At 41.4% G+C, this 119,158-nt stretch overlaps 6 protein-coding genes across 16 annotated transcripts in view; 4 read left to right on the top strand and 2 right to left on the bottom strand.

Annotated features, from left to right (window-relative positions):
- Positions 1 to 17,841, bottom strand: part of spg11 (SPG11 vesicle trafficking associated, spatacsin) — a 23,068-nt gene extending 5,227 nt beyond the window's left edge. Inside the window, exons 1-31 of one of the 2 annotated variants that reach the window (XR_013131040.1) lie at positions 17,500 to 17,841; positions 17,172 to 17,347; positions 16,632 to 16,859; positions 16,153 to 16,348; positions 15,723 to 15,860; positions 15,143 to 15,516; positions 14,813 to 14,958; positions 14,470 to 14,602; positions 12,473 to 12,628; positions 11,980 to 12,158; positions 11,452 to 11,628; positions 11,093 to 11,164; positions 10,753 to 10,874; positions 10,278 to 10,453; positions 9,827 to 10,037; positions 9,447 to 9,641; positions 9,119 to 9,225; positions 7,461 to 7,606; positions 6,727 to 6,891; positions 5,517 to 5,583; positions 5,114 to 5,279; positions 4,730 to 4,938; positions 4,379 to 4,487; positions 3,969 to 4,128; positions 3,528 to 3,800; positions 2,849 to 3,049; positions 2,427 to 2,534; positions 903 to 1,074; positions 574 to 788; positions 120 to 269; positions 1 to 20 (exon numbers count right to left, since the gene is read on the bottom strand). The exon at positions 1 to 20 is cut by the window's left edge and continues 527 nt beyond it. Coding sequence is in view for 1 of the 2 variants with exons in the window: in XM_077007087.1 (XP_076863202.1) it covers positions 1 to 20; positions 120 to 269; positions 574 to 788; positions 903 to 1,074; positions 2,427 to 2,534; positions 2,849 to 3,049; positions 3,528 to 3,800; positions 3,969 to 4,128; positions 4,379 to 4,487; positions 4,730 to 4,938; positions 5,114 to 5,279; positions 5,517 to 5,583; positions 6,727 to 6,891; positions 7,461 to 7,606; positions 9,119 to 9,225; positions 9,447 to 9,641; positions 9,827 to 10,037; positions 10,278 to 10,453; positions 10,753 to 10,874; positions 11,093 to 11,164; positions 11,452 to 11,628; positions 11,980 to 12,158; positions 12,473 to 12,628; positions 14,470 to 14,602; positions 14,813 to 14,958; positions 15,143 to 15,516; positions 15,723 to 15,860; positions 16,153 to 16,348; positions 16,632 to 16,859; positions 17,172 to 17,347; positions 17,500 to 17,714 (5,162 nt within the window). In the remaining variant the exon portion in view is untranslated. The remainder of the gene's footprint in view (positions 21 to 119; positions 270 to 573; positions 789 to 902; positions 1,075 to 2,426; positions 2,535 to 2,848; positions 3,050 to 3,527; positions 3,801 to 3,968; positions 4,129 to 4,378; positions 4,488 to 4,729; positions 4,939 to 5,113; positions 5,280 to 5,516; positions 5,584 to 6,726; positions 6,892 to 7,460; positions 7,607 to 9,118; positions 9,226 to 9,446; positions 9,642 to 9,826; positions 10,038 to 10,277; positions 10,454 to 10,752; positions 10,875 to 11,092; positions 11,165 to 11,451; positions 11,629 to 11,979; positions 12,159 to 12,472; positions 12,629 to 14,469; positions 14,603 to 14,812; positions 14,959 to 15,142; positions 15,517 to 15,722; positions 15,861 to 16,152; positions 16,349 to 16,631; positions 16,860 to 17,171; positions 17,348 to 17,499) is intronic. The other variant, XM_077007087.1, reaches the window with a different exon arrangement.
- A 46-nt stretch (positions 17,842 to 17,887) lies between these two features.
- Positions 17,888 to 21,750, top strand: ciao2a (cytosolic iron-sulfur assembly component 2A). 2 transcript variants are annotated; one of them, XM_077007091.1, is made up of 5 exons: positions 17,888 to 18,278; positions 18,452 to 18,544; positions 20,481 to 20,530; positions 20,701 to 20,746; positions 20,930 to 21,750. In XM_077007091.1, the coding sequence occupies exons 1-5, from the start codon at positions 18,167 to 18,169 to the stop codon at positions 21,028 to 21,030; spliced, it is 402 nt and encodes a 133-aa protein (XP_076863206.1). In that variant the 5' UTR covers positions 17,888 to 18,166; the 3' UTR covers positions 21,031 to 21,750. The 2 variants fall into 2 exon arrangements, with proteins under 2 accessions (XP_076863206.1, XP_076863203.1); XM_077007088.1 differs by having other exon boundaries at positions 17,907 to 18,278; positions 18,452 to 18,616.
- Positions 21,751 to 54,121: 32,371 nt separating this feature from the next.
- rxfp3.3b (relaxin family peptide receptor 3.3b) lies at positions 54,122 to 56,200 on the top strand. The gene has a single exon (XM_077004598.1). The coding sequence runs from the start codon at positions 54,301 to 54,303 to the stop codon at positions 55,462 to 55,464; it is 1,164 nt and encodes a 387-aa protein (XP_076860713.1). The 5' UTR covers positions 54,122 to 54,300; the 3' UTR covers positions 55,465 to 56,200.
- Positions 56,201 to 59,935: 3,735 nt separating this feature from the next.
- On the top strand, positions 59,936 to 63,654 carry fem1b (fem-1 homolog b). Its single transcript, XM_077007086.1, has 2 exons — positions 59,936 to 60,912; positions 61,000 to 63,654. The coding sequence occupies exons 1-2, from the start codon at positions 60,665 to 60,667 to the stop codon at positions 62,633 to 62,635; spliced, it is 1,884 nt and encodes a 627-aa protein (XP_076863201.1). The 5' UTR covers positions 59,936 to 60,664; the 3' UTR covers positions 62,636 to 63,654.
- Positions 63,655 to 75,703: 12,049 nt separating this feature from the next.
- Positions 75,704 to 103,538, bottom strand: itga11b (integrin, alpha 11b). Of its 3 annotated transcripts, none has more exons than XM_077007084.1 (30): positions 103,383 to 103,538; positions 94,955 to 95,066; positions 91,639 to 91,748; positions 91,454 to 91,545; positions 91,249 to 91,363; positions 90,930 to 91,057; positions 90,410 to 90,558; positions 90,093 to 90,237; positions 89,008 to 89,170; positions 88,654 to 88,724; positions 85,507 to 85,651; positions 84,865 to 85,013; positions 83,840 to 83,983; positions 83,522 to 83,725; positions 83,228 to 83,358; positions 82,969 to 83,135; positions 81,637 to 81,776; positions 81,278 to 81,388; positions 81,027 to 81,112; positions 80,678 to 80,876; positions 80,308 to 80,406; positions 79,782 to 79,858; positions 79,519 to 79,602; positions 79,295 to 79,385; positions 78,664 to 78,777; positions 78,250 to 78,333; positions 77,947 to 78,057; positions 77,356 to 77,451; positions 76,946 to 77,059; positions 75,704 to 76,647 (listed from the first exon to the last, which is right to left on the bottom strand). In XM_077007084.1, the coding sequence occupies exons 1-30, from the start codon at positions 103,453 to 103,455 to the stop codon at positions 76,573 to 76,575; spliced, it is 3,579 nt and encodes a 1,192-aa protein (XP_076863199.1). In that variant the 5' UTR covers positions 103,456 to 103,538; the 3' UTR covers positions 75,704 to 76,572. The 3 variants fall into 3 exon arrangements, with proteins under 3 accessions (XP_076863199.1, XP_076863198.1, XP_076863200.1); XM_077007083.1 differs by having other exon boundaries at positions 80,672 to 80,876; positions 103,383 to 103,537; XM_077007085.1 differs by lacking the exon at positions 103,383 to 103,538 and adding an exon at positions 100,059 to 100,255 and having other exon boundaries at positions 80,672 to 80,876.
- A 1,007-nt stretch (positions 103,539 to 104,545) lies between these two features.
- On the top strand, positions 104,546 to 115,836 carry coro2bb (coronin, actin binding protein, 2Bb). Of its 7 annotated transcripts, none has more exons than XM_077007082.1 (13): positions 104,546 to 104,771; positions 109,182 to 109,265; positions 110,496 to 110,696; positions 111,863 to 111,899; positions 112,077 to 112,226; positions 112,705 to 112,869; positions 113,580 to 113,696; positions 113,785 to 113,889; positions 114,054 to 114,150; positions 114,398 to 114,510; positions 114,653 to 114,743; positions 114,816 to 114,955; positions 115,066 to 115,836. In XM_077007082.1, exons 3-13 carry the CDS (start codon positions 110,536 to 110,538, stop codon positions 115,204 to 115,206), a joined length of 1,317 nt encoding a protein of 438 aa, XP_076863197.1. In that variant the 5' UTR covers positions 104,546 to 104,771; positions 109,182 to 109,265; positions 110,496 to 110,535; the 3' UTR covers positions 115,207 to 115,836. The 7 variants fall into 7 exon arrangements, with proteins under 7 accessions (XP_076863197.1, XP_076863195.1, XP_076863196.1 ...); XM_077007080.1 differs by having other exon boundaries at positions 104,546 to 104,775; XM_077007081.1 differs by having other exon boundaries at positions 104,546 to 104,780.
- Positions 115,837 to 119,158: the final 3,322 nt, after the last annotated feature.

Raw genomic sequence — 119,158 nt, 5'->3', positions numbered from 1 at the left:
GAATCTCTGTGCATGGAGTCCTACAGAAAGAAACAGAACTGCTTCAGTCGAAAAATGTGACCTCCATGACCAGTTCATGCAATACTATGTTTAAAAGACAGAGTGGAACGGTCGATCACCTCAGCCTGAGACAGGAAGAACTGGCAGGCGGCCTCCGCTCCGACACGCTCGGTGCCGAACTGCTCGTGGCACCTCCTCCAGAAGGACAGACGTGTCTCCTGCCTCTCCCACTGTCGCTTGGTCTTTAGCATCTCCAGGTCCTGCAGCAGCTTCAGAAGGGACAGTCAGATTGAGATAAATTAGTCCAACATCTGTGGACAAGCCTGGGGTCATCAGGATCATCCTGTACTATAAAAGATGTGCAATACACTACTGGGCCCACCCGCCTCCACGCAACACCTTGACATAGCAAAACAATGACACCTCTTGATTTAGGAAAGAACTTTTTATGAATACAAGCCAGTCATCATCTTCTCTGTTTATGTGCGGAATGCACCAGTTTGACCTCCACTCATTTCTTTAACGAAACATAAATTCCCAGATTATATATTCCTCTCATTAATGTGCCCTCACCTCATTTATGATCAGGCGATCGATTGGAAGTCCTGCCAGTTCAGCCACTTTCCTGGCCTGGGAGAAGAGGCCGAGGTCCTGCAGCTTCTCCAGCGTGCTCTGGCACTCCCCCTGCAGGCAGGCGGTGCTATAGTCCTCCAGCAGACACGGAGACAGACACACGGGTGTCTCAGACAGGATCTGGCTCAACTGGCTCAGCTTCTTAAAGTCAGGACCTTGAGGGACAAAAGCAGGAGGAAAGGCAGACTTGTTGGGGTCTCTAAAAAGACACGTCTCCCACTTGAATTAATTAATATAAAGTTCCTGCTTGGGGTTTTTCCCCTTTTCACCGTTAGACTTGAGGAGATGCTCCATCTCAGCCAGCAGCTGGAGCAGCCTGTGTAGCTCGTACTGTGTCCCACACTGCTGCAGCAGGACGAGGAGCAGGACGGAGGCCTGAGCCTCCACCCACTGCACCGGGAGACACTCGGCACCCAACACACTCCCACCACTGCTCCTGAGCTGCAGGACGAGACAGCAAAAGGGAAGCATGAAGGAGAAACAGAGAGACAGAGCAGAGAGAGAATGAGTGAGCAAGCAAGGGAGAGGGAGAGAGGGAGAGAGTGAGTGTGTGTGAGTGTGTGAGTGGGTGAGTGGGTGAGTGAGTGTGTGTGTGTGTGTGGGTGGGTGTGTGGGTGAGTGGGTGGGTGAGTGAGTGAGTGGGTGAGTGAGTGAGTGTGTGTGTGTGTGTGTGTGTGTGTGTGTGGGTGAGTGGGTGAGTGAGTGAGTGAGTGAGTGTGTGTGTGTGTGTGTGTGTGTGTGTGTGTGGGTGAGTGGGTGGGTGAGTGGGTGGGTGAGTGGGTGGGTGGGTGAGTTGGGTGGGTGGGTGAGTGAGTGAGTGAGTGAGTGTGTGTGTGTGTGTGTGTGTGTGTGTGTGGGTGTGTGGGTGAGTGGGTGGGTGAGTGAGTGAGTGAGTGTGTGGGTGAGTGAGTGGGTGAGTGAGTGGGTGGGTGAGTGGGTGGGTGAGTGAGTGGGTGGGTGAGTGAGTGAGTGAGTGAGTGAGTGAGTGAGTGAGTGAGTGAGTGAGTGAGTGAGTGAGTGTGTGTGGGTGAGTGGGTGAGTGTGTGGGTGAGTGGGTGAGTGGGTGAGTGGGTGAGTGGGTGAGTGAGTGAGTGTGTGGGTGAGTGGAGAATACAGTTTACTATAATGTCGCAAGGTGCTGGAGACATTTAATATACTCCTTTAGGACAAATGAATACCATATAAACAGGCAGCTGGCTCTGAAACATCCGATTACCCTCTCGGGAGGGGAGCTTAGAGAGAATCTGTCCCTTGTCTCAGTGATATGGACCTACTTTTGCTGACTGATACTTGCTATGAATCTATTCAACCTTGCAACAGCAAGACATCAAATTTATCCTTACGACAGCAAGACACCAAATTTATCCTTCTTTCCTCCTGGAGAACTCAAGGTTATTTTTAAGACAGATATCACTTCCCCCGACTGACAAATAGCCGTGACACTCTTCCCCTTGTATTAAACACAAAAGATTATATTGAACCTTGGTGGCTTCCAGAGACGGTAGTTAAAAGCTATTCACAGGCTTAACTCATGTACTCTACCCGTCTTACACAGACAGAAAGCAATTTCAGTTATATGATCCAGAGAAGGGCAGACACCATCACATGCATCAAACGTGTCCCAGTTGCTGGTGACCCCACAGCACCTCAGAGCAGTAAGCAGATGCTCTTTCTAAGGGCTCAGACGGGGAGAAGACGGACTTTACTGAGAGCCCAGACAGAAGAAGTAAATGAGACAAAAAAAACCCCCCAGAAAAATAGCAATAGGAAAAAAATAACTAATCTCGTCTTACGTTGAGCAGACATTTCTGGAACTCCAACAGTTTGTCTTTGGCCCCCTGGTAGTTTTTATAGTCGTAGCAGAGCTCAAACATCTGCAGCATGTGAATGAGTGGAGACTCCTACGATGAAGAAGAGATGAGAGGACACATGTTTGGGCAGGAAAACCACACTTATGAACATCCGAGAATTGAACACGTTCAAGAAGAGAGGGAAGGGTGCAATGACACAACTGAAAGGGCATTTAGAAATTAGCATAAGTGAATGTAAGTGTTCACCATTATACTCAAGACTGATGTGATTAACAAGATAAGGTCAGTACTCAAGGAGGACATAAAAGACCAACCGGTATTTAACGAGCATCATTTTCCATAAATCTGGGCCTGCATATTACATATGATTAATAATGCACTGGAGAGAAATCAGAGTACCTAACCCGCTCGAACAGCTGGAAGCCACGGATTAGAGGTCTGATCTGGCACTTCCGAAGGAGCGTCTTCCATAAGACTGACAGATCATAAAGGCTCCATGGGTGGTGGGCCAGGTTCTCATTAATGTAAGAGGTGGCCTCCTGGACAACGTCTTCGTCCACGGAGGTCAGGAGCCACACACACAGGCACTGCAGGAGCTCAGCATCCTGCCAGTTCAGGAAACAGAAGACACACGAATCTGCACTGAAACACTTCATTAAAAGGTCACAGGTCGTACATCCAGAGCAAAAGTAACATCAGTCATTATTTGTAGCCATTTTTAAATAGATGAACCTGGAAAAACAAACAGCTGGGCTGCATATGTCATCTATGACCCAGTGATCTCAGCACCACAGACTTCACTCTCACTTAATGAAAAGTACGGCAAGGACATTCAAAGTCACGGCCATAAGGTAGCAAGTGTTCCAAATCACACGTACCAAATCACACATTCAGAATAAAGGATAAACAGGATAAACGTTCTCCATCCTGGGCCAGGTTGTGAAGCTACAACCACTCTAGCATTTTCCATGTTAAAACAAATAACCAAAATGAATAAACTTTTTTTGTTAAACAATGTGCAAAACTTAAATCAGGATCACTTCACCATTCTAAGTTCTATAATGATCATTTCTGTCCACCTACCTGGTGACATGCTGCCAGGACCGTAAGTGCCGGACTGTGTAGCTGCACAGCCTGGGCCAACAGGTGCTTACAGGGGCTGGGCTTCCCCTGGCTCTGTAGCAGGACCTGGAACAGATCCGTAGGGGACTCGGAGCTCTCCTCTCTGGGCAGGGAGCAGACACCATCCCCCTGTCCCTCCGGGCCCCTCTGGGAGGGGATCAGCTGCAGGTCCTGGAAGGCCAGGGAAAGGTGGGCCTGCAGAGCCGGGCTGAAGCTGGACACCAGGGCTCTGACCTGACCAGCGGAAAACATGAGCAGTTGAGCATGAATGCAAATCCGTGCACCCATCCAATAAAAACAGCACTAAAATTTAAATAGAAATCGTAACTAAAAACTTGATTTTGATAACAATGCCATGTATTACTTTGGAAAGTCACATAATTTGAAATGCCGCTGAGACACCTGCTGTGGTGGGTAGTGGTGGAGTTGAACAAAGAGCAGGAAGTTCAGCCACTGGCCGTCGGTGGCACAGTCCTGCAGGTAAGCGGCGCTGAGGTCCAGATCGTGCAGCCGACAGAACTGCACCGGGAGAGCCCAGTCCTGGCCGGCCTCGTACGACGACCTGAGCAAGCCGAGGGTGACAGCACACCAAGCCTCATTTGCACTTTAACAAACGGGACCAGCCGAGTACATCATTACAAAAACGCTAAACGGCCCCGAGGCCTTTTCAAGCATTCAACTATTAGAGACCCCTAATTATTATTCCTCATCAGCAGCTCTATTTGCTGTGCACGATCACTGGAAATGTGATTTCGGTGGAGTGTAGTAAGTCGTGGAACAGAACCTGTGGCCCATGTGGAGTGGGATCTCACCTGCCAAGGCCTCTCCTCTCCACACCGTCCCTCACCGCGCCCTCCAGGTGCAACAGCAGTTCTTCTGCCGTCTGCCGGTGTGCCGTGGCCAGTTTACTCACCTTGTCCACTAGGAGACAGAGAGAAGAAGGCTGCACTACCGTTTCAACTACGTGACACTACCATCCATTACATCACCTGCCAGAATATTTTAATCACTTACAGAAAAGTTAAATGCAGAAAAAAAAAACAATACAGCAAGATTAACTGGTTAATTCTTCAATGTAAATTGTACATTTTCCCCCACATAAACAGGAGTGTGTATGCACAATTATCCCAACCCCAGTTTTCTAAGTGAGAAAGAAGTCTTACCCAGAGACTGTCTAAGGGAGGCTAAGCCGCTTTCCTCACAGTTCTGGCTCCACAGTTTCAGTATAAGATTAAGGGCCTTGAGATCCACCCTCAGTTTCAGACTACATACACCCAGCAACTCGCAAAAACACACACAGGCTGCAGCTACAGAAGACGAATCAAAATGTGACAGGCCCAGTGAGCAGGCCTTCTCCACAGCCACATCTATCCTGCACAGGGTTGAGAAGAATGACTGTAGTCAGTACACTGGACCGTATAGACGATAAATCCTACGGGTCCAAAGCACACGTTGTAAAACACAACATATAAAAGTAGCCAATTTGCATCAAAACACAATTACAGGCCTAATATAGGACAGTATAATACAGCACAAACAATACTCACTGTAGCTTCACGTTGCTGGAATTGGCCAGATGCTGAATGATGAAAATTCCATAGGCAAAAGAAGGCCTGGCGTGCTGCAGGTAGTATAAGAAGTCCAGGTTCTCGATGAGAGCGTACCTGCTGACCAGGTGTGGGCTGGAGAAGTGTGGAAGCTCAGCAGGTCCTTCTACAGCCAAACAATTTAAAAACTGGTCAGTATAAAACACAAAAAGTACATTAAGAAAGAAATATCTGCAGGACTGAAGTGCAGCCCAACGGGAAGTGGAGTAATGATTCAGGAAAGTGTGACTATTTTTGGTGAAATTAAAATGATTCACCAGGACGTGACTGGAAAGGTCAATGCTGTAACGTCCAACAGCGCCACTAAGAATTTCATGAGTCTGTAAAATGTTGAAATGCCTACCAGCGGTGCCCAAGGTGTTGGCAGACTGCCATCCAAACAGTTTGGAGGTATCTAGAGGATGCAGAGACTGCACAGAAAAGAAAAGAACATGCATGCGCACACACGCACACGCACACACACACACACACAGTTCATCTAAGCATTAGATGAACTCTTCTTCACATTCCTACTACAGTCGCCCCCACCACCACAGTTTTACTTTCTGACTATCAAAATAAGTCTACTACAAGCGACACGTCTGTGCAGTACCTTTTGGCCATTTAGCTTATCATGAAAGCACAATAAATGTCTTGACACCAAACGGGAGGAAGACTGTGGCAAATCTTAATGAGAAATCAGACAGCAGCCCTCCTAGACTTCACCCTCATCTTAATGCAGCTGTGTGGCAGTGAGAGCAGAATGCTAACAAAGCCTCCTGAGATAACAGCTCGAGCAGAGATGCCCATCATTCAGCATGGGTCACTGCCCCCACATCACTGCCCACCATGCCTGGCCTGACGGAGAAGCTGCTCTAAACACCCCCTGGTATTGACAGAATGCTAATTATATACCGGTGTGCTGTTAGAGGACTCTGCTAATAATCAGATGTGTTCCGCTCTGCGAGTCTAAGCTGAGATCATCTATGTCTGCACAATTCCCAACTCTAAGGGACGTGGAAACAACTTAGCCAAAAAAAAAATGTCATTTGGTAAGACAATCTCTATATATAGTGACCTCTGAAAACAAATTTAGACACACACACAAACACACACAGTGACATCTCCATGAATGACAAGCCACCAACAGTGTGCCAAGAATGCCACGTTCTAATAATTCAAAGCGCATTAGACGTTGCAGGAGCTCCTCCAAACTAGCCGAGAGTGCCATGATCTTTTTGCCCTTTAGGTCTGTCTGTTCCGCATCGACAAGGCTATTAATACACTATTAATACACTATTAATACACCTTCACTGCAAACTCTGACAAGAGCTCAACTGACAAGTGCTGTTAATTTGAATTCAGAGGGCTTCTTTTCCTAATTAGATGGAAAAAGTGAACTTGCTTAAGCTACTTCACAAAGTAGCAGTGTTGGAGTTTCAGGTTACATTAATCTGTGGCACCTGTGCCCTGCTTCTGTGTATTCTCTTTTAATCGTTGTTGTTTTTTTTCTTAACTCCATTAAAATGTCTGAAAGACAATAACAAATGGACCAGACTGAAGTGGCATTGCACCTGCATGAGATGGTAGACAGATATATCACAAGCGGCGATGCCTCTTGGGCCAGTTGGAGGGAACAGGGCTGCTTTGAGTTTGGGGTACGCGCTCAGCGCCATCCGCAGGAGCTGGGGGTCCACTCTGCACTGGGCGTCCTGACCCCTGCCGCCGTCCCTCACCACCTGCACACACGGGCAACCAACCGCACAAACGGATCACGTTCATTTCCAGAATTGGTGATGAATTTAAAACGCTCCCCAGGTGACCCTTGACTGGGTTTGTAAAGGAAAGGGATTGAATCTGCACCGAATTGTTAAGTGTTCTGAAACAAGTATGTTTATAGGCTTTAGAGGGTATAAGCCCTCATTACTTGTCAAGTTTGTTAAGACTACCAACTCCAGCAAAACTAAAGAACCAAAATTAAGATGAAAAACATTTCTTGGTTTACTGATGTCAATGAGAATAATGGGAATAATGTAAGCTGCAATTTTTAGAAAAAGCACCTCAGATAACTGGTCAACACCCCCGTGTCCAAACCCGATGACCCCTACCTGTTCAACACCCCCACATCTAAACATGACGACCCCCTACCTGTTCAACACCCCCCTGTCCAAACATGACGACCCCCTACCTGGTCAACACCCCCCCGTCCAAACATGATGACCCCCTACCTGGTCAACACCCCCCTGTCCAAACATGACGACCCCCTACCTGGTCAACACCCCCCTGTCCAAACATGACGACCCCCTACCTGATCGATTCCCCCACGTCCAAACATGATTGTGGAGAGAGCGAGGAGACTGTGTCCTTCCAGTAGCATGCTGCTAACGCTAGCCTGGCTGCCCGGTAACAACACCTGTGCACTGGTCAGACTAGCCTGGAACACCTGCGCTGGGTCTGCAGGTCACAGGTCACAGGGAGAGGGTGGGGTTACATTCCTCTTATGTATGTTTCCATGTGCTTATTTTACACTGCACCTTTCAGAAGAAACAGCTTTTCAGTATATATGATTAACAAAACAACAATACCAAGTAGTCAAAAAGTAGCTTAGTTAGATGACAGGCTACATTAGTGCATTACTGATGAAATGACAGACTGTGTATGTGTAATTATATATATATAATACACATTACACACACACACACACACACACACACACACACACACACACACACACACACAATATTGCCAAAAATATTTGCTCATTTTCCTTGACTCACATATGAGCTTAAGTGACATCCCATTCCTAATCCATAGGGTTCAATATGACGTTGGTCCACCCTTTGCTGCTAGAACAGCTTCAACTCTTCTGGGAAGGCTGTCCACAAGGTTTAGGAGTGTGTTTATGGGGATTTTTAACCATTCTTTCCTGAAGCACATTTATGAGGTCACATACTGATGTTGGCTGAGAAGGACTGGCTCTCAGTCTCCGCTCTAATTAATCTCAAAGGTATTCTATCGGGTTGAGGTCAGGACTCTGTCAAGTTCATCCACACCAGACTCCATGTCTTTATGGACTTTGCTTACAACCACACACCAAAATCCCCCCTCCACCAAACTTTACACTTGGCACAGTACAGTCAGACAAGTACCGTTCTCCTGACAACTGCCAAACCCAGACTCGTCCATCAGATTGCCAGATGGAGAAGCGTGATTCATCACTCCAGAGAACGCACCTCCACTGCTCTAGAGTCCAGTGGCGGCGTGCTTTACACCACTGCATCCAACACTTTGCATTGTACTTGGTGATGTATGGCTTTAATGCAGCTGCTTGACCATGGAAACCCATTCCATGAAGCTCTCTGTGCACAGTTCTTGAGATAACTGAAGACACCACGAAGTTTGGATGTCTGTGGTGATCCCACCACAGTTCCATGCTGGAATTCACTGAGCTCCTGAGAGTGACCCATTTTTTCACAAATGTTTGTGAAAATACAAACAATATAGTTTTGGCAATATAGTGTATATACACACACACACACACACACACACACACACACACACACGCACACACACCCACACACCCACACACCCACACAGTCCTTCTTCTGTTCTGTTTTTTCCTTGCCACAAGGATTGTGTGAAAATATGATCTATATTAACAAAGCAATTTTCCCTACATTGCTGTAGAGGATACAGTAATCTAGGTAAGAGTAAACACACTAGGCATTCCCCCCCAGCTATGTAAATCTTACTGTATCTTTCTAAAATTGGACTGAGGTTCTGTTTTACTAGTTTTCTAGAGAAGGTATGAGATATTCCATTCTTACTGGATATTTTAACCCATGTTTTTGTGTACCACAGACATCTGAATGCAAAAAAAATATTATTTTATCAGTTAAATTTTATTTTTAGACAGTTTAGAGTCTAAACTTTAGACAAACCTAAGGAAAATGTACTTGGACTTACCTTTGAGGTCTCTTGAAATTCTCTGCATTCTGACCATCATCTCAAACCAGGGATGACTCTCATACAAAGCCCTGTCTCCAACTACAGGGCAGTTAGTTGGTGTCAACCTGAGTGAATCAAAAAAGAATCAAAGATGTAGAATAATACACCTGCCTCCCCTGGAGTACATTACCTTCTAAAGCAGGGTAGTGGTCTTCAAAGTCTTCAAACCCTCTAACACAGTCAAGTGCTGAGATGCTTTACGGAAGAATTGCATGAATCAGCTTACGCATTTTTACCGAATACGTTAATTGCTATCAAATCATGCACCCAAATGGCACCAGCTCACTTGTAGTGCTCCAGGTAGGTGTAGAGCAGGTATTGCAGGTTGTTCTCCAGACAGTGCTGAACAAAGCGTGCATGAAAGTCCTGGAACTGTGGGACAGGAGGGTCTCTGCTGGGCCGCATCACGCCCCCAGCCTGGCCCAGTCTCCACAGTAACTGCTCAAAGTCTGACATTTCAGACTGCACAAACACATCCTGTCTGTGGCACACAGCAGGCAGTGAAGTGGGTTACAGACGTCAGACATAAAAACAGGACAGATTACAGTAAGGAACATGGCTGGATATCCAGAAAACGCATCTAAACTACGGCTATACCTTGCTGCACTTATACTGGAAATAAACAGTAATTTGCAAGTCCATTCGCACATATCCACTTATCCTAACCTAGCAAGCATATCCAGGATTTGGTCTCTCATGTAGCCGCTGCACTGACTGTGTTCGTCCACAATGGCAGGAGTGAGTGGCGGCCACTGGGGGGCAGCAGTGCTCCCACTTTGCTGAGCGGCCATGCTAGTGAGCCACGCGGTGATCCGGTCCTGGTCATGGAGGGAGGTCAGGTAGGACCACAGCACAGTGGGGTCACACGAACCCAACACTAAGGCAAGACAGAAATTCTGACATTGAAGCAGCTTCAATTGTTTTGTGATTTCTGTATATGGTATAAAACAGAAGGGCTTGTTGGGTGCACATCTCCGAATCATTCAATTTAAATGTAATCAAGCCGGTAAGGTCTGTAGTTTAAAAAGCCAAACACCAGAGTCATAACCTGATTACATGTTCTCTCTGCTAAAACGTAATATGATACACCAGAACGAGATAACATTGACCCACTCACTGGAGTCTGGCAGTCTGGAAAGCAGCAGTGATTTCTGTGTGTTGTTGTCCCAGTGTGTGACCCAGTCTAAACGCAGAGAGCCCAGTAAAGACTGGGAGGAGGGTGGGCGTGGCCCTCCCACTATCTCCTGGATGACCTTCCTGCTCTCAGCATCTGATTGGCTGAGCTGTGGAACTCTGCACGCAGAAGATGGAGGACATGTAACTCCTAAAAACTAGTTTTCATGTGATAATGGACTTAACGGACAGGTGACTCTACTTTTACTATTGTATCACTATTATATTTATTGTGCTCATGTTTTTAAAACATTTTAAGGAGTTGTTAACTAATATCTGGTCTCTATCAAGTATCTCTATTATGAAAAGGTTTAGTCAGGTGCATACACCTATTTTTAAATGCTCGGTCTTCTAGAATACATAACCGCACCATAAAGCCACCAATACAGAGCCTGTAAGTCAGTTCACCAGATCCTCACTTGTTCATGTCAATGGGCTTTAAACATCTTGTTGCTGAGCCCAAATGTTCAATCTGTTTAATGAACTCCACTTTTTCCATCTCTTCAGCGCTGAGATGATTCTGCCTCTTCAGTTCCTCTACCTGTTCAATGAGCAGAAAAATCACTTGGCCAAGAACCTCTAGCATATAAAACTCCAAAACTAATCACAGGAAAACAGTTTGAAACTATTAATTAAGTTTTTTTTATACATTCAGCACCCAGGGCCTTAATTTGATTGCTGTCCTTTGAAGTGAAATTGCTGATTGAGTCTGCAGTATGTTTTAGCACACACCTTCTGCGTGTTCAAGGACACACATACCATAAAGGCCCTGAGGTCCCGATCAGACGTGTACACACAGATACTGTGGAGCTGCTCCTTCACATTGAAGCCCTGAGAGAAATACACAGAGACACCATCACAAAGCTGTCCACTTCCACAATACGCCTGGGTCTTATTAAGTAAGATCTATTAATTTTATTAAGTAAGATTTATTTATTTACTTATTAAGTAAGATTTATATTTATGTTGTATTGATAGTACAGAGTACTCCGACAACAACATAGTTTGCACCACACTAGCCATTTCATAATCGTATCTGAATGTGGACCGTGTCGGTGAGGGTTGCTATATCCTGTCATCATTCCTAGCTTACTGTGGGCATACATGAGTGTGTGTACCATGTTAGTGAGCAGGGTGGTGGCCTGCTTCAGGTCTTTGTCTTTGAGGCAGGTGAAGGCCAGTTTCAGCCCCGTCCGCCTCAGCTCCTCCAGGTCCTGCTCAGGACAGCCCCGTCTGCGCAGACACGCCTGTGCATGCGGGATCTCCCTGCACAGTACCGCACGCTGGACCACCTCCTGAAACAGGACACACACACACGTCCACATTAAAGGTAATTCTTGAAAGTCTGAGACATCAGAACAGCTGAATCTAATGACTCTCCTAAAAGACACTGTGCTGTTATCAAATATGTTCTCTAAACTTGCCCTTTTTAGCTTATATATAATCAGTAGTCCCTAATCTGTGGGCTCTATGAAACTGGGTAGATTCTTCAGAGAAATCTTATTTAAATGACAACAATCACAAAAAGGATAGAGACAACAGAACCTAAATCATTGCCTCATAATCCAATAATCCAAACAGAATTTGAACCAGCACTATCCAGCCAGCTAATTCACTGTTTCCAGAATATTAATGTCACAACTCACCTGGACAGAGAGTGCCTCCCACTCCGCATGTGTAGTGGTATCAGGTGCAGGGTTAGTGGTTACGACAGGAATCTGGCTCTCTCCCCCTACCAGCCACGGGTACTTCCTCATATAGGTGCGCAGTTTAGAGATATAACCATCCAAGATCCTCACACAGCCCTGCAAGTTATCATCCAGCTCTGCAAGAGGAAGATTAGAAACGTGTCCACCGTACCAACAAAGACGACATCAGGTACTGCTTCATTGTGTTTGATTAAAGAACACCTCTTTCATTTAAATTCAAATGAAACATGTTAAATGAATCAATAACACTAAACATCTGGGATGGATGAATAATGATTACCGTGTGTGTGTGTGTGTGTGTGTGTGTGTGTGTGTGTGTGTGTGTGTGTGTGTGTGTGTGTGTGTGTGTGTGTGTGTGTGTGAGCATGTGTGTGTGTATGCGAGCGTGTGTGTGTATGTGTGTGTGCGTGTATGTGTGTGTGTGTGTTACCTGCTGTGCTGCTAAGGAGGACTCTGGTTTGTGTATTGAGGAAGTTCAGTGTAATGCTGAGCAGCTGTTCACAGAACTGTCGACTCTGAGCCTCTGTGTTTGTGTCTCTGATGGCGGAGTAAAGCAGGTCCATCGCTGGACACAGATTCTGGGCATCTTAAACACACACACAAGAATAAGATTAAAAGTAGATGAAACAAACAACAACAAAAACTATTACAAGCCAAACAAAAAATATGTACATAGAAGAAAATATTTCAAAATGTCGATTTCAATGTGTTACAAATATTCACATATTCACCTATTAGACAAAAGGGTGAATCATGGTGTAGGGGGCTGAATTAAGAGAATGAACTGAGATGTGATGTATTGCAACTTGATCTCCTTGTATCACCAACAATGCCCAAAGCCTCACCAAATTAATTACTTACCAAATTAATTACTTTGTCAATGATACAGCTAACCAATATAAGTAACGCAGACGACCACCGCATCTAAATTAGCCTCCATCCATCTGACTAATTACCTGATAAGATCATCATTCTCTTTAATGTTCAATTTCTGTCTAGTACTCAGTCCTTGTGCCACATTAGTACAGTGTCTGGGAGTACACAGCCTTATTACATGGGTTTCCCAACACTATCCGTCAGTCTTTCTCTCTCCCACACACACTTTACTGTGCCTTCAGGTAATCAACATCACATCTTGTATTTCATGATTAGGTCCGAGTGCTTAATCAAATGTGTAATTACCATGTTCCTTTGTGATTAAAGCTATTCATTACGTTCCATGAGAAGTAAAACCATAGCTAATACAGTTCTACTGGATATAAATGACATTTTCTTTCTTTTTTATTGGCCGTGTCAGATGATTAATAGTGACTGACACTAGGCGTACCATATGGGCCCATCAAGCAGGACACGATTACTAAGAACTGGAAACTGGAGTTTAGTGACTGAGATTGAAATGAAGGTGCACCACTGATATATCAAGAGCTCAGCATATAAATGGCCTGAATGGGAGGTGGCTGGAAAGAAACTATCACTAGGAACAGGATGCATCTGCCAGAGAGCATGAGTGACGTAGCTCAAACATGGGATAAGGTCTAAGGTCTTGTCAGACGAGACAAAAAGTTTGGGGACACATTTCAAAGACTTCTTGTGGTGGAAACCTAGCACTACCGATTTATCAACAGATACCATCCCAGCGGTGAAGAATGAGAATGATGCTATACTACAGCTGGGACTGAAAGTTAAAACCGAAGGGCAAAAGGCCGACGCTATATTCAGGGAGCAAGACACCCTGCTTCAGTCTGCTGAAAAACAAAAACAAGTTGAAGCTGAAAGTTATATAATGTTATATAATGGCCTACTTAATATCCAGACCGTGAGACATTATTTAAAAAGCGCTGTCCACAAGCATCATGCAAGTAACCCAAATTAGCCAGGTCAAATCGGTCAACAAGACTGAGTGAGACGGAGCAAGGTCACTCCTCAACAGCACATTCAGCTGGGAGAAGGTTGGCCTACAAGAAGGAAAGATGTTATCGAAGCACAAAGTGGTTCTACCAAGTGCCAATCTGAAGAGTTTGAATACTTTCGTATTAAAAAACATTTTTTTGTGTTTTTAAGTGTCTGCAGAAAATAAGGAATGTTGACTTTAACAGACTTGAGTTTGCAATACAAAACTGTCTGTCTGTCTACAGAACAGTCTGAGTCTAATGTATATGAATCCCATGAGTTGACAGGGTTGAATACTTTTGCAACTTTGGCACTATAGTTGAATTTAGGCATGTCTCTCTGATCCAGAATGAAGCTAACCCTAGAGTAAAAGTCATTTCCAATTGTAAACCACAATTAGCACTGCAATTTAGTCAAGAATTATACTTAATTCATGCCTGGAAACTAATCCATTGTGTATGAACAAAAAAAGAAAAAAAAAAAGCTTAATAGCTTTCAGACTTAAAACAGCTACAATTCTCTGAGTTTCTCTCTTACTCTTCAGCTGTGTCTGCGTGGAGATGACCGGTGACTGCTCATGCAGACTGTAGCCAGTGGGTGGGCACAGAATATTCTCCTTGCTCTTGAGAAAAAAGTCCACCATATCCAACTGGCGATTTTTCAGACCAGCCTAAAAAAAAAAAAAGGTAAAAATATATTTGCTATAATATATATATGTATATATTTTATATATAATATATATCTTTCTTAGTGAGCCCTTGATTACATATGGCAAATATATTAGGAAATATGATATCTTTAAATAATATTGACTTCATTAACTCTACCGTTCAGATGATTTCTATTTTCTATTTATTTGAGGGAAGTGATTCACTCATACCTGCAGGGCCTGGATGGGCATGGAACATCTGCCCCAAGTGTTGAGATGGCAGAGAGAGTCCACCATGCCCGCACTGCCAAACACCATCAACCTGTTCAACAGCTCCTCCTGAGAAACCGCAAACAGCACCAGAGACAAGCCTGATGCTGGCGACAAAACAAAACCACACATATCCTCAAACCTCTAGCCAAATGATATGAAATATTACAAATAGGGTATAAAGGGTATTAAATGCTACCTTACAATAATGATTAAACGAAGAAGAAGAGGAAAGCAGAGGTAGAACGGGAAAAGATAACATTTATTTGGCATGAAACTAAAGTGTTGTACCTTTCAGTATGAGAGAGAGGTGTTCTTCTTCTGACCGGCGGACCGGCACAGCAGGTGCACTGACGTTGTGGTACACAACACACTGACTCTCTAGATCCCAGTATGCCAAGGTCAAGCTGCTGTTGCCTGCTGAGCTGAAGGTAAGCACAGCTGAGAACTCCGAGACATTCAGCATGGTTGGTGTGGTCTGTTCAGGCACGGTGAAAGACATTACAGCACCCCCTGCTGGCATGGAGGAGGCCCTGAGGCTGGCTGTGGCAGCTGCTTGGCGGCACTCCGAGTTGGGGAAGTCTCTGTACCATGGTAGCTGGAGCACTCGTGGGTCTGGGGCTTTAGCTCGCTTGTACAAGTACGCCAACCTGGCCTCCCACGAGCTGCACACAACGGGTTAACTTATAGGAAGAATGCCTTATTTCAACTGGGTGAAATGGTTGTGGGAGTGCTGTCAAATTTGCTGAAATTTAATGAAACACTGAAACAAATTTGCAGAAACACTGATGGCCAAGACAGTCCTGAATATAGAACCAAGCTATTCTCAGGCTAAGACAGATGTCAAAGATAAGAGCCTAGTCTGCCTTACTGGTCAATCTGGAAGTGGGTGTCCAGTACAGACTGGCTGTACGCAGAGTTGAGCAAGCTGTCTTGGTCACAGGGCTTGGTGGGTATGAGAGGTGGGCGGATGGGTACCTGACGACACAGCAGCTGTTCTGGGTGAGTCCTGTAAAAAGCAAATGAATTAAAATCATCTACATCTTCTGGATAAGATCCTCTTATCCACAGTGGTGTTCATTAGTGTCACTATGTGTGTGTGTTCACTGGAAATTCAATCCATCCAATCACCATATGAATATGGTTTTCATTGTGCTTAATGTCCAAACATTTAAACAATTCAAAACCAATGTGCAGGTCAATCAAGGTCAGGAAGTCTTGGCTAAGAACCGTACAGCTAATGTGGTCGCTCATTGTACACTCCCAATAATTGGCATGTGTGAAAGGAAGACTTCATTGACCTGAAATAATCATTGAGGTCAATTGCCAGTGCCTGGTTTTGGCTGGTGGCCACCACGGCTGTGCTGAGGTCTTGGGAGATGTGAAGAAGGCAGCAGGAGAGGGATGCAGAAAGCTCCACCTCTCTCTGGCCTGTTGTCAGGTAAGCTGGGAGGTCAACTGTTGCCAGGTGCGTGCCCTCAGCACTGTCAAATACATCTAATATCTACAGTTAAGGAAAGGTTTAGCATAAAAAGGGGTTTGTGCTATGTGAAGGATATCTGGGCTCAGACTGGAGCTGATGGTTTAACTAAATATTTTCCATGGTCTCAGTTGTGCTTATTTACACAGAACAGACAAAAATAGTAAAACAACTTTACTAACTTTACTTTACACCTCCATTGTGTGCTTTCGGCAGCAGTACAAGCATGTCAGGATGTGTTTGGCCAAAGACCAGCATGTAGCCCATCCTCTGGTGAAAGGCACCCATCATGAAGGATACATATGAATCCAGCAGTGGTCAGAACGAACAGGGTGCCTTTGCAGAGCTGGTAATCAGCGAACGTTCCCTCGATTGCTGGTGGCAGGCTGAGCAGACAGGAACACAGTGTGTCTGGTTGTGCAGGGCACTGCAGCCACAGCATCTGCACTAGGACACGCGTGTTCAGCAGGACGGAACAGTGGGCGTCGGTGAAAGACAGCAGCCTGACACAGGTCAGCTCACTGGCACCTGTGGAATAGAGCACATAACCGAGAGCACAGAAGACAAGCGCCCCCGGACAAAATTATTAACACAGGGGCAAACCAGCAGCACCAGTCGCACATTCTATTGCTGGCTAAATTTGTAGAACTGTGCTTTTCCAACACTTGTGAAATGCAAGTCAAATGTTTCATGCATAACACTTGGGGGGGGGGACACACACATAAGAAAGCAAGAGTAGTAAAGCATTATGTGCAAAATAATTCACAGTATGAATTCACAATATGTTTTAATAGACATCACATTAAAATATCAAATATTTCTAAAACACATCAAACTTACTTGAGTCCTTCTCTTTGACAAGCTGCAGCAGTCTATCTGCTGAATACTTAGTAAGAGAACACAACTGGCTTTCTTGGTCCACCTCATGCAATCGGAGTTCACAGGCTGGTCCCACAGTCAGAAGTCTGGGGATGTTATCAGTTTTGTTCCGCTCCGTCAACACCTCCCAGGAAAAACTATTAAACAGGACAAATCAGCTCCAATTACAGACATCAGTTCACAGCAACAAATGATCTATGCATTTAAATAAGATGACCCACAGAATGGAAAGAGGAAGTGCTTTGAATAGATATTTTTTAAGTAATAGTTGTGAAAAGCAATAACTCACTGTGTGTGTGTGTCCTGGAGGATGTGGATGGGAGCAGCTCGTTGAGAGATGTCACACACTGCCAACCTGCCACCAACACTGAGACTGCACAGCAGGGAGCAGCCTGGGGCCAGTCGGGCTTCCACTGTCTCACACACATCTTTACACACGTCGCTGTCTGCTAGAAGTGCAACTTCTAAGGCGCTCCGCAACCGAGGTTCAGGAATCCTTAACATTTTGGAAAATCGTCCCCGGGCGAACCGTAATCAACTAGAACCCGTCAAAAACAGGTAAACACTGTTGTGTGAGAAAAAACAAGACAACATTAAACTGGACTACATGACGGTCACGTGTCACTGCTAATCACGTGACACCGAGCGACTAATGACACAACGACAGTGCGTGACTGAAAACAGGCATAACTAAAGGAAAGCAGCGCGAAACAAAGATTTGCAACATATCGTTGCATATTGGGAAAATCAATACATTTAAAGAGAGAATTTGCGAATAACATACGTCGATTATATAAGCTGGGGTTCTTTTTTCATTTCACTTATCTTCGATCTCCAAGAAAGAAAGGATTGATAGACGCAAACGCTCGTCTACTCATGTCTGATGTGAACAGGAAGTAGGGAACATCAGCCGGTGTGTCCGAGACTCTGAGGACGATTATGGAGGCGCTTAGAAGATGGATGTAATTTACAGTGTTGTAAATAAGGTGTTTCAGTTTTACGGGGTTTCTAATAAAAACGATGTGCAGAGGACCAAGAAAATGGAGGAGAAGGCTTTAGAAGTGTACGGTGAGTGGAATGATACTATATTGTCTGGGAGGGGGACTGTTGTACTGTCCTGTCGGCGGTTATGAGCAACATGGACCATGGTTGTTTTGTTTTTAACTATGATTATTTTGTTTTTAACCATGATTGTTTTGTTTTTAACCGTGATTGTTTTGTGTTTTTCTTTTTTATCCCAGATGTGATTCGCACAATTCGGGACCCAGAGAAACCCAATACCCTCGAGGAGTTGGATGTGGTGTCGGAGAAGTGTGTGGAAGTGAAAGATCTGGGTGGGGACGAGTACCTTATCACCATCAGGTTCTCCCCCACGGTGCCCCACTGCTCGCTGGCCACGCTGATAGGTGTGTGTGTGTGTGTGTGTGTGTGTGTGTGTGTGTGTGTGTGTGTGTGTGTGTGTGTGTGTGCCAGATAGGTGTGTGTGTGTGTCAGATAGGTGTGTGTGTGTGTGTGTGTGTGCCAGATAGGTGTGTGTGTGTGTGTGTGCCAGATAGGTGTGTGTGTGTGTGTGTGCCAGATAGGTGTGTGTGTGTGTGTGCCAGATAGGTGTGTGTGTGTGTGTGTGCCAGATAGGTGTGTGTGTGTGTGTGTGTGTGTGCCAGATAGGTGTGTGTGTGTGTGTGTGTGTGTGTGTGTGTGTGCCAGATAGGTGTGTGTGTGTGTGTGTGTGTGTGCCAGATAGGTGTGTGTGTGTGTGTGTGTGTGTGCCAGATAGGTGTGTGTGTGTGTGTGTGTGTGTGTGTGCCAGATAGGTGTGTGTGTGTGTGTGTGCCAGATAGGTGTGTGTGTGTGTGTGTGCCAGATAGGTGTGTGTGTGTGTGTGTGTGCCAGATAGGTGTGTGTGTGTGCGTGCCAGATAGGTGTGTGTGTGTGTGTGCGTGCCAGATAGGTGTGTGTGTGTGCGTGCCAGATAGGTGTGTGTGTGTGTGTGTGCCAGATAGGTGTGTGTGTGTGTGTGTGTGCCAGATAGGTGTGTGTGTGTGTGTGCCAGATAGGTGTGTGTGTGTGTGTGTGTGTGTGTGTGTGCCAGATAGGTGTGTGTGTGTGTGTGTGCCAGATAGGTGTGTGTGTGTGTGTGTGTGTGCCAGATAGGTGTGTGTGTGTGTGTGTGCCAGATAGGTGTGTGTGTGTGTGCCAGATAGGTGTGTGTGTGTGTGCCAGATAGGTGTGTGTGTGTGTGTGCCAGATAGGTGTGTGTGTGTGTGTGCCAGATAGGTGTGTGTGTGTGTGTGTGTGCCAGATAGGTGTGTGTGTGTGTGCCAGATAGGTGTGTGTGTGTGTGCGCGCACGCACACACCTATCTCGCGCGCGCGCACACATACCAATCTCGCGTGCGCGCGCACACACACACCAATCTCGCGCGCGCACACACATACACACCAATCTCGCGCGCGCGCACACATACACACCAATCTCGCGCGCGTGCACACATACACACCAATCTCGCGCGCGCGCACACACACACCTATCTGGCGCGCGCGCCAGATAGGTGTGTGTGCGCCTGATAGGGGTGTGTGCGTGTGTGCGTGCGTGTGTGTGCCAGATAGGGTCCGTCCTCCACTACACCCATACGCGCACAATACTTAGTTATTGTTTGATTGGAAATGGAGAGTTTGCAGCTTTGCTTAGTTCCCCTAAGTGCATGCGAAGGAAAAATGAAAATGTACAGGGATTTCAATCACCTAGAAGTGTGTTCAGGAGTCCTTGTTAAAGGCATGCTTTGAGAGATTAATTAAACCCCATTCTGTTTGACTGTCTTTAACGAGCTTTGTGTGCCTAGTAGTTATATGTCAGTGTGATATCTCTGTGGGATGTTTTTAATGTTTTTTAATACATACCTGCAACTTCTTTAGGTCTTGAAAGCTGATATTAAGGGGAAGTACACAAATTTATGAGGTCTTGCTTGGATATCTAACATCTAATTTTCTAATACAACAGGGCATATGAAACATTGTTAAGGTAGGCTGGGGTGCAAAATAGACTAGTAGTCTAGAAATTCTTGAGTGAACATTTTAACAGAATTTCCTTGAAATATGAATGTCTGCACCCTGCAGTCAGGTATTTTGAAAATCATATAATCTGTGTATTGTCATTTTATATATCTATGTATAAATTGATTTGACCTTTTGGAAATTAAAAAGCACTTTGTTTGCTTTGTTTTAGGAAATGTTTAGTTGTTTCAGTTCCTCCCACTGATTTGTGTTGCAGGCCTCTGCTTACAAGTGAAATTACAGCGATGCCTACCATTTAAGCACAAGGTACGGCCTCATTCATGGAACTAGACAAGAATTCATCACAACTGCGTCTCTCTGTATATTGTATAAGTGTAATATAATAGCCATGTATTTTATTCTACCTGTGAGAACTGTTTTTTAAATAAGACAATAAAACCTACAGAACTGCTTGTGTCATCTTAATCTGTTTGCAGCTGGAAGTTTACATTACTGAGGGAACACATTCAACTGAGGAAGACAGTAAGTCTGAACCATTTGTCAGTGAATTTGAGGGGTTTTACAGCTAAAATTTTGATTCCCTTCATATTTTTGCATGTGCCTTGAATTAAGTTCAGTTTACATCTGCTAAAATAGTGCCTATAGTTACGGTGTATATATAATATTACATATGTATTAATTGGTGTATTTTGTCTTGCCTTATAGTTAACAAACAGATCAATGATAAGGAGCGTGTAGCAGCAGCGATGGAGAACCCTAACCTGCGTGAAATTGTGGAGCAGTGCGTTACTGAGCCTGACGACTGAATCTCTCTCTCTCTCTCTCTCTCTCTCTCTCTCTCTCATATATGCACACCCCACACAAGCATTCATATAAAGGCAAGACCTGAAAGATTGCAAAATATTTTTGTATTGACTTAAAATGAGCAGGAGGATAATGTAATTAAAAGAGATTTTCTCACTGTGCAAGTGGCCATTTGAACTACAGTGATCAGTATGACAGCAATAAGCTCAGTCCCTTCATGACGACCATCCTCCAGGGAGTTCAGTCAGCTTAAGGCCTCAGCTAAGCTGACTGAAGAAGTTAAGGGGGACTGAACTGAGACTTTTCTGATGTCTAAGTGTGATAAATTCTGTGCTTGTCAAAAGCATGTTTGTTTGTAGGATTTTACAGTTCTGTGCTGTTTCATCTACGAGGATGAGTTTATTCAAACTGCACCAGAGTTTCAGAATTTTTTGTCATGTTTGTACAAAGGGTTAACCTGTCCTGTTATCAGTTAGCCGTTCAGGTAAACATCTCAACCACTCTTTTGTCCTTACCTCACTCTATCTTGATCATAACAGGACTGAAAATTTCTAAATGTAGATTTTTATAGCCTACCGTGTCTGTGTATGCCAGAATGGAAGTGTACCGATTGTCCCTGTTTGATCATGCTCTTCTTTTCATTTAGCTTAGTTCTATATTGTATGAATATATTTGACATGTTGAAAGATCAGATGTACAGAATAAACTTTCTCTGAAGAACATTTTTGTAAAATATTTGTTGAGTTTATGCATTGGGACATGAGTGGAAAAAGAAAGCATGCAATTAAAGTAATTACATGAAATAGATGAGGATAATATGTTTGATTTCTTATAAAGATTTCTTATAAAGTGCAATAAGTGGTAATACCACATGGGGGCATTGTACTTCCTCCGATTTACCCGCTTATCCAATATTAGGTGCCCAACCCATTTAGAGTCAGAAAACAGTGTTTGCTCTTTGTCATTAGATTTCTGCAATTTGCAGCATTTACTAAGATTAGTGGTTATATTGTGAGTCACTTTAAAGGATCAGTTGCAGCATAAAAGTTTGAAATACATATTTGATCATTCAGTGGTAATTGAAGTGCATGTGTGTATAGTCATAAGTGAACACGTCATCACCAGTATAATTGAAGAATAGCACTGCTGACTAACACAAGTAACTTTTCTTCTAGCCTATTGTGGTTAGCCTTTAATAGTCTTGAGTACTAATCCAGTTGAGCATGGTTAAGGTTGGAATATGACTGACGAAATATATAGAATTAACATGTTTACTTTAGATCAAAGTCTTGACCAGGGGTAATCTGACCTTGCTAAAACCTACTTGAATTATACAAATTATTTGTAGCCTTACAAGTTTGTATTGTGTATTCAGTAATGCACTACAACATTGGGTTAAATTATGTGACAACGTCTGATGAAATTACATTATTTTACAACTTTAAACAACTTAGTTTACCCCTCTGGTTGAACACTTTTTCCTGCAGTTCTTTGCACTTTTATCATTATTTTTCTATTTCAATTCAGCTCCAAATGCTTAAGTGTTAATTGGATCTCTCATTTTCAGTTTATACTAATCAGATTTCAGTCCTTGTCTCATCAAGGTAAAAACCTGAAATCTATGACATGGAGGCTCTATTATTTAACAAAACATTAGATTATTGCTACTCATCTAGCAGTATCCTGGTAAACCGTAATGTTACCCATTAGCAGAGAAGCCCCAAGGCTTGAAGTAAGTAGAAGGAAGTTGGGAGTCACCCTGTACCCACTGGAATCAGATTGCATCTCTAAAGCAAACAGTAAAATGTGAAAAACCGTGGAAGGCAGACATCAAAGGGAAAGTGACATCTGTTTATTTTTTAATGTAAATAACATCATGCAAACCATAAATCATGCAAATCATATGTCCTATGCAAGATCTATTCCTTAAGTTTTACACCAGCTAAATATTCTGACATTTTTCTTTCCTTCAAAATATAGTGGAGTAGATGTTAATGCTGCATGAAAGTAGATTAATTACATTAAATGAGCTGCTTCCTCATTGCAGGTAGCCTTGTACATTCAAAATAATTCAGCCGTGTGCAGGCAATATATTCCCTTGTGTAGGAATTATCACACTTGGATGCGTCACACGGCCACATGTCATTTATTTATTAGAGTTACACTGAGGATATATAGTTAGAGACTATGTCCCACCTTTTGTTATACACAATTCATATTAGCTATCCTTCGAACTGGTATTGGTGGAATACACTTGTGTGTAGGGTCAGCATTGTTGTGCCTGATACACTCATGCCAGTGCAAGATGCATTACAATGAAACTAGCATGTTGCTACCATGTTAGTATTACTGCTGTAACACCCTTAAACATCTCATGAGTGGTGATCTTGTGGTCAGAAACTGACTTGGGGTAAACAGGAGTGACGTGTTGTCCAGCAGATCTAATCCTACACCACCATGTAAACATTTCTTCAAAATCAAATTTACATTAAAGACAAGAACCTTTTTTTAGTGTGAAGGGTGTGAAGCATTTTGGGGTACATGCAAAAAAAGTCTTCATTGTGATCTACGTCATAGAGACATAGATACAGGGAAGTTCACATACTTTTAAGAGTTGGAACATATAGCTGGTAGCTGGAAATAGATTTCACAGACATGACCTGCCAGATCATAGGATGTATTTATAATAGTGTTATCATGAATTCCTACTGATATTTACATTCTTGATGTTGCAGAAGTGGATGGTGAGGTGATAATGCAGCATGTGCAGAAGTTTGGGAAACAAACAGTGTGTGGGTGGATGTGTGGTATGGTAGAACTTGACAAGAACATCGCTGTGCAGCTATTGCCATCCTCACTTTTCGTGATCTTGCAGCACAATGCCCCCCCACACCCCCGGGTTTCACAAAAGCTCCTGGCTACATACATGACATTGGGCAAATATTACAGGTCCTGGTACATAGAAAGGTCCTTACATATGCAGCTTGTATATTATGATACATTGTAGGAAGCAGGATTTAATCTTTTCAGCCAGGACAAATGGTTTCTCTGCTTGTCAATGATCGATGGATATTGAAGAATCTGGAATTGTTTTTGTCATCAGTGAGAAATTGCAGGGATCAATGATTGTGAGTGAAAACTTTGAATCGCATTCTGCTGAAACTATCAATGACAGCAAAAAATGAAGACAACAAAGGAAATCGGTTCAGAATCTATTTTTATCCCACCTTCTGATGCTGGGACTTATCAGTTGACAGCAAAACTGATGGACATTGAAATTACACAGCACTGGTGAGCTTGTCAAGTTCTTTAAGCCTATTAAATGTAGCAGTATGGTGTTCCTGTCATGACCACCTCACCTCTATGTGCAGAAGCTGCCAAAGTGGACTTTGGAATTAACCTGGACAGAAAACCCGTCAGTAAGCAGAAATGCATTGAATGTATTGAAGTGACATTTGTCATAATTATGCTCGAGACCCATAGCCCTAACTCTGTCCATGAGCTGGTGGTTGATGGAGATGAAGGTGTAGCTATCTCTACTGCCAAACATCTATATTTTACTCGTCGTGGTCTTCACAGCATGTCTGGACCGATGTGTTAGCTGTTGCAGTTCATCCATTTTTTACTTGATGGCTCTAGTGGATACTCGTAGGTGAAGGTTTGTATGGCCGCTTCCTATAGTCTTGGCCTCGACACTTGTGTACACTCTCTCCACCACCTCTTTTGTGATCATCCAATCATCCGTGGTGATCCACTGTGCCCCCACATGATGCCCTAAAGGATGTAGTGCGTCCTCTGGAAAACCACTTGTAATGGTAGAATTACAACATAGTCTTGTTGACTATTGACATGTACTGCTCCACGTGCAAAAACAATACAAAAACATACAGAAAGGCACAAAAATGAGCAAAACGCCACAGTGCTTGTGCGCAGCCATACTGAGCCATGGAAAGTAATGAAATAATAAAAAAGTTCTAACTTCTACAGAAGAATCATCCAGAAAAGTTTGACCATTTCTCCTGACTGCACCTTACGTTGGTTTATGAAGGCCATGAAGAAATGTAAACTCTCATTTCCTCAGAGGTTGGCACCCTGTCATAAGGCCTGCAGGATGCTGATAAAGTCAAGGATTTGTTCTGTCTCGGTCCCAGAGACTGCTGATGACCTTTAACTACCAACTCTGAAGACAGTCTTGCATTTTTTCTTCCGCTGTTTCAATCGTTTCCTTTGTGTCATTTGCCACTTCACCACATCCTTAATTATTCAGAAAAGAAACAAGTTAGTGACTTACTTTATCTTCCTGTAATGGGACAGCAGAACTGTGAGGGTGATCAGGGGGGTGTCAGACTGTCTCTCTGCTGGAAATTCTAGGAGACCCCAGGTGGAGGGGTCTAAGTGGAGATGAGATGGTGCAAGGGAAAGCAGTGGCTAAAAGTAAACCAAAAGCTGAAATCTAGAGGTGCTAGAGTGCACTGCTCTGCCCATGACACTACTGGGAATATGGAGAAGGGGAGTGCTTGGTGCCAACTGGAGCAAGACACACTTGACTAGCCCAACCTTGGGATCAAATCAGGATCCATGCTAGTCAAGGACCACCATGCTAACCATAACACTACATAGGCGGAGCATGGAAAGAATTAAGAGTGGGGTACCTTCCCCAGAAATAAACAATTTGAGACACATACAGACTAAAGACTGTATGCCAGATAACAGGAAAGAAACAGATTAACACTGTCCAAGATAATACCAGTTACCAGTAAGCTAATCATGTGTCACACACCAAGGCTATGCAAAGAGTGGCCATTACAAAACTATATCAAGTGAGCCCACCTGAGGTAGAACAGGCCAACAAGCCATGAACAGCTCCCAGCTTGTGCTCACCCTCTAGTGGATACCAACTAGCCACGCAAGCCACCCAATATACCTCTAGAAGTAATGTACTGTATAGTTATCAACATTACCAAAACTGTTGTTGACTGATGTAATTCCTGTTCATTTTCCAACATGTTTCTGGTAAATATTCAGCTTTGGGAAAGACTAATTAAGAAGAACGTTACCTTCACTGGAATCAATTAGGTCAGGCTGACCACTACTGAACATATTTTCCAAAGAAAAACAATAAACAAGTATATTTCAGAAATGTTGAGTTCCCTTTGAAAGGAACTGTGAAAGAGTGGATGAACCGTGGTGTCAATAAACATATTTAAGGTAGCCCTACTTCAAGAGTGCAAATGCTGGTAATTTTGAAATACTACATGGTATAACCCAGTAGCGAACCGTGACCATTAAACCTGGGCCCGCTACACCCCCCCGAAATTTTTTTTTTTCCTCTCCTAATAAACTGCAATAAAGAATAAAGAAAAACCCGAGACGACAGAATAGCTTTAGAAACGCATGTAGGGCGTTCAAATAACATTTGTACTAGATAACTTGTTAAGCAAAATAAGTTTCCAAACAAAATAAGGTTTCACAGCTCCGTGGTTCTCGGAAGCGGAATATGTAAATGAGGACGTTAAAGGGCCGAATCGAAACTAGCTAGCGGCGGTAGGCTAACGACAGCTAGCGTCGCCACAGCGGGCGGAAATTATCATACAGTTAAGCCCGCCCACTAAGAGGGAAGATATGATTGGTCAATTTTACTGTCATTTGAAACTGGTATTGCGCTGAATTATAACTGCCAGGCCCTCTGTAAACGAACAGCGGGCATCACAGTCCTGATAGGGGGAGACACAGGCTCACAGGCTTCCACTAACCCCTCACCTTCCAACACAGAATGAATAGACACGGGTGAATAATTTATTTGCTTATATTTTTGTAATTGTTTAGATGTCGATTGTAAAACTGTAAGTAGATCAAATAAAATTGGATAATTATATATATAATGTTTTAAGAATATTTTAGGCCCTCTGAGAGGGTGTAGAGGGCCCTGACGGTTCCCCACTGGTATAACCTGATATGTATTTCCAGAGAATACTTGAGCCCAAGGTTGGGTTCAATCTGACAAAGTGGACAAAATGAGGAAGAAGTGTCACTGAACAGCGTGCGCTTGTGTAAGTGCCCTAGGCAGCATGGGGGATATGTGATGTGTGCAGCGGGAAGTCCTCAATCATGATGGTACTCCACGACAATAAGAGGCAACGTAGTGTGGACAAATAAGATTAACACTCTCACCTTCTGAAACAGATTAACATCTTTTCCACAACCACAGAATGTGTCTTTCGACATGGCTGTTTAACAAATGAGAAGCTACTCTCTGAATCATTAGGGATAAATAACTTGTTGCCAGCTGAAACATAATCACCCATGCAGTGATTATCCAATGGGACACTCTTACCTATTTGCTTAGTTAAATGCAGGTGGTGATTTTGTTTTTGGCCCGGCAGTGCATTAGAATGGGTAACAATCCTTCTGCTACTATATTCAGTTTCTAAACTGAAAAAAAAACAACTCAATAGTGTCTGTACCATTGTCATTGGAGGTGGAATGGTGTGGGGAATGCACACCCTGGGTCATCCGATACTTGTAGATGGACATTTGGACAGTAGGGCTTACCTAAGCATTATGGTCAACAAAGTCCTTCATGACAGCTGTTTAGCCCATGACAGGAGTATACTTTCCACAGGAGAATGAACCATACCAAAGGATCATATAGTTACTGCAGTATAACCACAAGACTATATTAGGTGTAAAAACCTTATTGAGTTTTCAACCACCCATAGTTCTAGGGTCACATGACCTGTGAAGCCGGTGGTTGGTCACATGTGGAGGGACAGTCAGACCTGGAAGGAAGCTCCATGTTCAGCTCCAACAGGTGGTGAAGACCCAGGCTTTACAGGCACACTGGCAGTGCAGTCGCTCCCCTGACTCCTGAAGAGACACGTTTGTCTACTAGAGACCACTAGAGATTCGCATCTTCCCTTGAAAAATGCCCCCGCTTTAAACAGCCTATGACACTGAAATCCCCAAAAGGTAATTCAATAAAAGCTCAAACACCATAAAAAAGTGTAATAGGTTGGAGAAAGTCAGACGCAAAGAGAGAGAGAAAGAGACTGAGACAAGTGAGGTGAGGGGGGGCATCAACAGGACCATAGGTGTGAATGACTGTATTTCACTGTGTTAGTATTTGTGTGAGGCCTTCTAACTGAGTACACTGCTTAAATGGTGACATTCAGCAGCCATTCTGTGATGCAGGTGTACAGAAGACATGTTAAACCTGAAAGGGCAAACGAGACTAGACTTATGGTCAGACTCTTCTCCCAAGAGGCCTGCTGTTGGATGCCTTCATAGAGTCTCATATATATATAAAAAACATGCACACAACCTAATATGCAAAATGAACACACAGCTATTTGTAGGCACTGTTATCCAGCACTGAAACAATGCATGAAAATTGCTGGCTGATTGAGTGACGGATGCAATGAAGGAACCACATGTTGTTGGAGAAGCAGCCGCGGAGCCAAAGCTCGGGCAATTTCCACCCCCAACAGAGCCTTTGCCACCCCTAGTGCCACCCCACTGGAAATGGTTATTTTAGGAGAAAGTATGTGTTTCCTTTCGTTCATCATTTGTATATGGACCCCTCTGATAAAGCCTTGCACACCCTTTGGACACCCCGTGAAAAGTCTAACTCCGCCACTGTGGATAAGGTTCTGATACACACTTGCATTCACTCTGCCATGCAATATTCTAGACATCACAGACTTGGAATGCCCAACTTCTCTTGTTATGTCTGATAGGGTCACTCCCTCTGGCCTTCATCTGGACAACCTGCTGCCAGAGTGTTTCAGTCACTTTAGAAGTGCTCAGTGAAAGTCAGTGAAAACTGGAATGTTAGGCTGCCAGTTAAACAGGGTTTGTCCGATAATTAAGGAAATTAGCTCCAGGTGCCAGATTAACACCAGTAACATGCAGGTTCTCTAGTTTTGATCACTGTTTTTTCAATTATATCATTTAAATTTTTTATGCTGTGCTTTAGAATATATACAATTTATGAAATAAGCTTAAAATATTGCTATTTCACTCCTGTTAGGATTTCATATAGGTTTCTAATTTCATATAGAACTATACAATGACCTTGACATTTAGGAAATTGTGTTGCTGTTCTCTAATTGTGATCTCCGGTGTATATAGTGGCAAGTTCCATTTTGTGGCTTTGCAAGTGGCTTCGCCCTTACTTCACATACACAGGTATAATAGGTCAGGCAGCAAAGTGATCCTGTGATAGAGCTACATATTCATCAGTCAGAGTTGTGGCCTCTTCCAGCTAATTTTAAAGATCTAGGTGCCCAAGTTGTTCGAACCAACTGTACCAACTAGGTTCATAACTACCAGAGAGGGATTTGGATGCAACATCTAACCAGGTACATGAGGGCATCGGTGGCGTCATTAACAGACATGTGTTTGTCCCAGTCATCATTACAGCTTTTGCCATGGTTAATTCACAAGTGAAGTGTTGGCAGGAACTGGTGGACTATGTAAGCTCATTACAGAACTGGGAGTGCCTGAGAGCCTGGAGGCTATGGGTGTTGGACTACCAGGCTGATTAGAGCCTGCCTGTTACCCACAGGGCAGCTGTGCAACCCTGGAGCTAAGCACATCGCCAGAGGGTGTTGTGCCTTTCAGCCGCAGCCTATGAAGATTGCCCTGTGGCATGGCATTGATCACAGGGAAGGAAAAAACGTTGTTTTGTTTCTTTTAGTATTGCTATTTGGAACTTTGAGCTGATAGAGAAGCAACTTTGGTCTTTGTACTGGTGGGTCTTATTTAAATAAAGTCAACAAACATAAATGAAATCCATATTTAGTCTGGCAAATGTTGACCATGGCTACTAGTTAACACAGTGTGTTTTGTTAGAACTGTATTTCTCCAGCTTCTCTCTCACCTTCTGACACAATGTTATTCTGAAAATGGCAAAGATCATCTTTAAGTGTGAACATGGACAAATGAACACAACATCGATTGAGTTGCCCAAGTCTCTTAATTTCTTATGTATGATGTGAAGCTTACGCTTCATGCAGTAACTCTGAACTGTCTAACTCAGTCCAGATTCTTTATAGTCAAAGTGTGTGTGTGTGTGTGTGTGTGAGTGTGTGTGTGTGTGTGTGTGTGTGTGTGTAGAAAAAACTAAGGATGCTGCTTCTCAGGAGCAGTTATCAGTTTCCCTGGGATTCAACCTTGGGTGCACAGAAACGGATAAGCAATGGTATCACTAACTCTGCTACTGCACAGAAGACTTCAGTCTTAGAGAAAAACATCTTCAATATAGTTACAGTTAATTACTAAACAGTGCAAGCAGTACTTTTCACACAGACTGTGCTATAGTGTCTGTATGGACATGATTAACATGAATCACTCATGAATATAATCAATATTTCCTTCACAAAAGTAAATAATTTTCAGGTTATATGCAGCTTTTCAAATGACATTCTGTTGGGCAACAGTAAAACTACAGTGAACACGTGATCCAGTTTAGAAATGATGCCAGAACATGGTTGGTGAGAACACTATCAGGGTACCAAACAACCAGAGGCGGTCTTTGCATAGAGGCATTGCTAGGCAATTGCCTTGGGCCCCTCCCACTGCAGCCCACTGTAGGGCCCCCCTGACTAGCTAACTTATTTCTCGCATATTAATGTTGATGGGCCCCCTAGCTAAATTCGCCTTGAGCCCCCAAATTGTTAAGTCCGCCACTGCAAACAACACAAGTCAATCTGTTGGGGAGTGAAGAGCAGAGAAGACTAAAGTAAAAAGCTTTTACATTTCTTCAGGATGCCTTCACACTTTTCAGGCAGGGCAGTGCAGTTGCTTTAGCAAACCATTGTAGGAGAGAGCAGGGGAAAAGGAGGAAAACCTGCTCTGACATAACACAACTCATGGTGACTCGGTGGGTGTTCAGCTGCTCCAGCCTGCTCAGATGTATTCACAGTAAAGGTCTTCTGTTAGGTTGTTTTTTACAGATATGTACTCATGAAACAGATATTTTATTTATAAATACAGATATGTATTTATATAATAACATGACAAAAGGTCATGGTTAACAATTTCTCTACCTTGCCTGGCTGTGGAAATGACTGTCATAATTTAAAAAGTTCCCTTTTTAAAGAATAACCTATTGCTGTAATTGTAATGAACATAAGAGAATCCTGAGAATGATCCTTGGTTTTCAGTTGTTTCAGTAGACATTTGGCTTTTTGTATTGCTAAAAGCAATCTTGATTCTGTTTTCCCCCTGAGGCAAAATACACAATTGCATGACAGTAATTTATGGAAAATGATCTAATACTAAGACCACTAAAATACACTAAAGAAAATGAATGAGATACTGCAATAGATCCCTTTCACTCAGAAGTCCTTGAGGTATTTCCTACTGGCCTTGTTATCAATTGCCTTAATTTTCATGGTTTAGAGAGTTTGGCTCCATTTGTCTTTTGTTTATCTTTGTCATTGTTATTGGTCCTTTATATGTTGTTAATAGTAATAAAAAGAGATAAGAGTGTAGATTTCATTTTATTCATTGCAAAATGACCAACATGTTGTTGAAACAAGTCTCAGGACCAAGCTCTGATATTATTCAAGACTTCTACACTAGATCTGACAGGTGTTAGAAATTCGGCCTTCAGGAATCAGATTCAGGAGTCAGGAGACTGGACGGCTTCAGTGTTGACAAGTTTATTGACACACAGAGCATGTAACATAAGGTGGAGCACGACCAGATCTACTGGGGTCTATGTGGGAAGCCTTTTATACATTGTGGAGGAAGACGAGGAGTTTAAGGGGGGGTAAATTGGGGATGAAGGTGCAATCTACATTTGGTTGGGTAGTTGCACCTTAGGGTTAAGACATCAAAGGATATACAACAAAGGACAGAGGATATACAAAGGACAGAGGTGCTGGGCATGCAAATGTGGGCAACCATCACACTGGTTGCCCCACCAGGGGTTGACAGACAGGAGACGATTAAGACAAAGGGGTGAGATCTGAAAGAAGCATATTTTCCTCTCACAGGCTACCGCACAACTATAAAACATTCATTCAGAATGTTGCTACTATTTATGTATATACAGTCTATAAGCAATGGATGCAAACACAATGCTATTCATCAATAAATGCAATTTTAATTAAAGTACACGTCAAATAATGGTATTACCATTATTATCACAGTTGTTACTTTCAAAAATAAACTGCATGGTTCAACTTCTAGTAAGATATCTATCAAAATATCAGGAACTGTAAGGAGGAAAGCTAAATCCAAGACCTTTTCTTGCTAGAGAGGCCTTTGAAATACAAAAACAGAATTTCATACTCTGAGGCATTAGGGTAGGTTTATACAATTAATCAAAAATCATTCAAGTTATGCCAGTTCATTTAGTTCATGTTTTTCCTATTTTTCAGACCCACTAAGTCAATCATTTTATCAGTTCTCATATACCGGTCAAAACTACTTACAAATGTACCAATCCTCAGAGGAATGCTCTGGAACATCATAGTATTCAAGACTGTGTGAATCTAGCAAAGTACAGATCACGAGACGAGTCAGCATGAAACAGGGCTAAACTCATACCGAGCAGCACCGTCATGGCTATATTACTCCAGAGGCTGAGCAAACAGGTCTCAGTCATTCACTTTAGTCCATCTTCTAAAGCAAATCCACAGAAAATATAATCATCTAGGATTTCACCAAAACCCTTCCCCAAATATGAACCATTTGTTGAAGATAAGAACCAAGGCTAAATTTAAACATATATATATATATATATATATAAAATAAGATGACACTGCCAATTGTGTTATCTGCCCTATGCGTGATTAGAGCAATTAGTTCAACTAAAACTGACACACTATGTAGGAAACCTCTCATGGTCATTATGAGTGTGGAAGTGTTACGCTAGCTTTCACTCTAATTCAGATTCAGAGATAACTAAACTCCCACACAGCAAGAGAGAGAAAGAAGAAAAAATGATAAAGGCATATAGAGCTTCAACTGTGAGAGGATTATGCCAAGGTCTTATTTAAACTTTGTGTAAATTTGATCATAGTGAACTTAGTGTAATGTAAGAAAGCTTTGAGGTAGCCAGCGTCAGCACACCCAGAGTTGTTCATCTCTCTTCCAGCTCATAAATCAGAGCTTTTCCCTTGTAGTGAAGATTACAACTTACTCTTCCAATTAAACTTTGATCTGGTAAGAGTGGGTTTTTTCTTACCTGCGGCCCATGGACAGGAACCAGGACCAATCTGGCACCATGATGCTTAGCAACAAAGCCATGAAACCTGTCTGAAGTCTTATCACTCTTTCTGACAAGCAGATTTTCCTCCTCTCCTTCATATATGTCATAAATCCATGGAGTACATCAACCATCTAAGAGTCTGTACCTAAGAAAGCATGACCCTAATATTGCATCACACTCCAGGACAACCAACTTCTCATTCCACAGAAATATATATGTATGTATTTTCTACACAGATTCACAAAGTAATAACTTGCCATTATAACAAACAATGATGTCAAACTCAAGACAACAAATAAAGTATGGGAATTGTAATGAGGCAGAAGCAGCAGGAGGCGAGAGTGGAGCTGTTAAGTCTTTAATGTCCATATCAACAGGAAAGCACATCAACAGGCCACAAACGAAGAAGGCGCACAAGTGCTACAATAACAGTTCACAGCACAAGAGAGCTTAAGTCACCAACTCAGTCAGTGAGAATGAAAGAAGGCACATTTAGTCCGGTGCATGGCTTGGCTCGTCGTATATCGAGTTATCGGTAAGTGATTATAACTGACTCATGTTTTATGTTATTTATTTTATTAATGTACTATATTTAGTTCATGCTCATCAGAATTTGTTCATCACAGCTTATACTTGTGATCAAGCAAGCCACCTTCTTGATTTGACTGACGCTATAGTCTTATCTTGAGGCTGGCAACCACTGAACCATCCCACCAAAAGCCAGAATTCTTCCAAACCTTCAGACAGAATGCTAGGCTACATTACAGTAATCTCAGATCTCTTCTGGCTCTAGGTGGAGATTATGACTAATGCTGTCACAAAGCAGAGGACACAAAGGGGACGGGACAAAAGCACAGGACACAGAGGTGACAGGACAAAAGCACAGGACACAGAGGTGACAGGACAAATGAGGAGAAAACCATACTCAGCTGGCTGAAGTCTGGCAGCTAGACGTATTCACAAGAGCACAGAAGGGATGGGGGATGGGCGAGGCAGATATACGAGCCAATCACAGAGCTACTATAGGTGGAGGCGTGGTATAAAGGTGACAGTGGGAGGGTGATACCTATCTTTTGGTAGAGCAGTCTTGGCATCACGGTGATGAGTTGAAACAGCAAGAAATGACTAATCACAACTACGCTGTTTAGATATACAGCCTTAGCATAAGGGGGATTTAACAAGGCAATGACAAACAAATAGTGTTGTAACTCCATACTCCATACGCATTCACTTCTGGCACACAGCTTAATGTGGTGTTGGCTGATGTGGTGGTAGCTAATGTGGAGGTGGCTGATGGTCACCCCATTCCATAACTAGCATCTGTAGCCACTCTTGGTGTTTAATAGGCCTGAAAAAAGTGTGTAAATAATGTACACAGAAAACTGTAATAACACTGGACAACATTGTTTCATAAAATAGGTACAGCTTACAATATACTATATTGCCAAAAGTATTCACTCACCTTCCTTGACTCACATATGAGCTTAAGTGAAATCCCATTCCTTATCTATAGGGTTCAATATGACGTTGGTCCACCCTTTGCTGCTAGAACAGCTTCAACTCTTCTGGGAAGGCTGTCCACAAGGTTTAGGAGTTTATGGGGATTTTTGACACAGAAGCACATTTGTGAGGTCACATACTGATGTTGGACAAGAAGGCCTGGCTCTCAGCCTCTGCTCTAATTCATCCCAAAGGTGTTGATCGGGTTAAGGTCAGGACTCTGTGCAGGCCAGTCAAGTTCATCCACACAAGACTCTGCCATCCATGTCTTTATGGACCTTGCTTTGTGCCCTGGTGCACTGTCATGTTGGAGGAGGAAGGGGCCAAACTGTTCCTACAAAGTTGGAAGCATGGAATTGTACAAAATGTCTTGGTATGCTGAAGCATTCAGAGTTCCTTTCACTGGAACTAAGGGGCCAAGCTCCTGAAAAACAACCCCACACCATAATCCCCCCTCCACCAAACTTTACACTTGGCACAATGCAGTCAGACAAATACCGTTCTCCTGGCAACTGCCAAACCCAGGCTTATCCATCAGATTGCCAGATGGAGAAGTGCTATTCATCATTCCAGGGAACGTACCTCCACTGCTCTAGAGTTCAGCGGCGGCGTGCTTTACACCACTGCATCCGACACTTTGCATTGTACTTGGGGACATATGCAGCTGCTCAACCATGGAAACCCATTCTATGAAGCTCTCTGCGCACTGTTCTTGAGCTAATCTGAAGGCCACGTGAAGTTTGGATGTCTGTAGTGACTCTGCAGAAAGTTGCGGACCTCTTTGCACTATGAGCTTCAGCATCCGGTGACCCGGCGCCGTCAGGTTACATGGCCTACCATTTCGTGGTTGAGTTGCTATCATTCCCAAACACTTCCATTTTCTTATAATATGGCTGACAGCTGATCGTGGAATATTTAGGAGCGAAGAAAATTCTGTGACTGGATTTGCACAGGTGGCATCCTATCACATACTGACAAATAGAACCAAACAGACTAGCAAAAGGAAATGAACAAAACACTAAAGTAAAATACACAGCAAAATACTAGAAACACTTGACTTACATTGAACAACCAGATTGCAAAAAAAAACCCCACTACATACATATATTCAGAAACTCCTGAAACACTTCCAGGAACAACATTCCCACATCCAGTAACCAACACTGAACAAGAGAAAGAGCAGGGATTAAATACAGTGAATTAACTAGGGAAACAACTAGAAACAGGTGGGAATGATAATGGGGCATGGATACAAATGACATGGGAGTGGCAGGAGAAATACATGGGGAACCAAAACATAAACACATGGCTAGAAAATCCAAAAGGTACACTTGACAGGTGAGTACGCGGCTAGACGTGACAGTATATTTGGATCCAGCATGCAAAAATACATAATAAACTTATAAATCATTGTTGATCCAATGTAATTTTACTTGAATTTTTGTAATGCCATTTTTTGTTCTGACAAACTGTCTGAAGTAATAGAAATAACAGTATGTATTTGACCTATATCACATGAAAAGATATCACATTAAAATAAAGTTAAACATGTAGACAACAAATTATTACAAGATCAATAGCTTCCTGAATCTTTATATCCAAACACGACAATATGAAAATTGTGAGACACTGAGGCAATCAGTACATAATATACAGTACATGACCAAAATAAATTTTTTTCCTGTATGTGAAAGATACATGCAAAGGATACATATAAAAGACAAATATTCCACTATGCACCCAGAAATATCTTGGTGATGTACTGCATTCTGTCATATAATGGTGGCAGAAAAAATTCAAGTGGGTGGGGCCTTCATACATTCATGTGACCCCATGGTACGGTTTGCGTTTGTTGCACACTGGACAATATATGGTATACTACGAGGACCAGTATGAACAATATGTAGTAGACTACTTTGAACAGAGCGACAGTAACAAAAGTAGAAAGTTTAAAACCACATAATGAACACTAATGAGACACAGGTGTTAAAAACAAGGGCAGTGGGAGAAAACAAAAACAAAAGCTGGAAGAAGAACAGAATGAAAACAAAGGGCTCATGAAGCAGATCGCTAAGGAAACCACAATGCCAGAAGATGGTAACCATGACACCCTGGAGGAAACCATCCAGCTGGAAGAGACCCACATCACAGGCAGCAGCTCCTTCTCCAATACATGTTGGTTATCATAAGATAATCCTTCATTAGTCCCACACTGGGGAAATTCACCATTAATGACATGACAATGCAATGTAACGGCGGGGTGAAGCTGGCGTGATGCGAACGCAGGAGTTTAAGCAATTTATTAAAGAAATAAAACTAAAGACAAAACAAGGGAAGGAAACCAGGCAGAGGGCAACACACACCACTATGGGGGTTACAAATGTAGACACAACTAGGCAGTGAGATATGACGAGGTACAAGAACAAACACTTAGTAGGCTAATACTAACAATGACAGCAAATCAGTATCCAGTAGCCTATGCATTATGCAAATACAAATTATTTTTCCAGTACACGAAACATCCCCAGATGACATACTACTTCCGCAAAATATTCCAGTACGCGAACAGAGCTATCTTTGTGGTGTACTGCATCCCATCATGCAACGCTACGTTCATGTGACCCCGCTTTGCTTTTGTTGCATACTGGAAACTGTACTTCATACTATTACGAGGACCAGTATGCAGTATCCAGTATGTAGTAGGCTATTTCGAACACAGCCAGGGATTAAGTACGGGACTAAACAAGGTAACTAAACTACACACAGGTGCTGACAGTGACGAGGGGCGTGGGAACCAACTGACAGGGGCGTGGCGGGGAAACACAGAGAAAAGCCCAGACAAAAACATGAGGAGAAACAAGGCAGAGACTTGACAGGAGGGAGAGGGCATGGCTTATATGTTACATGCGAACTGATTTAATTATCCCGAGCTTCAGCTGGGCCTTCTCAGAGGACAGAGGACACTCAGCCCTGCCTCCACTGACACATCTGAGTCAGATTTTGTTTCACAGCAAGATCAGTCTTAGAAATGTTTAGGAACAGGTGGTGAGATACCTTTCAACTTGTTTCCATCAGCTGCAAGTGCACACTTCATATTAGAACATGGATTTTCCAGCAAACAGTACTGACAATTCATTACCAATAACATGCTCTTTAGATGATATTAAGGGAGAATTAGAACTGATGTGATAAACTAGGCATTTTAATGTATAGTTATGTGTGTCATGCTTGGTTTCACAAGTCATACTGAGACAATAAATGTCTAAATTCTAATGTCTAAATTCTAAAGATTCCACTGAGAATACATTCCATTTCACAGGCATTTGCTGATGCCTGTGAAATGGAATGTATTCAAGAAAGTGATGATTTGTGTTTTCAAGTACTCAGAAAACAAACAATGCTCAACTTTAGCATTTTTTATTTGGAAATTAAGGTAGGACTATATTTAATCTGGCGCTACCCTTCCAACATTCTGTAATCTTGTCTGCATAGTGTGGATATTTAGCATAAGTAAACTTGATGCTTTTGGACAGCGAGATGCAGCAGTATACTTCACAATCCTTAATAAAGGATTTCTGAGAACACTACTCTCTCCTGTTTAGTAGCCTTTAAAATGTCTTTTATTCATGAAAAAAATTAACTGCTGATCCAAATTCACTCTGAATTTGCAGTTACACTCTGTGTAGAGCCGGAGTGTCTCCTGCTGTTCTCATCTTTGATCTGGGCTCCCATGCTGATCAGTGGGGAGCTTACAGTGCAGTGTGGAAACAAGCAAGCACTCCAGCCAGCCATGGTCAGAGCTGAAAGAGGGCGGGATACAGGGACACATAGAGTGCTGATGCAGTCGGGCACATCCTGAGCCCCTTTATTTGATAACAATAACATCTCTTAACAGGATCGATATGTCCTCAAGGTTATGTTCTGGCATGTTCAAAAAGAAGAAATGTAATTTAAGAACACTACGTCAGCTTATATACTGTTCGAACGTGTTGCCTGATCAAAACAGATGCCAAAGAAGCTATGAAGGCTCTTCAGACTGGAATGGATTGCAGAAGTATTTACAGACAGATTTTTATGAGTAGGCTACACAGTCATAAGGAAAGAAATTCAGCAACATATAAATATGCACATTTATACATGAGTTCATATACATACTGTAGAATAAACAACAGTGTCAAGGCCTCCAAATACGGGAACTCCACTTCCCAGCATGCCCGACCACGAAGGCGGAGATCCGCCTCCCCGGATTTTAGACACCTGACGCTTATTAGCTAGGTTCTATACAAGACCTCCCTCGTGTATACATTTTTGCCGACATTCTCTGATTCTTTGGTTAGACCTGGTTAGCGGTTCTCTGTTTTCTCCTTTTGGCTGTGCCCTCTCTGCTCTGTTGGATTGTTGATGTGCACGGACCTGGACTGCCCTCGACCTCTCTTTGGACTTCCCTTCCGATTATTAAAGTGTTCTATTATTTCCAGCGTCGCAAACAGAACAATAACAAATAACAAAATAACCTTTATAGGGCTAGATTTTCTTGCACTTAAAAATGTCCATTGTCATGGACACAGGAAACAATAAAGAATGGTGTTGAAGAAACTATTACTGTACAAAAAAAGAACATTATTTTGTTTACAGAACACAAAGCGCCTCTCAAAACACTTATCAACTCCAGATCCTCAGCTAATCTGTGAAGTATGCTGGAGAGAGTACAAAGGTTTGGAACTGCTTTATATCAGGAAATATCACAGCAGAATGCTTGTGTGTATATCTGATGTTTGGTCATGTTGAATGATAATGATCTAAATCATGAAAACAGTTTGGCATTTGCAAATAGCCAAATCAGACACATGGCATCCAGCCCCGTCGACAGGGGGGGACAACAAAGAGCCCAGCAATTTATTTTTTATTTAAAGTCTATAATTTTTAAATAATCTTGAAATCTTTCATTAATATAAAATTCTGTACTCAAAATAAGCTCAATGGCTAAAATATATATGTTTTTTTACCTATCTGCATATTTTCCATTAAGTGCATACACCCCCGCCTCCCACTGAAAAATGGTTTGATCCAGCACCGACTGTAGCTGTAGCTACACTGTAGAAATACAGTGGTGGATAGTTAAAGAAAACAGAAATCTGGAGCGCAGAAAAGAAAGTAAAAACATTTACCTGACGAATTTTAATGTTGCATTGTGTTCCAGGTTTGAAAAGTGCTGGAATTTAGGCTAAAGTACTTGAAAATGCTTGAAATTCTAACTACTTCGTTTCACAACAAATATCTGTCTAACTTGGGCTTGGGGGGCACATAAAACTTTCTTGGGCCTGATGGCATCCATCACATTGAAATACCGTGGTGTGATGTTAAGCAAGCTCATCAAGCAAGCCATGTTTGTAGTTTGTTTATAGTTTGTAGATTTGTACTGAAATCCTCTTCGGTGCTGTGCGAGATTGTTATGCTGCCTACTGGTTCTGCAGTTCAGGACTTCAGATGTCAGAATCCCCTGGATAATCAATACAAGCTCACCCTAACATCATCCATCTATCAGAGACTGGTATCCATCTCTCCAGATCATCACCTGTTTTCAGGTATCCCCTCTCCTTGTTGTGTAGCATTGCCCCTGTTAGTTGTTAACTGCATACAGAGTTTTAATGTTTTTATTTCGGATTATCCCAGTAGCCTGGTTTTCAGTCTGCTGGCTCTGATTTGGTTTGACTCTATTTTTCCCCTGGTTCCTTTACCCTGGTTTTCCTCCGTCTGTCTGGTTTTGACCCTCGTCTGTGTTTTGATGTGTTTGGTGTGCCCTTGTGATGTGAGGTATAGGCAGGCTGGCGAAACACACTTCAACCAGCATCTTTATTTTCACAAACAGCACTTTAGGTGCTCAGAACACAAAAACACTTAACACACACACAAACGAGACTCTAACAAGGACGAGCATCGACCAGAATGTAGACGCACATTAAATAGATGATAGTGTGACCTATTACGGTAACAAGACAAGTGCGACAAATGATCACATGCACACAACTCCACAACCACAGGAACTACATACATGGACTCAATCCAAAATGCCAGTACGCATGAGATTTCAATGCAGTACATTCTGCTCAACTGCTAAAGCAGTACGTTCTTCCAGTAGGTGACTAGGCAGTATGCATACAACTTCCGACATACTACGTCCGCCATTTTACCTGTGTCATATAACATATGACGTCAAACCATCATAGTTAAATGCTCCAGTTGAATAATAGGACTTTGTGCTGCAATCACATACTTCAAAATAGCTCCTAATTCAGTAAGCCATCTTGGTACATTTCAGTTACTGTTTAATGCATACTGTGTATTCGGACATACTACCCTTTTCTTAGAAGGGAAGTATGCCATTTTGGACGGAGCCATGGAAATGACCAGACACAAACAACACACGCCCCAGGGAGGCGTAACAGCTAGCCCTGTAATCATTTAAAACACTAGCTGATTTCATTCGAAAGTGTCAGACTATTTCTGTCTTGACACAGAGATGGAAGTCGTCAAAGAACACATCCTTCAAAAATCAAAGTTACAATAATGTGGCAGACACTGCAAGTGAGATTATTTTTCTGAACACCTTTTGTGACATTACAACTGCACAACCAAATGGTGTGAGTGTTACCTTTTGGGTCAAACTGGGTTATAAATTATAGCAAACTGAAACAAGGATACATGACATTTCAAATGTCATGAAGGCTGCTCCATAAACCAATGCTGCACTGTGATAATAAATCCTAAAATGTGTCAAAAGAGAGAAAAGGAAAGGGATTGATCACATATCTCTCAGCAACATCTCCATTCATCCCTCAAGATGCTAAGCTCCCTCTTCCTCTGTGTGTTCTGTATTCATTACTCTCTGGCAAAAAATGCCTTTATAAGTGTATAAACACATGCCCAAACATAATCAAGAGTGAATTAGCTCAATCGTCAACAAGAAAGACTAGCTCACTGACAGTTTAAACTTTTAGTATTTACAAGCATTCTGTAAAGGTCTTGAATGAAATTTTGGAAAATAATACTATTGTTTGCAAGTAAAATCATTTGTCAATCTGGTCTCATCAAACCAGAACTTAGTAATGGAATTTCCAGTGTCTTGGATCTGTATGAAGAGCTCTTTAGATGGCCTTCTTTTGTGCTTATTTGTTACACTGAATGGGGGTGACAATTTTGAGCTTGGTCTATGGATGTTATTTTAATCAAATTGCAATTTGCATTTCACAAAATAATAAGTGGAGGTAGGATGGTGATTGTATTTATGGGTTTAGCATTTGTCTTTGTGAACAAACAGCTTTTTATACAGAAGACAAATGTTCCTTGTCCTCTGGGACAAAACACAAAATGAAGCAAAGACTTTGCTTTCATTTTAATAACTACAAAAATAAGCAAAAACAAATAGCCATTGCTGGCAGAGAATAACGAGTCCAACAATTATTCTTTCTTTGAAAGCATAATTTATAAATTAAACATGTTATAGCAAGGCTTCTATTCCCCCAGTGGCTACACGTTGTGTGTGTGTGTGTGTGTGTGTGTGTGTGTGTGTGTGTGTGTGTGTGTGTGTGCGTCTGCAGACATCAACACCAACAACAGAATGGCAGGCGCATGCTCATATTTGTTTATTTTTAGGGAGCAATGAAGCAGATAAACATCTGGCGTTTCACTAACATAAGCTTTTAGATGATCATCTATCTCTACACTTCTGCTTGGTAAACGACTGAGTAAAGATTTCCAATCAGGAGAAAACATCGAATCTCTGAAAAATACTCTGTAGAATATCACTATTACAAATCAGGACAAAAATTATTGTTATCAAAAAGCTATATGCAAACATGTATTTTCCAATCAGTGTTATTCATGTCTTGTAAACTGCAGGATTAGTTAACAGGCATAAATCTGGTACAAAAATGTTAATATGAAGAGACGTAATAAACCATTAGATGACAGTAGTGAGGCTAAGTAGTGATTAAGGCTATTTTTGCAAAACTTAATCAAGTAGTGCCTGCAGCAGTAGTTTACACTGCTTGTACGTACGACTTTCAGATGCATACACGACTTTCTCTCTGCCTATTAGAATTCTGTTTTGTCTTCCTGTCATGATTTTGTCATATTGATTCTGTAAATCCAGAGAAGCAAAGCTGGCACCAATGACTTACCTACATGACTAGAGCTACCAAGTGTATGAAGTCAATGCCAGTTCGGCAAGATAAGGTGTGTGTGTGTGTGTGTGTGTGTGTGTGTGTGTGTGTGTGGTGTGAGCGCACATTAAAAAACAAAGTACATCATGCCAGATGTTAGATAGCTTTTTAAATAGTAATAAATGAATGCTATCAGAGGTTATATCTGACATGAAAAGAGGAAGCTTCACATGCTAACACAGGGTTACAAATGGTCCTCACAGGACTACAGCGGAGTCAACGCCTGTTTCTCTGGACTTACTAATGATATTAAAAGAGACTTCAGACTAAGTACTGCAGATCTAATTCACTTTAGTTGTGAAAAATGTAGCCACATTGAAGAGAAAGTGACTGGAAAACCAGAGTATTGAATTAAAATGCTTTGCATTGTGCATCTTGTGAGCATTGTCAGTGATTAACAGAATGCTGGACTGAGAAAACCATACATTTGTCAGTCACTTTATTAAGAACATCACACTCACGCTATGTAAGATGACTTTATTCTCATCACTCATTTGGATTCAAACTTGGTTGAGGAAGTACATGAAACCTGTTGTCATAGTTTAAGTTGTCAAAAGGTTTTAGATGGCCTTTTGTCTGTTATGTCATAGTGTATTATCGTGTTGGAAGTTGCCGATATATAATGGGTGCACAATCCATAAAAGAATGTTTAAAAAATCATGCTTAGTTTTTTTTTAAAGAATCATGCTTAGATTTTAAGTTTAGTTTTAGTCTAAGTTTAGTTTTTCTTTCACAGTATTCTGGCACATCATGAGTGCCAAAGAAGGTGGATCATCTCTATATTGACAGACTACTGCTGGACACTGAACGGATTGTTCCTGTAATAACATTCTGATTTATGAATTAGTTACCTATGAATTACTTAAATGTGTCACGTTGTGGGGGGGCCCCCTGCCGGTCGCCCCCGGTTACAGCGGCAGCTGTCCTTTTTTGGTCACGTGATGTTCGTCCCTCAGGTGGGCGGGACCCGTTATCCGTCTCACCTGAGGGTCGTTTGTTCGTCTATATATGTCTTGTCTTTGTACCAGTTGACTGCTGGTTATTATCTCCTTCATTTAGAACTATGTCACAGGTTTTTGGTTTGCGCACTTTCAATTAAACTATCCTCTTTCCCTGAGACTTGGCGTGATCGCTTCCTTTTTAGTTGCTCACCCTGCCCGTCACAAAATGTCATTTAAAAACCAGCCTGATTGAAATATTTGACATCAGAGTAAAAGACTATTACGTTCACATATTTTTGTTGGACAATAAAAAACCTTTTTGTTTCTTAGGTTACCACTTAATTTGATTGATTTACTTGTACTTATTATAGTATATTGATTAATGAGCAAATATGTGTGTTCATGTCTGATTCCAACTAACTGGGTTTATTAAAGAAATTGACTACAGGGAACTTATAGGCAGCTCTTGCTATTCACCATGACATATAGATGCATTAGAAAACAGCAACTATCTGAAGAAAGAGAGATAGAGTGAGAGAGATTTATAAAGACATTATGAGAATTTCAAACATATCCAATTACATTTCCCTTCATAATACTGGGCAAGGTTAGTTTTGTTTTTCAGTTACACAGTGCAGCAAAAATCATAGACAAGGCTGAGACCACCGCAAGTCCAGATACAGGACTACAGGACATTTCCTTCTAGACATTTAGGTTCCCAGAATCACAATATTAAAAACAGCAAGCAGGAAAAGCAGCACATGGGCACATGAACATGACTTTGTTAAGTTGGTAGTGAAGCCTTACTACTTCTATGGGTGACAACAATGTGGAATAATATAATTGTGATTTATATAGTTTTAAATACATTACATATTACATTTTACATTACATATATTATACAGGGGGTCCTCATGTAAGTTGGAACATATGTAGGCTACATACTGTATGTAAATAAAATACTGTAAGCACGTATCCTATCCTAACACCTATCCTAACAAAGTAATTATCAAAAAACACATAAAATATGTTTAATAATGAAATGAAACATTATTGCATTACGTTTACAACGCAAAACTATTTAAGTTGAAACAAGGCTTTATACAGTAAATGGGAGACGTGTCGTAATCACGAAACATCGTAACTCAGGACTGACGTAACCCGAGGACCCCCTGTATATTGTGTTACATATAATACATGTATTCTTAAAACATTACTAACATTGATCTATTTAATTGTATGGTCATATACTGAAATATACAATAATATACATTATATAATATGGTATATCAACAATAATGATTTCATTATTTTAATGGGTTGGGTTAATGTTGATAGTGGGTCAGAACTCCTTGCAAGTTTTGATATCATAATATCCAGTTTAATTTCTAAAAGATGCATGGAATTATAACCAGAAAATAAACATAACGGAATGGGAAAATAACTACTTAATGATCTATGTAGAATTCAGAACTTGATTAGCATCATTATCCTACACACCCTTTTAGCAAACTAATTGCAAGCATGCCTTTTTAGTGCATTAGAAACAAACCATTGGAACATTTTAATTAAACATAATTGCTCAAGTTGTGTATTGAATTTAATAAAAAATTGTTCACAAGAAATAGGCCTACTGTATTAAGATATGCCATTGCGAGGCTGCTGTCAGAAGGAAGTTGCCACTGAGCTTAGAGCGTCACAGAGTGGCATCAGCAGGTGCAACAGAGAGACTCGGAGAAAAATCACAGAAAGGCGTAGAAGTGAACGTCCTTCGGCCACATCCCACACTGATGACCGCTTCGTTGTGAAGGACCTCAATGACCTGAGGACCATTCTTCAAGAAGAGTGGCATGCCATGCCTCAGCACACAATAAGTTGACTTGTGAACTCCATGAGACATCTTTGTTGAGCTGAAATTGATGCTTAAGGGCACGTTTTTGGTACACTGACATTTTTTTGTTAAGATATGTCCACCACTGTTGGGTTTTGTTTTAATAAATTGTTTCAGACGAGGAAATCACCATGGCAGGCTTCTACTAAAACGAACTACTTTCATGATATATCACTGTTGCGTGTTTTTTGTGTTTTTCATACATTTCACCAGAAAAGTGAGTAGTGTATGTGCAGTGCCGAAGTGGCAATACAATTAAGGAGTGTTAGATGCAATTAGATACAAATAATTGATGGAATGTTAGAAGATGAAGGGTTGGCTGCATGTAGCTTTTTTTATCACCTCGGTTTATCACATCAAATAGTTAAAAGGATTTTGCTTAGATTGAATTAGAACCTATTTCCATTTATTACATTATAGCACCAGAACTCTGCTCTGGTCACCTTTCATATAAACTATAAGTGCCAGAGTTCTGCACAGTCTTCCAGCACAATGTAATGCCCTTCATTGCTGATCACAAATTCCTAGTAATAATCCTTTGACTCTTGTTTATTTTTCCTATCCAGTGAACTCAGGGCAGGCTGGATTCTCCAAAAGAAGTCTTCTATCCATCTTCTATCCATCATGCTATTGTAACAGGGTGAAAGAAGCGGCAGACACGTTTGGCAGTGCTGGGTCGAGTTTAATGTCCATCTCCATAACAGACACGGCACAAACAAAACACTTAGAAATAAGAAAAGAACGGAGGAGCGTAGCGGCTCAAAACTCAGTCTCAGTCACGTCTCACTTGGCCTTTCGACGGAAGGCGTGGCGAAAACAGCACAGCACCATGTCTGAGTAGGCTCAAGCAAGGCAGAGCAGGGAACGGAGGAACCTGTGGGCTAATGAAGGGTGCAGCAGTGATAGGGAACCCCTATGGAGCCGGTCCGGCCTACCATGACAGCTATCAGTCTAGGAGTCAGGTTACAATTTTTTGTGCTGCAACTTCAGGTTTTCAGGCTTTGCCAAACTGAAAACATATTTAATAGTTGGTGGGTCTCTAAAGAAGTGCGGTTAGTTACAAAGAAAGAAGAAGCCTCTGTTCTGTGACAACTCTAGGCCAGGACTTTTCAACCCAAGGCCCACTAGACACCTCACATTTCTGCTCTTATGCAGCCACAGACTTGGAGTTTGGGTTATTCAGTGTTATTAATTGCTTGGAACATGGGTGCTTGGAACCAGGATATAGCAAAAACAGTGGGACTCTAAGGAATGAGTAGTGAAACACTGGACTAGCCTGAGCTGGATCAGGTGTATTAAAAAAATTTTAGTAAACGGTAGATGGTACATCTCTCTCTCTCTCTCTCTCTTTCTCTCTCTCTCTCTCTCTCTCTCTCTCTCTCTATATATATATATATATATATATATATATATATATATATATATATATATATTTACCATCAGTGATTTGTGACCTTCTGTTATGAGGGTTATATAGGTCAAATTCTCACAGTTCTCCTATACTGTCTTCTCACAGTTCAGAACAGTGGCGGATGCAGCCGGCACTTTTTGGATGGGCCAAAGTGTGGGCAAGCACGAACGAAAGTTGTTGACGGGTTGGGGGTACCAAGACCGAAAGGGTGGGCGGGGTGTATGGTCATTAAATGACTCGGGCGCTAGGCGCAATCCTGCAGCAATTATAGTTTATTTTCATTAATTTTCATATGGAAAACTGTATTCTGAGCTTGTGATTAGGCGGGCCCAGCTGCCAATCAGGATGGGCCTGGCCCACCCAGGCCCGCCCGTAGATCCGCCCCTGGTTCAGAACTACCTTTATGAAAACTGATGTTTTTCAAAACAACACATATGAATTACACCATGCCACCAGAGCTACGTGTGATCTGGATTGGAACTGAACTCTTTCATTACAGACTTAGCCAAAGCCAGAGGCTCTGCTCTTACAGTGAGTCAGACAACATGCATTAGCGCTCCAGGCTCATTACAAGGGAAGGAAAGACTGAAAGCCAGCAACCGAATGAGTCAACCAGTCAAACATTTATATCAACAACCCCTCAGTGCTGTAAGATAAAAAGGCAGCAAATCCTGACAGAACAACATGTTGCTTACCAAGGGATCCTTTAGGTTATATAAATGTACACATTCCTCATGGTCGCATTCCTTATAGCCAATTTAGAGAAATGCATTAACATACTGCAGTACTCTCTTTCAGAAATGCATTTAAAATAATCTAAAATTGAAAAGCACCCACCTTGCAATAATAATAATAATAATAATTTTCACACAGATGAAGCAGTTTAGCTGACAAAGTAGTCAACCTTAGATAGCCCTATGACATCAGGCATGAACATGCCTATATTGAACATGTTGTACATGCAGATTAAGGAGAGACAGATGGGATAGATAAAATTCAGCGCATATGTTAAGAGAGCAGTTCATATTTTTAAAAAATGGATCACGATGGTTGCACTTGTTAGCATGCATTAGTCAAAGTAACTGAGAACTCATTCTTTGTCGACACTCATGTGTTTCCAGTCACCCTCTGGATGCTCACGCTGACAGTACTGAGAATTAGATTAAATTAACATTCATCTGGACTCTGTACATGTAAACAGGAGATTGGGGGAGGGTTAATAGTCATGATTGCTGTCATATTACTGCATTAATCTGTTTTCCATGGGAAATTGTTATGAGAGTTATTATTGGTGCTATAACGAGACAAGGCTGGCAGAGGAAAAGCACTGACGCCTACTGTATGATAGAGAGCGTAGGAGAGGTGTGTGTGTGTGGGGGGGGAAGTAAAGGTCTTACTCGATGATGGAACTTTGGCAAATCTGTTTTTCCTCTCTTTGGATCACAACCATATCATGGTGGAGGGGTTGGCGTGCCTGCTTGATCCTAGGAACTATGCCATCAGGGGTTCCTGGTAGCGTAAATTGGTAAGGATTCCTGGGAAAGAAAACTGGTCTTAGGTGATGGGTCAGGTAAAGAGTGATCTATAAAATACCCCTATGGTATTCTATGGAGTGCCTGATGGCCTGGTCTCTACACATGGGGCATTCCCACAATGGGCCTACAAGCTGTGGGAGGGGCACTAATAGGGGAACATTGCAATGTGGATCGGGTAGTGCTGATCAGATGACTGGCGAGGATGCCAGAAAGACCTGGTGGACTCAAATGTTGTCGTGAGGGTTTGCTGGGAACGTTTGGCAGAGAAGCCTGTTAGAAAGATCTTCAACTCCCATGTCCGGCAGAGCTTAGACCACATCCCAAGGGGGGCCAGAGACATAGAGTCCAAGAGGGCCATGTTCGGTACCACTGTTGACGCGGCAGACTGACTGGAGCTGTGTGGCTGACTGGTTGTCTATGCCTGTTGTGGCCTCAATCCCAGAACCTGATGGTGGACACCCCAAATAAGGAATAATGAGGGTGAATGATGTCTGCCCTGAGTTCCTTAAGGGTATGGATGTTGTGTGAGGCAAACTGATCAATTTGAAGGATATATATATATATATATATATATATATATATATATATATATATATATATATATATATATATATATATATATACACTACCCTTCAAAAGTTTGGGGTCACTTAGAAATGTTCTTATTTTTGAAAGAAAAGCAGTTTCAAACTGAGTTTTACCATTAAAGTTTATACAAAGGTTTTAGTTAATTGCTAAATGGTCTGTAGATATTGCAAATGTACATAATAACTACATTAAGCATGCTCACCAGCGCGAGCTTTTTAAAATTTTAGTGAACTGAATGGAGAGAACATTGATGTGTGGAAGAAATATGAGTATTTGCAATATCTGGTATGGGGACAGGTGTAGGATATATAGTAAATTTACAAATATAGTAAAATCCATAATAGTAAAAAATACCAAAATTAAAGCAATACTGAAAAGTGGCCACCCTATATACAACCAGCTTTGTTCACTCACACTGTTTTTCAGTGTTCTGCAGATGCCAAACACAAACACACATCAGATGCATCTTGTGCTGTCCATATTTTATTAAGAAGTGAACAATATTCATTGAACCCTTGAACATAGCGATACTAAACATAATACATGTCAGACATGACATTCAGACACTGTCTGACTCAGAGATAAAAAAAAAAAAAAGATTTTAACTTGGAGGGGTGCAAGTAAGAGGAGTAGTCCATTGAAACGCAGAGTGCGGATTAGTTTCCTTCTCACTTTAGACCCGCGGGGACGCGAGCGAACGTTACTGGAGGAGCGAGTAACTAGTCGCTACTATTGTGAATGTAGCAAAACTGTGACAGAAGCTACAGCAGCGATTAAATTAAAAATAATTTAAAGGCTAGCTTTAAACACGCTCTTCCCTGTCATCTTCTCTCATGATAATATCGCGCTGAAAAATATTGACCTGTCTTGTCAATGTATGGAGCCAGATCCGTAAATGCGAGAAGCCGCTTTCGCCATTCCAGATGGCTCAGTCAAAACCATTTACCGTAAAATATGAAAACTTCAAAACGGCGAATTTCGCCGCAAGGTGACAGATTTTCATGCCTGCATCCAGTTCACTAAAATTTTAAAAAGCTCGCGCTGGTGAAGTGTGCTAAATATTAACCGCCATGCTTAATGTAGTTATTATACAGTGTACATTTGCAATATCTACAGACCATTTAGCAATTAACTAAAACCTTTGTATAAACTTTAATGGTAAAACTCAGTTTACATGCTACTGTGAATCAGAACCCCCGCGTTCCGCCATGTTTGAAAACGCTGGGAAGCTGGTGGGGTGGGCGTGGCTTGGTCCCAGAGGCGGTTTCAGAGCTCTGTGTCAGTCCGGAATCAGTGACCAATGGAGATTGCAGAGGAACGCCTTCATCTAAGACCCTCCCACACGTGAAATGTGTTCCAAAAGTCAGAAGCAAAAAACCAAGCAGAAGCAAAGAGAGATTCCAGAAGCAAAAGACCTTACAAAAAACAAAAACAATGGAACCAAAAACTTGTCAAAATGCAAACAAAAATAAGTTTCAAATAACCAATTATATTAAATATATATACTTTTGATATATTTTTTTCTGTTTTGCATTCATAACATATACTTTCTGCTCTTGGATTTACTTTAGCTTTTTTTGAACTATTGAAACAAAAATCACTCCATAGCAGTGTACTTACGTAATGTGACATGAGGAAGGTAGGCAGGATACCAAGACGTGCATATGAAATAGGCTTTATTACCGCAGTTAGCGTTTAGCACGTATAATATGTGAAACATACAATGTACGATTTTACTCTTTATAGGCACATGTTTGAGTAAAATGAACATTGTTCTTTTATTCTATAAACTACTGACATGTCTCTGAAATTCCAAAATGTAGCATTTATTTAAAAAAAATGAGATATGGTGAAAATAATGAAACGTGGATTTCATGAAATAATGGATTTAAGATGCAGTTCTTTCAGACCTCAAATAATGCAAAGAAAACAAGTTCATATTCATTTAGAAACAAATGAGAGTTCAGAAATCAATATTTGGTGGAATAATCATGATTTTTTATCACAGCTTTCATGCGTCTTGGCATGCTCTCCACCAGCCTTTCACACTGCTTTTAGGCAATCTTATGCCACACCTGGCATTTATCAGCAATTTCAGGTGGGCCAGTCAGAGCTAGTCAGAGGACCGGATGTGATTTGGGCTACTCTTTTTAGGGGGTTACCTCAATTAGTGACTTTCAGCTCCATATCTACATTACCATAATCAAGATTGGTCCAAGTTTGTGCCTAACAGTTTGTGTCAAACAACAGCAGGTTCCAATCAAGTTATTGATATCAAGATAACCTTGTAGTGGAAGGATATTGACATAGTTAACTAAGGAATGATCAAATAGCTTGAAAATATCCAAATGGGCTTTGACAGAATGAGATGTTTTAAGAGACTTAAGAACCATTGTATTTCTCCACATTCTTTTAAGAGCTTGAATAAACTAATATCCGAATAGTGGATATATACCACAATTCACTATTTAGACATTTTCACTGTGACTGTGTAATCCAACCTCAGTTAAGTAGCTAATATCTGACCTGGCTAGTAGCTAATAGTAGTGACGTGAATAAACTGTTAGCCCAAGATTAGTCACATGCTAGGTAGTTAGCTAAATTCTAGTTTAGCTAGTTTCTGTAGATAGAATTAGATGATTACTCAAATCCAAACTAATTAACGTTAACTCAAAGTGAACAAACCAGGTACACACTTCAATCGCAACTTATAGCAGCTTTATAACAGAAGTTCCTCTAAATACAGTCCACTGGACCTCCTTTTACGATAAGATTCATATGTTTTTATTATTCTTAGCCAATTGTCCCTAGACACATCTAATTTCTTCTGTATTTAACTAGATGTCTTATTAAACTTCAGAATTATTTCCTGGCACTCACGTGTTGTGAATCTGTTCTCCTGGCCAGCTACGAAACACTGGGGTTTGAAATCTTTGAGGTCTTTGTCAAGGTCATGGGAGTTTGACTCTGATTACAACTTTTATGAATCAAAATCAAGCTTTACTTGTATGTGTTCACACATACAAGGTGTTTCTCTCAGGTTAAACAGTAGATCACAACACAACGGAATTTGCTAACCTCCATACATAAATGTTCCATATTTACACACAGTCATATAGGCATATATTTTTGCATTCTTTTGTACACATTCACTCATTCAAATACATAAAACATATAAAGACTAATTAATTGTAAAAGTACTTTAACATAATACTAAAATTTTACAAAATGTGGAATACAGCAGCTAGTAACAGATACAGGATTAAAAACAGTATTGTGTGGTGGTATTACTATAGTACAGAAGTAATCCATTAATTGTTCACGAGAATACTGGCATGGGTGAAGAACATTTTCTGCAGTCTGGTAGTTCTGACCTTCATAATACAGAAGTGCCTCCTTGAGGGCAGAAGTTGGAAAACATCTCCAGGCTGTCCAGAAGTCAGCAATGATTTTCTCTGCCTATTTCCTAGTTCTGCTTGGGAAAAGGACATCGAGCTCAGGCGGGTTTAGACCCATGTTTGTTTTCTGCAGACCTGATGATGCAAAGTGGCCTGTGAAGGTTATGCATGATGGCAAAACTGCACCAGACTGTTATAGGAGGTCATGACACTGTGATCACATTGTAGGACTGGACTGGCACCTGCTGTGGTACATTGAACTCTAGTAGCTGTTGTATTAAGCACATCGTCTGGTGGATTTTGTTTTATGGGTAGAGGTGACAGTGGGGGGTGGGTGGAGAAGGGGGCAGTACTAATTGACTGTGTAGTTGCTGACAGTTTTCACAACCTCAATGTCTGTGTCTTACCTGTAAGGAACTAATAATTTACTTGCAGGTGGTTTCAAGGACACTGATCTTGGTAACCGTCTTGCAGCAGTTCTGAGACAATGCTATTGAATGCTGCCCTGAAACCTAAGAACAGAAGATCTTGGGCATGAAGGATAAAGGTGAATTGCAGACCCATACTGACTATATCCTCAGCAGACATTGTAGTCTGATGGATTTAATGACTACAGACAAGAACGTCTAGCACACACACACACGCGCACACACACACACACACACACACACACACACACACACACAATATTTCCCATTATTGCATATTAGATTAGATATTGATCTTATTAAATATTAGATATTGAAATGTTAAAACATTTAATGTACTCATTTGTAATATCACATGAGTGTAAATACTTGGTCAAGTTTAAAATTAACTCAAAAGTAGAAATAATATATGAAAATATAGATCACTCAGTGTTAAAATGTAACTCTAGATAGATAAAAACTGGATTTAATTTTTTATGATCTGACAATAAGACAGAACCATCTTATTGTGGTGACTATTATTGCTGGAAGATGTTTGAATCATAAAATCATGTTCGCATGCAAAAGGACATGTGTCTTATTAAATGTTGCTCTGCAAAAATTGAATGACTCATGGAGTTAGAATAATTTCCCTGCTGTCCCACTACGTTTCTAATAGTAATTTAGTTCAACAATAAATTCTGAGCCGCTGAAAGGAATCAATTATTAAACTGGGAAGTTGTCTATAATATGCAGGGATCGAAGTTCATAGTGTTTGAGTTATGAGCGAGATGTATAAACTTGTCTGTTGTTCATTATGTGAAAAAAGCAATACAATTACATGGTTTTCAAATATCCTGGGGTTTCTTTTTACTGTGCTTAAAACTCGTGTGAGTTGGGACCAGAGTTACAGTCTCTGGTTGGGACCAATCAAGCTGTGGACCAATCGCTGCATGTTGTGAACGGACGCGTCAGGTGCCGCGCGCACTAAAGCGCCTGCAGAGCGTGCAGGTGCCACGCGCACTAAAACCTGCAGAGCGTGCCGTGCATTGTTGTAAACAGAAGCATGCAACAACTGAGCAGTTCTAATGACTGTGTTGCGTTATAACCGAGCTATCGTCTTCATCTTTACTTTGTTTTACGTTTTTATGGTGCTATGCAACCTGTTCACAGATTGCTGCTAGTCAAAGCACACGGGAACGATTTTGGGCTCCAGAGGATGGCCGAACCTCTGAACACCAGCGCCTTCAACTTTACCGAACTCGAGGACATCGACGTTTTCGCAGACGGATCCCCGGCGCTCAGGTTCATGATTTCCATAGTGTATTCGTTTGTGTGTGCCGTCGGCTTAGTGGGCAATGTTTTGGTCTTTTTCTTAATGAAAGCGAGACAAGGTAAAAAGAAGTCTACGGTAAACTTTTTCATAATGAACCTTGCGGTTACCGACTTTCAGTTCGTCTTGGCTTTGCCGTTTTGGGCCGTGGAAGCAGCTCGGGACTTCAGCTGGCCGTTTGGACACGTCATGTGCAAGGTTGTCCTCTCCGTTACGGTTATGAACATGTACGCCAGTGTCTTTTTCCTCACCGCTATGAGCATCACACGGTACTGGTCCGTGGCCTCGGCTCTGAAGGACCGAACCAGGCGGAAAATCTGCTCCGTTAAATGGGTCAGCGCGCTGCTCTGGGTCTTGGCCACTATTGCAACAGCACCAACGTTTACGTTCTCCACCCAGAAAAAAGTCGGTAATGAAACCCTGTGCTTGATGGGCTTTCCTCGAGGACACTTCTGGCTTGGCCTGTATCACCTGCAGAAGATCTTAATTGGGTTCGTGTTCCCCATGTTAATTGTGTCGGTCTGCTATATGCTGCTTCTGCGATTTATCCGGCTCCGCAGCATGAACAACAATCTTCCCAAACGACGGTCCAGGATAACCAGATCAGTCACGGTTGTGGTCCTCTCCTTCTTCCTCTGCTGGATGCCAAATCACGCAGTCACGTTCTGGGGTGTCTTGGTCAAATTGGACATTGCTCACTTTGATCAAGCCTACTATATGGTCCATACTTACGTTTTCCCTGTGACCGTTTGCCTGGCGTATACCAACAGTTGCTTGAACCCGGTTTTGTATTGCCTTACAAGGAGAGAATTTAGGAAGATGTTAAAGGATTTATTCTGGAGAATGACTTCACCGGCGATTGCCAATAGCTGTCAGATCCGTCCGTTCTCAGGGACGATCAACGGTGATCAGGACAGTCAGGCTGTGGTGCCTTTGAATGTAATAGAAACAGAACACTGCAGGTTCTCTGTGTTTAATGACCACTGATGCGCTGATGCGCAAATGCGCAAAACATGCGTAAACCTAATTGGAAAAGTATATAGCTTAAATATGTGGGCTACTGTGAACTCACCATATTGTATTTTTCTATGTTCGCTTTCCGAAAATAATTAATGCATTGTGTACATTTGAGTGGTAGCCTACTCAAATACGATATAAAACATCTGTGAAAATGTGCTAGATTGTACACCCGATCTAACCACTGAAACCACTCTCAAAACTGAATGTGATGTTATCTACAAGCATGAATATTGTATCTGCTTCAGTAGACATGAGCAAATTGTCATATTTAGATGTTATTTAATATAAGCCAAACTGCAGTGCATGCGTAGCCTGTTTTTTTGTGCTGTAAAATCAAAAACGCTGTGCGTGAACCTGCCTACTTTAGAGTTTGTTAAATGTATTGGTATAGTGTGTAATTTCAGTTTATTGAACAATGCAGTTTGTGTGAAAATGTAATATGCCATGTCATGCCTTCAGTCTCATGTTTAAGGTTCAGAAATATTTTCTTTTTTTTCATTTGACTTTATCTCTCACAAACTATTCTCCAGTTTTTTTTTTATATTTCTGCTCTGGAAAATATCTAAGATTAACATCTGCTAGGCTTACTGTAAGTGTAATAAAAGTGTGTAAATGTGCTTAGTAATTTGATAGTTTTGCCCCAAAGGAAATGAATGTACACACTTCTACTATGCTGTTGATTGTAAAGTGCATAATAAAGTCTTATCTTATCAAGGCAGTGTTTGGTTTTTCCATGAACACCATTAAAATGAGGTTATTGAAGGCTTTCGCAAAACTGTTATTCCATCTAATTAACATTTGCAATGCTGTGATCCTAATGGACTCTAAATGCTAAAGTGTGAACTGTGTAGGTTTTATTGTTTAAGTAGGGATATGCCACACCGTGAAGCAAAAACATTACCACAAAGGAAATATATTACTTGACTTAGTGATTGCTACAGTTAGAAAAAGGTAATGTACTGAAGTGACATTTTCAGTCTTGTCCAATTAACTTGGTTTGTGGACACATTTGACTAGAAATATCATTATCAGATTATTTTATATATTATCAAAATAATATTAAACAATTGAATACAATATATACAATTTAAACTTGTAGCCATAAACTGCTGCATGCAGTTTGTGTTATATGGTATAGAAAAGTTACAAATGTTTCTGGTCATACTGTGGCAGGAACCTTCTCCTTTCTTCTCATTCTCCTTTTTTCTCCTTTCTCCTCCTGGCTTTAGTCGCATTATACTTGCTGGTTCGGAGTCTTGACCTAGATTTCTGTAAAGCTGCTTTGTGGCAATGCCCATTTTCAAAAATGCTACATAAAAAACTGAACTGAAATAACACTGAGCTGAATGACTAAAGTTTTACCATATTGGTGCCTGCTAATATATTCCTGCTTGTTGCCTAAATGAATCGGACAGTGATGCATAGCTCCAATCCATCAATGTTGTCTTTAATGCTCAAAACACAAGAGGGCACTGTAACATCTTTTCTCTTAGTATTAGATTGTATACTATGTAACTCTTATTGGGTTGAAGAACATGAAACTCATAAGTTCATGAGATGTTCATGCTGACATCTCCATAACATTGTTTCATACACACACACACACACACACACACACACACACATATATATATATATATATATATATATATATATATATATATATATATATATATATATATATATGACCACTTGTGAGTCATATATATATGACTGTGTATGTATATACAAACACCACTCACAAGTGGTCATTCCCCAAAACATCCCACGCTTAGTAAATGATTTGACCCACAGGCTTCCTGATAAATACTTATCTGAAATTACGGTGAGTGTGTGTCCAGTAGCTATCAATGCTATTTTACAGCCAGGACTACTAGCATGTTAATAATAATCAATGTCTTTTGTCAGTGATTTAGTGCCATATTTGTGCCTTGTATAACATTCTGGTTCTAGTGCTCATATAAACAGTAATAAATTCCTCAGACAATCAGAGAGAGTTCAGTCATAAGAAAATACACACTCCGGTGTGTCACTATCAGAAGATCTACTGTTGAGTAGGGTCACCATTTCTGCAAACTCATCATAAACATATCTATCATTCTCTATCCCAGCCTCTATGAAGGGCATATCCAACAGGATACAAACATAGGGGTTGAGGCTACGTTTACAGCACACATGAATATCAGCAAACTAGTATTTTCTATAAATGTATTACCCTCTTCAGAGAAGGACATATGCTTCCAGAAACACCGGAGAAGCACACAATTTAGCTTGTGTACTCTGAGGAGCACATAATGACTTGAATCTTAAATCTGGCACTATGCCCATCAGTGACCTTCAGATACCTCCAGTTCTCCTCAGTTACAGCTGTGTCCACACTCAGTTCTCAGTGTTTCTTCCCAAGCATTCTAGAATCTAAAACAAATTGTAGGCAGTACAGTACACAACATTCCATAATACTATAAACATTACAATTTTTAACATTCATTTTATATTTGGACTTCCTTACACATTTTATTCTTCTTTGAAAACTCAACTGATGTGAATTTTAAAACCATAATTTTGGACCACCCAAAGAGCATCACAACATTTTCATAAAAACAGACATTTACTGGCACCTGCTGAGGACTCGGACATGCTAACCATCCCAGAAGTGCCGTTTTGGCATTCTGTTTGGTATAGAAGTATATGATTTTGGATACAGATATGTTCAATAATTAGCCTTTTATTTCTGGGGAAATAGGAATCCGCCACCATTGCCTGCAGAACATCAAAGAGAAGTCTGTCTGCAAACTAGAATATTTAGTGGCAGTAATATCAGCTGGGTTTCTTGCGTATATTGGACACAATTATTTTGGTCACATACTAATTTGGGACCCAATCAATATGCAGACACAAACCGTGCTGCTTGAGGGTGTCAACCACCCAAATATGTTCATTGTCTCTTGTTTACTTAAAAAATTTAATAAATAATGAACATCCAAATCTCAATTTCCAAAGCAGACCTTCCAAATACATGAGACACAGTGAGAAAAAAATACATAAATTATTAAAATGTAATCTCAAAAAAACTGAACACCTGCCCAGTGCAAAAGTATGTGAAGGCTTTTAATTAGTAGCTTGTGGCACCTCCTTTTGCAGCCATTACTTCAACCAAATGTCTTCTGCAACCACAAACGAGTGTCGCATCTCTTTTGGGGATTTTTTGCTTATTCCTCCTTGCAGAACTGCCAACAGGTAAGGGAGGTTGGAGGGACATATGACATGTACCGCCCACTTCAGTATGCAACAGCATTTCTATGGGTCTGAGGTCCAACTGCTCTCTGGCAAAGTTTAAATGTGTAGCTTTGTTCTTTCTTGAGAGCACAGGCTTACTTCTATAGCAACTATTCCATAAACGCCATGTCTATCGATTTTTTGTCCGATTGTAGATGCATGTACATTTATACCAGATGTTGCCAAAGAGGTCAGCAACTGTCTTTGTGATTTGGTGATTTGCCTTGACCTGAATGATCTTTCTGGTGTTTCTTGGTGTAAGTGTTGATGGTTGTCTGCTTCTGGGCAGAGTTGCAGTGATGCAGAGTGCCTCCATTTGTAAATGATTTATCTTAGAGCTGGAATCTTTTGGAGATGTTTTTGTAACATTCCCCAGACTGATGAACTGTCACCACTTTCTTCATGATGTCCATGGAGGTCTCCTTCCCCCCTCAGCATTGTTGATCTGTGTGTTTTACTCCTTGGCACAACAGTGGTTTGGTTGGTGTACTCTCGTTTTTAATCAGTGTGGCTCGTATCTTTTACCAATAATGTCTCATTTGATTGGTCTGCTTAATTAATTACCTGAGCACTCACATGTTTCACCTGAGTCTTTTACCTAATTGATCAATGCAGCTGATTTTATTAACACAACCACTAAAATAACTGGCACAAAAGGATCAATTATCACTCATTCATCCTCATGCACCACTGCAGGAATTGGCTGCATTACCTGGAAGAGATGTAATCATCTTTATATTGGAGAAACCAAGCTGATCGGTTTATTGAACACCTTCACACCATTAGGATTTCCAGTACCATTCCAATACTAATGGACATTGTATTAATGACATATCTGTTTGCATATCCAGCTGTTGCTGAATGGCAGCACTGAAATTAGGAAATTAAAAAAAAACCCCATGGCATTAATGTTATAATTAACTTTTTCATATATATCTTCTTTATGTGTGTATAGTAACATTATTTATATATATATATATATATATATATATATATATATATATATATATATATATATATATATATATATATATATATATATATATATATATGGTTATTTATTTATTTATCAATTGAATCACTAAATGTCAGGACTTTTGTTGTAAAAAAAAAAAGTAATCTCAGAAACAACAACAACAACTATTTCCTGTTAATCAAATGACTTTTAACTTAAGTCAAGACAAATGGCCTCTTCCCTGTTCCGGCTAAGCTGGTGGTAAAGGTTAAAAGTGTCCTACAGAAAATAACTTTTGACGGCCTGTTTCCTCTCCTTAATATCGCAAACATCGCTGGACTATGCCTCAGTGACCAGAGCCCAGACCCACGACCCTGACCCGGCGTCTAGTGTGCTGTTTATCTCGACTGAACCGCGGCTGGTTGTCGTGACTAACTTTAGCAAGCTAGGTAGCCAGTCTATCTCCTAGCAACGGGCTACTAGCCGCTAGCTGGGCACTAAGGTCCGAACGAGTTGGTGAGGGACGTAGCGGGCCAGCCGTGTTTAGTCGGGCAGTTAGACGAGTTTACGGGGTGAAATAACACGATTCATGGACGTTGTTTCGTCGTAGACGTCGCACTTTTAACCTGCTTGGCTACCTGGCTAGTTGGGCTAATCCCGACGCTGCTCGGCGGTGTAAATGCCTCGTCAACACCGCCTCGACCAACACGTAGTTCGGTCGCTTGTGGTCGGCCGGTTCGGGACGTTGGCTCACCAGGCAGCAAATTGTTTTATTTAATTTTTTACAACCCACGCCGATTATGAGTTATTTCGGTAAAAACTGAGCCCGGCTGTTTCTTTCACATGAGCTTTGTGAGCTCGACCTGACATTTTAATGGGAGCCAGGCCGCGCCGCTGTGAGTATTGTGGGCGATACTTCGGACGCAGGCGGCCCGGATGGAGTCGCTGGCCGGGTACGTGTACAAGGCGGCCAGCGAGGGGAGAGTCCTGACCCTGGCCGCCCTTCTGCTCAACCACTCCGTGACGGAGACCCGGTACCTGCTGGACTATGTGACCCAGCTGTCCGGACAGCGCTCCACTCCCCTCATCATCGCCGCCAAAAACGGGCACGACAAGGTGGTCCGGTTGCTGCTGGACCACTACAGGGTGGACACTGAACAAACGGGCACGGTTAGATTTGACGGGTGAGTGTCTGTGTTGAGTAACGTGCAGAACCACGTAGTAGGTTCCTACCTTAGAAATGAATTCTTACTTTCCTTATGTTCTCCTAGGTATGTCATCGATGGTGCCACGGCACTTTGGTGTGCGGCGGGTGCCGGACACTTCGAGGTCGTCCGACTTCTCGTGACGCACAATGCCAACGTGAACCACACTACCCTCACCAACTCTACCCCTCTCAGGGCTGCATGCTTCGACGGCAGACTGGACATTGTGCGATATCTGGTGGAGCACCACGCCGACATCGGCATCGCCAATAAGTACGACAACACCTGCTTGATGATAGCTGCTTATAAGGGCCACACGGATGTGGTGCGCTTTTTACTAGAACGTGGGGCTGACCCTAACGCAAAGGCTCACTGTGGTGCCACCGCGCTGCACTTTGCTGCTGAGGCTGGCCATCTGGACATTGTGAAGGAGCTGGTGAGATGCCAGGCAGCCATGGTGGTCAATGGCCATGGCATGACTCCCCTCAAGGTGGCAGCGGAAAGCTGCAAAGCAGATGTGGTCGAGTTGCTTCTCTGCCATGCCGACTGTGATCCCCACAGCCGCATAGAGGCTTTAGAGCTGTTGGGTGCTTCCTTTGCTAATGACCGGGAGAATTATGACATTCTTAAGACTTACCATTACCTGTATCTGGCAATGCTGGAGCGCTACCGTGACCCTGAGAGGGTTATTGCCAAAGAGCTGCCACCACTGGTGGACGCGTATGGAGGTCGTCCTGAGTGTAGGACACCTCAGGACCTGGAGACCATCAGGCAGGACCGGGACGCGCTGCACATGGAAGGACTGATGGTACGTGAGCGCATACTGGGGGCAGACAACATAGACGTTTCGCATCCCATAATATACCGGGGCGCTGTGTATGCCGACAACATGGAGTTTGAGCAGTGCATTAAGTTATGGCTACATGCCTTGCGTCTACGTCAGCGGTGTAACCGCAACACGCACAAGGACCTTTTGCGCTTTGCACAGGTGTTTTCACAGATGGTGCACCTGAAGGAGCCGGTGCATGCGTCCGATGTGGAACAGGTACTGCGCTGCAGTGTGTTGGAGATCCAGCGTAGCTTGGCACGCATGGAAGCGGCCAGCGAGGCCGAGATGCCGGCCTGCACCGACAATTACGAGTCCAACATTTTCACTTTTCTCTACCTGGTGTGCATCTCCACCAAGACTCAGTGCAACGAGGACTCACGAGCGCGGCTCAACAAGCAGATCTACGATCTGATCCGTCTTGACCCGCGTACCCGGGAGGGCTCGTCGCTGCTGCACCTAGCAGCCAGCTCCAGCACGCCTGTAGACGACTTCCACACCAACGATGTCTGCAGCTTCCCAAATGCACAGGTGACCAAACTCCTGTTGGACTGCGGTGCTCTGGTGAACTGTGTAGACAACGAAGGCAACAGCCCACTGCATCTCATAGTACAGTACAACCGGCCCATTAGTGACTTCCTCACCCTGCACGCCATCATTATCAGTTTGGTGGAGGCTGGAGCTCACACAGACATGACCAATAAGCAGAAGAAGACTCCATTAGAGAAAAGCACGACAGGTGTGTCTGAGATCCTTCTGAAGACGCAGATGAAAATGAGTTTAAAGTGCCTGGCTGCTCGTGCTGTCCGACAGCACCACATTTTCTACAGAGACCAGATTCCTAAAAGCCTGGAAGAGTTTGTTGAGTTTCACTGATCCCTTTTTTATAGTTATTTTTTATCGGTTTATAAAAGTTTTCTGTTTTAACCAATCCAATGGTGCTGGGAACTTTTGATTACCATGATATTATTTTTTTGTTAATTTCCCAAATGCAAGTAATAAGGAAGGCTTGAATAAATGTAACACATCTGGTATTTCTGATTGAATAGTTTGTCCAGACTGATGCAGTGTCTCTCATACTGCTGTAGAAGATATAAAGACATTGGAAGTGCCACATCTCCATTCAGCGTTGGTCAGACTGTAGACTGACAGGTTTCTTCTTGATTTTCAGTGTTCTTTTTCCTAGGCAGTGGTTTACATTCTCATACAAAGTATTGCAGTGTTTCTGTCTTTCATATGTAACATGTTGTATTTAAATAACTCTTGCGTTTTGGGGCCATGGCTGACGAGCAGACACTGAATTCAGTTCTTTCATGTGAATGACAGAAAGAGAACAGCTGTTTTATTTTTTATTAGCTGCACCTTAATCTTTTTTTCTTTAACAAATTTTATAAATTTTATTTAAAAACTGTTCAAAGATCTATTTTCTAAGGAATCATTAGCAATGGACTGATGTACTTAAACTCTAATCCTGAAAAGCTGTTTCTGTGTACACTAAGATATGCCTGTGACAGGTTCTTTAAACTTTTTTTTTTTTTTTTGCCCTTCAGATTTCCCTTTTAACTACTATGCCACTATTTATGGGATCTATATGGATGCCTTGCTTTAAGTAGCAAAAGGTTTGAGGGCATAAGCTCCGTTTGAGTGGGCTGCAACACCTCGAGTGGCCTTATTCTGAATTACTTGGATATCTGAGTTTGAATGAGAACAAGCATGTCTTCTCTCTTTAGTTATGCTTGCCTGTCTCGTGATGGGAAGATTTGAGCCTGCCAGCATGACTTAAAGAGGGATGTTTAGGATTTTTGCTTCACATCTTTGAGAGTCAGTGATTGTAATGTGTTGATGTATTTTTATTTGCATATCTAATGAAACATTAAACATGAAGATTAAATGTTTGATATCTTATCGAATTTTCTGGCTCAAAGTCCAGTTCTCATCCATAGGGCTCATCATTCAACCATCGCACACTTCTTCTTTCTGCAATTCCCGTTTAGGGGTCGCCACAGCGGATCAAACTCCATCTGGCCCTGTCCTGAGTGTCCTCCACTGACACACCAGCCACTCTCATATCCTCAACCATCGCACACTATTATGTGTATATATTGTATAGCTTTATTGGGTAGATGGACAGATCTTTTTAACTGTATTGCATCTGTTTTTGGTACTGTAACTGCAGTGTACTGTAGTGAAATATCTAGAGGTAGTAGTAAAAAAAATTGTGGTACTCAGGATTTCCAAAGAAACATGATGTTTTGAGTAGCAGTCCATCCTTGACATACACAGCTGATTAAGGACATCTGTTCAAAATGTTTGTTTGACCTTGTGTACGATACTGAAGAAAAGGGGAACATGTAACTGTGACAGAAAAATAGATACATGATGGAGCAGAAAACATAATCATGAGCTTTCTTGAAATTGTTCATAGCCAACCCTTAAGGCTCAAGTAATGGTTAATAAGCTAGCCAGATGTGACTGACTTGCAGATTTTTCATTTACTAGCAAAGGAGAAACGGCTGAGTCTGCAAACAAGTATTGAGAGTTTCTAATACCGATTAATACTGTTTGAACCTTTAGAATCTGGCTTCTGTCTCATGCATAGCAGAGACAGCACTGCTGTCTAACTGCTATCAGTATTCTGTTAGACTTGAGAGCTGCATTTAACACCAACAATCATTATTTACTTCTCACTTGGCTAACGGCTAATACTGCACTCGCTTGGCTGACTTCCTATATTTCCAATAGATCTCAGTTAGTTGCTCTTGGTAAACAGCTTACAAATCCATTCTGTTACTCAGGGAGTACCTTAAGGCTCAGTACTTGGGCCTCTTCTCTTTATTATCTACATGTCACCCCTAGGTCAGATCATTTGCAGCCATGCTCTGCAGTTTCACTGTTATACTGATGATACTCAGTCCTCAGATATCAGCACAAAAGCTTTCTCTGCTCTACCACCCTCTATCCTGTTGTCCTGTTTACATGATCTCAATGGCTGAGCACAAACCTTTAAAAACTAAATCCTGCTAAAATGAACTCTCTTACTGGCTCAGAGCTGATTTTGCAGATGGTGTGTCTGTTTCACCCTCATTGGTTGTTGGCAACCTCTGTGTACTATTTGATACTTACCTCTCCACACATCAGGTCAATTGTCAAAATGCCTTTTTTACATCTGTTACATCGGTCACATTTGGCCTATGCTTACCAAAGAATGAAATCCTCATGCATGTGTAACGGACTCTGATGTAACGTATTCACAGCGCCAGTGTGGTAGATCCGTTAGCGGTTTCGGCTCTTGAATTTCACCTCTCACCAGTGGAACAGGAATTTACACGCGCACACATTCACCCATTTTTCCATCTTTTATTTGGTGTGGTATAATGCAGCACTGGAAGACAATAAGAAAATGAGTTTTCTTATATTGAAGTGACTACTGCAGTTAACGCCAAGCCGCAACATAGAAATCTCAGACTGTTGCTAAGGAACATACACGGCAACAGCATATTAAACTGGCTACAATAGAGTTACATATATACACATATACACTCATACATACATACACATACAATAGCTTTTACGAATATAAAATACTAAAATACTTATAATAAGTTGTCTCTGCATTACAAATAGGATATTGTACCACAAACAAAAATACACACTGAAACGGATGGACATGAGCACATTTCACAAGCAACAATAGAAAATAACCGAACTTTAACAGATTAATATTAAAGATATCAACGAAACACATACCTGGAAGACAATAAGAAAATGAGTTTTCTTATATTGAAGTGACTACTGCAGTTAACGCCAAGCTGGATAAATAAATAAAAATATCTCATTAATGAAAAATAAAAGGATTAGTTCATGCACTGCTAGCACGGCGGCAGAAAAACAGTCTCATACTAGTTTCACCTGACTTTAATAGAAGAAATAAGTCCATAAACTTTTAACAATTACCTAAAACAATTGATTCTCCACAAAAATAGTTTTAAATATATTTTATAATTAAATAAAGAGCAGTATTTTTAACTTAAAATGTGCTTTTAACTACTATTTATTGATGAAACACGGAGCTCAGAACCTACCCGCAACATAGAAATCTCAGATTGTTGCTAAGGAACGGTAGCTCAGAAAAATCAAACGTAGCATAACTGCAGTTCACCACTTAACACTAGGGGCGCTAAAACTCCATTTAATTTAATGAAATTCATCAAAACAAAAATAGTATTTTCTTATTCTGTTACATACACCCCCTCTGAATTTCATGAAATTTCAGCATCACAGTAGCTATACCAGCTCAATATACAAAAACACTTAAGAAACACAATAGATCACCTACAAAAGGACTGCCAACTTAGGAGTATCCCAAAAGGATGAAGCGGTATAAGAGCAGCGCTAAACTCTCACACCAGCTACTGGCCGCAGGATGCCTATATACACCCCACAAGATCTATGACCAAGACATATAAGCAAAAATTAGCCCCCTATAACCTTCCAGGTATAAACTGATCATTTTAGGAACAAAGCACTCACAGCAAGCAAGAGCCATACAAATCTATTGTTAATTAAACATGAATAAAAGCACATGAAGAAATACAGCACAAATTTAATGATTTGTAAGGGTCTGAAACATTGACCTACAAACAGCCTGAACATTTTGTTTTGCATTCTGAAGAACACTCTGCCCTGACATAGTGAAGATTAATCTATTCACAGGTTTAACCACACGGCCAAAACGGGACTTCGCTTGTGTATGAGGTGCAGGACAATGTAGCTCAATAACAGTGTCACTAGAATGAGCACCATTAGACTGTGATTGTGACTGACCAATGCAAGGTGAGACTGTAACAGTAGTCTTCTCATCTACATCTGTATGACCTATAGGACTGTCAGCTTGAGGTTCAGGCTCTAAGCTTGAAGACATGTCTAACAAGTCATTGAGTGAAACTTGTGATGAGGGAGTTCTCGGTTCCATGACTGGAATTGTCTCAGAAACGGACTGTGAACATGAGTCTGGAAGCTGTCGGACCCAGTCGATGGTTCTCCCCTCAGAATCTGTCCCTGATGCCATTGCTGAAGCCCTGTCGTTCTCAAAGTCATTATCCACTGCTTGTTTTTCAGTTGAGTCTGAAAGGTTGTTTGATACTGTTGAAATAGCACCTTCACTAGCATCGGTTTCCACAGTGCCATGCTCAAGAGTTGACTTGAAACTTGATACTTGTACATCTTGTCCCATCAAGGAGGGTGACTGAGTATCACCGTCTGACAATGTCGAAACTGGATCAGAGAGAGTGCCATTCACATCAACTGGAAGGAAGTTCACCAGCATGAGCAGATTACGATGGACAACTTTTTCCTGTCCAGTGGCAGTGTTCTGGATCCTGTATGTGTGCGTGTCTGTATTCCGATCAAGCACAACATATATGGTTGATTCCCATTTGTCAGCCACTTTCTGTTTTCCTCTTCCAGACTTGTTTGCCAGAAGCACTCTGTCGCCAACATCGATGTTAAGCCCCTTCACTTTTCGGTCATAAATTAACTTATGTCTGCTCTTCTCTTTCTTGGCATGCTCCTGTGCTAAAAGTAGTGCAGCTTTCAGGTCATTGGTTAAAGACTCAACATACTTGTCATAACTGGAAACATTGGAGTCACATAGAACTGAGCGAAAGAGAACATCCACAGGTAGACGCGGTACTCTCCCAAACATGAGATAAAAGGGTGCGTACCCTGTCGTCTCATGTACAGTGCAGTTATATAAAAAGGTCAATGTCTGTAGGTGTCTAGGCCAATCTCTCTTTGCAGCTGGTGCCAAAGCACGAATCATATTGCCCAGTGTCCTATTGAACCTTTCAACGCTCCCATTTCCCATGGGGTGGTAGGGGGTAGTGTGCGATTTCTTCACACCAGAGACTCTGAGAAGCTCGCTAACTAACTGGCTCTCAAAACTTGCACCTTGGTCGCTGTGAATTCTTTCAGGGAAGCCAAATACACAAAAATATTTATCCCAGAGAACTCTTGCGACTTGCTTGGCAGATTGATCTCGACAGGCAAATGCCTGCGACAGCCTAGTGAAGTGGTCGGTCACAACTAACACATCAACGGATCTGTTCTGTGCATCCTCAGCCGACCAGAAGTCTATACAGACCAGTTCCATTGGTTTGCTCGAAACAATGCTTTCCAAAGGTGCCCTGCCTTCCGGTTCAGCAGTTTTGCTCACTACACATCTCTGACAGGTACGTACATATTCTCTCACATCTCTATCTAGGTTCAACCAAAAGAAACGTTGTCGGGCAAGACCAAGACTTCGAAACTGGCCCTGATGACCTGCATGATCGTGGACTCCTTTCAAGACCTCAGAGATAAGAGATTCAGGGACCACGAACTGGAATCTTTTAAATCTGGATGCTGGATCTTGAGACATTCTGTAGAGAACCCCATTCCTCACCGTGAGCTTTTCCCAGTGTTTCACATAACGGATAACACCAGATGTTTCTTTCGCTCTCTCTCTCCTAGATGGTCTCTGATGTCTCTGCACATAATATAAAACTCTAGATAGCACTCTATCAGCATGCTGTCTCTCACACAGCTCACGCTCCGAGTATGCTGGCAAGGAATCTTGGCCTGGAGGTACAAACTGAGGTAGATGATCAATAAACATCACACTCCGATTTCTAGCACCAGTTTCCCACTCTAAGTGTGAATCTAGAAGAGCATGGACATCATCACCTGCCAAAGATGTTTTGTTTGTGTGTGACACAGCACATTTTTGCTGAGCCGAAAGGATAAAGCTTGAAGTCCTATCGGCATCACTTGCTTGTCGAAAGGCATCTTGGATAGAAGCACCAGACATCACCTTGACCTCAGAAAGAAGAGCATCATATGGTTCTTTGAGCAATCTTTGACCAACTCCAGCCCCAACAAAAGGCACACGGCTCAAGGCATCTGCAACCACGTTTTGTGGTCCTGGCACATACTTGATTTCGAAGTTGTAACTTGCTAGTTTAGCTACCCAGCGTTGCTCACAGCAGTCAAGCTTGGGTTTGGTCATTATGTGAGCAAGCGGGTTGTTATCAGTCCAAACTGAAAAGACGTGGCCCTTAAGCCAGTGACTAAATTTTTCACAAATTGACCACTTCAAGGCCAGAAATTCCAGCCGATGTGCAGGATAATTACGCTGGGATTGTGTGAGTGACCGACTCGCAAAGGCAATAGGTCTGGCCCTCGTTTCTCCCTCTTGGACTTGTGACAATACAGCGCCGATTCCATCAAGAGAAGCGTCAGTGGACAGTATGAAAGGACGGTTGAAGTTGGGATGAGCTAGAACGACAGAGTCAACCAGTTCACTTTTGAGTCTCTCGAAGGCTTGCTGTTGTGCGGAGGACCAATCACTAGTTGTCAGCTTCCTGTTCTGGGGTTTCTGTGAAGACTTCCTGCCAGTTCTTCCCTTCCTTTTATGACCCTTCAGTAGATCAAAAAGTGGCTTGGCAGTAGCTGAGTAGCTGGGGATAAAGTGCTGGTAATAATTTACCATCCCCAGAAAGGACCTGATTCGTTTTTGTGAAGGTATTTGTCCATCTGGCTCCATCAGGTCAGCAGTACACATCTTAGAGATGCTTTCTACTTTACATGGGTCAGTGGATACCCCTGTCTCATCGACAATGTGACCAAGAAACTTCACTGAATGGCGCAAGAAGTGGCACTTTCTCTGCGCAAGTTTGAGATTGTGGACACGTAGCCTACTGAAGACCATGCTTAGGCGCTTCAGTGCAGTCTTCTCATCAGGCCCAAAAACAATGAGATCGTCTAAATAGCACAGCAAGCTCAAAAAGTTCTGGTCACCAAAAATACTGGCCATCATACGCATAAAACTACCAGGACTGTTACAGAGTCCTTGAGGCAGCCGCGTGTACTCGAATAGGCCCATAGGGGTGGTAAATGCCGTGTACTTACGGTCATCCTCATGCAAGGGCATATTATAAAACCCAGACGTGAGGTCCATGGTGCTAAAAAGTGAATTGCCTCCGAGAGCTGCTAGGCAATCAGCCTGATGAGGAAGAGGATGAGCGTCCTTCAGTGTCCTTCTGTTCAGCCATCGAAAATCAGTGCATATACGTAAATTTCCGTCTTTCTTCCAAACAAGCACCAACGGAGAAGCATACTCACTCGTAGATTTCCTAATAATTTCTTTTTCTTCCATCTCAGACAGAACTTTGCGCAGTTGCTGATACTGACTCGGGGGCACTCTCCTGAATGGAAGTCTGAATGGTCTGGGATCAGAAAGATGAATACGATGGACAAAGCCCTTAGCTTCACCGCAATCAAGGTGGTTACGTGAAAAGACATCTTCATACTGAACAATTAAATCTGCTAACTCCTGTTTGCATTCCTCTGATGCGTCACATGAAGCAATGTCTAACTCATTCAGACCAATCGATTTCAGTTTCTCTTCAACGGAGGACATATTGTTTGCATTATCAGACACTGTTAGGGGACAGCTGACCAATGCAGGTGAACTTGTGTTGGCATCCTCCAAATCCTCAACTGCTATGCATGGGAACAAGTCAGCTAATTTGGCATTGCGTCTCAGTGTTAGAGGGCTGCCCGTGGTGTTTATTAGTTTCAGTGGCACCCACCTGTCTCCCCATAAGGAAATAACAAGTCTAGCCACCATGACACCTCTAGGAGCAGAATGAGACGTGGATGGCTCCGTTATGACGGCACTGCCAGGGGAAACTTTAACAGTTTTTGCAAGTTTGCCCCAAACTAGGTACTCACGACCAGGTTCCAAGCATACAGCTGAACTGCACCTAACTGTCCCAATTTTGTCAGGTACCATATCTCCTCTCCATCTTGTAATGCCTGCTAGCATGGATAAAAACTCTTCGGACTCTGAGCTGCCCGCCGTAGGGGTTGAGAGGGCCTTCCAAAATGTCTCACATTGTTTAGACTGATGGAGGATGTGCTTGATGACATTTGTGCCAAGTATTATCTCGTCGTGCTGTCCTGGGACCACTAAAGTAGGTACAGACATTTTAAAGCCATACACTTCCATGACTAAGTTAAGAGCGGATGTTGGCTTAACTTGACGTCCCCCACAACCCACAAGCACGACATCTGTGGTGAACTTACAGTGGTCATCAACCACACCAGCAGTTTTTAGCTTCAGCTCAGCAGCTGCACTGATGGTACAAGCCATTGATCCACTGTCCAACATGGCATTCAATATTACTGCACTGTTAACTTTCACAGTAGTGTAAAATAGGCTATCACTTCCTCCAACGATATGTGTGTTTTGATAGATGACAACTGTAGTATCATCATAGTAAGTTTTGACTGAGTCATAGGTTTTCTCAGAATCAGAGTGATTCACAATAACTTGGGAGTTGCAGAAGTGACCTGTACTGCCTCCCTCCAAATACAGGTCAGTCAGTTTCCCTCAGGCGTTGGCTGCGCTGAGGAACGGTTCGGACAATTCTGCTTTGTATGTCCAGGAGAGAAACAGGCAAAACATAGCCGATCTGACATACAATGTGTGACCGTAGTGTGCTTGTTGTCACTGCAGACCCGACAGACACTTCCTCTGAAACTTCGCTGAGGCCTTGAGTTGTGCTTGGGAATAGGAACATCACGTTGGACCTTTTCCATCAGCTTTTCAAGCATCTCCACCATACGTGACAAGACTTGACCATCAGATTGTTGTGTGTTCTGCGCTACAGTTGACAAAGGTGAAAAATGAGAGGTGTGACATGGCTGACAAGGAGCAGGGGTAGAACGGAGATCAGACTGGCATAACACTTGGCTGGTAGCTAAACAAGTGGATGAACAGGGACTGCAGCATTGCTGACTCTGACCAAGGAAAGGGATGCACTTGGGCTCTGAATGGCTGAGCACTTGATTACTTGCTGGAGAGGAGGATGAGAATGACATGGGAGATAGGTCTTGCTTAGGTTGACGTGTGTTGAGCTCCGTACTGAGCACAGCAGTGGCATGGCTGTTTAAATGCTGTCTGGCACTTCCAGAGATCCTATGCTCTCTCTGATAATCGTTAACCCTACCTTGTACATCTTTAGCACTCCATTCATGAATGGGTTTACATCTAAATATGCTGGCCAGGTCAGGGTCGGAGCAATGCTTCACATACATCCGAGCCACTTCCTCACCTATATTCTCCATCCACCTGCCCTGTCGTTTCAGGCCATCATCTGCAAGGTCGGCTGCCTTGTTTAATCTAATCCAATAGTCTATTGGACTCTCTCCGTGATTTGGCAGAGTGGCATAAAAGTCAGCAAGAGGGAGGCAAGATGACGTTTTGCTGAAATACTGGAGTAAGACTGTGTAAATCAGCTCTGGGTGCTGCTTAACATCAAGAGTGGGATCGCTTCGCAGACTAATCTTGACAATATCTTTAGCCTTTCCTGCCAACCTGCTAATTATTTCATCTGCCTGTTCAGAAGTGGGGCATTTTTCCTTTTTCATGTAAGCTCTAGTTTTGTCAATCCATTCCTGGATGGAACACTTGTCTGAAGTATCGCCTCGAAATGTGTCGCATTCTGACTTCAGGTGTACTGTCACTTGTGGCATGTCTAGCCTAGGTTGATCTGTCTGTGAATAACTGTGTGAGCTGTTTTGAGGCTGATTGCTTGTGTTAACTACACCAGCTGACATCAGTTTAGCAACTATTGACTCACCAATCTGTGAACCTAACTGCCCTACCATGTCAGTAAGGTGGTGGAGTGCATCAGAATCACTACCAGGTGTAGAAGTATAAGGACCCTCTCTCATGGACCTTCCAACTGGAGTACTACCTGAGATATGACCTCTCCCTGTACCCCTACCACTTTCAGTAAATGACCAAGAATGTCCAACCCTCCCTTTTACGCTCTCACTGGTAACATCACCCTCATAGTGATCATTAAACCACCCACCCCTTCCTTTATGTTCCATTGAGTAACCTAAGTTTGACATGTCAGTGTTGGCACTGTGTTCAGACTGTTCAGCCATGGTGAGAAGAAAAAATAAAATAAAATAAAAAATAAAATAAAATAAATAAATAAATTGAAAATAATAAATCACAAATTCAGTAGAAACACTGTAAAAATACCTAAACAACTCTAACTACACATTACCTTAAATGTAATCACGTGTATGCTCAGTCCGTGTAAAATGGTGAACGAGTGTGCTTGAGTGTAGAGTAGAAGTAGACGTGATCACGGTGGTGAACTTGATACTTGCAGCAACAGTCACGGCGGTCAGCGTTGGGCCGACCAAGATGATCCCAGGAGTCACGGCACCAATGTAACGGACTCTGATGTAACGTATTCACAGCGCCAGTGTGGTAGATCCGTTAGCGGTTTCGGCTCTTGAATTTCACCTCTCACCAGTGGAACAGGAATTTACACGCGCACACATTCACCCATTTTTCCATCTTTTATTTGGTGTGGTATAATGCAGCACTGGAAGACAATAAGAAAATGAGTTTTCTTATATTGAAGTGACTACTGCAGTTAACGCCAAGCCGCAACATAGAAATCTCAGACTGTTGCTAAGGAACATACACGGCAACAGCATATTAAACTGGCTACAATAGAGTTACATATATACACATATACACTCATACATACATACACATACAATAGCTTTTACGAATATAAAATACTAAAATACTTATAATAAGTTGTCTCTGCATTACAAATAGGATATTGTACCACAAACAAAAATACACACTGAAACGGATGGACATGAGCACATTTCACAAGCAACAATAGAAAATAACCGAACTTTAACAGATTAATATTAAAGATATCAACGAAACACATACCTGGAAGACAATAAGAAAATGAGTTTTCTTATATTGAAGTGACTACTGCAGTTAACGCCAAGCTGGATAAATAAATAAAAATATCTCATTAATGAAAAATAAAAGGATTAGTTCATGCACTGCTAGCACGGCGGCAGAAAAACAGTCTCATACTAGTTTCACCTGACTTTAATAGAAGAAATAAGTCCATAAACTTTTAACAATTACCTAAAACAATTGATTCTCCACAAAAATAGTTTTAAATATATTTTATAATTAAATAAAGAGCAGTATTTTTAACTTAAAATGTGCTTTTAACTACTATTTATTGATGAAACACGGAGCTCAGAACCTACCCGCAACATAGAAATCTCAGATTGTTGCTAAGGAACGGTAGCTCAGAAAAATCAAACGTAGCATAACTGCAGTTCACCACTTAACACTAGGGGCGCTAAAACTCCATTTAATTTAATGAAATTCATCAAAACAAAAATAGTATTTTCTTATTCTGTTACACATGCATTTATTTCTTCCCAGTTTGATTATTGTAACTTGCTCCTTATAGGTATTCCCAACAAAAATAATCCACCTACTTGAGTATGTTCAAAACTGCTGCCAAAATTGTGTCATGTTAGAAAATCTGCCCATATTACTGCCATATTACAACTACACTGGCTTCCTGTCTTGTTTTGCATACAGGAAAACTTGCTATTGCTCACCTACAGATGCCTGCATGGTCTTGCTCCCCCTTACTTCACTGAACTCCTGCACCATGTTCTCATACCCGCTCACTCAGGTCTTCTAACGTTGGCCTAATTTCCATCCCAAAGTTTAGATGGGTCTCTGTAGGTGGTTGATCTTTTACCGTGTTGCCCCAAAATTATGGAACATCTTACCGCAGTCTGTTTTTGTCTTGTTTTCTTTAAATCTGGACTTAAAGCAAGCACATCTTATCTTGTTACATTTCCACTCAGATGTAATCAAATCAAATCAAATATATTTATATAGCGCTTTTCACAACACGTCACAAAGCGCTTTACAGCATTTACAAGGTTAACAATACTATGTAATATGTGTTGTTTTGTTTGTCTGTGTGTCAATTTGCCTGTTTTGCCTGATGTCCTTTGATGTCACGTCTTGATGTCATGAGTCTTGTTTCGGTTTGCTCACTATACCAATTAAACTTACATATTATACTGGTTTTTATTGTATCCCTTTGATTTGTAGTGATATGGGAATGTTATTTTTCCTAAGAAAATAAGTTTGTGTTCATTAAGTGACAGCATTACAACCACTTGTTAGCTATGATGATGTCAATTAATCATTACTGCTTCTACTCTACTAAGTGTTTGTTGTAATAATCTTTCCAATAGATATGTATTCTCGTAATAGGATCTTGTGTGGTATTGCAGAATCATACAGCTGAGAAGACCAGAACTGTGAAATCTCTATGAGGGTGAAGATTCGGTGCCGACTAGTAGAGAAATGGCATCATTATTAAAATGGGTAGCACCCATCCTTTGGTTATAACCCACCCAGAGAACAAGAGTGATACAGTAAGTCACTTGACTGTACAATAAAATACAATAGTACTGCCACAAAATTTGGTCATTGGATGCTTACAATAAAGTGCTCAATGTTAATGTTAAAAGTTGTTAGAAATTTATATAAATATTCAATATAACAATTGGCTAGGTATATTTATTATACTTCTACTTATGGGAATACTCATTAAATCAATATATATTTAGCTGTTTTTCAATATACCTTAGTAGTCCAATAGACTGAATAATAAGTTCACAATATGGTGTACAAACACACACCTTTTTCCCCCATTTGCATTCTGTTTCTGTTTAGCAACTACATAAAGATAATGCAATTTATAAAAAGCATTTACACCAAAATAGATATGGTGAACATATGGTGTGAAACACAGATTCAATATTCACTTATGTCTGCTTCTGTCATTTATCTGCTTATGCTTTAGGAGATGCGAGAATTAAAGATGCAGTTAGCATTCAGTCATGACAATTATCACCGTTAAAGAAATTGCAGTGCTGCTACAAACATGTAAATTGTGGGCAAGGGAAGAAATACATCTCTTAAAATTTCTAAATGGTAAATGTTGGAGGAAGAACCCACTGAACCAAGATCTTCAATTCTGGAGTTTTAATGTAATTTCCAGTTTTGGATATTGTAATCACTGATAGTTGATGTAACAGTTACATGTAACAGACTGACCACATTGTCACACCTGACTCACAGGTAAAGGTCGGCTAGACATCTCTTGATCCTGGACCTTAATGGGTGTGATTTAAGTGCTTGTATTCAATAGCATGAAATAGCTATAAACTCTAGGACCACATTTTAGATTCACTGTCTGTAGCTGAATACGTCTGCAACATAAAAAGTGAAGTTCATTTAAGGTGCATCAAAGGTGTGTACAGGACTACACTCCCCTAATTATAATAGCTATTTAATGCCTGTATTATATTAGATTTCTTCACTCCATTTCACAAGATATTGCCTGGTTATTTACAAAGTTCAAGTCTATATGTCAAAGGGTTTCAACATGAACAATACAGTTTTTCAAATGCCCATTTGTAATCACCCTAACGCTAAAGCTGTGGAATTCTAAATGGCCTCATTTCAAACCTTCTCCTGTGTTGCCTACACTTACATCTGCAGATATACTGTACATTATCTTAGTTTGTTTTATATTTACAAATTCCATGTGTCTATTATTGCATTGTTCATAATAAAAGCAAAAACACTGGCTTTGTGTATTGAAGACTGAGTCTTAAGTCTTTAAGTTACTCATAAGTAACTCATAAGATTCGTGTCTTATTGCAGCTCTAAATGTGAGGCAAGAGGATGGGAGCGCAATTGGTCCTGTCAGAAAGTGGGAGGGCTGAGCAGTGCATGGCAGGTGCTGATTGGCTAGACTGCTGCAAAGACATTCCCACACTCCCAGAGAATCCCTGAGTGATGAAGGAGTGACCACACAGTTGCCATGGTTTTACCGCTCCTCAGTGGTTTTCTCATTTTTAATCTGTTCTTCTTTGCGTCGTCTCTGCCTATGAAAAAACCCCAGCTGCAAACAAATGACGATAATTATGAGCCCATCATGAAAGCATCTCATAAAATTTTACATTACCAATATCTCATCAGTTAAACTGATTAATACAGAATTTATAGGAGCAATGAACTTCATATTCAACTGAAACTTGATAAGTAAATACGAAACCACGTTTAACATTTTTTGATAACTTTCTTTGACATTGCAACAATTTACTATTTATACCATAGAATATCTATACATATGACAATTTGTTAAAATGTGTGTCAAAAATGTAAGATGTATTGTATATTGATGATTCAGAATAACATACCTTCCAGAGAGCCAGTACTATCAGAGCCAAAAGCTGCAGGCCTCCCAGTGTACTTCCGATTATAATCCAGATGGGAATTTTGTAATCTTCTTCCTTCCTAATCTCCAGGATTATCTACAGTCGACATAAAATAAAAACAATTTAAAATGTTGCTCGACAAAAGATATCTAGGATGAATTTATGTGAACTCTTTTGATTCAATCGTTCACCTTGCCCGATAAAGAATCCCCTCAGCTCACATTTTACACCATGTTAAGAAAATTGCTCTACCGTTATTTTGTACGGCTTTAGTCAGCCAAGGCCACAGAATAGGTCCACTTATTCAGGATTGTTTAGGATTAACCTCTTCAGTCCTACTCTACTATTTCTCAGCTTTTACTAAACGCTTTGTATTCTGTGGTGGTGCTTACATGTCTTGTCGGTCTTTCCTCATGCAAAAACATGGGGCTGTTTGGGCTTAGCTCAATGGATGCTGTCATCACCAGTTCCAGTGCCTTGAAATTGATCTGAGGTAACAAACAAAACAAAAATTACTCCTGATTTATATTAATGAGCAGTACTAGATCTGTATTTTGCAGTTATTCCTGGCATATCTTTGCTGGAACAAGGAACAAAGTCTTGAGCACAGTACCAAATGTTGCGGATATTCCATTTGGAATATTTTACTATGCTACTCTGTTCAAGGCACTTTCCCATTATGTTCATTATTCTCATTTTGAACAATCAGGTCACAAAGTTAACATTCCAGGATTGGAGCCAGGATCGATACAGATGTTTGTCTCGCTTGTGTTTCGTAATGTTTCAGGTACAGACTCAAGCGATAATGTGTTGTATATGGCTGTTATATGTAACATCTGTTGTATATAACTGCTTCTTTGAATACTGGGCAGCTTTTACATTGGGACTTTTCCACACCATAATTTGCTAGCTTCCTCTACAAACTGGTTACTTTGACCAACAAACCTCACATAAAGGAAGCAGCTAAGCGTAAAGGCACATACCATCATCAGCGTGTGGCGTTCAAGCTTTCCCGCCACAGTCACACTGACGTGCTCCTGAGGGGGAAGCGTGAGACTGCACTGCGTAGACAGAGCCACGCCAGTGGAAACGTTCTGTTTAAACACAGCAACATGCAGGGGTGAAACACACACACTTCACAGCTGCGCTAATGCCTGGTAATACATTTATGCAGTTGTTTAACAGCCGCTAGAGAGGAATGTTGATCTATGGTAATTTCGCAATCATTTAACTAGGAAGAAGTCCAAGTTAAGAAAGCCAAGTCCAGAAAAAGAGCAGGTGTTTACAAGCTGTGGGGTGAGCGAGAGGTCTTCTTCAGAGGGCAGACCTAACGCAGAGACACGTGGGACGGGGCAACTGAAGACAGCATTCTGGAGAAAACAAACAGAACAGTAAGAAACATATACAGATGCAGACACTTAGAATATCTATGACAGTAAGCACAAATATTTCACGTATGTATATCGCACTGAATATTTTTAGAACAAGCATAGAGGTCCAAATTAGAGAGAAATGCTCCACTGTAATGAGACAGTAAGAGATTTCTAGTAGTGCTAGTAATGAGATTTCTCAAGAATCAAAGCCTGACAAAACTATATTTACATATATGATTATATAATAATACTTTATAGAATTGGGGAAAAAAAATAAAGATGACACAGGTAGTCCATCATTAATAACTAATTTTATTGTATACCTACCTCATCAACATTAATGTCTGAGATGTACAGGAGATGATTGTTTTTTCTGGTTACAGCAAAAACTTGAAGAGTGAAGCGTAAATTATTGATGGGGAACAGGCCGAGATTCTGGAGCTGTAGTGGAACACAGGAAACATAGTGGGTGGACTTACCATGGAACTTCTAACACACCCAAAGCTGGTGCTGTTTAAAGCTGTGTACACTCTGGGATTTAAGACACTGAAGCGCTCTTGATGCACAGTATGAAGTCGCAAATCGTTTTCTAATAACAAATGACGTTGGTGGACTGCAGACATTAGGCACAGTGAAAGCTCTGCTTATGTTCTACTTTTTACTGTACATTTTACTACTACAATACCTGAAAACCTGTTAATTAATGGATGTTTTTTTTTGACAGCTGGTTACAGCTTTGCTTAATATTTAAAATAAATTTAATTCGGTTTCAATTATCATTTTGAATGTCTTCAATGCAGTATCGTGTTTTATATGGTGCGAATAGATACGTCCATAAACGTTTTCGAATCTGCATATCTTTGAAGTTCAAGAATCTAAAGTCACAATATGTTGTTTTAAGAATGCCATCCACTCATATTTCATTCGATGCACAGCAGCAACTCAATGTGATTGTGACCTGATAAGACAGGCTGAAGGCAGGCCCGCCGTGTCCCGAGTAGCCCTGGGCAGACGCAGGTGTGATTTCAAAGCGGGGTGGGTTGGAGTCTCTGAGATACAAAGTGTGAAAAGCTTAGAGATAAAATATCACTTGTAAAAATTGTTTCTTTATGAATACAGATAGAAATGTCACTTGCAAGTCTATTATTTAAAAATGTGACCCATGTTATGTTTGCCCATTACCTTGTAAAGAGGAGATCAGCTTCATGTCTCAGAGGGTGATGTATATTATTGACGTTATCTTCAGGGCTTATCTCTTCTCCGTCACTAAATGTAAAAGGTGAAAGTGAGTTTTTTAAAATCATAAACAAGTAAAGTGTCAGGAAAGAGAACACTAGGCCCTAGTGCCCTATCTCTGTAGGGAGCTTTCGAATGGTAGAAGAGCACGTGACTCTCTGTATTAATGCATATTAGAACGGAAACCCAATTGGAGCGTTTATCCTCACCTGGAGACCTTCAGCAAAACTTGGATATAATCCAGAAAGATTGACTTGCTGAAATCAAATTCCAAGCGGAAGGTTACCTAGGATAAAAAGTAAACAGTAATCAAGACTCTACGGGCATGCATACGCACACGATGCGATGACGTGACCTATGATATTGATGAAGGCTGATGCGAAGCGCGAGATGGATGTAGTAATATTCTTGTCTTTATGGCAGGGCATGAGAGAGACAGCAAACATTTAGCTCTGATACATGTTAACCGAACACACAGATAACAGCTTAACGCACATTGTTCATTATGCAGTCTCTCCCCTCAAACATATGTACACATTACACATATAACTCACTAATACCCTTGGTAAACTGAATTTGGAGTGCTTTAACAGTATAAAACCAAGGCCTTTTGTGAGAGAAAATAAATATTAGGTGACAATAATTTTGTATAAATAATTTTGAGTTAATTTGATAATAACAAGCATAAATTCTGCTAACTGTTAATATTTAGAGGTCAAAGTATGTGGTTCTTACATGAGCGAGTGACCTCAGTAACGGAGCACTGACATTGCAGCTCCACTGTAGACTGTGGCTGTCTTCTGTTGGACATTCGATTGCCACATCAGGAGGAGTCTGGTATACACAAGAGATAGAACAGTTTGGACAAGTTCTCCTATACACACAATTAAATCTTAATAAAATCGAATTAAATTGTCTAGAATCAGTGAGTGACTGCCCCAGAATGACAATAGTTTATTTGTGTCTATGTGTATGTGTGTATGCATGTTGCTGTGAGGCAAACTGTGTGTGTGTGTGTGTGTGTGTGTGTGTGTGTGTGTGTGTGTGTGTGTAGGTCTGAGGAAATCTGTATGCATGCGTGTTGCATGGTGAGGCAAACCTTCACCAACAGGCCAGAAAACTGCAGGTTTGCAGAGTGAGATATGTGGAGCTGTGTGTTGTAGGCATTCTCTCCTCTGTTCTCCAGTTGAACCTCCACCAGAACCCTTCTTCTGCTGGCCTCCACCACACGCTCACTGCTCAACGCCTCCCCCTGCTGGACACACAGGGGCCATGGAGCACGCTCTCGCCAGGCACAGAACTGTCTGGAGTCAAGAAGAGAGACCACCAGGGCAATTTATTTGTTTCTCTCTTTTAAGAATCTGTTTTTGACACGCACGCACATGCACGCACGCGCACGCGCGCGCACACACACACACACACACACACACACACACACACACACACACACACACCTGCGGCCTAGCAGGTCAGTGTTACTCTGCAGTATCAAGTCAGGTGCACATTGATCGTCTTCATCACATCCGTTCCAGAAGGGGAGCTAGATGAAAGCAGAGAGGGAAAAATTACATAATGGAAAAAATAACTGAGACAAACAGAGGACATTTGAATAGGGAAAAGATGAAGTCAAATACCGTTAAACTCATGCATCACTGCTGGAAGAATATGCTGGAAAGATAAGTAATGCATCTGTGTGTAAAGTCACCTCTGAACGCAGTGAGGTGGGCCAGCTGTCGTCCAGTACCGGGCCCTCCTCTGGATTCTGCAGCCCCACCTCCACAGTGAAGACGACCGGCCGTGTGTAGTCTACAGTCTCCTGTGGACAGACCACACTCACGTTCTCATTACCTGTGTTTTCAGGTCTGTCTATTAATCCCTCTGTGTCTCTGCTGGTCTACATATCTACAAAATAAAATATCTATGGTATATAGCTTTGCAAAAGGATGTAATATATAACTGACGACAGTCTAAATATATTACGACAAAAGTGCACATTCGAGATGACTAGTGAGATGTTAAGGTGAAAGTGCCAGTGATGGACATTTATGGACACAAGAGACTCACATAAACATGGAAGTAGACGTGTTCACAATGTGTTGCTCCTACGAGGATGCTGATGTCTGCGGGAGGCTGTCCCTCAGTGTCATCCAGCACGGCCCTGGGGCTGTACCGCCGCTCGTCAAAAGCCCAGCTCTGCGTAAGAGCTTGAGAGAAAGTGTGATACATACACCTAACAGCTTGTTTAAGAACCACACTCCACACACCAGTGCAGAGAGAATCCAGTTTGACTAATTTACAAGTATGAAAATCCTGTTCCCTAATAAATTAAACATGATCTTCTAATGTCTTCTGATTCAATTCCCAGTATTTCTGCTTATCCGGAATGCAAATAAATGTCAGCCCGGTCTTAAAAACTAATATGTAAGAGAAGGTGATGGAGAGAGAGAGGGTGTGTGTGTGTGTGTGTATGAGAGAGAGAGAGAGGGTGAGAGAAAGAGAGGGTGAGAGAGAGAGAGGGTGAGAGAGAGAGAGAGGGGGTGAGAGAGAGAGAGAGGGTGAGGGTGAGAGAGAGAGAGGGTGAGAGAGAGAGGGTGAGAGAGAGAGAGGGGGTGAGAGAGAGAGAGGGTGAGAGAGAGAGAGAGGGTGAGAGAGAGAGAGAGAGAGAGAGAGCGTGTGAGAGAGAGAGGGTGAGAGAGAGAGAGGGTGAGAGAGAGAGAGGGGGTGAGAGAGAGAGAGGGTGTGAGAGAGAGAGGGTAAGAGAGAGAGGGGGGGTGAGAGAGAGAGAGGGTGAGGGTGAGAGAGAGGGTGAGAGAGAGAGAGAGAGAGAGAGAGAGAGAGAGAGAGAGAGAGAGGGTGAGAGAGAGGGTGAGAGAGAGGGTGAGAGAGCGGGTGAGAGAGAGAGAGGGGGTGAGAGAGAGAGAGGGTGAAAGAGAGAGAGAGAGAGAGAGAGGGTGAGAGAGAGAGAGAGAGAGAGAGAGAGAGGGTGAGAGAGAGAGAGGGTGAGAGAGAGAGAGAGAGAGAGGGTGAGGGTGAGAGAGAGAGAGAGAGAGAGAGAGCGCTAATATAACTGAGATGAGACATGAGTAGAAGGGATGAGTGACAGTGTTACTGTGGTTCCCATGGCTGCGCTTTTAGTGTCACATTTAAAGTGTTGCCCCTTTGGCCCAAAACTTTACAGATAAGCAAAACACTTTGGAGAGAGAGTGAGACGCCTTTAGAGAGAGTGAGACGCCTTTAGAGAGAGTGAGACGCCTTTAGAGAGAGTGAGACGCCTTTAGACATCCAGCTGACTGGCACAGTGGAAAATACTACAAACACTAACTTGCCCTTTCAAAACATACAATAAAGCAATCCTGCATTTAACTGCACACATGACATCAGAGAGTGTTTCCATACCCACGTGCTGCGTGTCTGGCACCGGTGTCCGAGCTCTGACCGTGACGCAGACCAGAGCCGCCATGCAGACCACTTCTTTGCCCCCCCGCACACAGTCCTTGTTAAACACGTTTACCTTTGAGGGCTCAAAGTGAACGTCGATGTGCACACGGACCACGCTGCGCGACCTGGCCATGGAAACCAAAAGCAAGCAGTGAAACGATATCCGCTCTAGCCAACACAGCGGGCCTCAGCAAACTAGAATGAGCCGAGGACTCACCACAGCAAGACGGCGGCCCCGAGGGCTCCTACAGACACATCCGTCATTCCGTCTCCATTTATGTCCATCACCCCGTGGACACTACGTCCAAAGTACTGCAGGCTTGGGGAGATGTCTAAAGCTGCTATTCTCTGAGAGAGAGAGAGAGAGAGAGAGAGAGAGAGAGAGAGAGAGAGAGAGAGAGAGAGAGAGAGAGAGAGAGAGAGAGAGAGAGAGAGAGAGAGAGAGAGAGAATGTATTTGGGGCCTTACAAAGATTATCTCAGTGTCAACTCACTGCAGTTACAAGTTCTACCTGTTTATACTTTGGCTGAATACCATTGTGCTGGCTGTAGAAGAGGTATACTGCCCCCCTGTGGTCATCCTCTAGAGGTGCACCCACCACCAGCTCTCTGTAATGATCACCGTTTAAGTCAGGTAGGGAGGACATGGCTGATCCGAAACGCGAGTTCAGCGCCTGGTCCGATGGCTCTAGTAACCCTTCCAAGTCAAAGCGCCCCTTTAGATGGGTAAAAAAGTAAAAGAGAACAATAACATTAGAGCGAGTCCTATGAAGTGTATCTGTGTGGCATTTGGAGCGTTGCCATGAGGATAACGCTGTGGTGAGGCCTACATGGTGGTTCAGCGAGTAGATGTAGACCCTGCCCTTCTCCCAGCCCCCGCCGAAGTACATGGGTGCAGCCACCAGCAGCAGGTCCGTCAGCCCGTCCTCGTCCTGGTCCAGAGGAGCCAACTCACTGCCATAGTAGGAACCAATCTACCAGGACACACAGAGACAAAGGTGGGGCCATAGGCACAAAAGAGGTTATCACATCTCAGCTCTGAAACTGATCAAGTCAAACACATCGCTAATGAAAGGTCTAATGCGTCTTGTGGCTCAACCTATTGTGCATCATGTCCTCAGTGTCAAATATTTTGATAAAGTGTTACATATGATGTCTGTTTCGGGAGCAGGACTAATAGCTTTATGGCTCCTGCAACATGTGGTCTCTGACTTGCATGGCGACTGTTGTCTGCATAATGCACACACACTGTCCAGAAGAGAGAGTCACACACACACACACACACACACACACACACACAAACAGATGAAATGCACATGGGTGATAGAGACAGCTGCCATCTGGCCCGGGTGCTAGAGTCTAGACCATCACACAGGGTTTCCAACTTGCACACATGTTCTCCATTAATCCATCCTCCAGTCTCCCACCTATCAACAGGCCTAATGTTAAACTGCTAACGTCCCAGTATCTTGTGAGGCTGTTGTCTATGACAAGTTAAAGCCGCAACAACGTCATTCCTACAATACCTACTTGCGCTTCTGGGAGCTGCGTCATTCTCCGAACAGAGCGCCAGTAGAGACTTCAGCCCTGCATATTACTGGGTGTTAACCATTTCCTCTGAGAACCCAAACCACTTTACTCAGGTCAGGTGAATATTTGCAACGCAGTCTCCCAGCAGTTCCATGTTTTTTATACTTGACTCGGTGAATCCACAGCCTACAAGTTTACTGGCTTGGATGTGACAGGAACTGGTACAGCAAACAGGTACTCACTGGCTGGGAATATTCAAAGGACTAAAGGAACAGAAGAATCATCATAAGAAACATTCATTTAGGGCCCCTGATAAGTGTTTTACCTGCTGGCCCATTAGGGAGTGCAGAATCGTGAGGTTCCCAGTGTTGGTCAGAGTGAAGATGATCACCTTGCCAGTGTGGTTAAAACGAGGAGCTCCGGCAACATGCAGCTGGCCGTAATGTGCCGACACTACTGAGGATACCACATACCCTAGATACACACACACACACACACACACACACACACACGGGCAACCACACATACACAGTCACGTTGGGGAAATCCTTGGGGGTGGGCTCAATACCTCTACATGGTGTGTTAGAGAAGGCGATAACACGTAGACAAAACCCATATGGATGGGTAGTCCACAGGTCAGACCACCTTGCATGATTAGTTGATGGCATCCTACCATTATTCCAAATAGGTTTTTGCTCTTTGTGGCCTGTCATTGGCATGATTGTTCAAAAATAATGCCCATCATGGCAGTAATACTTGATTAATATTATTAATGCATTTGCATTTATAATTTTGTCATACATGTCCTTTCTAGCTACATTTAAATTAAATCCTGTTAAGAGCCCATTTGTTTTCAATTACACTCTACACATACATCAACTACATTATTTACACATACAACCTCTACAAAGTCTCCTGTACTGCATCGTGAACAAATACATAACCTATAATGCACATAATCCCTCACCCAGGTAGGCTCCGTGATTCTTCAGCTCCTCGGGAAACTCCTTGATGTACGAGGACTTGGGTGGGATCACTTTACCGCTCCGTGTCTCTTTGAGGACAGCACCATTCCAGTCATACGCTCCCACTGCACCCACAAGAACACCGTCCTGTGGAGAGACAGCTTCAGGTCACTGGAAATACCCACCACTGTACAACTGACATTACAATATGTTCTTATGTGAGTTACATATTTCTACCAGAAAATGTCCAAATTTGCAAACTTGTGCAATGCAGCAATATGTAAAATATAAGTGTGTAATATAAAAATGTTGTGAAAAATATTTCAATGTAATGTGAAAATGTTAAACAAAGAAATTCTGATGCCCAGTCATTGTATATCTTTATTTAAAAGTAATGAACTTAAGGCTAACCCTGGCAGTACATGAAGCAGTAAGTCTACGGCTAGACGGGACAGTGTATTTAGTCTGGAGTAAGATCAAGGTGTCTGCTGTGACAGCATCTGCACTAGCTGTTCCCAGTTATATAAGCTGTATGTGATTGTAAAAATATCTCATGCTATAAAAACAAAAATAAATAACCCCAAAAAGGCATATTAGATTAGAGTTTCGTGCACATCTTTCAAAATAACATTTTTGCTGCTCTAATGACTTTAACAGCTACATAACCAAATGGATTGCACAATACACATGGCATTTAAGGAAATAAAATTAAGTATTGTGACAATCAAGAACACGCAAGCACAAACACACAAATATGCCTTTATCACTCTAAAGGTGCATTTGTATTTGTCTAAATGATCTTGCACATGCACACGCGCACACACACATAGAAACATACATGCACAAACACACACGCACATGCAGACATGCACACACACACACACACACATGCACGCGTACGTGCACACAGGTTTAGTTTAGAAATATTTGGAAAAGGCTAATAAGAGCTTTTCTAGGCAAGGACAAGAAGACCTGACAAGCTTCTATTATAGGGACTGCAAACATGGAGCGAACACAACCTTCTTGTAGATGAGTGCACGTGTATCCATGGTCCTGCACTACCCTCAGTGTCCCAGCGGTTAGCCCACACCCGTCTGGGCAGAGGTGGGCATTCCAGGTTCAGAAAGTAAAAGTCCTCACCAGGATTTTGCTCAAGCTTGCTAAATTTTCCTAATTAGTGCAATCCAAGTTAAATGAGTGGAACCAACACTATCCAGGAAGCCTGAGCAAAATGCTGGTGAGGACTTTTACTTTCTGAACCTGGAATGCCCACCTCTGCGTCTTGGTGACAATCATTTCCCTCTCAGAGATAAATACCCAGAGACTTGTAAAAGAGCAGCTCATTGAACTCCATATGAGTAAGAAAATGCCTGTAGTTTGATCAATGGCACACGTTTTACCATGAAAAGTCTGCTCTAGTGATAGCAATGATACAACGATACAGCAGCCTTTAACTAAAGACAGCAGTGTGAAGCTCACAGCTCACAGTGCAGCCAACGGTTTTCTCATGCAGTGTCGACGTGGACAGTCTGACTGCCACAGCACTCCTGCACTGTAAACTCCCTTCGGTGATGTACCCTTTATTATCGCAAAATAACACCTTTACTTGTGTTTTGATTACAATTAAGAAAATATTCATCCTGGCTGTTGACATAGGGTATGGTAACAGCCTGGAATATAATATTATCAAAGTAGAGTTCAGGAAAATAACAAGACAGAAAAGTACATTAGGAAAGACATCATTAACGGACCAACTGCCTACCCCTAAGCACAGTTATGACCATCAAGAATGAAAATCAGAATCAACTTCTTCCTGGTTTCCAGCAGAGAAGTGATGAGAATAAGAACACATTTTATTTTGTCTCAGTCCTGCAAAATATGTTCCATACTTCACTAGTGTGATACAATTGGGGTAGATTTATTAGTCAAAAACACATTCTTAAGTCAGGTATTTTGGCTAGAAAATTAAGCATAGAGACATCAGAAAACCTACAGCTATAATCGTTGAGCCACAGAGGTAGTGAGTATCCTCAGGGCCAATCACTGTCAGTTACAAAATGCAGGAAGCCAACACGGGGTAGGCCACCTTGTGCTAGGGCTGATGTTTGGGACAATCACATTGCTAGTAAAAAAGAAGGAGTTGAAAAGACACATGGAAGCAACATTCCTGCATCTCTAGGATTCATGGAGCATTGTGGTAGGAGACTAAGCAACGTTTTGTTGAAAAACCAATCTTAGCTGCCGAGTGGCTACAGCACTGGATATGTGAATGGCATGTGTTTGAGGTTCACACCGAATCCATACGGTATTTTGTTGTCCGATATATTTTTTTTAATGTACCATATTTTACATACACTACCAAATTTTCCTGATAAAATAAATGAGGCAATTCTTTTTAACAGTTCACAGGCACAAGCAAATAAAGCTCAAACTTCCCTTGGAAAGCTCTGTCACATGGATAACCACACACAGAAAAGAGGAGAAGTGTGTGTGTGTGTGTGTGTGTGTGTGTGTGTGTGTGTGTGTGTGTGTGTGTGTGTGTGTGTGTGTGTGTGTGTGTGTCCCTCCCTGCAGAAGCCTGACTTCAACAAAACCATATGTGCTCTTTGGACCGCCTTTCCTCGAGAAGTCAAGCAGAGGAAAAAAATTTTCCACGACATTATCTTCACTCTAAACTGCCACTGGTTAGAGCAGCACAAGGAATCCAGCTATGTGAGGTATGAACCTGTGTTATTTTTCCCAGGGAAAGTTGTGCTTCGTCTGCCACACGAAGAACCCAACTCCCAGCTGAAGTCACCTGCACTGGATTACTCTCCCTAAGATGTCTATACCAGATACAGCAAGTGAAGAATGCCCATTACATTAAGAACAGAGGGTCTACATTAGCATCTCCATAGCTGTCAGCATTTAGTCATTGAGGCCTACATTATAGATCGGTTTAGTCAAAATGTCTGTATTTCTTTCCTGACACAGAGGACACGAAGCTCACTTATATAAACTGTGCTGTCCCCATAAAAATGGATTTCCTTTGACAATATGATGGTAGCTCTAATCAGCCTTGCTATCTCACATTTGTCACGAATTGCTTCGAGTTCAAATTCATAAAACCTAAACGTTGTTTCATCAGAATGACTCGGAGCCAAACGTACCTCCACAATGTGTGAGGAGAAACCTGCCTGGGACATCTGTAGTCCGAAGGCAGTCCCACTCTGACTGGTACCTACAAAGACAGGTTAAATGATTGTGATGCTAGTCAGATGTCACACTCATCATTTATCTGTAGTAAGGTAATGGGATGTGATCTGACCTTTACCTTTCACCTTTACTGTACTTAAAAAAGAAAAAAAATGTAGTGGACAATTTGACTGTATTAAGGGTGTTTTCTAAAGTTGTTAAGGTCATTTCAGAAAAAGCAGATATAAAATAGAATAAGACATAAAAAGGTATACAGTAATAAATATGTACGAAATTAAATAGTATTTAATTTAAAGATATATTTGTACCCTCTAGGCTGAAGATCTTTTCTCCCAAGGCATCTACAATGTCCTTCAGAGCGGATTCATCTGTCACATTGAAAAAATGCTCCTCGGGGTCAGTTGCTATGAATTTGATCTCTTTCAAGAACGCCTCAGGGTTGATTCCACGCCGGTTGTAGTAGCCAAGCACCTGAGGACACCATCATGAAACCTGACCCTCATCCACAGCTTCAGGAAATACCATCACAGGCCACATGTATCAAAGCTGAGAGTACAAATGTTCTTCTTCACATTTACTTCTGCATAGAAGAAGGGTGACTATTGTGTAGAAGCAGTGTGCATAACCATTTTTGAAATCACAATCATTAGAAATAATTGGCAGAATTAACACTTTAATTGCAAAGTATAGAGATAAGTGTGATAAATGCCAAAAGGTCTAAATTACATTTAAAGTACATTTCAGAGCCATACGACAGTAAGCTCTATCCTTAGAAGACATTACTGCAGTACATCAGTTCAAGTAGTTGTATGCCACGACAGGATAATCACAGACTGGATTTTATTTACAGGTAGTTGTGAATGTTCTGAGTGACTAAAGGCTGAATATATTTTCGCTGTTTAAATTACAGGGCCGTGCAAAAGTATTCCAGTCCCTCAGATTCATTTAGACTACTAATGAAATGTTGTGCTCCACAGTATTTAATAAAAAAACACTGAATCTCAACATTACCTTACAGGGAAAGATGTAAAAATGAAGACCAAAGAGTATTCTATGGAATAGATGACGCACAATACACAGAAATATTGCAAGACTACTTGCTTCAAGCTGATAAAAGACATTTCAATCAAATCAAGACTCTGTACTACTTGAAAATTGCAATTCACATGCATCATCTAGTTCTACAACCTGGATCAAACAAACCTGAAAAAATGAAATATTATTACTCCTCTAAAAAGTGTTGAGCTGAAATGTAGCAAAGGGAGCAATGTACAATGTAATGTAGCAAAGTACAAATTTGGAGCAAAGGGTAGGCCTACTTGTACCCTTTACTAAGTTCCCAGCACATGTTTGACAGAAAAGGGGTAATAACTAAAGCATTGATCAGACTCACAGCAATTCCGTACAGAGTGATATTGTCTTTCTCACTCTCTTCCACAGCTTTTTGTAGGTCTGGGCTGTCATGCGATTCCCCATCAGTGATCACAATCATCACCTTCCTCGCATCTGGTCGTCCTCCGCGTTTAAATGCCTGTGATCTGTATTTTCAACATAAAATAGTTTGTTTCATGGTCTATACAAGAGAAAAGATAACTACATTGGACCACAGAAATCCTGAACAATGAAGCCACATATAACACGACGCCACAAATATCAGTAAAGTGATGTGGTTTCAGTAGATGAAGCTATCCCCATGCCTTAAATCAATACCGTGCAACACTGATCCCAAGTGCTGTGCGTGTCTCTTCTCCTCCGCGTTGGATAATATTCTGAGCTGCTGTCACTACTTCTTCAACAGTGCGGAAGTCATCCAGGTAGAACTCATGGACAACTCTCTCTCCATACTGTACTACTCCGACCTGCAGAACGCGAGGAATAGGAAGGCGTAGAACTTGTAAGGCATCTCAGTAACTGCTTGACTTATTATTGGTTTGCGTGTTTCTTTTGGAAAACAGTGAAAGAAAAGTAAAGATTTAATTTTCCATGCTTTGTAAAGGCCAGTGGTCAAATAATATGGTTTCTGTCCTTAGATTTTTATAATCAGAGATCTTTGAGATGATTGTCATTTATTGTTTAAGCTCATAAAGATGTGCAATCATAACATAATACAAGTCAACAGCAGAATAATTTTCTTAGGACAGAGATGAAATTGGAACTTAAAATATGGAACTTAAAACTACATGTAACTCCAATCACAGACGAGAGCAGAACATCTTTGATTTACACGCACCTGAATCTGTCCGGGCCCAATGGAAAACTTCTGTAGGATACTGATTAAGAAGTGTTGCACCTCAAACCAGGGGTATATAGAGTTAGACCCATCCAACACTATAACTATGTCCATATATGTTTCACACCCTAAAAACACACACACACACACACACACACACACACACACGCACACACACACACACACACACGTATAGAAATCTTGAATAGCACACTGTACAATCTTGGATTATATAGTAACACAGTAGAGCAGCATTCTCTGATGAGACAATAAACGACCATGTGGTATAATGAGCATGAAACAAGAAACAGATCTTTACTCTGAAAGGCTGGCGCAATACTGCGTGTGAAGTTAAACGTGTTGTCAACTTTGGAGCAGATTCCCGTGCTGTATAAGGAACTGCCACACTCATATGCCCATAATGGCCCACAAGCCTGCAATACAGAGAGCAGCTTATAGTTCCACACACAAGTCTAGATATTGTCAAATGATTATAACGTTATATGATATAATATAACATTTACCACAAAACTGTTATCCTTTGGGTTAGAGGCAAGTGACATCCCTAGGCTCATTTTGTCCTTGTGTTCTAAAACATTCTTTAGCGATATGTTACCTTGAATGAAAGAACACAGGCAAAAAAGCAATATTAGTTCCCATTAATGATAATAATGATTAGTACAAAATAAATGAGAGTCTAGGGATTTACCCAAGTTGAGGCGTGAACAGTTTGTATAGGACCTGCTATCCAGAGGACATCTGTACACATCACCAGTCTGATTTTCACCAGTCTTCTCAAATGGAGCTCCAACCAAGAGCCTATATATGAAAACAGGGCAGATCACCAGAGACATGCTTGGACTGTTATTCATCCAATCAGCTGCTTAATTATTTTGTTAAATTATTTAAGTTGCCATATTGCCAATTGTGATTTTCACCCGAATTTGGGGTTGGGGTTTTTGGGGTGCAGTTGGGGTTAAGTGCCCTGCTCAAGGGCACTTCAGTCATGGTCTAGGGCCTGGGAATCGGGACTCACAACTCTCCAGTCACAAAACTGGTTCCTAACCACCAGACCATGACTTAATTGTATTAATTAAATTGAATTGTAAACATTTATATAAAACTGCTGGGAAAACCAGGTTAAATGAGAATTGAAACCAGGATTAAAGAAAATGTATACATTCCACATTTTAAAAAACTGCCAGGTGTTCTCTCCTGATAAGATAAATGCACGAACTGAGTACAACAGCGTCTGACCAAAAAAGGCAAAACCAGTGTAGACTACCATTTCAGATTCTTACCGTCAAATAATTCACATTCAAGCCAACAAATGACAGGTCACGTTTCTTCACTGGGGTCTGTGTGATGGATGTGTGTGATTGCTTACATTCCTCTGTTGAACCACTCACATTCTCAACATTCTTCTTTCATAGATGAAAATCATCTCATTATTGCCAATTCAGGCATGAAAAAATGAGACGTAATCGTTCTGAAGTGGATGAGCACAACACCTCACACAGCTGTTCAAACCCAACACGGTCTTCCCCATTTTCTTCTTAAGAATGTACTTTTCCATCTTGTTGGCTCAAAGTGTGGACAAGTTTGTCTATCCAAATTATTTTCACTACAAATATTTTTCACTCTTAAATAAAACTTAGATTATGCCATTATTCAAATGGTAGACTAACATGTGTCAATTCTGACAATGAGAGTAGCAGGTGCTCTGTGTAATGGACCGGACAGGCTAGCACATACACACTCACACACCACATGCCTTTAACTCTGACTCATTTCCTCGATTTCTGTTTTGAACGCATTCTGAAGATCTAGATTCACTGACAACTTTTTTTTTAGGTTTTCCATTTCACAATGCTTTAGCTCTGTCTAGCATCACAGGCAACTAACACGCGAGGGACTGGTTTCCCAGACATGGATTAATCCTAGTCTTGAACTAAATTATGGTGCCAATGGCAAATCATCACTGGACATTTAAAAATACTTTTGAGTCTATGCTGGGAAACAGGCTCAAGAAGAAATACTGACATAAATTTCCCCCCATCCTTATTTATTGCCAGGGCTCAATCTGAGGGGCGACGCAAGGGGAGCTCATCCCCCAGTTAAGAGACGGAAAACATCTCCGTTGTAAAACTGCCAACCCACCCTTCACCTTTCACCTTTTGATTAATTTAGCTTAAGATGACTTAAGATGACTAGTATCAGCAGTTCTTCTAATTGTGATCAGGCTAAAATGTAGACCTCCGTTTTGATTGCAAACACTCTGATCCTATGCGCTGCCATTTCATTCAGTGTTTCATTCAGCATGTGCTACTGCATTAGGTCAGATTCCAACAGGCATGAGGTATATTATTTAATCCCTACAATTAGAATGACTGAATTTCACTTATGAATTAATCACAACATTTAGTTAATACACTATTTCCAGAGGATGTTCCATTGTAATGAATGTCTTGTATGTAGTGGGTCACTCACTATTTCAGTCAAATTAAAGAACAATAGATGGTCTAGCATCACATAGAGTAACTAAAAATGATTTTTAAGGCCTTTTCCACTCCGTAACCCACATAATCATAATAATAAAAAAAGAAAAATCTAGTAATCAAGAGACTGATTTCCTGGAAGAAAATGTAGCATAGCTCACAACATTAATCATTCCAGATTCATTACCAGCAAAAACTTAAACTGATACCATACAAATTCACGCAACTGTGAACTGCTGGAACATTTTTAAGCTTTTACGAACTGCAGAATGAAAAAAACAAAATTCCTGACCCACATTCCTGAGGCATCACACACACACACACACACACACACACACACACACACACACACACACACACACACACACACACACACACACACACACACACACACACACACACACACACACACACACACACACACACACACACCAAGGTTTGATCTCTGCCACTGTGATGGTGCCGTATGTGGTGAGGCGCACGGTCGGGGGTTTGGGAGTTAACAGGCTGCAGTGATTAGTCTCCAGAAGCCACCGCTGATGTGCCTGGCTAGCAGACAGGTTGCTAGACAAGTGCAAATACTTTCCACTTATTTACCTGCAGACTTCAAAGGCCCAGAGCGTGTCGCAGTGCCGGAGCACCGCGAGCTGCCCGTCACGACCCACGAAGCCAGAGCTTGAAAACAGGAAGTACGTGTTGTGTGGACATTAAATGAGTGTTCACATCAAGCGTTGTCTGGGGGCTTTTATAATTTGCTGCTTAAGGCAGACCCAAAGACCGGCTTTGGCAGCAGGATAATGATTCACCCCTTCAAGTACCTTACTCTAAACAAACCCATTACAGCAGTTCTTAAAAATGTGTCAAGTTAATAGAAACCCAGCTCTCAGGCCAAATGTTTAAAGGAGAAATTCTTGCCAATCTGTTGGACCTTCACTGCCTGAATTTTGGATGCTATGTGACAAAAATTCCTAGAAGTAACTAACATTCATAGTGTAGCATTTTTCAAATAGGAATGAAACATCAGATTACAGTGGCATATAAATCGTTTCATGTTCCATTTGAACGCTGTGTCTAGTAAAGAAAACTATGCAGTCTTTTACCTAAGCCTAATTTTCCAGATTTACATAGCACACTCAAATATTTTTGAATTTACAGTACATAAAATTGTTTATTGGCATTATGCCTGAGCCATATCTGGTATCAATGACTTGCAGTATTTACCAAGAAAGAATGGCTTTGAACGAGATCAAGGTACTGGCACACAGATATTATTTGCAGTAAGAAATTATGTATAAAATAATCTGTTCTTAGAGATTTGAAATATGATCGACTGCTCAGAGAACTTCTTCAAGGCAGAACTCAGACTACGCTCTAGCCAGCAGACACCATTTGGGACACAATACAAAAAAAAAAAACTGCTCTGAGAAATATAAATCTGGAATGTGTGTGACTATTGAATACTATTCAGATTGCTTCCCATCTTTTTAAAGACAGAAAAATATGGTTAGAAAGAAGAAAAACACATACCATTTCTGACCAACAGCCTCGTGTTGTTGCACTGTGTAACCAAACTGAGCCTCCTTTGGCCCATGGATGATCTGGGCTTTCTTCGTATCAATACTGAAGCAGTTTCGTCCCCCTTAAAACAGACAGTAAACCTCTTTAAGTTTAGACTAAAACACTAAACACATATGCAAGATGCTGTGAGAGAATCAGGAAACATCAGAATCTCCATGCGGAAACTTTGTAGGATGTCCTTACACATGACAAGAGTTTCTGTATCCACATATATAGATCATAACTATGAACATAAGAACATAAGAGACCTAGTCAAAAAAGTACTGGGATAAGTTAGTGGATAAGGTTGACTTCCGCAGTAATGAAATAACCAGGCCTGTTATCTGAGGACTTGTTTTGAATAGCTTCTTACTTGGAATGAAAAATCATTCATTGTTCATTTCAAAAACACAGACCAGATTGCAGCCACAAACACAGATATGCAAAACAGACAAGAAGTCTAACATACAGATAAAAAGAGAGCTTTTAAATATTTTTTTTTTATTTTGGACAAATATTTATACAGCACTAGATGAAGCAAACATCCTGTTAGCTCTTGCCTGTCATTAGGGTGAGAGAGATTTGATCCTCAGCGCTTTTACCTAGAGGCACTTAATTCATATGGAATCTGGTTTCAATTTAAATCTGCAGAGATCAGTCAACTGGGAGCAGGAAGACCTTTTACTACTGCCAAGTGAGACAAAAATACCATATTGTAGCAATGATGTCATATTGCTTTTCAAGTATAATCTCCCCCAGCAGGAAAATGTGAAAATAGATGGAACAGACTAAATGTCCATCCTGTGATAAAACAGAAACAAATGGGTCAAGACGCTCATTCACTCTCTGTCCCTTAAGTTTAGAGGCAAAATGGGCTTTGGATCAAAAGGTTGGCTGTCCAATCCCCTGAAGCAACAATAGCCCTGACCCAAGTGTGCATGATCAAGGCACCTAAGTAATATCCCAATTGCTCCCTGTGTGCCACAGTAGGTGGCTGTCCACTTGTGTGTGTGTGCGTGTGTGTGTGTGTGTGTGTGTGTTGTGCTCACTGGCCTTACTGTGTACTGTGCTAATGGGTGCTGCACTAACTGTGTGTTCACTGTACACTGGTCAAATGCAGAGAGAACATATCCCTAATGAGATCAATATAAAAGAGTGAAGAGGAGGTGAGAGGAGGAAGTGCTAACTGGGCTCCTGTCTTTCCCTGCTACACTGCTGTGTCCAAGTCACCTTGTATCTCTAACCTTAATGTCATGTGTTGAAAGGTTGCACTAGAAATGCTGCTGTAAAAAAACCTTACATTGTGGTGAAGAATGAAATTATTTGGGACGTCACATTACACTTTTGATGGTGATTCATGCCACCACTAGATTGGTCTTTGGGAAACAACTGGAGTGCTGTTCCTGATGTGATCTGTACACTTATACTTCAGTGAGCGAATCACAGACTGAAAAGTAGTCACAAGTAACAAAAAGCAGAGTGACATTCTCTCTTTAGGTGAAATAATACATTAGAAAGCAGTTTCTCTTTTAGGGTTCATATTATGTTAATTTAAGCATTGTTTTAGATGTTTTAATGTGGCAACAGCCTGCAGGTTTGAAATCATAGAAATGGGTGCTATTAAGAAAGGCTGTATGCAAAAGCTCGTCTTTCTACTCTGTTTGAAAGACGTCTTGAGCACACCTGACAAAATCCATCATTTCATCAGAAATATTTACTATGAATGCCAGCATATTTGTCCCCTGAGACTCACAGAGTTAGCAAGATGGTAATGAAGTGGTATTAGGTAACTTGGATCCACTGGATACAGCCAGTTGGACAGAACCCATCCAGCGCCACAGTTTTCTGAATGAACGTAAACCTGACAGGCTTCTCCCCTTTTGAGCTCCTTTATGCCCATCAGGTGCCTGGACCCCTTGATATGCGGTGGGAGAACTGGGAAGAATCTGACTGTCCAGGTTGAATGTAGTGGTTGAATGTGCAAATGATGCATCAACATTTGTAAAAGATTACAGCTCTGGCGTGTGAATGTCTGCTTCACTTCCATTAACCAATGATAGAAGAATAACAGTTAAAACCTTAATATCTCACAGTGTAAATAACTGCATACCTGCAATGACTACTGCTTTTAAAGGAGAAAGTATGGTAGGTTATGCACCTGACATATTCCAGTAGCATACCTAAAGCCATTTGGCATAAGTGTAACATTAGACAAACAATTTAGTACACATGATGTGTTGTGAAAACAGACAGGTTTGAGCATAATACACTTGAAATGTGATTGATTATTATAGGATTGTTAAACTATTTAGGAATTTTTGGTAATAATATATTTTTTAAAAAAAATCTAATTACCATCATAATTGGTAATTTTAACCGACTGTTAGTGGTCAGTGAAGTGTAGTATTCCATTTTTTCTTTAAATTTAATGGCTAGCCTTGTCCCCACTACGTCCAGCCTGTCCTCGTCCCCACTACGTCCAGCCTGTCCTCGTCCCCACTACGTCCAGCCTGTCCTCGTCCCCACTCCGTCCAGCCTGTCATTGTCCCCACTACGTCTAGCCTGTCCTCGTCCCCACTCCGTCCAGCCTGTCATTGTCCCCACTACGTCTAGCCTGTCCTCGTCCCCACTCCGTCCAGCCTGTCATTGTCCCCACTACGTCTAGCCTGTCCTCGTCCCCACTCCGTCCAGCCTGTCATTGTCCCCACTCCGTCTAGCCTGTCCTCGTCCCCACTCCGTCCAGCCTGTCATTGTCCCCACTCCGTCTAGCCTGTCCTCGTCCCCACTCCGTCCAGCCTGTCATTGTCCCCACTACGTCCAGCCTGTCCTCGTCCCCACTACGTCCAGCCTGTCCTCGTCCCCACTACGTCCAGCCTGTCTGTGTCCCCACTACGTCCAGCCTGTCTTCGTCCCCACTACGTCCAGCCTGTCCTCGTCCCCACTACGTCCAGCCTGTCCTCGTCCCCACTACGTCCAGCCTGTCTTCGTCCCCACTACGTCCAGCCTGTCTTCGTCCCCACTACGTCCAGGCTGTCCTTGACCCCACTACGTCCAGCCTGTCCTCGTCCCCACTACATCCAGCCTGTCCTCGTCCCCACTACGTCCAGCCTGTCCTCGTCCCCACTACGTCCAGCCTGTCTTCGTCCCCACTACGTCCAGGCTGTCCTCGACCCCACTACGTCCAGGCTGTCCTCGACCCCACTACGTCCAGGCTGTCCTCGACCCCACTACGTCCAGGCTGTCCTCGTCCCCACTACGTCCAGACTGTCTGTGTCCCCACTATATCCAGGCTGTCCTTATCCTAGCCTTGATGATAAATATTAGCAATTTTATTACCCCTGTCTCATTTTTATGTTTTTTAAAACATTTATTTTTCAGTTCATTGAGTCCATACCATGGACACATTACTGTAAAAATGTGCTTTTAAAATGACAAATATCACACAGATTTTATCCTTCATGTCAGTTTCAGTTGGAGTCTTGTAGTGGGGACCAGAAATTAAAAGACAAGAATGGTTTAATACCATACACACACACGCAGGCACGCACGCACACACACGCACACACACACACACACGCACGCACACTCCCACTAAACACTAAGAGAGAGGAAAAAGTTTCAACATTTAATTTATGCTAGTTTGATGGACAAGATAATAACACTGTTATCATTCTTACCTATCCATAAATGCAAAACCGTTTGTCCATGACCAAAAACCCTGTTCATTTAATGAATCCTGTGTGTTTAATGGCGCATTTTACTCTTGGCCAAGTTGTCTGTGAGAGTATGGCTCCACTGAGAGGCCATTGCTCAGGTCAAACTAGGCATAAAACCCACAGAATCAACCATGCCTCCCATGAAGAAACGTAACCAAGACAGATTCTAATATCTTTTCACAAAGTGGTTCTCTGTGGTAATGAAAAAATAACATGCTTAGATAAAGTTCACAGAAACTATTATGATACAACAGTTAGTGTTCTAACTCTGAAAGTTTAAACAGACTAGACTTTAACCTCTTTGCATTCTTCAGTATCATCAGCAAGTCATTTAAAAGTGTGCTGCCCATAAAAACAAACTAAAAATCCTGCTACTTCCTTATTGACTGGCCAATTGCAGTCCTCTCCAAGAGTTTCACTATGGCAACAAAAACAAGGGGAACCTTCTTAACACATGGAACCAGTGGCTGCCACATACTTTTTTAATTACATACAGTCTATTATCTGGACCTGGACTCCTATAGGTCACGTTATTGGAGGACTTGAACAGTTCAACACATTCCCTGACCCCTGGGATCTTAACCTGATCAGCTAATTATCAAGCCCTTTGTGAGTTTATTATGGTGGCTTAGAGCATGGAAAGTATATACAAATGGTATGACCCTCCAGAATCTGGGTTTAATATTCCTGACATATCAGCTTACTTTCCCACCAGCAGCATAGCCTGAAAACATCCTGACGACTGGCCAGTATACATTGCACTCGCAAGGTAATTACACATTTTATACATTCTTTCCCCTAACCGATTCCTTAATTAATCATCCTGTCAGGATCATTTTTGCTACATCCTCTCATTCATTGTTATGTACCACAAATTAAGAGGTTTCTTCAGTGGAAAAATCAGACCACTATGTAGCAAACAGTTGTTAAAAAACAGATCAAAGACTTAATCAAAATAATCTCAGCATGAAAGTGTTAAATGTTCACTGTTCCTCTTGAAGGACATCTTGTTTTGCTTATCTAAAAATTTCTGCTTTTATACACATCTAAAATACAGAGCATTTAACAACAGAGGACCTTGGTAGCATTCTCCATCACACTTCGATTCAGACACACGTGAGCCAGGCATGCTATGACCTGTGTGAGAGACCGTGTCCCCAGTCTGATGATGTTCAGGCCATCTTATCTACTCTAGACATAAAAATGTATCTGGATTCCCAGAGAGAGGCATAAACAAACATGCAACAATCAGTTCATTGTGTTTGGGCAAGTTGTTTGCCCATCTGCACATCTGCACATTTAGTTGGTTCCTAAGTACTCATGCACTCATTCTTACATACACATGCTGTGTCTCTCACCTGGGAGCAGGCAGACGATCCAAAACAGAAGGGCTGGAAAATACTCCATAAGTGCGTATGTGCGTAGGACGGTTCCTGTGTGTGTGCACACTGTAAAGTGTTTGGTCTCCTTAAAACAACTGCTATGCCTCAGCACCACTAAATCAGAGGAGGAGTGGCTCACATCTGCAAGGAGGTGCACTGAAACGGCCTCCTTGTCATTCAAGAGTGTGCCATCTCCCTCTTACTCTCACACACACACACACACACACACACACACACACACACACACACACACACACACACACACACACACACACACAATGAGAATGAGAGAGACCAAATACCAAAAAAAAGTGAGGCGGGTCTTTAGAAAACTTCATATAGGCCAGGTGGTGGTGGTGAGGGGGGGGGGGGTGCTCTAAGAGGCATGCAGTCTTTAAAGAGATTTTATGAAGCTGTGCTAGTAGTACCTTTCTTCTTTTACTGCTTTAAATGTTGCTGCACGTTTATGATACTCTTGTTCCCACCCCCATCACCCCCTGAATGAAATTAAGAGATACGCTCCAGATGCTGAGCTGTGGAACATTACCCTCTCCACTGCCTTGTGCTTCACACACACACACACACACACACACACAACAATGCATCAGGAAGCTTGGGAGAAAAATATCGATACGAACACGTATGGAATGTGCCTGGTCTCCCTAAAGCATCAGTAGTGTTAAGATCATTTTAAGTGACAAGAGTTTGACACTTGCTCTACCATGCAATAATCATATTTGTGTTTCTTTGGAGAAACCCAACCATGAACATTTAAATCGCTTTAGCTGTGGAACGTACAGTACATGCAGGAGGTTCATTAGACCAAGCGAGTCTGCTGAAAATCAAACAAAGACATAAGAAATATACAAAGACGGTGGAAGGGGACTGAACAGCAGCAGAAAAAGCTCATTTTGCCATTATGTCAGTGCTGTCAGGGTTTGAAAGGCACGGCCCACCTGTGATAAAAGACCTGACGGGTGTGACATTTTTAGAGCGAAGGAGCAAGGGAAAAAAGGAGTATAAATAGTATCTTTGATAAGGCAAAGAAACAAGTAACAATTTAAATAAGCAAATTAGGATTAAACATTTGCATTACAGGAAATCAGACTATATTGTGTGAACAAATGATGCATGATGTTCTTATGATGTCAAGATAGGATATACTATGCAGTAGTATATATACATAGTATACATAGCAAATATCCATATACTATGTAGTTTGTCATAAAAGATGTCGTTCAACACACTGCGGTAAGTTAAAAACCCAACAGGCAAGATTTCAGTTCTTAATATAGTCAGTTCTGCAGGAGTCATTTCTTTTATTAAGCTCATGATATTCACAGCCAGGAGAAAAAAACAATTACAGCACACGTCAAGCTAATTAAAATGACATCATCCTGACCACGATATTCCATACAGTTCCTTAAATGAAATGAGAAATTGCGTCAATGGCAACTTCACAGAAATATGTTTAAACCAACTTTCTTTTAATTAAAAGAGTAGCAGATCAAAAGAGAGGGCAGCTTTAGTTGTACCAAATGGAGTTAAAAGTGAGCTGGACTGCAGGCTGTGCTGAAGAGTGCCAAAGAGCTGGCGCTTGGCCCGAGGCTGCAGGAACACTGGCCTCGCCAGACCGAGACGCTGATCCTGGAAGATTTAGGGGTCCTAGCACCCGCCTGCACAGATCCGTGCTGCTGTAGGTGAGCGGACATAATCCTAGAACATTTGGCTTGACTATAAAATTAGAAAAAGGTGTGGAAACAGGGTGGAGGTCTGTATGCTTTAACAAAATGGACATGGAATGGTTTGCCATGTACAAAACTGCACAAGCTGCATGTACTTTAAAACCCCACATGTTAACTGGAATGATTTGTGGAGTTGGGCTGTAACACAGATGGATATCTGAAGGAAATGCACATCTCAGAATTAGTTATGAGCCCAAGAGTTATGATATTAGCTGATGCTATTAAAAACAGTAGTGAGGGTTGGCTGAGTCCATTTAAAGCCATTCATTTTACAGTTCACAGCTGAATTAAACTGGGTGACAATCACAAACAATTATTAACAAATTTGTGGTCCAGTTCCAATGTAGTTATTATGGGGTTTTATATTACCAGTGAAAGAGCTCTGTAAATATATTCACTATATCTAGCCCAGTAGTCCTAAGAATCTGATAGGCAAGTCTGTCTAGCATAAGCTTGATTTGCTCTGCTGTCCAAGAGATTGACTGTTAAGTTTAATAGTACATCCATGGATGTGTGCTAAGCTGCCAACTCCAAAACTTCAAAAAGCAGAAAAACCATCAAAATCTCTCTTAATTTGTGTTGCATATTGTTATTCTGTTTTTCAATGTTCAGTTCACATTCAGGCAAGATGTCATCTTCATTGTAATTACACAATTTGGCAGGACGAGACACTTGTTTCTGACAAATAATCATACCTATACATAACACGTCCAGAGAACTGTACAAAGAACCGTGTCTACCTACCTACCTAGATCTCTATCTGTCTACCTACAGCACGAGAGTATTTCCTTGCAGTATTTCCTTGCTACTGTTCTTCTATGTTTATCTACAGATAAACTATTTTTCTTCATTAATCTGTGTTGCCAGAGTTTACTGTGAATTTCCTGAGATACCAAAAGCAGCAAGAATCTGCAGTCTGCCTAAATCTATTAGAATCCAATATCAACAAAGAAAAAATCAACAATGTGTGAAAAGTAGAATCTGCTAACACAGACACACTTACACAGGCAAAACATTAAATGGTCTTCAGAGTACATTGTGAACCAATACACTGATCTCTCTGTAACTCTGATCCACATTACCAGAGGTAGTGTTTATTACTAGAGGTACACGGAGTACTAATATATTGTACTCAAGTAAAAAATACTATTACTTTGAAGATTTTTTTAAAGTTAAGTATGAGTAAAGTTACTAGTCTAAAAATCTAGTCAAGTACAAATAACTCATTTAATATGTACTCCCGTTACTTTTTTTTTTTTTGCTTATTAGCAGTTATGTGTAGATTTAGCCACTCTACAGACCAAACAGCCTGTAACTGATGTTATCAATTTTAAATAGCATTATTTCTGTGTAGCCTGAATAACCGCTGTACGTTACCATTAATTTATAGCTTGTTGGATTCGACTAGTCTGTGTCAATAGTCCCGAATCTCAACTAACATTAGCAATGTTGAAGCAATGGCAGGCATCGAAGTTTTGGGACCATTTGTGCTACGAAACTACGATTCTACCTATTTCAACTACGACTGCAATGGTAGCCTACTGTATTAACTCACCTCTACATATTTGCGCAGGTTTGACGACGAGGTTTTGACAATCTCTCGGGGCAAACACAGAAGGCCTATACATTGCACAATAAAGCTGTTCCCTTTAAAATTCCGTATAAAACTTAAAGTGGTCCTGGTTCAACTTGGCATATAGATGGACCCGCTCAGGTGTCTGACAGCCATCTTGATAAGCCACAGTTTCATTCTCCATTCCGTTCATGCATTCACTGCACCAGATTTCCAGGCAATGTTTTTGTACTCGGTAACGTATGTGATTTAAAATATAGCGAATTACAATTCTCTAAACAACATATACTAGTATATATAAAATATACTACTGTTTTAAAAGTAAAAGTAAACGTGCAGGTTATAAAATATACTTTTACAAGTACACCAAAACTACTTAATAAACACGAGTAAATGTAATCTGTTACTTTTCACCTCTGGTTATTGCTATTGCTATTTTTAGAAATACACACAAAATACACAAACTGTACATTATTATTTCCAGTTAAAATCATGGAATGATGGCTCAACATGGTCTATGTGTTTTCTATATTGTATACATATTTTCCATATCAAATTATTTGACAGTGTCTTAAATTGATGCATTTTTTTATTGTTTCTGTTTTTAAACTACATATTGATGTTAAAGACAAGAATAAAACACATTTTATCTCAACACAAAATGTGAAACAAGTCCACAGCACAACAAGGGTCTGAATGTTGTTAAGAGCAGGAATATTATGAATGAGAGACGGGAAAGATGATCAGAAAATCCAACCAGATAACAAGAGGACCTGGCGCTGAGTCTAAGTAGTTGTTTAATTACACAGTGGAGCAGTGCTGTGTCAAACCAGTGAATACTGTCACTAGAATTGTGGTTAAACCTAATGTTAAGGAATATTGGTCATATTGCACTGCACCTGCAAGTCCTTAACTGAGACTATACCCACTATACCTCCATGGCTGTGAGCTGAACAAGTGTGCTGGAGTAAATATTGAGATGTAAGATGTCTGTTAGATAAGAGACCAATATGAGTACTCTGACAGAAATCAACTTTGAAGACCATATCCATGGTGAAGAAGACATATTCTGTCTGGAGTGGAGCTGCAATACATGCTGTTGGCTGCCAGAGGTCCCCATTCCTGAAGTATGGATGGTTGTGAAGGTTACCCACTCCTCGCACCTGCAGCTTATTAGCACTGCATTGTAAACGTCTGTGTTCAGTCCCAGTGACTTTCAGCTAACAATGGAGTGTTGATAGACCACCGCTTAAAAGCCTTTCTGTGATTTTAAAGACCTACTGGATTGATTGAATTAGTACTGCAGATTACGAAGCATGGTTGATTCTTGATGAATATGCTGCTGTGTTCTTTATGAGAGGAAGACCTGTGGTAGGTAAGGTATGCAAAAATGCTGTAAACCACAATTTCCTTGTGACCCAACCCTATAGGTACCTATCTCAAAATTGGTATAAAGAGGTCAGGGAGACTGTTTATGAACTCCTTGGGAATGGAGTCATCCAGGAGACTTGGGTCCTATATGCTTCTCTGTTGGTGATGGTGCAAAAACCAAATGGAAGTTTGATACTTGGGATAGGCAGCAAAAGACTAAATGCTAAAAGGATTACAGAGGGTTGATGGGCAGCCTGTGAGGTTTCTTCTTCTTCAAGGAATATCATAAGCACTTATCACCAGTCCTCATACACCACACCGTTCAGTCTCTAATGGATATTTTGTTTCTGGGGCTCTGTGATGGGCCAGCAACTTTCCAAAATCTTATGCAGGGTGATATGAGTGATCTAAATCATGCTGGGTACTTCGCTTCGAAGAACACCTCATGAAACTTGAAACAATGTTCCAGAGAAAAAGGGCTAAATGGAAAATTATAGTTTTCTTAAACCTGTCTCTGTTCATAAAGTTTCTGACACAAAGCACATCACAGATCCTGACAATAACAATTGGACAGAAGTGGTTAGTCCCTCAACTTGCCTTTCTTGGGTTTCTGCAGTATTGTCATGGGTTTATTGAGGGTCCCCCCCTCCCCCAAACCCATCATGATGTATGTATACCTTAAAGACATTTCGTTACGGTTCTTTATGTTTCATGGACATCACCATGGCAAATGGCTTTTGAGCAACAAAAAGCTAAATAGTACTCTGCATTAAGCTATGCAGATTCAACATTTTCCTGCTGGAGATGCTGGTCACCTAGGATCAGTTGCCACCTTTATATTAGCTGCAGGGGGTAATAAGACAATTATGGCTTATACATGTTGATAGAGCAGCAGAGAAAAAAATCACAACTACTGCAGCATGAATCCTGAACTACTTGCACTAAAGTGGGCAGTGGTGGAAAAGTTCAATTGTTTAGGGTCTGTATTGTTGCTGGGTTGTTGCAGTGTGTTTCTGACTGCCGAGGTCTGATTTGAGTCTTTCTGTGTGCTTCATTACTATCTCTGCCTTGCCTTAAATGATTGCTGTGGCCTAAATAAGGTTCCCTGCTACAGCGAGACATCCTTACCTAGCTCTGGTACCTCCTTACCTGTCCTGGCTTCATATGGTTGAATATTGTTCCAGGCTCTTCTGTGCATGTTCCTAGTTGTTTGTGACCTTGTTCTGTGTAGAGGCAGTTTGTAGTTGTGAGGTCTGTGTGTAAGGGTGTATATACTCTGGTAAATGTATATTGTTGTGGAATGTAGGGAGAGGTGCCTGTTTGATTGGGATTTGTTTGGCATTTTCTGTTGTAATTTGTGTTTTTAGTGTAGTCTTGTAGTATTGTTGTTTGATGTGGGCTTTTTTGTGTGGGTTTTTATCTATGCTGGTGTTCAAACCATTCCTGACATGTGTATGTATGCATGTGTGTATATATACATTCCTATTCAATACACAGTTCCATGACATTTGCTGGCTTTTGTTTAATCATTCAATTTCAGTCCATCATATGTTAGTTACATCTTGTATCGCTGTTATGTCCACACAGCCAAGATGGATTCTTAAGTGTGTGTGTGTGTGTGTGTGATGGCTTTGTGGGCCATGTCGTCTTCTGATTTGCCCTAGTTTGCTGTTGGTCCCACTCATGTTGGAGCTCCTGTCTCAAACCCTCGCACTTCCTTTTGCACTGGCTGGCCCCACTGCCATTACAAACTACGCAGAAATAAACAAATGTAAACGGCTCCCAGAGGTACGACTCTGTTACTGTCATTCATTTTGAAGAGCCGTTCAATAGAAACGATAGTAGACTATCATTCGCAAAGTAGACAGCTATCTATTTAGTATTTTACCTTTTGCAAGTTTACACTCGTATCTGCATGTTAAAACGAGTGATGTATTGTTCGATATATTTTTTATTTTATTATTGCTTACCATAGGAACTTGTTTTGAAAGGGAGATGAGTCTGTCAGAGGGGTGATTATCCTCGTGTTTCTTTTTATCTGGGAAGTTGGTATCTCCTCGCATCACTTCTCAAATTAAACCCTGAATATAGTTTTGGCTTTTAAAATACGACTAAAGATGTGCCCATTGTTTTACTGCCTCACCCCAGCCAAAGCCACCTAGAACCGGACCTGGCTGATCCAATTTCTTTAACGTCTGCTTTAACAAAAGATATCAAGACATTGTATTTTTATCAAAACATTGTTCTGTCCCTACAGAATGATGTATATACATGGGTGTTTAGATTTAGTAAGGTTCTTTCACAAAAGCTTTGGAGCAATAGCAGAACTTGTGCATATGCTTTATAGACAGTCTGATGTAAACCAACTGAAATCATTGTTGCAACCATCACCACCTTCCATCTGTTCCCAGTAGTTTCCAGTATTTGATCATGCACATTAGTGAACAGCTTATTTGGAGACCATTTTGTTCTTATTCACTATCTAGCAGGTTCTAATCTCCAGTGAGTACCTCCCCCACTACCTCTGATCCCCTTTCATCTTTTTGGTTGTGTATGTGCACTTAAGGGTAAGTTTATCTCAAAGTGAAGCCCTGTGCTTCAGAGAAAAACCTACACCACAGTCATAGTCTTATTTTAACAAGGGTAACTTTTAAGGTCTTCTCATTATTCAAATGTACATAGAAGGGTCTTTGTGTTTAACATTTACTGGTAGCTGTGGCTTTAACAAACAGTTGTACAAAGTGGATTAATATTTTGCACCTCAAATACTGTGGCCCTATGTATGTACATAAGTATGTATTTAGTTATGGTGTTTCAACCACAACCAACTGCTAAATGGTGTTTAAGGTCAATAATGTGTAACTATTAATGTACAACGTAAGCATCTAGGAAATACAACGGGCGGTTTGTAAAGCAATAGACAATGCAAACTCACCAATGGAGCTGCAGAGTGCTGAAGTGTATACCACATAAAGTCCTGTCCATCCTCTGTTGCGTAACTTGCAACACGGTTCCAAACTACCTCTGGAAGCAACATTAGCACAAGAACTGTCGGGAGCTTCACGAAATCGGTTTCCACAAACAAGCAGCTGCACGCAAGCCTAAGATCACTGCTTGGTGCCGAGCACAGGCTGTAGGGATTAAAAGCACTAGTGGACCCTGGAGTTATGGAAACATGTTTTCTGAAGTGACAATTCCCACTTTGCTGTATGGCGATTTGATGGACAGGTCTGAGCTTGCCAGATTCCAGGAGAACACTACCTACCAGAAAGCACAGTGCCAACAGTAAAGTTTGGTGGAGGAGGGCTAATGGTCTGGCACTGTTTCCGTGACCTCCACTGTTTCCGTGAACTCCACTGAACACTTTGAAGATAAAATGGAATGTCCATTGGAAGCCAGTGTCTACTTCATAAACATCAGGGACTATTTTTACAAAAGTTGTTTTGGGCAGAAATACCCACTACCCACAAATCCCACTACCCACTCCAAAATCGTTTAGAAACCCCTTCATGGAGAGCCAAGTCCATTTAATGGGTTTGGAATGGAATGTCCAAAAAAGCTCATAAAGGTGTGATGGTCAGATGTCCACACTATTGGCCATCGCTAGCAGATAAAGGACATTGGGTAAAGGCCTAGGAAATGAGGCAAAGTAATACATAGACAAATGATTTACAAGTGTATCTGATGTCAGACTCTTGACACTGGTGTGTGAAACACTGAAGGCTTGTCCTGGTGTTCTATATCATATTCAGTAAGAGTTTATGCCTTTTTGTTCTTGATGCAATGCTTGGAAAGGAGCATTGAGTTAATACAACCACATGAGGGCAGCATGTGAGCTGCAAACTCCCAGGAATCAGTGATGAATAGCTGTGTTCCTTGTACACTTCAGTCAGAACTTTTGAACTCTCGAGTGACTATGCATTATTCAGTTCCAGCTGCAACTAATAAGCCATTAGATTAAGTTCAGTTGGAAGAGAAGTTCTTAAATTCGTCGTAAAGATACCGATTTTATTTGCAGAATTTTATTTGAATTGGGAACCTTTGAAACATCTTGGAGCCAATATAAAATATAAACATAAGTAGGTCCGCTCACATTTAATTGCAAACATAATATTTATAGATGTATGTACCTTCAAATGTATATTTTAGTTTCTACATTATTTTGCTGCTGTTCCTTGTTCAGACAAGGACACTTTATTTAAAAAGGCGCATCATGGAAAAGGAGAGACATTAATGAACTTGCAGGAAGACGATGCTTTAAGTCATGCTTTGAGCATGCATGTGTAAGAGATGGAGGAAGAGGTTTAGGTCTGTGGTGGGAGGAGCTCTTGAAGGTTCGACCATGTGTGCGAGAACATCACAACAGGCCACAACATTAGCAACAATAACAGCCAGACTCTCTCTGTACAGATGCACAAGATCAGCCATCCTTTAACTTGAGGATTGAAAGTTCCTACAGAGCCACTGAGCCCCATCTTCATGCCAGAAGGAAAGGTAAGTTGTCATAAGGAAAAATGTGGATGATGCAATAGTGATATTACTAATAGTATTATTAATAATTCCCTGCATATATGCTAGATATATAATATAATAATTTGTAATTGATTGCTTGGGATCATTGTAATCACATGTTGGAGTATAGTATAACTAAAACAACATGTTGGAGTAAAAGTAGTATAACTAAAACAATATTATCTAATTCTCATTGATAAGTGCATGATGCACTGTATTATGTATTTATATCCACTGGCTTCCTATTCATCCGGGGTAGACACATGGCGTGTATGGATTCCCATTATGTTTGATTCCCCGTGTGTTCTGGGAGTTGACAGGGACAAAGAAGAGGAAACACATGAAGTGTAACCAGGAAAAGCCCAGAAACAATGGCCTTAAAGTAACAGTGCAATGCAGTATGGCCTTGTGATCCACTGGTCTTTACTAAGGAGTTGGGACTTTCATGTGTGTTTGATTGCAAAGACGTAACCAAAAAAATTTGTCTAGAACATTCAAAATGTAACACTTCTAATGCATAATTAAGGTGTATAAGAAATTGGCAGAACTGTATTCACTGCCTTAAATCTGACCTTAATTACCCAGTGGAGTCTGAACCAAAACACATCTTGGATTAAAGAAACCTCATTTACATATGCGTCCTTCAGATGCTCCCTAATGTGTTTATCCTGGAGCAGAAAAAGAGGTCGTGTAGCTCTCGCTTCTTGCAGGGCCTAGTGCTGCTCTGCAGTTCAAAATAAAGCTTTGGATTTTTGCTGAAGAGCCAGTGCTTTTATTACTCAGAAGGTAATAAAAAGGAATATGCATAAGCGGAGCCTTGGGCTTTGTTGATCTGCATGCACATTCTGGATCTGAACCTATCTTCGCCAGAATAGCAGAGCTACAAGTATGCTGCTCTAAATTGGGTTTAATGGACATTTATTATGAACTCTTCATAGTCCAATTTGCTGTATTGTGACTGCAGAATGGAGCAGGCATATTCTTTGCCTGTGGGCTACACAGATCTTCAAATAAACAGTGCTGATACAAAAGTTGTAGTGAAAGAAAATAAGCATTAGGTAGGGCTTCTGTCATGGTCCCAATAAGAGAATGCAGTTTTTTTCCATAAAAAGGTCTGAGGCTTAATACGTCTACTTGAAAAGTGGACCATTGTGCTGTCTGGTGCTAAATATAAAATAACAAATTTTATGGATTTATTTATTTTTATCTTAGATGTCGTGGCAACCAATGTACAGAAGTTCAAAGTTTCGGCATGTGTATGGCAAAGCTAGCAGTCGAGAGCTGTGTTACGAAGGTATTCCCATCACCAGGGACGTTCAAGACAACCACTTCTGCGCTGCCAACCCCAAATTCCTTGCAGTTGTCACTGAGAGTTCAGGAGGAGGATCTTTTCTGGTTTTACCACTTTACAAGGTATTTATCTGTGTATATGCTTGTCTGTATATTCTCCTGACATTAAACAAAATGTAGATTAGCTTGTAGATTCTACAGTGTAGATAAAACAATAGTGGGGTCCCTCCAATTAAAGCGTTTAGTATTTAGTTCAACAGAATTGATTCACAACATGCTCAGTACTAATTGTACAGTACTAATTGTTTGCGATATATATATATATATATTTGTATTTGCTGACTGTAAAGCCTGAAAACTGTCTAATGTATGCAGACATGCTCAGTGCTGTTGTGGTGAGTCAGTCTTGTGGCTGCTGAGTGAAGAATAGAGATTGACGAGACTGGTACAGAGTCAACCATGTGATTCTTGTCCAATCATTTTGGCTCTACCTCACTGGATGCATATTCACATGCAGAACTTGTCTAAAAACGTAGATCTCACATTTGCTTTTACAGAAACTGTCAAATCTCACACTGCAGCTTTTAAAGAAAAGATAATGAATTCGACTACAGTAGCTGCATACAGCAGATTAACCGAGAAGGAGACTTATTATGATCATCCCATATCTTATCTGGAAAACTGCTGTAACCCACCTAGTCCATTTGCATGTAGCATTAAGATGCATCTGTGTGAGCTTCTGCTCTTCAGACAAAGGGTGTATGGTATAACTGCATCATATGTGCACGCAGTTTGGAACGTGACATCTGCTTTGCTTGCACTGCTTTGTGTGTTGGGTATGCGTTTAAGGGAACTGCTATTAGACGAGAATCAAAACTGCTTAATAATTAAACTGATGAGGCTAGTACATTATGGGCAACAGCTTGCATGTGCTGATGTCACGCTGTGGCATAAACTCAGTTAGCAAAATGTTCACCTTTTGAATTATTGTTTTGTATTCAGAACATGTTTTGTGCCTTTTGAAACGGGCTAATGAAAACAGGTTAACAATGTGGTCTCAACTTTTCTAGTACCCTCAAGATAACTCAAGATAAACACTACCATCGTGTGGTTAAAGAGAGACAATGCAGCATGTGTCTTAAACGTGTCATAGCATGGCTTTTACCTCAACATTAGATAAACACTAAGTCATGTATGTTACTCTCTTAGGTAGGTCGTGTATACCGCCATCACCCAAAAGTATGTGGCCACCAAGGCAGCGTACTGGACATTAAATGGTGTCCTTTCAGGGACAACATCATTGCTTCCTGCTCTGAGGACTGCTCTGTGAGTTATGCACATTACACTCATTTTGGGCATTAAGAAAGTACAGTGACTAACTACAATGACTGATTTGTTTAACAACACACTGATGTCAAGACAGCGATTTGAATGAGATGTTGTGCTATTGGTAATAATGACTGTTTAACTTGACCGTATGTGTGCTGATCATGATGATATCAGGTGAGAATCTGGGAGATTCCTGATGGTGGCTTGAGACGCAATATGACACAGGCTCAGATGGTCCTGACTGGCCACAGCAGGAGGGTGGGACTTATAGAATGGCACCCCACCTGTAGTGGAATTCTCTACAGCGCTGCATATGATGGAAAGGTAATATAATAAGACGACAACAATTAAACCCTCATTATCTCTTCCTCTGATCACCACTCCCAGTGCCTATTTTTCTTTAATCCCTGTTTTTAATGGGTAATAAGGGATGGATGAACGAACTTGTAATGAAAATGATCACAATGTCACCAAAGTGCTTAATTTGCATCAGTAGAATGTGTGAACATAAAATAAAGCTTTAACAGTCATTTATTTGGATAAACGTACATATTACAGGTTATCACATACTATAATGTAGTGATTATATACAAATATCCAGTGGTTACAATAAAATCAGAACTTGGAGGAAATGGTATCTTCACACTCATTTATAAAATACTTTACCATAACACAATCATAACTGTCAGCTTACTATATTGTAGCATGCATTTGTTTTGGATTACACATGTTGCAGTGTGGCAACCTGAGACACCACATTCCATTTGATTTCCTTTGACACCCACTGTTTCACTGTTTCAAGATCCTGTTGTGGAATGTGGAGAAGGGCGTGGCTGTGAGGATGATTGATGGCCACTCAGATGTGGTCCTCTGCATGTCCTTCAATACAGATGGAAGCCTACTGGCCACCAGCTGCAAAGACCGAAAGCTGCGGATTCTCGATGCCCGCTCAGGAAGAGTGTTGCAGGTAGGGTAAGGGTTAATGTCTGAGGAGTTGCACGCAGCCAAATGCCAAGAAATGCCCCCAGATAGCATCTCCCAGTCCAGAGGTGTATAATCCAGGTTCAGAAAGTAAAAGTCCTCACCAGGATTTTGCTCAAGCTTACTAGATTTTCTAATTAGTGCAATCCAGGTAAAATGAGTGGAATCAACACAATCCAGGAAGCCTGAGCAAAATCCTGGTGAGGACTTTTACTTTCTGAACCTGGATTATACACCTCTGTCCCAGTCACTGGTTCTTAATCACATGATGACCACATAGTTGAATGTGCTGCAGGAAATATTGTATAAAGATTTGTTAATCAGTGATGTAGATCTGTTATGATCCCAAGAGTTTGATTTTGTAGATGATGTTATGAGCGAAATGTTTCGGAACATTCTTCTAAATTAAAGCGAACACCAAAAGACTAAAGCAAACTAATAAAAAATGTCAGATAATATATAATTAAACAAATGTACCTGCACCTCTTCAATGTCTGTTTATGGCAAGTGTCTCATCAAAGGATTACACATTACGTGTGCACACACACACACACACACTAGGTCTGTCAAAAGAAACTTTAATAATTCTCTCTGATCAAAGCAGTAACCAGCTTTTGTTCTCTTGATAACAAGCCCAGTCTGACTGCTAATGAAGCCAAAGGATCCTGCTGAAATGTCTTCTTTACATGAGTACAGGAAGCAGACGGCATGCGCCACCGTGTGAGCAGGGTGGTGTTTCTGGGCAACATGAACCGTGTGCTCACAACCGGAGTCTCACAATGGAATACTAGACAGGTAGCACTGTGGGATCAGGTGAGCTTAAAACGGCTCATAGCATCCTTCACCCATGTCCCATAGGTGTATGACTGGCTGTTTGACGGGGTGTGTCTGTGCGCCACAGGAGGACTTGTCTGTGCCAATCACTGAGGAGGAGGTGGATGGATTACCTGGTCTGCTCCTCCCCTTTTATGATGCAGACACACACATGCTTTACTTGGCGGGCAAGGCGAGTTACTGTCCATCTACTGTATAGACTTGTTGGAGCAATGAAGAACTTATTCATGTTTATCCACAATTGCCATTTTAGATTTTGATTTGTTGTCTTGAAATACAGACCTATAACTACACTAAATAAGTATATATTGTTTGACGTTCAAATGTGGTCCACAGGGAGATGGTAATATTAGATACTATGAAGTAAGTCCAGAGAAGCCTTACCTTCAGTATTTAATGGAGTATTCTTCCTCTACTCCCCAGAAAGGACTTGGTAGGTATACAATGAAAAAACAATACATATCTATAGCAAATCCAGTAGCTAAGCACTTCCATTCAATTTAATGTCAAGGATTTCCAACACTGAAAATAGTTTAATAAATCTGAGTGCAGTAAATTTGGGATGCAAGTATCAACTAAAACAACGCTTGTTTAGCAGTCTCCTGTAGTGATCATTTTAGCATGGATATAATGTTTGAAACCAAAGTTGTCTGTGTATTGTCCTCCATTGGCCTTAACAGGTGTGTTGCCAAAGCGGGGCCTGGATGTGGGAGTGTGTGAAGTGTTCCGGTTCTATAAACTGGTTACTCTGAAAGGTCTAGTGGAACCCATTTCGATGATCGTACCACGCAGAGTGAGTGGGTTTATATCAGATGTGTCCTGAGTCCTGGGACAAGTTAGGTTCCTCACTGTCGATAACGTACAAGTGCTTCAGTGAACCGAGAGTGAAACGAATGAATATTGCCTTGACACATGGCCCTCATGTTCTACTGCAGTCGGAGACGTTCCAGGAGGACCTGTACCCAATGACTGCAGGTGCAGAACCGGCTCTCACTGCTGAAGAGTGGCTCAGTGGGATAAACAGAGGTAGCACCCGATCCATTCCACATGAGTTTTATATCGGAGCGATTCTCAATGTGAGACCGTGTGTGTGTCTAGGGCCAGTCCTGGTATCCCTTAAGGAGAACTATAAGCAGCCAAACCCAACTTGTTCTAAAGCTGCTAAGAGAGAGAGGAAAGCGCTGGCGATGAAAGGGTTTGACCTGCTGGAGAAAGGCTCTCCCAAGACAGACAACCAGGTGTGTACATATGATTGTGTCTGAATATAAATATATAATTCTGTTGCATAGTTGTATATTATAAATATGGAAGAAGAACTTTAATGGGGCTGTGTGTGCGCATGTGTTAGTTTCTAAGGATGTTCTACAAGCAGCAGGATGAACTTGGACGACTACAGAAGGAGCTCAGAGATAAAGATGAGAAGATCAAACAGCTGGAGCTCGAGCTCAACAACTTTAAAAATAACAACCTCACATTTGAGCATAAGTAACAAATGACACACTTTTAAAATACAATTTCATGAGAGTGAATTTACAAGTTTTTTTTACAAAGCAGAACAGGGTGCTGGGGAGCATTAGACAGACGGATGTTTGCTTTCATCAGGTGCATGATTATTGCAGACGTCTATGAGGTCTAACCATATGATCCAGAGTCCTTAATTTTATTTTGGAATCACATCATGTACATATTCATACTGTAATTACTCATGGTCAGGAGCATGTTTAAATTGTGGTTGTCGCTGATTGTGTAGAGATTTGAGCCATATTTTAAGACAGACTTGATGGGGATGAACTAGAAGCAAACGCGGTTGGATTTAACGTTTAAATCTCCATCCAGGCATTACTGTCATGACACCAGATTGTTCTAATCCACCAGCAGAGGGCAGTGAGGTCATACTTTTGCGTGTTTAACTGTACTCCCACAGGTTTAATGTTCATTCTTATATCATTGTTTGCGATAATGCTGTCAAGTACATAATGACATTCTCTTGATGTTTAATACATTTATTGTTTGTGCCAGGTCAATGTAGGTTTCTTTTATTTTAATGGTATTCCTGTTTTTAAACATTTGCAAAATAGTTGTACAAAATACTGAAATAAAATAGCATTTTGACTATGGAGATGTGTTTGCCGAAGTTTGACCAACTGTCAGTCTTTGAAGTGTTAGTTTTAACTTGCATAGTTGCTAAATTGATCTCCTGATTTACATTTTTTTTCAGCAAATGCTAGCAAAGTGCTCACTCAGTCTGTCCTATAGTTTTAAAGCATGCTAACTCCAAAAGCACAGCACAAAAGGTGTGTTTTTGCAAGTTAGTTACTATTTTTTTCTTTTTTTTAACTTTTCAGTATACCTTTTTTGTGCTGCACCACAACACCCCCCCCCCCCCCCCCCAGATGTCCTGGTTTTCCCAAATGAAAATATTGTCGCCTTACCTTAGTCTAGCTCTAGAGTTAAATGGCTTTAGACACTCACTTAGATTTCATTCTCCTGTCTGATTTCTGCAAAGAAATGGCTCTAAATGGCTATTTTTAAACGTGTCTTTCTCCTGTGCATTAAAGGAAAGGTAGGACTCTGTATGACTGGGTGTGAAAGATTCCTACTGCTCAAGTGGTAGCTCACTCGGCAAGGGGGTGGCAGCAAAACCCACCGTGATTTAAAAACAAGAAACTGCTTGGCAGCTGGTTAGGTCTCAATAAAAATGCTTTTCTTCATGGGTTATGAATGATTCAACCACAAGATGAGTCCATGTTGGTGCAATCCAATAATAGAAGATGAATATCAACAATATTGTGTTCTGCTCTGCATGCTAAAAGGATCTCATGGGAAATAATGTTCTGTAGAACACATTATTAAACATTCTGGAAGATAGTACTAAATATAATGATTCAGTGATGCTAGGAATGGACATTACCGTCATCGGACAAATGGCATTAATTGAGGTCAATGGCAAAAAAAGATATATGACCCATGGGTATGGTGCAGCAGTACTTGGCTTGAATAATTTGACATAGAATGCCAATAATTGTGCTATTAACTTCATGAGTAAAATGTCTAAAACTTAAGTTACTAAAAAAATGCTTAACCAGAAAGCTAAAGCTCAATTAGAGGAAGTACTAATGTTTTCCTGTTTATGTATTTGCCTTTCTTGAGGTTATTTGTATGCGATAAGTATTAAATTTTTTTGCTCCAGGAAGTCATTTGCTTTTCCTATTATGAATAACAGTTGACGGGTTATATAAGCCTAAGCAGTTTCTAATCCAACTGCATGGGCAGTCATGGTCTGGTGGTAGGGAACTGGTCTTGTGACCGGAGGGTCATGGGTTCGATCCTCAGGCTTGAGGCCATGACTGAGGTGCCCTTGAGCAAGGCATCTAACCCCAACTGCTCCCCAGGCACTGGGCTAGGGCTGCCCACTGCTCTGGTCATGTACACTACAACCCCCTAGTAATCACTAGTGTGTGTGTGTGTGTGTGTGTTCTAAGTGCACAGATTACCCATGAGATGGGTAAAAAGTGGAGGACAAATTTCGATTGCGGTGAAAAATCACAATTGACAAATACGGCACATTTACACATTTTTACACTGGTTATAGAACTTCATGTTACTTGGCTTGCTCCATGTTCCTGAATGACTAGAGCTCATGTCGGATCATTGCCTGACGCTTCTTTCTTCCACAGTGTCATATACGGCATAGAAATCAAATTACGTAAGAGAATATAAGAACACACTGCCAACTAGCATAACGGAACATGTTTTGCAACCTTGTAATATTGTACATTCTATAACTTTACACTATCAATGACATTTTCTGTGTGTGTTTGGAAACAGAAAATCTGAGATGCTCTTTTTTTAACATTTAAAACATGTATTACACTGAAATTAACATTACTGACTTACCTGGAAAGTCTATCCTTTACCTGAGACCATCTATTTCATTCTACTTTTAGCATTTTCATTAAAAAAATTCCAATATCTGACAAATTAATTAAACACATTGTGTTTGCCTGGAACATTACACCACTAACCCAGTCTGAGGACTATACTTGGACAGGATATCCTTTTCCAGGAATTGTCCTAATGTGTAGTCATCTTGATTCAAAGAATGGAAGGATGTACCATCTACTTTGAATATAAGCACCATGGAACAAATAAGGACGTATCGCAGAAAAGTCCGTCATGATTCCTGCTAGTACCAATATGTAAAATCTTTCACTTTTTATAGATTAATGCTAAAAAAACATTTTGGTTGAGAATTACCAGCTCAAATTTAATATGAAACTAAGTGCTTTATGGTTTGAACACCTTCGCCTCTTTGGCAGTAGATGGCTCTTATCAGAGCAGAAGATTACAAGTTCATGCAGAATTAATTTTTTAGATGTCAAATACATAAGTGATACAAGAGAGTGGGGAGAGGTTCTCCCTTTTCTCACGGTTTCTTTTGAAATGCAAGTAGGAAGTTCTGGCGGGAGATGTACAAGGTTGCATCATGGACTTTACTGACTGTAATTATGGGCACACGTTTAGCAGACTCGGAGGACTTGTTGAGATTCTTTGAGTTTTCTTAAAGGGACTTTGCAAGCAGACGAGATGAAAAAGGGGTATAAACACAAAGTGAATTCAGAGGAAACGATTGGGAATAAACAGGATTATGGGTACTGTAATCTGGTATGAACAGGATTATAGGGAATGTTGCTTGTGGGAGTTACACGTGGAGGGACAGATATGACGGATATTTCCACATTTGACTATGTCAGACTCTTCACTGCACAATATTGGGACCTTTTGTTATGACAATTGCACTGTTACATCCCACTTCTATCTATGTGCATTGAAATGCAAATGAAGTGTTGGGACTAGGACAGGTGAGCAAGTTTTCTTGGTTTCCAGGTTTAACAAGGCATGGTCAATGCTAGATTATCCAGGGCCAGTATTTCAAAAACTGCCAAACGTGGAGTTTGCAATAGTGTCAAAAGTGTAGTGAGACATTTTGTGGACATAAACAGTCTGATGGAGGGAGTCAGAGGAGGATGTTATCTGTTCTGATGACCTGGCCATGCTCAGGCAAGCAGACTGCACCTGAGTAAACAACGCAACTACCTGAAGCAAAACATGGACACCGCGCAGAGGTTTAGTGTAACCCATATTTCATGCTCAGGAAAGTAGCCAACTAGTCAGATGGGACTACTCAGGCAGAGTGCAAAAGAAATATACCGTTTTTTTTCTTTAATCAAGACATATTGAATTTAATGGTGGTACTCTTACCTACCTCAGATAATCATTTTCTCTGGTGGGCAATCATGTTTCTGGCTTTTACTATTTTAACAATGTATTCGGAGATTTATACAAACTACTTTGAGCTGCTCATTGAATGGCTAAACTTAGCATGAAGCAGTAGGTCATTTGTGCTGTAAGATGCTCATCATTCTGGATGGCCTCAGGCA

Source organism: Brachyhypopomus gauderio, chromosome 5, assembly GCF_052324685.1.
Source record: "Brachyhypopomus gauderio isolate BG-103 chromosome 5, BGAUD_0.2, whole genome shotgun sequence".
NCBI lineage: Eukaryota > Metazoa > Chordata > Actinopteri > Gymnotiformes > Hypopomidae > Brachyhypopomus > Brachyhypopomus gauderio.
The sequence above is the reverse complement of the archived record's forward strand: the minus strand, read 5'-3'. Positions and strand labels throughout refer to the sequence as shown.

Excerpts from the sequence above, each read along its gene's own strand:
- fem1b (XM_077007086.1), top strand. The coding sequence starts at position 60,665 with ATGGAGTCGCTGGCCGGGTACGTGTACAAGGCGGCCAGCGAGGGGAGA. Across the intron at positions 60,913-60,999 it reads GGCACGGTTAGATTTGACGG|GTATGTCATCGATGGTGCCA; the intron begins GTGAGTGTCTGT and ends ATGTTCTCCTAG.
- rxfp3.3b (XM_077004598.1), top strand. The coding sequence starts at position 54,301 with ATGCAACCTGTTCACAGATTGCTGCTAGTCAAAGCACACGGGAACGAT.
- ciao2a (XM_077007088.1), top strand. The coding sequence starts at position 18,167 with ATGGATGTAATTTACAGTGTTGTAAATAAGGTGTTTCAGTTTTACGGG. Across the intron at positions 18,279-18,451 it reads GAAGGCTTTAGAAGTGTACG|ATGTGATTCGCACAATTCGG; the intron begins GTGAGTGGAATG and ends TTTTTATCCCAG. Across the intron at positions 20,531-20,700 it reads GCCTACCATTTAAGCACAAG|CTGGAAGTTTACATTACTGA; the intron begins GTACGGCCTCAT and ends ATCTGTTTGCAG.
- itga11b (XM_077007083.1), bottom strand. The coding sequence starts at position 103,455 with ATGTATAGGCCTTCTGTGTTTGCCCCGAGAGATTGTCAAAACCTCGTC. Across the intron at positions 89,171-90,092 it reads TCACTCTGTACGGAATTGCT|GTGCTTGGCTACTACAACCG; the intron begins GTGAGTCTGATC and ends TGGTGTCCTCAG. Across the intron at positions 83,359-83,521 it reads TTCAGCCAAAGTATAAACAG|AGAATAGCAGCTTTAGACAT; the intron begins GTAGAACTTGTA and ends TCTCTCTCTCAG.
- coro2bb (XM_077007078.1), top strand. Across the intron at positions 111,900-112,076 it reads CCTGCTCTGAGGACTGCTCT|GTGAGAATCTGGGAGATTCC; the intron begins GTGAGTTATGCA and ends TGATGATATCAG. Across the intron at positions 114,956-115,065 it reads CTCCCAAGACAGACAACCAG|TTTCTAAGGATGTTCTACAA; the intron begins GTGTGTACATAT and ends CGCATGTGTTAG.